Source organism: Amblyomma maculatum, chromosome 1 (genome assembly GCF_055883805.1).
Source record: "Amblyomma maculatum isolate TAMU_Amacu chromosome 1, ASM5588380v1, whole genome shotgun sequence".
NCBI lineage: Eukaryota > Metazoa > Arthropoda > Arachnida > Ixodida > Ixodidae > Amblyomma > Amblyomma maculatum.
Genome location: NC_139344.1, coordinates 388,508,585 through 388,652,094, shown reverse-complemented (window position 1 = coordinate 388,652,094; position 143,510 = coordinate 388,508,585). Strand labels below are relative to the sequence as shown.

At 46.2% G+C, this 143,510-nt stretch overlaps 5 protein-coding genes, 1 non-coding gene and 1 pseudogene across 8 annotated transcripts in view; 6 read left to right on the top strand and 1 right to left on the bottom strand.

Moving 5' to 3' along the window:
* The window catches only part of LOC146208488 (uncharacterized), a 12,871-nt gene extending 1,560 nt beyond the window's left edge, over window positions 1-11,311 (top strand). For both annotated transcript variants that reach the window (XM_084587283.1, XM_084587284.1), the window contains exons 2-5: window positions 7,234-7,301; window positions 8,186-8,415; window positions 9,317-9,385; window positions 11,110-11,311. In XM_084587283.1, coding sequence (XP_084443409.1) covers window positions 7,234-7,301; window positions 8,186-8,415; window positions 9,317-9,385; window positions 11,110-11,202 — 460 coding nt within the window. In that variant the 3' untranslated portion in view covers window positions 11,203-11,311. The remainder of the gene's footprint in view (window positions 1-7,233; window positions 7,302-8,185; window positions 8,416-9,316; window positions 9,386-11,109) is intronic.
* Window positions 11,312-28,072: 16,761 nt separating this feature from the next.
* Acat1 (Acetyl-CoA acetyltransferase 1) lies at window positions 28,073-77,197 on the top strand. 2 transcript variants are annotated; one of them, XM_084594108.1, is made up of 14 exons: window positions 28,073-28,229; window positions 36,351-36,407; window positions 38,057-38,174; window positions 38,572-38,667; window positions 42,666-42,766; window positions 48,003-48,095; window positions 49,356-49,406; window positions 49,593-49,694; window positions 50,316-50,463; window positions 52,363-52,476; window positions 61,914-61,978; window positions 62,435-62,592; window positions 76,175-76,291; window positions 77,164-77,197. In XM_084594108.1, the coding sequence occupies exons 1-14, from the start codon at window positions 28,194-28,196 to the stop codon at window positions 77,180-77,182; spliced, it is 1,275 nt and encodes a 424-aa protein (XP_084450234.1). In that variant the 5' UTR covers window positions 28,073-28,193; the 3' UTR covers window positions 77,183-77,197. The 2 variants fall into 2 exon arrangements, with proteins under 2 accessions (XP_084450234.1, XP_084450243.1); XM_084594117.1 differs by lacking the exon at window positions 77,164-77,197 and having other exon boundaries at window positions 28,074-28,229; window positions 76,175-76,542.
* Window positions 68,399-70,387, top strand: LOC146208487 (uncharacterized). The gene has a single exon (XM_084594128.1). The coding sequence runs from the start codon at window positions 69,137-69,139 to the stop codon at window positions 70,073-70,075; it is 939 nt and encodes a 312-aa protein (XP_084450254.1). The 5' UTR covers window positions 68,399-69,136; the 3' UTR covers window positions 70,076-70,387.
* A 9-nt stretch (window positions 77,198-77,206) lies between the features above and the next one.
* On the top strand, window positions 77,207-81,053 carry LOC146208485 (glutaredoxin-like protein C5orf63 homolog). The gene is made up of 2 exons (XM_084594152.1): window positions 77,207-77,398; window positions 80,730-81,053. Exons 1-2 carry the CDS (start codon window positions 77,355-77,357, stop codon window positions 81,010-81,012), a joined length of 327 nt encoding a protein of 108 aa, XP_084450278.1. The 5' UTR covers window positions 77,207-77,354; the 3' UTR covers window positions 81,013-81,053.
* Window positions 81,054-82,034: 981 nt separating this feature from the next.
* LOC146208483 (chitotriosidase-1-like) lies at window positions 82,035-94,943 on the bottom strand. The gene is made up of 6 exons (XM_084587282.1): window positions 94,821-94,943; window positions 93,249-93,905; window positions 92,033-92,394; window positions 89,170-89,487; window positions 87,702-87,877; window positions 82,035-82,605 (listed from the first exon to the last, which is right to left on the bottom strand). The coding sequence occupies exons 2-6, from the start codon at window positions 93,760-93,762 to the stop codon at window positions 82,101-82,103; spliced, it is 1,875 nt and encodes a 624-aa protein (XP_084443408.1). The 5' UTR covers window positions 93,763-93,905; window positions 94,821-94,943; the 3' UTR covers window positions 82,035-82,100.
* Window positions 85,007-85,079, top strand: TRNAF-GAA (transfer RNA phenylalanine (anticodon GAA)). Its single transcript has one exon. It is a non-coding gene; the product is annotated as a tRNA-Phe (tRNA).
* Window positions 94,944-102,845: 7,902 nt separating the features above from the next.
* Window positions 102,846-116,886, top strand: LOC146208482 (uncharacterized; annotated as a pseudogene).
* Window positions 116,887-143,510: the final 26,624 nt, after the last annotated feature.

Below are 143,510 nucleotides of genomic sequence, written 5' to 3'. Positions count from 1 at the left end.
TATCACTTTGATTCAGTAAACATAATTTCTTGAAGTGGAGTAAGGAAGTCTGTTGATATGAAGAACTAAAAAAAAATGCTGGTAGCCTGTCTTAACTTTGCATTACTTAAAAATATGAAGAAAAATGTTATTTTATTCTATTTCGCGTAGAAATAGCGGGCCGCTATCGCGTGGCTATACCAATCAAGGCCACGTTACTGATGAGTTATCAGTGGGCGTTCTGCCCCACCTGGGTGGCGCAGTGGTTACGGCGCTCGACTACTGTTACCAAGGGCGCGGAATCGAATCCCGGCCTCGGCGGCCGCTTTTCGGTGGAGGCGAGAAGCAAGGCGCCCGTGTGCTGTGCGATGTCAGTGCACGTTAAAGAACCCCAGGTGGTCGAAATTTCCGGAGTCCTCCACTACGGCGTCTCTCATAGCCTGAATCGCTTTGGGACGTTAAACCTCACAAACCAACCAACCATCAGTGGGCGTTTCCTAAAGACACTATCCTGTATTTTAAGCAAAAATCATAGAGAGCTTCCCATAAATCAAGCTTGAGATCAATTCATCAGAAGTGTGAGTCGACAGGGATTTTATTTTTGGCATTTTATATTCATCAAGCTGTGCTTTAAGATGTTAAAACTTTTTTTTTTACATTTATCGTTATACGCATACGAGTGTATTGTCTAATGAAACTCCATTAGTGCTATAATTCCTCCAGGCTTGCCAGAATAAAAAAAGTGCGAAGTTCCAAGCATGTCCAGTGGGATAAAACAGGCTGAAAAGAACTGTCCTGTCCACTGTTAAAGTCTACTTGCGCTGCATAAATTTAGATAATTGCTTTATTGAGCAGAACGATAGCTAGGAAAGAAGGACTATAGAATGACAACATAGCTGGTAATTTGGCCCTTGTAGCTATTGCATCCTTTTTTGTGTATTGCAGTGTGAAGTCAGCGAAGACTAGCTTTTCAGATCGAGCAAGCTTGTAAACATAGTCTCAAAAGGTGCCAGTAAAACCTAAGCAGACATTTTGGGAGCGTTCTTGTATTCGGGAGCGTTTCTATTTCGCAAGCTTCGAACGGCCTAATCCATCCTGTTCCCGTACCTTATTAGGAAGCGGGCATCGTACCGAATCGTTTATGAACGAAAAGAAATCGGCATCGCTGGACGCATTACCACTGCGCGTGAGGAAGGCATAGTCTGTATTTTTTTTTTCTACTGGATACGGACGGTATCTACGGGTGAGCAGCATTGCACTTTTTTTTTTTTAAGTTCCTGATAGCTCTTATCCCGATGTTCAGCAGCGCATGTTTCGAGCCGTTAGCGCTGGAAACAATACAAATGACAATGAGGGAGTCGAATGTTGTCTACTCGAAAGGTTCAGACCACAATTGTAGGGAGAGAGAGAGAGAGAGACAAGTGAAAGCAAATATTGCAGTTCTTCATTAGCTGAGGATAAGTGGGAAAACAACATGTGGGAACAATGTAACAAATGCCAAGCACAGTGTTTTCCGTGCGTTTTCCGCACCTCTGTCGCTGCAAGTCTGTGACATGTGCATTATGGGAAGACTGTGAGGGCGAGTTGTACCGGTACCACATGACAGAAGCAGTCGAGCAAGGAGCACTATAGAGAAGCCCTGAAGGCTGCGAACTGGTTCCGTTGTCGCGAGATAAACGTTTTGCTCAGACAAATACTGTGATTCACAACTAACGCGCAGTCGAGTACTTACTAAAGAAGAGATAAACTTGCATCAAGTTTCTGTCGTGCCAAATTACGTGAGTATTCATAAGGATTGTATTTTTTCTGCATTAATTTTGTTTTGTGGTTGGGCGTACCGAGTACAGTCAACTTTACCAGCGCTACGATGATATTCGCTTGCTGATATGTGGAGGCATATTTCATAAGCTTCCATTCCTCATTTTGTATTTATTTTGTTTTATAACTTTGGTCACTATTGGGGGTGACGAAACCGTGCCTTTCAAGAGTTCGCGGGAAGTGACCACACCATTGGCTCATTAGCATTGGTTGCAAGATGCAGCCCGTTATCAGGCGGCGGGGAATGGCGATGGGCTACCGCCGAAGGCGCGATTCTCCATCTTCTGATTTCTGAAAGTGGTCGTTCACTGCTTTAGTTTGACATTGCCATGATACTAACGAATGGCCAGATAAAATGGGAAATGAAATCTTATGTAAAGCGGCTTCTTTTGTTATTACCTGCACAATGTTTAAAGGGTCGGCCATTACTTGAAGGAATGGCGATGTGCTACCGCCGAAGGCGCGATTCTTCATCTTCTGATTTCTGAGATTGGTCGCTCGCTGCTTTAGTCTGACATTGCCATGATACTAACGAATGGCCAGATAAAATGGAAAATGAAATCTTATGTAAAGCGACTTCTTTTGCTATTACCTGCACAATGTTTAAAGGGTCAGCCATTACTTGAAGGAATGGCGCATGTCCGCATCTATTTATTGAAAGGACGCCTCTTCCATGCGCCTTTTTTCGCTGGCATGCCTGCAATCCAGCCACAAGGTTCCCAAAGGCCGCACACCGCAGTGTTATGAGTTTGCAAGCAGTGTCTTCCTACATTATACCCCACCTTGGTTGTCACGAATATAACAAAACAAAAATCAGATTTCGACATCAAACCCCGCGTCAAAGGTTTCGAACACTTTTCATCGTATACGTGTTCAGGGGAATCCGTGAGGCGGAAATGGCTAACAATAAAAAACAATAAATAACAACAATACGTTTTCTCCTTTCCACTAGTTATAACGTAAGCTTTCGGTTAACGGGCCGCGAACAGAATTAAATCATTTGATTCTTGACTCGCGACTGTGGGACACCACATCGAAGCGTGAGCGAGGATTAAATGGCGCAGTCGTGGCACTTGCATGAGGGTGATGCGCATTTCTGGCCGTGTTCGTCTGGTACGGTCGATTTATGTCCACAGTTGGCCAAAATGCGGTTTCCGAAAGGTGCACCCTGCTCACGGATGAAATCAGTCTACCAGATTATTTTCGGAAGAGCCTATTCCCCACTCGAGCCCGCGGTAGCTGCAGTGATTTCATTGTTGTAGGATGAATAAAGTTACGGGTGCGCTTTGAATGCGAAAGCCTGATAAAAATTAGGAAGTGGAGTCAGCGGTGGGTTTGGGTCAATTAGGAGGTAAATTAAGGCTGATTAGTGGTAGACATGCCGCATGCGTATATACTGCAATAAGTGTATATAAGATCACTGTGACCACGGGACTGCACCGATGACGTCACGCCATTTTCTCGGGACAATTTTTTCTGGACACTATCCCCATCTGATCTGTTTCTAAAGGCTTTTGCTTCAAAAAATTGTTCGCTATTGAATAACAAGACTGAGTCTGTGAAAGTAAACCTGAGGTAAGCCGGTTCGTATTTAGAGACCACTCCTTTTCGCTTGGGGCAACAGGTACCCATGCTCATAAGTTCGCATCACTAGAATACTTGTTAGTAACTGAAAACGTCGCTAAAAATTAAACAAATATCGCAGCAGCACGTGCTCGTTATAGTCTAATGTATCACTTATTCGCCAGTTAGACGCCTGCTGAGTCAGCTGGGTCGATTCTGACCCTGGAAGGGGAGGAGCAAGGAGAGCGAAGGGAAAGACGCAGAAGAAGGAAAGTCAGTAAGGTTAACCAGATGAGCTTTTATTCCTTGTTCAATGCTGCTGTTAAGGGGCATGAGAAACGAAAACAAAAGGACACGCGGTAGGCACATGAGGCGCAAATGACCGAAATTATGCAAAGTAGAAGGCGTTCAGACAGGTCTATCGCGCTATAACTGAGAACCGAGATTCCGATACCTCTCAGAGAAAAAAAAAAAAAAAAAGAGTTCCGTTGCGGCGCCGGGGTTCAAGTAGGTTTGCCTCCACAAATGACAATCATAATCAGTGTAAAGATGGCTGAACGAGAAGAGGGCCCGAGAGGACCAGAAGAAAAGCAAGGCGCCTTATCCTACCATTGGTGGCAGGCGTATGCATAAATTCTTCTTAATACCGTAGTCATTTCTTTTCTGCGCATCCTGCATCGCCCTTCATGTGGGCTAGGCGCGCGTATTTATCTGTCTGCTTTCGCCATTCTCATGTTGAGTCCGGGCATCTTACTCTGTCTTCCTCGCTTGGCACCATCCACCTGTCACTAGACGTCTCTTGATATTCTTTGGGCATGCATGGGAGTCCGCAATTCTGTGCATCGGTGCACCTTCGTTCGGGAACAGAAAGGCAGCAGCATACATTAAGAGTGCTTATCAATATCCCGATTATTACTGCCTGGGCACACTGAGACTATTATGTCATTAATTTCCCAGTTCATACAAGATAACACCAATTTGTGCGGAAGGAAATTAATTAATATATGATTTAATAAAATTATTTTTGCAAAAGGATGGACCAAGCCATCTAACGAGCAGAACGAATAATATTTAACTTTTTCCTGATTATAGTGGTAAGCAAGAGAATTTGGTGGTGATCCGTAAAAAGAGCGGCCAGCGCATTTTTTTTTTTTTTTAGAAGGCCATAGCTTAGAAGCAAACCGGCAGAAATAGAAAGAGAGCGTAAACACAAATTAATACAAGAAGAGTGAATATAGCAGTAATGAAGAGGCTTGGAGCTGCGGTTCGTTCGGTTCTACATCAGAAAGCCTGGTTCGACCGGCGACAGCGAATCAACGTGTCATTTTTATCGTAGAAGGCAAACGGACAGTTAAAAATATAGCAGTACTTTAAATGTCCTCATTTGTTTATTCGGGTCGTGACGCTTTTCAAGTTTTAAACCTAACGGTGCTTTTCCTCTCTTGCTCACAACTATTTTGTGCGCGGCCGTTGGTACCCAAGGCAAGGTCACACAAATCACACTAAATGCGATACGCTTCTTCGTTTTGCGTATGTTGAAGCAAATCCCGCAAATATTCATTTTGCTGCTTGATATTGGAGGCCTGATATTGGAAATGTTGAATTGGTTTTACTTAACAGCCCGCTGTATTGCGCATGACCCCAGATAGGGCAGATGTAATTCGTATAGTGGTTAATGATACGCTCATATTCCGTTGGTGCAAACTGCATGCAAGTACCAGTCGAAGGGGCAAGGAAAAAGCGAGCGCACTGTCCTGGGTAGATCAATGGCTTCTATCGTCGTTTCCACATCTACCCATGTGTTTCGAACATGATAATTTAAGAAATATTTCAAGATGCGTTTATTTTTTTGTGCAAGTTGTTGCAATGTTTACAAAATATGGGACTGTACGTTGCAACGCTAAATGGCCACGATAGGTGGAACTAGTAGAAATTGAGCTATTAGTTTCTGGGTGACTATTAGCGCAGTAGCCTTGTTCCGCCATTATTATTCGAGGCTGTACTTTTGGTCGGATGGTTTCAGCGCTTACTTTCAACATCGGAGTATCTAATGGGAGGTTATACTGAACAACCATCTCTAAGTGGAAGTGACCATGCTTAATATGCGAGTTTCTTTTTTCTTTTTTTTTTCTCTATTGACATACAGACAGCTTCAGAAAATGTGCACATGCATGTCAATTACGTCAACAATGTGGAAATATTTTAATGGGAAATATTTTGTCTCACGATGTTCCTGCTTGGGCTACAGCAGAGATGCGGCGCCTGGCACTCAGGTAGAAGGTGAACTGAGGTTAATCAGCTACACAAAAAGAGTAGTATTGTTGCTCTTTTCTTTGCATTTACTTCGAAGCAAGGTCCTACTCGAGCTTGTCCAAGAGCTCTAATAACAAGAAATGCATAAGCTGCTATTGCATGACACCTTTGTATGTTTCATGTGAGCCCAAGTGTCATTTCCGTCTATGCCAGCCTTTAGCTGGTTAAACAAAACAAATATCATACAGTTGAAAACTATTAAGATGGCGTAGGGAACTTTCACCTCGTTTTTCTTCTGTAATATTGTATGTGAACAATTTCACTGAAGAAGACGCATCCAAAAATTTGATGTCTCTACTATGTCAAGGGCATTTTCCAATGTTATGATTGTCGCATAGGCTCTCGTTGCCAATTGGTGAATTCGTACAAGCTAAAAGCCTCCTTAGGTTGCATCGTTTTCTAATTTATAAACGTCGTTCACTGATAGGTTGGTGTAGTGAATCATGTGATAAATTTAGAGTTCGTAGTTCGAATAATTACAGCAAAACATCATTATTCTCGTTCTCCACATTTTCTGCAAACTGACGAAAGTGACAAGTGGAACACTTCTATCTCCTCTCCTCACGTTCTCAAACCTACAATATAAGATATGATAAAAAAAAAAAAGGAAGGACAAGACAAAATAGAGACACCGGCATTATAGGCCAAGACGAATAGACCCTGTTTCGATCTCGGCTTGAGGTCTCTTGTCTTTCTTTTCAACTGACTTGTTGTGCGCAAGGTGGACTGTCTCTACCATAAAACCTTCACGTGGCTAGACTAATGTCTTGAGAAAGTTTCACCTGAAAGTTACGGCATATACCACTCAAATATTCCCCTTCAATCTTTTTTCATTAGCCCCTGTATCAGACTGACTTTGCTTACGATGGCACCAGTGCAGTGTCTCTTTTCGTGCAACGAAATGCAGAACGAATAAAACATAATACAGTTGTACCAGACCTTCATACACTCTCCGTGATTCAGTGATGCCAGATCATAAGTCCGACACACATAAGGGCAGCTATGTCTGGCCGAACGCCTCTGGCAGGGGAAGCCGCGGGCATAATTTGTAAGTCGCTAGGCCGGTGGTCAATATACTCATATGCTGTTCAAGAACGGACGGAGCGCCACGTTTATGAATGAGCGAGGAGCTGTCTCAAATGGCGCTCTGTTGATACCTGGTACATTTGTTTTCTCGTGGTAGTGTGGCGCTATCATTCGCTTCGTCCTCGTTCCTTGAAGCGCCAACCAGCGCCCGTCCTTTTATCGTTGCTGGCCATCCGTTTGCCACTCATCGACACATGTCCTTATCGCAGCAGCTGTTACAGGAAAGGCTGATGTTTATCAGTTTGTATTGAATACACCGTGAGTGGACGTAAACAGGCCGAGTTTTACCGAGGAAGGTCAGGTCGACCGATCTCTCATCGTGCCAGCCAGGTTTGCCGCCACCGTGCTGTTATATACTTCCCTGCAGGGAATTATAAATGGTTGACTAATATATTGCGTGTTTCGTAAATGCTACTTGTAACAGCGCCTACATACTTTAATGCATTTTAACCACTTTTATCTTCTTGCACATAGGCTCGTAATGGCACCAGCGGTTCTTTTCGTCCTGAGTGTCATCGCGGCCGTCACTTTAGCACAAGCCGGTATGTATGCACTTTACCCCTTTGTGTGTGCGAGAAAAAAGAATGATAATCGAGGATGGTAATATTGCATTAATTGCCATCATTAAAGGGATAAATCAAGTCAGCCAAACACAGGGACACAAGCGCTGACTCTCTAATGAACGCTTATCCAGGTGAGCATAGGACCAATGAAAACAGTGAAAGTAACGGAGGCGCACTGAAGGTGTGTCAACCAGGGTGTGTTATACAAACAGAAAACGTAGATCACAAGAGCAAAAAGCAAGAGCAATCAAATGAACTAAGACACGAGGCACAAAGTCTGTTTCATCTAGAAATGCCATTCCGTCCGAGGTTAGCGTGACTGAAGAACTACTAATACATGCGGTACTTTATTTCGCAATATATTATGCTTCCATAATCTCGCGCACTGATTCCAGTGGGTGGAAGGAAGAGCTGTGCTACTTAATCTTGGAGTGCGGAGGTATTTTTTGCTATCATCGAGCCAACCACGACAGGGATCCGGCATGTTGGAACGTTTGCTAGTTTCCTATGAATTCTTGTTGTACTCACTCCTCGCTCTTTAATGACGAATACCTACCTGCCTACTTGCCTAACTTGTCACTTCCTCGCTTTATCAGTTGCAACACAACTACACAGCAACCTTTCACTTGCTCGGTTACTAGCTTGGCACTCACTCACTCACTCACTCACTCACTCACTCACTCACTCACTCACTCACTCACTCACTCACTCACTCACTCACTCACTCACTCTTTGGCTCATCCACCCACAACTTCGCTCATTTTCTCCCTGTAAAAAGCGAGAGTGAACAAGAGGTTATATGTAATACGGCGCTTAGGAAGACATTACGATCAAACGCTAACGCTGTGCATCGTCCTTTCTAGCCGTTCTGAAGGACACCCGAGCTGCCAAATTGCCGGGTGAGGCGCCGTCAGCGATTGAGGCCCGCCGCCGCGAGCGCCTGGTGGACGAGATACGGCGCCAACAAGAGCTGCTCGAGCTGTCGGCCGACCACCTGGGCGACGATACCGAGGAGTACCGGTTCCGCAGACTGCTCGAGAAGTTCGTGTACGCCCTGAACGTGCGAACCATCATTGGCGCAATGCGAGACACGGTAATGAGTTGTTGTTGTTGTTGTTGTTGTGGCTGTAGGAAGAAGGAAAAGAAAAGCACGGGCCTGCTACTGGCTCTGTAGCTGAGCCACCTCCGCTGCCTCGTGCAGACAGAAGAGAAAATAGAGAAGAAAGAAAAGGAAGAGAAAGACGCGCGCCGCAACAACAGCCGTCGTCCACCACCGAAGCGGTGGAGGGTGCAATGACGGCCTACAACAGATAAAAATTCGGTGGCAGGCTAGCGCCCACCGCAAGCGGCGGTGACCTACCTGCCAGCGCATCTCACCTGACGGGCTGTGCAGTGGACAAAGTTTGACCACGCGGGGAGGTTTAAGAGTATACTTTGATCCCAGGTCGCATGACCAGGTTAATACAACCCTCCTTCATTCGCGAAAAAATGTCACTTCGGCGTTGATATCGCTTTCTAAAAGAAAGTATTTACGTCTAGGCGACAAGGCATGTGTCAATAAATGTCGCTTGTTAGCGTCACCCTCACAACAAAATACCCAACACGGACCTACGATGTTTAAAAGCTGATGAATCAATCGATTACAGTCAGTGTTTAGATGAGCGAATTCGCTCATCTAAACACTGATTGTACTCAATTTCATTACTGAATGGTAACATTCAGTAATGACAAGATATGTTATATCACTGAGACGCAACCAACTACAAGCATTCTTTATTAAGTCATTGGGCTCCTTCCTTTGCTTTTATGGGCTAACGGCGGGAAAAACGAACTCAGAGGCTGCTTGACGAATTGGGTAAACTCGTTGTATACTGGTAAGAAGCAGTTTTAATACCCTGTTGAAAATCTGCTAAAACAAAAAAAATGGTAGAAGTAAATTACTGGCAGTAGGCAGTAGATGTGAATACCTGATGTTTACACCTGACCTTTTTCAGATCACTGGTGAAATCACTGTAGGTGATATCATCGCGAAGACAAACGAAGTTCTCGGAGAGGCTTCTTCGGTGAGTTCCCACTGTGTTCTCTCTCTTTAGCAGCCCTGAATTCGGCGCGAACATTGTGCTTAAACTATACGCTTTCCCGATCCCCATGTAGTCTTATCACTACCCCAAATACTAGATATCGTGCCAGTTCCTGGTCCAGGCGGAACAAGCCGTTCCCTCCTTAGGGACTGACCCAGAATAGCTAGAGTATTTTCTGTGTTGAGCTTACGTGCATTCTTGGTCTCAAACGAGGCGATTAGCATAACCTCCTAAACCTTAACAGAATACAAACGTACAGTGCACGAGATGGTTCTTGCACAGCGCTGTTTAGTTTCGAATTGTACTGCATAGGTACTACAACTTCATGAATACCTTATATGCCTCTCTTAATGTAAGATGTTCATTTCGCCCTGAGAGAGAATGATTTAGTTTAAATCACCATCTTAAGGATGGCCCATAGTGCCAAATTTGATGTAGTATAAGGCGTGTTGTGCTGATGGAAAATTCGTGACGAGACCGTTTTCCCAGGTTGTACTTGCAAAGGTAGACTCTTGAACGGCTTTGCAGAAGAAAGAGCCCTCGCCGGTGGTCATTATTTGCGGAAACAGTTGAAAGAGTGTGTGTTTCTATGCGCTTTTGTTGGCAGGCTGTGCTAACGGGTTGCTTGTCTGTGCATGTGAGATCATGCTCGCATTTTTATAGGCACAGAGAAAATACTATGAGGGGAGGTGGATGGTGCATATCTTGAAGCCGAATAGGCCGTGCTGAGCACGAAGGGGCCCCGGGTGTAAGTCTAGACACGGCTGCAAAAATAAACGGAACAATCTTAGTTTACTGCTGTATCGGTTTACAAGCTACGTTGGTTTGTGGAAGAAAACGTTCAAATTTAAGGACCATGTAGAAAAAGTATGCCGGCGTTGTTCTGGCAAATCGTTTAGCTTTACTTTCCATTAAAGGCCGGCTCTACGGCTAATGGTGCAAGGAGCGTGTGACAGAGGCTTTTGCACGAACCCTTACCGCGTGTACAGGTTGTATATTATCCCACAGAGCATGATGGCGTCTATGTAAGAACGCTTTCCCCATGTTCCCACATTGGCGTTGCTCTGCAACCGTCGTTTTCAAAACACCTCAAATGAAGCAATGGACCGCGTTGGTTCGTTTTCTAGGTGCACATAATACACACAAATGAAGTACCGGGCATGCATTGTCATAAACATTACCTGCTCATCTGTAAGAGAATTAGGTTTGGAAGAACTTAGGATGAGAATGACGCCTAATTCTGAAAACTTTCGTAATATCTGATTCATTGATGTCTTTCCCTTGTTAATTAACTCGGGGGACGAATTGCGGGTGATTTGGAACCTGGTGTGCGTTGGACAGTGCTATTTGAGGCAGCTGGTTTTCCCATTGCATCTTTTATTTCAACTTCGCCGTCGCTTTTTCTTTCCGCTGCTGGTAGAGGGTGGAGATTTCTCTGAGGTTAGGAAGTGGAGGGTGGATTTATAGAGGGTGGAGATAAATTGGTTGGTAGTGGGCGATTCCTCAAAAGGATAGGGACGGGTGTATGGTGAGAGGAGTGAATGCTACAAAAGGTGGGGGTAAGATGGGGAAGTTGATCGAGGATGGCGGCCTCTTGTCAGCCATACATTATCTGCTGTTTATTCTCTAATTTCTGAGTACCCACTTGTGAACTGATTATTTACGCTGGCCATCCTAATACGTTTTTTTTATTTGCCTCCTTCCAGCTCGCCGTTGGAATCGTCCAGTTCCTGAAAAACATGGGGCCAATGACCTTTAGGATTTTTATGCATAGAATTCTGACTGGTGATGACGCCTAGCGTACGTCGTTCGTTCAACATGTTCAAGTGGAACTTCTATCCGGTGCAAATCGACCTTCTCCTGTAATGGATGCGGTGCTCAGAATTAAATGATAATGTACAGCTGAAACCTATAGATTTATGACTGTACTTGTTGACCTGCATCCAGTAGTGACAGTGATGATTCGTAGCTTTGACCATAACCTTAATTTTGCTATATATTTTTATGCGCAAGTGCTCCGTGTGATTACAACGTTATTTGTATCAGTGACTTTACTTCTGGTAAATAATTCTAGAGCTGTTGTCCGCATATATATATATAACTAAAAGCGCTCTTTTGCATTTGTTGGTGAGTGAAAAACGATATCAAGATGAACCACGAAACGGTCCTGTCGAGTATTCACCTTGCAGTGATGGTTTTTGGCGATGACGTTACTTGAATAACAATGCATGCAAGCGGCCAAGGAAGTCCGAGAATACAGAAGTGAAATTACATAGGGGTGTACTCTAATAAGCGAATATACAATTCAAAAACTTATGAAGAGCATCCCAAGACGAAAGGATATTGGAACCGGCCCTGCTGTAATGAAGCATCGGGCACAACGGGATGCTATGAATATTAACTAATAATAGCAAGACTCTGAATGAGCGCAGTGATTCCTGAGCTAAACTTTGTGAACTTAGTACAACACCTGGAGTCAAATGCACTATAATGACTATAGAGAATAACCAGGGAACGTTTGGGAGATTGGATAAGAACTTAAGGGGAGAAAATAAGCGAAGCTTCAAAGGATGATATGAGGCGGTCGCCAATTGAAGCGGAAAGAACCGAGAAGATTGTTATTTGAAGGCAGACTAACGAAAACTGGCGCATTTGCAGGTATGCGTAGGTGTTTAAAATGCCCTATATATATATATATATATATATATATATATATATATATATATATATATATATATATATATATATATATATATCTGACATGCGCAGGCCTTACTGCAAAATACACAAGGTGTAAATGAGGAAAAGAAGTTGCCGTCAACATAAAATGAAACAACCCGAAAAGACAGCGAGAGAGAGAGAGGCTGAAAACGAAAGCCAAATAGCTGTAACAAAAAAGCTTTTGACTGATGACTTCCAGTTTGTTTCACTACAGCACTAATCATCGTACTTCATGCTTATTTAGCACTATGAATCAGCGCCTACTTTATATGGCTTCCCATGATCCACAATCAAAACGCCTCAAGGCGGACGATATTGGATCTCACACGTTCACCCTTACGCTGGTTTTTGGTCACGATGCTGTCTAGCCCTCGTTGGAAAGGGAGCGACTTTTGATTGATCTCTTTCAGTTTAATTGAAAAGGTACGAGAATTCACTATTAAGATCGACAAAATTGTGATATCATTTGATCTCAAGTCACAGTATCCTCGAGGATCTGGCAGTGGAGGTGAGCCGATTAGCGCAGAAGGACGATGGCAGACTGTGTGAAAGAACCTCCATCGCCGCACTGGATTTTCAGATGTTCCAGCTTTGCCTAGAAGACACTCTTTTCAGGTTTACAGTATACAAACACACTGGTTCGTGGTACCGCCGTGTGAGCATCGATCTCGGTAACAGCATTAAACCTTCGAATGGAAGCACTAGAAGGAGCACTGCCATCGTTCGAGCCGCACACGAATGCACTTCAGCGTTACATCGATGATTACTTCTAAGTAATCAAGAATAACTCCTTGGATGCTTTCAACCAGCACATAAACCGCAAAGTACAGGCAGCTCACCTTTGAGGATGACGCTAGTGGCCCCCTTTCGTTTCTTGGATGTCATGACTGAGCAATGCATCGAACGCCTTTCATTCAAACCATATACAAAACAGACACATACAATAGCCGGTATTTTAAATTTATTTCTGTTCATCCGGCGCGCCAAGAAAGCTTTGTCGCTGCGTCCTTCGTTCGTCGTGGAGAAAAAAATCGGCTCAAGACCTAAGGATAGAACTTCTGGCCTACGACAAGATCCCTTCGAGTTCGTCGATACTCTTTGGTGAACCCGAGATGCCATCTGTTATATGCCGGGAACGGGCGTGAGAGAATCCTAGGCGCCTGTTTTTCGCACTTATGATGTGCATGTTGCTCAAGTTTCTTACGTTCCTCCATGAAAGCTTCTGCACGAGTTTGTGGATGTCAAGGGCAAGGTAAAAGAATAGAGAGAAAGAGGGAAAAGAAAAAAATAGTTTCCAGGTGCAATTTATGAAATTTCCTTCGCAGGCCGCAAATATTCTAATATACTAGGAGAAAGTGGGAACTTTGGAAGATAATTAAGTGATCACGAGAATGGCATCTGAAACAGGAAGGTTGAATCTAAGGCTCTTGTGGAACACTTGAAATACGCGAAGCACAAGAAACGTGAGAGGAAGCATCAATTATCGACAGAGAAAAGACTTGCCTGTCATGCCAATATCTGAAATCCTCGATAATCCGGGAAAGAGCAAACGTGCTAAATAACAAGGTCAGTAATCTTCTGCATACGCACGCCAAATGCCAGGGGTGATTACTGAGGTACACTTAAGATTCGTGCTTTGGTATTTTTGCTCAGTAAACGAGGCTTCTGTATACTGAAGCCGAAGTGTCTAACTTTTCAGCAGCAAGCAGCTCCGCGATCTTTTCTTCTTTTGAAATAGATTTACGCGCCCAAACAAGATTGACATGGCACTTCACGAAGCCAGATAATTATGCCATTATTTACAGCCGAAAAGAACAATCTCACCAGGGGAAAAAAATTGGCTATCATAAGTGGGAGAGTCTTTATATTCGAGAACAAATCAGAAGTGAGTATGGTCAGGGGAGTTATTGGCTCAGTCGGCCAAAGCAATGCAGGTGCTTTCGCGGACAGTAAACATGTTCTATGAGCCTGCGAGGGTAACCAATGAAACAGCAGAGAGGACAATTAAGCTAAGATTTACAGCAGGTCTTTAATTTCAGGGTCATGAAAGCCAAAATTATACTGTTCCTTTTGGCGGAGAAAAGCGTAATTAAAGCGTTAACTAATATAGCTTGAGCCTCAGTACCACACTAGCGTAGAATGTCAAAAAAAAAAATTAAAGAGCACTGCAGAGTCTGCATTGGAGTAATGCGAAAGCACGGATGCTGCTATTGGTTACTTTGGTTGCTTCTAGTTGCTTAACTCACTTCTTGTTCACCCATTTTATTGTTTGTATTTTCAAATGCACGCCAATCTCTTCCTATGCCTTTTTTTCGGCTCTACTTCCGGTTGCGTGACGTCACATCCTCTACCTCACATTAACTCACTTCTTGTTTACCCATTTTAGTCTTTGGTACTTTCAAATTTCGCGCCAATCCTTCCCTATTTTTCGCTCTACTTCCGGTTGCATGACGTCACATCCTTGACGTCATATCCGCTACGGCACCCCTTTCGCTCTTTCTGCTTTCATTCCCACCTTCCTCCCTTCCCTTACGGCGTGGTTCAGGTGTCCACAGAAGAAGTGTAGCAGATACTGCACCTTTCCTTTCCTATGAACCAGTTATTCTAATTGATTACCTAATTAACTTATTGGCGTAATTAGTTTTTCGGACACAACATTACGTCACCCTCTACTGATTGACACCACTCATTAACCTCTGCCACTTCTCAATTACTCACAACTGCTGCGGACGCAATTTTGCGGACATGTTTTGCGGACACGATCTGCGGACACGGTCGCGTTCCTAGCCATACGGGGCTGGGACGGTAGGTCACCGCCGCTTGCGGCGGGGGCTAGCCAGCCACCGAAGTTTTATATGTTGTAGGCCGTCATTGCGCCCGCCACCGCTTAGGTGGTGGGCTGTTGCGGCGTGCGTCTTTCTCTCCCTCTTCTTTTTGTTTCTTCACTATTTTCTCTCTCCTGTCCGCACGATGCAGCGGAGGTGGCTCAGGCCCGTGCATTTTCTTTTCCTTCTTCCTGCAGCCACAACAACAACATGGTCTGCGAACAGATATCTGTACACATAACGAAGTAATGTTTTCGCATTAATAAACTAAATTTTTCTGAAGATTAAGGAAACTGTAAATAAATTAGATAGACAGTTAAACATGCTAGATGAGTTGTAGCTCGTCTCCACATTGAGTAAAGGAGAATGTTGAAAACTCAGACGAAATTCATCCATCAAGCCCTGTCCAGGAAGTGGAACGCTGGTGAGCGTGAACTGCGGTACGTTTTAGCAAAGCTCGTCGCTTGTGATAACAAAAAAATATGATGGGCTAATGGAGCTCCAGATATAGCTTATGTGAGGTTGGATATAACTTTTGGGATTGGAAACCGAGTGCGAGGTCCTTGTATCATTTGTCAAATATGCTTTTGCGTAGACTGAAGTAGCAACTTTGCATGTGCCATTAGGAGGACGTTGAAATTTTGAGGATAATCTCTTAGGAGAAGTAGGAAGGGAACGTTTCGAAAGTGCTGGCGATGCGGCGTATCATCCAAGAAGAGGTGCGGGAAAACGTTCCAGCAATTTCCAACAGGTGTGCAAATAGGCGCGAAGCCTAGCAGCGCGTTCGGTTTCCACGCGAATAGAAATCACCGCGAAGCGCCAGCCACACATCAAACGATAAAAACAATTCCATTTCTACTAAAATTCTGCTGCCATTCTAGCACAGTTAGTCTTGCGAAAGTCTCTAACCGACGCCCTCCGCCATTCCAACGGCTACTAAACGCGCCTAACTATAAGTGTATAAAATTGACCGCCTAAAAAAAGTTGAAAGACATAAAGAAAAAACCCTAGTGCGTAAAACGCTTTCAGTGAATCGAGAACGGACAGTGCTTTCCCTGGACGATCATATCAGGATATAGTGATAACGCCCTGGACAAACGCGCATTCTTCCAGGCTCACCTAATTGACACTGCTGCCGTGATTTATAAGTGATAGGGGAGTCCCAAAAGAAGTGATGAATTACTTCTGATTTTAGCATTTTAAATTAACTTCGGCACGACTTCACTCAGTCGTTCTGCAGCCTGAGCAGTCAGCTGCGTTAAGCGTAGTGAAGCGGAATACCAGATGTTCTGCAGGAAATTGATTCAGCGGTGGCATTGACCAAGACAAAAAAACACGCGGAGTCGGAGCGGCCGCAAGCCTGCCACAAACAGGTTGTTTCCGCTGCGGTCTGACTGCAGTTAGAAAGGAAGAGATTAATTGCGCTACAAATGGAAATACTCGTCAACACTCGAACGAAATACCAGACTACATGAAGACTCAGTTTGTAGTCAGTTTATTTAACCCCTTGATATCGGTCACAGTTCTGCAATTCGCGCAGGAAAGACTGTGAGCGTGCTTGAGATAAAACAACTGATCTCACTTTGCGCACAAAAAAAATATATATATATATGTGTGTGTGTGTGTGTGGTGTGTGTGTGTGTGTGTGTGTGTGTGTGTGTGTGTGTGTGTGTGTGTGTGTGTGTGTGTGTGTGTGTGTGTGTGTGTGTGTGTGTGTGTGTGTGTGTGTGTGTGTGTGTGTGTGTGTGTGTGTGTGTGTGTGTGTGTGTGTGTGTGTGTGTGTGTGTGTGTGTGTGTGTGTGTGTGTGTGTGTGTGTGTGTGTGTGTGTGTGTGTGTGTGTGTGTGTGTGTGTGTGTGTGTGTGTGTGTGTGTGTGTGTGTGTGTGTGTGTGTGTGTGTGTGTGTGTGTGTGTGTGTGTGTGTGTGTGTGTGTGTGTGTGTGTGTGTGTGTGTGTGTGTGTGTGTGTGTGTGTGTGTGTGTGTGTGTGTGTGTGTGTGTGTGTGTGTGTGTGTGTGTGTGTGTGTGTGTGTGTGTGTGTGTGTGTGTGTGTGTGTGTGTGTGTGTGTGTGTGTGTGTGTGTGTGTGTGTGTGTGTGTGTGTGTGTGTGTGTGTGTGTGTGTGTGTGTGTGTGTGTGTGTGTGTGTGTGTGTGTGTGTGTGTGTGTGTGTGTGTGTGTGTGTGTGTGTGTGTGTGTGCGTGTGTGTGTGTGTGTGTGTGTGTGTGTGTGTGTGTGTGTGTGTACACACACACCATCTCTTCAGCACCCCACATGCCTGTTGGCTGGATGCCACATTCCGCCATCCAAGGCAAGTTCACGTGGCGGCTCGTTCCGGAAGCCACCTGTTCGCCTTGTGCTTGAATGAAAAGATTTGTTGATTTTAGCTTTTTCCTTCGAATAGCTTTGCGCCACCTTAGTTTAATCTGCACCGTTATATCAGTGAATAAAAGGCGAGCTAAATGGGAGAAATGTGACAATCGTTGAAGGAACTCTACAATCACAGGGAAACCGGGGTAAACAGGCTTTCACCTTGCGTGTAGTATAATATACTATATGGCTCTTGTTTTGCAAGTGTGAGAGAGCCCTGGTGGAATTTTGGCGAGGCCTTGTTCCCAACAATAACAAATTTTTGCGTCGCAAAGAAAATACGAGTGATAGAGGAGACCCATGGCCCCCGGCCATGGTACCCTTCAGGCAGATGTGCGTATGATACCGACGGGGAAGCAGTGGGCCCGATTTCGTCTGACTTTTGAGTGAGTATACTTTTGAATGTTTTGCTTGCTTGCTTCATCTCCATCCATGAGCAAACCGCTAATATTTTGGTTAAAATTCTCATTGAGTGACGCAACTCTTAACCACGAGCTTAGAAGACGCTTTGGTAAAAATTCTCATTGAACGGTCGACGCTACTCTTCAACCACGAGCTTAGAAGATGTTTTGGATAAAATTCTCATTGAGCGACGATCGCACATATCAGTTTGGTTTCTTTCACACAATCCAAAGTAAAAGAAATGTCTATGCAATTCTGTACTTGCGTTGAAGTTCGCCACTGTAACTCTGCCCTGCTAATAGCATAACGGCGCATCATGTTCAAATTCTTCCGACCCAAAGTAATGTTAGTTCCAAAAAAAAGGTACGCATAACTGCAGCCCAGTTAAGTACACAGCATTCGTTGAGACAATAATTATGGAACCGGTGTTTCAGTTTTGCGGATGTTGCGCGCGAGCAAATCTTTTACGATATGAACAGTCCTGGAAAGCTATGGTCTTGTCATTTTCAACAGGGCTCGAGCGCGTCAATCCATCTTTATTCATGCGCCGCTCAGCGGAGGTTGCTGCTTTTCTACCTCGATCCTTGGTTCTGCTCCGTGTTATGAAGTCAGCAGAGCTGCGGCGGCACCCGTCACAGTCATTCTAAAACTGTGATTGGGGGAAGTAAGCTGCGTGGTCACAAAGTGCTACCGCTGCCTTCGCAGGAATCGGCCTCCCCCTATATCGTCATCTTCATGGTCTATATCTTGTTGGGGCACTTATATTTGTATCAATAAAATAACAATTTACGCGTAGTTATTTATGTATTTTATTTTTGCACTAAACGCCACTTAATAAATGATTATGATGAAATACTAACAATAATATATTATAGGAGGCCCTTGTGAGCAAACCATAACGTTTGAATCGCAAGCATATATGAAACCACGTCCGATTTCAATTATCCTATGAATGCCCATCCACACAAAGTTTGGTAGAGCCTGCAATGCGCAGAACGTTCAACCAAACGTCCTTACTGATAAGATAATCGACAACAGCACTCAACCGCGGCAGCTGTAGAAGAGAAGAAAGTAGACAATCAGAATGGCGGATGAGATAAGTGAAACCAACAGTGAAGCGTTAGGAAATATGGTGGCCTCAGAGGTAAGCAAAAGGCAGAGGGGCGGTAAAAAGCTGTTTGACGGGCAGAATAAGTCGATATTTCATAATTCTCCTCCGCAACGCAGGAATCTTTTATGCTAGCCCCAGTAATACCGATGGTATCGGCCGTCGAAAATCATACGTTTCTCCTCCACTAGTAGTGAGGGTCTACAATTAACGCACTGCAAAACTAAACGAGGGTTACGCTTCATATAATCAATACAGGGCATTTTGCGTTGAAATATTTATACGGTACCATGATCCAGTGCCCAAAGGGCATAAGTGGTAGTGCATGGTTAGTGAAGCTTCCTAATAAATTAATTACCCTGCACAAGCTATAGTAAGCACAATCTCAAAAATTGATTTGCAAAGTTAGCTGCTAAATTGTTGAAATTAAGATTAGTAGGAACAGTTAGAGAGCCCAGGCAGTTTGCTTGAAACATATTGGCAATTTGTTTCAGCACTCAAGGAGTGTAGACACCAAATTTTGGTTGCATTTTCGATTCTTGTTAAAGGGATCGTGAAAAAACATTAACTAAAACCAGAAAAGGCGAACGAACAGTCTGTACTCAGTCAGCAGCCGCCCAAAGTAAGAATGTTTAAGCTAGCTCCTTCGCTCTTCCCCCAACCCGTCAACTCGGCGCGCGCCAGCGCGCAAGAAAAAATTCAACAGGTCGCGACAGCGCTTCAATATGGTCCAATAGCCTCACTGCGCACCTCGGCCTGCGAGCGACACTTTGGAGCGCCCAATGAGAGGGCGCACCCAGTCGCCCAATTGAGGTCAGGATGCATTGCTCTAAAAATCAAGATTCTAGCGCACTGCGTCAGCGCTAATGGGGCAGCTAAGAAAGTGCGGTGAAATGTCGCCCTATCGGCTGCGAGCGGTTGCCAGGAGCATTTTTTTTTATTTGTAACTGTGGGGTCCACACAGATAGCGCCTTTAAATTTGATTCGAATACTCACAAAATCCCCTTTGGATTTTTTGCATTAGAAGATTGCCATGAAGGTCGCGTCAAGGTCCTTAAAGGCTGGTTCACACTGGCGACTCGCGGATGTCGCGCGGCTCGATTCGTCACGGAGGGGGCGACCCGCAACAAGCGCCGATCGACAACGAGTGTTCACACCGGCATGCGACTCGCTTCACGACAACCCCTTCACTGAACAAGATTTGAACGAAGAGCCAACTTTCGCGCCTTTACGGACTCTGCTACTGCGCTAGTGGTAGACCAATTCGGAGTCATTTCGGGTATGAATATGTGCAATTATCAGCGAGGAAGTAGATCTTATGGTTATGCCCATGTTAGGGCTGTTTCGACAGTAAGAAGCGCTCTAGTTCAACGAAGACGGAAGCGGCGGTGGTGTGCGCGCTGTTGTTTGCGGTCTCGCGCAATAGCAGATCACGAAATCACCTCATGCCAGAGCGTTGAGCACATGGTAAAGAGTACGAGTACAAACCCGAATTAGTACGTTTCACTCTCGCAGTGATCCTTGACATGTGTGCCCAACAACAGCGAGCGCAGTAATTCGTGAACATACGCGCATGCAGACTTGAATTTTCCCGCCCAAGGAAGAAGGCAGAAGCGCCGCGGGTTGGCGGAGGAGTTCTGCGACTTCAAGTCGCGTCGCAAGAAATCGGTCAGTGAGCGACTCTCTCAAACCACCTGAAACGGGTCGCTGGCGACTCGTTCGGGTCTCCCCCTCCGTGACGAATCGTGTCGCGCGACCTCCGCGAGTCGCCAGTGTGAACAAGCGATACGTATGACATTGATGTGCACGAATCCACCCGTGTTATTCGCCTACGACCGAGAAATAATTTTATTGTACTTTTTTCCAATATTGAAACCCTCTTGCAGCCGCCAGGCCAAATATATTTGCCGGGCCAAGTCGCCGAGGCTTCCTCGCAAATTTTCTGCTGCAATTCATTTACAATGGACTTGCTTTTCGGGCCGTAGTAAAGTTCAGGGCCGGCTCCGCCCACATAGCCAGTGCACTGCACTCATATCTATATCGTGCAACAAAGTCACGCCGGAAAACCTGGCCATATCTTCTGCTTGCGGTCGGTCAAAACGGGAACCATACATCTATTTGCGAAGGCCTACAATATGCTAGCACTGCACCTAATTATTTTCTAGCAGTATGTCGCGTCATTGATCAAGGACTGCGCCATTCGTGAAAAAGTAGGTGCACCGAACTCTTGCACCATTTTCTAATGAGGGATGGAGGAGGGGGTGCTCAAAATTTCATTGAATATTTCTCTGACTTGTTTCGGTTTTTATTTCAACAGCCGCAGTGGAGGGCTGCGGAGTAGTTCAGGTGTCCACAGACACAAGTGTGACAGATACTGCGCCTTTCCCTTCCTGTGAACCAATTATTATTATTATTATTTAAAACTGTGAAGATAATATTTAGCCAGTTAATTCGGCCGTTACCTACCGACAATTCAGTGCCAACTTCGTGAAACGAGTCTTCCTCTATACTACTACTCAGTTCAGTTCAGTCGTTCAGTCGTGTTCGACTCTTCGTGACCCTATGGACCATGTCACGCCACGCTTTCCGGTCTCTCACTATCTTCCTAACATCACATAACTTCATCTGCAGTGCCTCGAGGATGCCATCTAACCATCGCGTTCGCTGCCTACCCCTTCTCCGATCACCCTCAACCTTTCCCACCAATCTTTCTCCAGCGACTCCTCTCTTCTCATCAGATGACCAAAATAGCTGAGCTTTAACTTTAGAATTTGACCCTCCAATGAGCAGTCAAGGTTTATGGTTGACAATATCGACTGATTTGATCTTCTGGCAGTCCAAGGAACTCTCAAGAGTCTTCGCCAGCACCACAATTCAAACGCGTCAATTCTTCGGTGGTCAGCCTTTTTCACAGTCCAACTCTCGCATCCATACATCACAACTGGAAAGACTATAAAACGAGTTATACGGATCTTGGTTGGCAGACTAATGTCTCTGCTCTTTACTAGGCGGTCAAGGCTAACCATTGCTCTCTTTCCCAGAAGCAGGCGTCTCCTAATTTCATGGCTGCAGTCTCCTTCCGAGGTAATCTTGGAGCCCAAGAACAGAAAATCTGCTCCAGGACTTGATAGGGCAAGACGCCATGATCTTTGTCTTTTTAATGTTCAGTTTAAGCCCAAACTTCTCACTCCCTTCTTGTACGCGCATCAGAAGTCCCTTGAGTTCCACTTCACTTTCTGCCATTAAAGTGGTATCATCCGCATATCTAAGGTTGTTGATACGTTTTCCAGCAATCTTCACTCCAGCTGAAGACTCGTCCAGACCGGCCTTCCTCATGATGCACTCTGCATATAGGTTAAATAGGCAGGGAGACAGTATGCAGCCTTGCTTCACTCCTTTCTCGATCGGAAACCAATCAGTAAGACCATGCCCAGTTCTGACTGTGGCCTCTTGTCCTTCATACAGGTTCCTGAGGAGACAGATGAGGTGAATTGGAACTCCCATCTCTTGGAGAGCTTGCCACAATCTGCTGTGATCTACGCAGTGAAACGCTTTCGCATAATCAATAAAGCAGATGTAGATGGGTTTCTGGAACTCTCTTGCTTTTTCCATGATCCACCGAAGGTTGGCAATTTGGTCTCTAGTTCCTCTGTCCTTGCGAAACCCAGCTTGCACGTCCGGAAGCTCCCGATCCACATACTGCTGCAGCCTACCTTGGAGGATTTTCAACATCACCTTGCTAGCATGCGAAATAAGCGCGATCGTGCGGTAGTTAGAACGATCTTTGGCACTGCCTTTCTTTGGAATGGGGATGTAAACTGACCTCCTCCAATCCTGTGGCCACTGCAGGGTTGTCCAAATCTTCTGACATAATGTGTGCAGAATGTTAACAGCGTCGTCATGGTTGAGGTTTTGAAGCAACTCAGCTGGAATGCCATCAATTCCGCTAGCTTTGTTCTTAGCAAGGCTGGCTAAGGCCCATTCAACTTCACTCTTCAGGATACCCGGCTCGAGATCAGTAACCACAACCGTCTTATGGTGGGTTTGCACATTCGGGTCCTTCTTGTACAGTTCTTCTGTGTATTCCTGCCACCTCTTCTTTATCTCTGAGGCTTCAGTGAGGTCCTTGCCTCGTTTGTCCTTTATCACGCCCAGCTTAGCACAGAAGCTTCCTTTGATATCTTTGATTGTCTTATACAGAGCTCTTGTGTTCCTTAATTGGCTGTTGTCCTCAACTGCTTGTCACTGTATGTTCAGGAAGGCATTCTTATCTCTCCTTGCTATTTTCTGAAAATCCGCGTTGAGAACCTTGTATCTACTACTAATAATAATAATATTAATAATAATCATTAGCAGAGATATATTACTTTGTGTATTATTATTATTATTTAGCAGTAGTAGTAGTAGTAGTAGTAGTAGTAGTAGTAGTAGTAGTAGTAGTAGTAATAGTAGTAGTAGTAGTAATAGTATTATAGGGTGCCGCGTCCAGCATGACGCCCATTGAAAAAGCATGCGCCGTTAATCGCTAGGCTGCTCGGCTCCTGGGGGCAGTAGTTGCTAGTCGGAGCAGCCCGCTTTCTTCGTCTCTTCTGTCGTTTTGTTCCTTGCGGAGCCACCGTACCGAGCAAACCCAAATACGCGGGGGGAAAAACTGCGATATATCTCTCCTCCGTCGTTCTGGCTAACTACAACGCGAACGCCAGCCTGCCTAAGGACCCCGAATTAAGAATTAGGAACAAGGAATTATACTGCTGTTCTTTTTTTTTTTTTTCATCTCTGACGTGGCCTGAACATTGACGTCATAGTCACCTCTCTGCTCTGTGGCCGAAGCAAGGAAGAGAAGAAATTCGATTAATAATTATATTTAGTGGTAGTCGACAAACATCATGACAATGCATTAGGCATCATTGTAAAGAATGAAACACGCAATAAAAATTACGCATAGGCCTCCAATATAAGCATTATAGAAACGCAGAAAAATGTAGTAAATAGATTTGTTATGGAGCATTGAAACAAGTTTCAAGAAAGTTTCCATACAAAGTATACACAATACGCCTATAAAACACGTCACAGAATGGAAAGTATCTGGTTGTAATTTTCGTTCCTTCTATACCTTGTAGACGACTGATGACACTGTCGCTAAAGCCTGTGAGCGACTCGGCTTTTGAGACGTATCACACGAGAATTTCTTTAGAATATTCGGTTTGTACAAAATATTATGTCAGGTCAATACTTACGCTTGAGCCATATGGGACCTACTTTAAAAGGCAAAATCAAACTGAAAAAAGTGCAGTACTTGGAAGACCAATACGAGAAAGGCAGTTCAGCTCAACTCAGGCCAAAGAAAGATTGAAATGGGAAGAACTGCAACATCGCAGAATGATATTTCGCCTAAAGCTGCTTCATGAAATAAATATTTCCTCCTCATTACATATCGTCACATGTAGTCCACGAACATAAAATTCAGGCATAAAAACGTAACACGGTAGCATTCAAAGTAGCCTTCTTTATAGAAGTGATTCGACGCTGGAACCACTTTCCTGCCGCTGTTGTACGGCTTTCTTCCAGTGACGCATTTTATTCTTTTTAAACAAAAAATGATAAAACCTCATTGACATTGTTCGTTATTTTCGGCTGTTCTCGGTGGTAATCTCGGAGCAGATCGCTGTGACTTCTCGACATCATGTTCGGCCTTGAGTAAATGAGTTGCTACCCAGTCAAAAGAGAAAAAACAAACAAACAATGTGTCCAATTGGAAAATTTACAATAAAAATGCATGGGTCGAAAACCAGTAGTGTTTTGGCCACCCATTGGGCCCGATAATTTGATATGAATTGGTACTTCCAGTTGGAAATGACTGGTCACCTAGCACGATCAAATAATTCACTAATTGAACTGAAATGTCATACGTACGAATAGAGCCCAAAATGGCTGGAACGCACATAGCTGAAAAAAAGAAAAGCGAAATTCAATTTCGATCTTTTCTGGGGAACTGCAGTAGTGTCAACGTTTATACAAGTGGATTGAAATTACAAGTAGTATTCACAAAATGTATGAGACAAGCATGCATCATACACACGGAACTAAGAGATTCAATGTAGGGTACGTTGCGGATACTTATATACTCCATTCGGTGGACAGTCCTGCTGGGGCCAGTGACACTTCTCAATTATTCAGCGTTAACTTATTTCGTTATGGCCGCACTGACGATGGAAGCAATAAAATCAATTTGGAAGATTAAGCGGCGAAAACTTTTTATAGGAACTTAAATTTTTCACAGTTCTCTTTTTATAGAGATATGTATATATGTGCGTATCACAATCAAATATATCACTGACTTATGCTCCCTTTGGACCAGTAGAACCAAGGGGAAATCCAGTTGGAATCCCAGTTTGGTTTCGTGACTCGCAATTTGAAGTGAAGAAACCAAATGGACGCCCCAATAGGGAGTGAAGAAACCAATTGGGCTTCCCAATTGGGAGTGAAGAAACCAGTTGGGTTGGACAGGACCCATTGGACAAACCATTTGGGATCGGCAGAGTAGAACTCTGGAAGGCAGCTTCTCTGCACAACAAAAACCCTTTCAGCATGACGGCCAAACCTGTTTTGGAGGCGGAAGTTGAGCGCAACGCACAATATACATCTATGTCAAGCCTGATGTCGTGCACAAACCTGGCGAGCAGAATTCCTTCTGTATTGAAAACAATGAGGAGTGTTAGGTTTGGGTCGCGTGCGCCTGGGTATCGCACAGCTGCCACCAGTTATTACGTTTGGCTCGCGTGCTCAGCCAACCGCTGACGCCAGTTGTTACATGCGGCGCGCGGCCCCTCGGTAGCGTTGGCCTGGCGGCTCCGTGGACGGCGGACGGCATCAACGGTCCCAGCAAAGACGAGGCGTTTTCTAACGAAACAACTTTTACTAAAACATCATGAAGAAACGGGCAGAGAAGCTGACCCGGAGAGAATACAGACACTCTCACACAGCTGGTGTCTAGCGACGTATCAACGGCGCGTCAAAGTAGTATCTGTCTCAGCGGAGTCGGCCGCTGCTTTTTATAGGTTTTCCAGATCACAGGGAAAGGGAAAGCCCTCACAGGAAATGGAGAGCCTGACAAGTCTGGGCACGACGGGATGACTCAATCGCAGGTGGTCCGACCGCATCTCCTCCACCTCCTGCAGACGGGCGAGGGCGACGCACTCTCTCACGAGCTCCAGGCTTGGCCGGCGTTTGCACACACACGCACGCACACACATTTGGCGCGTGGCAAGATCACGTCGAGACTTGCCCGCGGGAGGAAGCGTTGCGCGGCCGATGAACGGCGCCGAAATGGCCTATCCGCTCGCGGTTCTGCCTGTTGCTATGCGGTGGCCGCGTCAGCTGTCCCACTTGTCGGAGGAGAAACGTAACAGGAGGTAGGGGCAGGGAAGGTGGTATGAATGGCACTTGGGAGGCAGGAGCTTCATGGAGGTGCTTTTAATCCCATAATTCCAGCAGCAACACAATGCAGAGGGGGCGCAAGAAATGGACAAGGTCATTATTGTCACAACAGGAGCCTCTTCCACAGCACCCAATTTCTGCCCCCCAAACAGGTTTGGCCGCCATGGGGAAGGGGTTTTTGCTGTGCAAAAAAGCTGCCAGACTTTTGCAAAAGGTTTATTGGACCCATTGATTTTTTGACTGGATACGTTTCCCTGTTTTTCTCTACCTTTTTAGCATTTACAAATGCTCGCGTTCTTGCGTTTTTGTTACACCTGTTGATGATTTTTTTCTTTTTTTTTATGCATGCTTCATGTGCAGTGTACCTGCAATTTGTTAAAAGTAGACTTTGTTATCCTTCCCCCTCACTGTAATACCTTACATGGACGCTGTGAATAATAAATAAATGAAATATTATACTGGCTGCAACATATAACATAATTTTGCAACATTATAATCAGCATTTCAATATTGCTCACCTTGGATGTTAATGGAATTTTAGATATAGTACTGACAGTCACGGACAGTATAGGCAGAATCAGTGCACTAATAAAAATTATGCTATGTTTGTTCTGACGTAAGTGCTTTTAATCTGTCACTTCGGCGCGACGTTGTCCTCTGGCTGCTTTTCTTCGCTTTGGGCAGATACATACTGATACTGCAGCGAGTCTTAGCACTGATCGTGGTAAGCTGCTCGCAAGGTTGTCGTGCGAGGAGGCTGCCTTTTCCGTTAAACATTACAAATTAAAGTTTAAATATTGTTGCCCTAACCTTGAACATTTAAACAGAGATGCACAAACGTTACAAATAAATGTTGAAATATTATTGACCTAACCTGAAGCATTTAAGCACAGATGCACCATTTTTAAACGTCGACCCATGAAAGGACGTCGTGCGCACTGTGCATTCAGAGCAAAGTTAGTTTTCAGAAGTTTTCAGAAATTATATTTTTTGCACTTGTCTTCTAATTCCCATTCCTGCGTTTCGCGACGACCAAGAGTGCCGGTCGTTCGCGTGAATTCTGCCCCTGAGCATCATATATACAAGGCCTTTACGTGTGACGTCTCCGGCTTTGGAGCACTGGTGAAGTAACGATGTAGAGATAGAGAGAGAGAGAATAAACTTTAATTGGTTCACGGAATTGCATGGGTGGTTTTGCTTTGTCCAGGATTCCAATGGCTTGTGCTGACTCCCGAGCCCTGCTGCTGTTGCGTTGCGCAGAGACGTGTGTGTGGGCTAGCTCCGCCTCCCCACTCTGTTTGGCTGATAGCTCGAGTTTTATATTTGTGAATGGCGTCAGAAACCTCTCACATATCGGAAGGAAACCTTCAAACCAGGAAGAAAACGGTACGTAGAACAATAGCAGAACCACACAAAGACCTCAGCAGACAGATGGCAGTAGCAGTGGAGGAACACACAGACCAGGACCTTCACAAACCTAGCAAAATACCGCAAAATCTGTCCCGAAAAATTCAGAAATACATGCACGGCATACAGAGAAGTTATAGCAAAGTGAACTAGAATTTGTAGCCAGGGTAAGTTCACCCAGGTCGACAAATTCCACAATTATATGGTGTAAACGAAAAGAAAAAACGAAAATGTCAACGTTTTTCACTTTATTGCTCCAGGCTAAATTAAATTTTGTTCGTGTAACTAACTGTTGTTTAACTCAAACAATTTATCTTTTATTATCATTTTTAAGACATAGAGCTTGAAGACCAAGAAATCTTTAACTTAGTAAGCTACTAGCGCCCCCAAACATCTCGTCTTAATGGCAGTTTTGCTAGGCCTAGGGAGAAACGTCCACATCGTCCTATCGTCGTCTCGCCTGGCAGTGGCCAGTTTTTATATAAATTGCGGCGCGTATTTCTTTGTATTGTTCTGAATGCATCATGGCGTTATTCGTGACGGCGAGGTGTAACAGAAAGGTGAGGCACCTGCTGCTTCAATCTGAGGCTATTGCATGTAGCAGATCTGGCTTTTTTGTCTGTCTTTTCAACTCGCATATCTGTGAAGTATTCCATAGCACCACAACTCCAGCCATGCATTTGTCGACTTCTTAGCTTCATTCGCATGCTGTTTCGCGTCAGTTCTGGCGGATGTCTGCAGGATCATTTGTCAATGACAAAAGAGACGCGCTGCATATGCATCGCGCACGCTTCCTACGACAAATATTGCCGGCGCAGCGGCCGAAAGCATGTGCTCCGACGGGAGCTCCGAGAGCCACGAGGAAACCGGTTTGCGGCTCCAGACAGCCTGTTTACTTTTTTTTTTTTGTATACTTTTTCTCTCGCCCGACACTCATACACACACAAAAAAAGAACCGAAACCACAGACACAATCATATTGGCGCTTCCTCGTTCCTTGGCTTTTGCTCTTGGCGCTCCTCCCCGTACGGAACATAACTTGAGCGGACGTTTCTTCTCCAAGTGCATTGAAAAAGCTGAAGCCGTGCTCTCTTCCGAAGGTATGTCGTCTGGTCCGTTCTCTGTTCGCGTAGTATGTACGGTTTTCAATGTCAAGTTCACCAGCGGTCAAGTTTACGAGGAGCGAGGTCACTGACATAATTAGAGCAGCCAACGGTGCTCCGCTCTGTTTCGCGTGTTCGTTGGTTTTGCACGTTTCCTTGGAGTGAGTCCTTACTGTGTTCAAGCACTCTCGACGGTCGTGACTGATGAATGGGCATGAATGTACGAAATATAATCATTGCTAAGGACGATTTTATACATCCAGCAAATACACGGCGGCGGGGGAATGCTTGCAGGTTATGCGGCCTGGATAGCTTTAAGGTGCGGATATTTATTGAATTTGGGTTAAACATCTTTCTCATGAGGCGCCGAACGAAAGGTGAGTTTTTTGGTATGAAAATTGGCTTTGCTGAGAGAACTGCAAAATACCACTCGAGAATGCTATGTTGTGCCACATAAAAATTGTCGCTTATTTCGATGCGCTGATTGTTGACATTGTCATTTTCTGGCATGAAAATTGTGTACTTTCATTAAAGAAAAAGATGTATGCAGCATAGGATTTTGCTTGACAGAACTGCTTTAATGCAGCGAAAACAGATCCGTTTTTTGGCCATTAATGAATACTTTATCTATGATCCTAAACCGAAGCATGTATAATGAGTTTTGTTTACTCATTTAAATAAAACACGAACTGTAATGCATATTGAAGCTTCAGGAAAATGCAAATGACTACAGGATTTTAACATTGGGCACGGTGAAGTAAAACAGGGGAAAAAAAAACCAGCTAGTTCCGAAATACGAAATACATCATTTTGGCTACAGCATGTAGTAACGTGTAGTGGCATGCTGAGCTGTTGATAATTTTTAGATAGGAGGCAGTAGTAGCTGAGCCTTCTGCCTGAAATACCTGTTAGAAGGATGCCCTCTCCTGTGCGACCTTTGCTTTTATTGAGTATGTCAAGAGAGCCAGCCAGCACTGGCTGTTTGTGTCCCCGGTCCATCCATGCCACTTCCTGGCACACTTGTGTAACAGTTTCATTAATCACCGGCTTAACACTTATTGTCATGAGGATGAGCCTGGCTACACCCACTACATCATAAAGATGTCTTCCATCTCTTCTGTTAACCATGTCATGTGCCAGCTTCAACCACCTATGCCCATAAGTTTTCGAACCTCATCTGCTCACCTAACTGTTGTGCCCTCTCCCTCCCCCCATTTCATCTGGAGACGGGAAGGGGGGGGGGGGGAGGGGGGGTATTTGTCATTTGCAGCATATATCTGTGACCTCAGAGGAATCCTGTGCATCTACAAAAGCATCCCTTTGCGCTGCAGTGAAAGTTGATTGTGTGAAGTTTGGGGTATTACGGAGCTATATAAAACAGCAAAATATCTAAGAAGCCATTGACACCAGGGTCTATCAATATTCTTTTTTACCTTTTTGGCTTCTGAGCCCAAGTACACGGAATTGAGGCTTGGTCACAGCAGCCATATTTCATTGGGGAGGAACGGGAAAACAGCTGGTTGCTGCATGATGTCACTTTGTGTTAGTGGTTGAAACTGATCACTTGCTTTAGGCTACAGTCCACACGAGCTTTGAGGCGTCGAACCTTTATTCTTAATTTTATATGTTTTATTTTTGTGCATGCCTGTCAGGCATTTATTTGAAATTCCGAAGGTACTATACAGGCTGCACTCGCTATTAGAAATACCTGGCCTTTGATTCACTGGGCTGTAACTGGAGTAAACATTTTAGGGCACAGCTTGTTATGTTGCCGTTTGGCGGTCGAGCCACACTGCCATTGGCACTGTTGCCAGTGCAGTGGACAGAAAAAGAACCATGAGAGAGTCGCGAGCCAAATAGAATTTCTCGGAAGAAAAGAATAGCCACGTGCTCTGCGCCTCTTGCTCATGGCTCTTGTTTGTCTTCTTCTGAGAAATTCCTTGGCTCGTGAGAAAAATAGAGTGCTTTGTAATTGCATGTGCAGCTAGAATCAATATGAAAGGGAACACGGGAGCGCCTGGCCTCCACGCTTTCAAATGCGCTGTCACCTACAGGTGATAAGAATCAGTGGTAAAGACTCATCCGAAGTCAACTTGGTCAGCTGCTCTAGCATACCCTTGCTGCCATCCAATATCGTCTTGTGTGATTGGCAGTGCTTTGCACAGCGCAGAAGCCATGCGTTCCCTTGTTCCCTTTCATTTTGCTTCTAGCTGTACATACATACAAGCATCTCTCAAATTCTTTGTCTTAGTGTATTGCAAAAGTGCTTAAATAGCAACGTTGAAGCTTTGCATTATCGAGTATTGAAATCGTCTTTAGAATTTTTTCAAGAAACTGAAGGTAATGTTTTTCTCCCTCTTCTAATTGGCACTTATGCACTCTATATGGGCTGCTATATTGTATCAGAGCAGAGACATTAGTCTGCCAACCAAGATCCGTATAACCCGTGCTATGGTCTTTCCAGTTGTGATGTATGGATGCGAGAGTTGGACTGTGAAAAAGGGCTGACCGCCGAAGAATTGACGCGTTTGAATTGTGGTGCTGGCGAAGACTCTTAAGAGTTCCTTGGACTGCCAGAAGATCAAATCAGTCGATATTGTCGACCATAAACCCTGACTGCTCATTGGAGGGTCAAATTCTAAAGTTAAAGCTCAGCTACTTTGGTCATCTGATGAGAAGAGAGGAGTCGCTGGAGAAAGATTTGATGTTGGGAAAGGTTGAGGGTCGCCGGAGAAGGGGTAGGCAGCGAACGCGATGGTTAGATGGCATTCTCGAGGCATTGCAGATGAAGCTATGTGATGTTAAGAAGATAGTGAGAGACCGGAAAGCGTGGCGTGACATGGTCCATAGGGTCACGAAGAGTCGGACACGACTGAACGCCTGAACTGAACTGAACTGATATTGTATCACTATCAAATTTCTCTTCTCTGGTGAATTTAAGAGCTCAAATGCCACTTGCTGACTGCAGCCATAGTTCTCGCAGAACAAATGTGAAGCACAGTTTCTTAGAGCATACCTCTAGCTGACACTGGTGCATTGATATCTATAAATGTTGATTGACTCCCTTTACCACCCATCCACGAGTGCTAGTTACTAGTAGGGCATCATACTATGGCATGAACAGCAAAAGATGATGCAAGTAAACTATAATTGTAACAGGAATGCTAGAGCAGTAATTGTCTTGCCCTTGAGCTGGCTCTGTGCATAAATTTGCTCAGATCAAAGCAAGTACATCTCGGCTCGTGAAGTCTAGTGTAGCGTGAATGCACTTACCAAACACAGCATTGTCTGTCTTTTATTGTTACACAAATGTGCATGTTGTTCTTTACCAGCTGTTTATAGATTGTCTTGATAAGAGTGAAGGAATGTAATAGAAGTTGATTTATGAATCCTGTTGAAGAGAGCTGTCATGTTTCAGCCACAGCATCCAACTTACACCTTTAGCTCCATTTTTGTCTCTTTTGCTACTGTTAGTCCAGTGAAGATAGCATTGGGGGTCTTCTGTCTAGACTATATGTCCTGTTCCAAGTCTATTTGCTCTTCTTAAATGCACTGAGAACTTTGTCAGTGCATGTTAAGTCCTCCAACGCAGACTGCTCCTTAATGTTGTCTGTCACCTCATTGTTCTTTTTTGTTTTTTTTTTTCTTTTGGTTTACATCGTTCTTTAAGCCTCATAGTATTTGAATACAGTCGCAATTCATTGAGTACATGGTCGTCTCCTGAGGGATATTGGTAAAGTGCCAATCATTACTCCCATGGGCCTGCTAAATGATTTTAACGTGAGAGCATTCACCGAAAATCTGGCGTTACCGGCAGACATGAGTGAAAAATCACGAGCATGGTGCTAGCAAGCGTTAGCTGGCAGCTTGGCTTGGTTAAAGCGGAGATTTATGGCCATGTTGGTTGATCTTTCGCACAATTTGGTATCTTACAACTTTGTGTTAATGGCATGCGCAAGGAGGCTATATAATGCGCTTGCCAGAGAATTAGCGTGCATACTCGGTATGGAAAGGAAGGAAAGTGCAGCTGCTGCTAGACTATGCAGAAAAGCTGAGAAACTAAATTCGTCCGATTCAGAAGTGCTCACTTGGGAGTTGGTTGCACAAGAGTGAAAAAATAATAAAGCTAAAGCTAAGCTCGTAAACATGTGCCATTGAGTAACCAAGTCTACGCCTATAGGTAAACAATGTATACAATACTAGCTAAGCTACAAAGTATAACCATGACGTCAAACCAAGTATAACTGAAGCTTTTCGCTTGTGTATCCAGCCTTAACCAGATCTAGTCCACTGCCTAAATTTTTTTATTGGTATTCTCTTACTTTTATGTAGAGCTAGAGTTGTTTGTTAGCTGTTGTAAATATTTTCTAGCATGTTTGTGAATGGGCCCCTAATTCATTGGTTACATGAAGCCTTCATATCTGGTGATGTTTTCTGTGAATCAAATGGTTTTCTCACCTACACTCGATAAGCTCTATGTTAGCACAAGCTACACATCCGGCCCAATGTTGAGCATGTATTGGTAGCACATAGCAGAGAGAAAGGGTGCAGGCTGCGATGTGCATGAAAAACAAAGTAACGGCCGTGCATTAATGTGGAAAACTGGATGGAACTTTGTATCATTGCCCGTGAGTAAGGAAAGCATAAAAGGGGCAATCGCATCTTTTTACAAGCTGATTTTCCTTGACGACTGAAATAACCGTTTCCTTCCAATAATGAAAGTCCTTGAAAGAATACACCCCATATTTTTGCATTTTTACTGCAAAAACACCTCTTCACAAGGTGTAACTGGCTCACCGTTTCCTGAGGCACTGCTGACTGTACATTGCCATTAAGATGGAAGGGTAAGATCACACTCTAGATCCTTGGAGGCCAAGTTAGACACTCTGCCCTTAGTCCATGCAGACACATTTTTTACGGCTTGGTTGAAGCAAAGCTTTGTTTCTCCCATCTAGTAACTTTGGCAACTTACATCACGATCCTCCTCATGAGCATGCCCCTGGCGGATGATGGTGCAGGAATATCATTTACATCTTCCATTTACCAAGATAAACTAAGCCAAATCGTGCTTTCGCATGTTATACTAGGTTTAGCCACATTGAACTTTTATTTTTCTTCTTATGGCTTAGACACCTGATGCACTGACCCAAGTGACCTTTGAATGCGCCGTGCACATCACTGGCCATCATTTGGATGCTGAAACCATGACCAAAACAGTATCATGAAAATCAATTCGAAAAACTTGGCATTTGTAAACGAATGCCACGGGGTAATCCGTGTATTCTTTTGTCTTATGCATTATGAGAGGTGTCACTGGCGCATTTCCGAGGTGGTATAGGTATGGCTTAAATATTGATGTGATTAGAGGGTAGGAATGTGGCCCATACTGTTTTGTGATATATTGGATATGTTTATATAGTCCGTGTTTGACACATAGCATAGACCTGCAGTATTGAGCTCATTGTACTAACATGTTCAGTGAGCTTGGGATTTCTTGGCGAATTGGGAACTCTGAAACTGCGACGTTTTAGCTGTTCTTGAGAGACCTGCATTTACGCCGAGTAGTAGTGTCATCTTCAAAGTATTCGTTTGTAGAATGTTTGTCAAATTTCTGTAATTTTTCTGTTGTCAGATATAAAAGCTTTATTTGATAATGCAGATTGCGCTTATTAACTTAATTCACAGAAACATCATAAAAAAAAAGTTTCAAGCGCCCCCATGAGCGCCCAGCCAGCTGCGCGTTTTGTTCACGCTGCAGATGCTGTGCGAACGGCGAGAAACGAACATCGATTTGAAGAGTTATCTACGCTCAAGAATCACGCCTTGGCCCTCAATCTTCGCTTTTTCTTTTTCCACGATTTTTATTTTTCCTGCGTAGCGGGTTCTAGTGCGTGGTCTGGCAACAATGTAACGAATCCAAAGTCCGAAAGAAACCGGCCGTAAGCCAATAGAAGACGTCGCTGACGTAGCTGCTATCGCTGCGCGGGCTCCGCACCTGTGGCTGCACATTGCCCTTTGTCGTGTCATAAGGGGACGACGGGCCGTGATGTCCCGCGATATGAGCTTTTGCTTCGCTGCCTCCGTTGTAATGAATTGTAGCGAATTGGGGAATGACGTGTCGCACCGGGAGGTAGGCGTTGGGCGAAATTGCGAACGCCACGTATCTCTGGCGTGGCCATTAGTTGAGCCGCGGTTGGGCACACCACGTGGTAAGTTCGCCGGCACCTTTTCTACGCTTTTGCTGTTCTTGGTTGCTCGTTAGTCGGCAGTTTTTCGACGATCGGGCAAGTTATCTTGCCAGCTCGATCCATAATGTGATCCGATGAGCGCACGGTGTAAATTTATCTGAACACGTGCACATTCCCCTTAACACGTGGTCTAGCTTTCTTTGCGTTCTTGTGGCAACGTTCGACCGTGCTTTTAATTTTCGCTGCGTTGAATGAATCAAGCACTTTTTGCTTCGTGCATGTATACACCGTTTGCGTATATGCGGTGACACGGAACGTGGTGAAGCTTCGTCCACGCTGCAGCGTGTGTCATGTGCAGCAAGGTGGAATTTTTGCGTGCCACATTTTTGTGTTTCATGCAAAGCTTCGCGCTTAACATAAAGCCCGGGTGTTGAATTTCATCGCACCATGCCTGTATCTGTTTGGCTTGGTGCTAAATAATCCCTGGGAAATCAAAGGAGTTCGGTATTCCAAAGAGCCAGCAGCGGCATTAGTTGCTTTGCTCTACCAAAGCCGAACGACAGTTGCTAGCTAGGCGAAATTGCTCACCCGTTGGATTAATGCGGGAGACTCGCTGGTAATTTGGAGTTTGTTGAGTAATGCTGATTGATGTGTTCATGTAGACCTATCTGAAAAGCGCTCCCTGCCATGGTCCTCACTGGGCTGTTTAATGCTTAGTTATGTTTTTTGGCAAAAGAGCTGGAGCCTTGACGTTGCTGAATGCAAAAGTGTATTGACATGCAAATTGGTGAACTATGACAATTGTGCAAGGCCTCAGTTTTAAAGCTCCTAAATTTCCCTTGCGGCACCTTTGTCTTCCAGGTTTGTATCTTTCACATTCATTAGGAGTTTTCATGAGGCCCTCTTGCTTTCCCTTGCACCTTGGATGTGGCAGGGATATTTTTTTCCTTTATGTTATTGCACATTAACTATCATTTCAAGCTGCATCCTCATAGTCACATTAAATCTACTTGTTATTGCATGACTTCAAATATTCAGTCACATAAAATCTACTATTACATAACGAAATATGCACTGCTGCATGTGTTGAATTTTTGCATACATAGGAGTCATTGTAAAGTACTTTTATGGCAGTATGCACCTCGAGGACATAGCTATAGTGGCTGAATAGTTATGGCTATTATTATTATTAGAGGTCACTAGTTATTAGATGAAGGTGAAGGGCTAAACACGCCCATGGATTTTGCGTTGTCAATGTTAAAAGAACCCAATGTGGTCTAAACTTCGAGCTCTTCACTACGACCTCCCCCATAACCATCACTTCATCCACTTTTTCTTTTTTTGTACGCACTGCTGAATGTGAATTCATTTCTTTTTCTTCTTCTTTACAGCTCGCCACCGTTCTGTTACATAGAATGTACTGCAACGGCAATGCAAATACTTTAAATGTAAGTTCACTCTAGTTTTCATTTCCTTGCAAGGCGATATATTTGAAGATTGAAGTGTTATGCCAAGAATTTGAAAGACTCTACTACGGGGGGTTTTGTGTATGACTATTTTCATGAAAGTAATCCCATTTTATGGTTGGGGCTCATACGCCTATTATTGAGTTTGTTGGCATAGTACACGACACAGTATATTGTACTTAACAGTTCACTGGGTGACCAGGGAAAGGCTGACCTGAAGTCGTTTGTGTGCATTATTATACGGGGGTATTTTATTTCTTGGATGAAACAGTTTGTGATGAAAGCAGTTTCACTTGCTGATGCGATCAGAATTTATTGACATTCCACTTCTTGCCTTAGTTGCGTGTATTTCTAAGGTCTTGTGGTGAGAAAATTGTCATATGCATTTTTTTTGTCTAGCTAGGTGGATAAGGTATTTGGAATTATTGAAGCCTTGTAATAATGCTTGTACGTGCCCTGAGCTGTGCAGATTGAGTCAGAGAAATCACTCCAGTTAGTGACATTCTAGTGGAAATCAAGAAGAAATGGGCATGGCCAGGACAGTAGTGCGAAGACAGGATAACCAATGGTCGCTTAGGGTAACAAACTGGATTTCAAAGGACGGAAAGCGTAGCAGGGGGCGGCAGAAAGTTCGGTGGGCAGTTGAGGTTAAGAAGTTCGCAGGGGTCAAGTGGGTGCAGCTAGAACAGGACCGGGTTAATTGGATGAATATGGGAGAGGCCTTCGCCCTGCTGTGGGTATGGTCAGGCTGGGGATGACATTCTCTGTGCACTAATTTTTGTCCTATCTGGACGTCGGCTGTAATAAAGTTCATCCTGTATTGCCATGTTTTCATTCCATATTCAAAAACTCAAGGCAGCCAATAATTCCATAGCCTATAACTGTAGCACGTTGCATGGTGTTTTTTTTTTTGGGGGGGGGGGGGGGGTGCCTTGGATTTCTAACATGGTAAACTACTGGGGGCAATGTTTTGAAAAGAATGGTATGTGGCGTTGTGCAGTGTACATTTTTAGGTGTCAGTTGCTACCCAGGGTATGTTGAGTACACTAGGCATGGCTTCATCCAGTCTAGTGGTAATTAAACCCTGGCACAGAAAATCTGGTTCGGCCATCCACAGGGTCGGTGATTGCTGATGTTTGCTGTACCCTACTAATGCCGAACTACACGATTTGCTCAACTTAAGCGCTGACATTGCAACACTGTTCAAAGTACAGAATGCTATGTCATTGCATTATTATATTTTGCTGCTTAGGATGCTCTGGGGCTTGGATCTAAACTCGGCAGAGCTTAGGCTAGAAAGTATGATGTTTGGCCTTTGCATACAATCAGGGGCTGGTATGCTGCAAGAAATTCTAATTTAAAAAGAGTAAATATTGCCATGTGAAGTTATTGTAGCAATGTCAGTAACACTTTCTTCCCGTAACACACCCCTCTTGCTTTTGACGGGATGAGTTACTGGGAAATTGAGAAATGTTCATGGATGGTACATAGAGCTTCTCAGAGCTGCTTTCACAGCCCTGTTGTTGGTACCTGGGAGTTTTAGCCAAACAGATTTTACAACAGAAATGTGTTTGTTAAATGCAGATCATGTATTTATTAACTGCAGAGTTGCCTTTGTTTCTACATTCCAGGAAGTGGTTATAGCCTCGTTTGCAAGAACACCAGTTGGTTCATTCCGAAGCTCTCTGGGATCCGTGCCAGCAACAAGACTTGGCTCCATAGCCATCAAAGGAGCCATTGAGAGAGCTGGTGAGCACTGTGCAATAGTAGGATACCTCGAGTCATCCTGAGAGGGATACACCGAGCTGGATGCATTTTTTTTTTTTGCCCTTGATGAGAATAGGCGCCTCAGCATTGTGGGCTAGCATGGTCTTATAATAGAGAGCTTTCGCTAGTTGCCAGAAGTGATGCATACCAGGGAGGCTGTGAACACTACAGTGAGCAATGCCTTTGCTAGATAGTATCTGATCTGGCAACTGCCCTCTAAACTTCTCTGTTCCTTGGTGCATGGTGTCTGTCATTGCTTGTAATTTATCTTGCCTTTGGTACAAGTGTTTTTGGGGGGCTTTTTTTTTTTATATATGAGGGCAGTGGAAATAATCCTCCTTTTTTTTTATTGTGTTTAAACTTTTTTTTTCCCCTGCAGGGATCAAGAGTGAAGATGTCCAGGAAGTCTTCATGGGCAATGTGGTCTCTGCTGGTGCAGGCCAGGCACCAGCAAGGCAGGCAGCTTTGGGAGCAGGCAAGTAATCCGTGTCTTGAAAGCAGCCCACTGCATACAGAGCCACTATTATGGCAGCATACAGTCAAGAATGTAGTGAAAAGCTGAAGGCAAGTACTGAAGACAGATTACAGTCGACTCCCGATAATTCGAAGCCGCTTAATTGGAATTTTCGGTTAATTAGAAGAGATGTGGTGGTCCCGACTGTTTTATATGTAATTCTATGGAAATATCGCTCAATAATTCGAAGTTGAAAAGCTTAGAGTATCGTTTAATTAGAAGTTATTTTTCAATCGAGAATCACGACGACCGCCATTTTGATGTTGTCATGGTTGTCAGCACCGCCGCTTTGAAACGAACAAGATACACCGATGCCATCGTAAGCGCCCGCAGCGCCGCTAAACTCGAAGTGGTGAGATTAGGCTTAGCGCGTGCTGACAAGTCGCGTCGCGACAGCGTCACTAGGCTCATTTCTTAGCTGCGACCAGTCTCTCTCTCGTTCGTTCCGCGGTTGGTTCCACGCCAAGGAGGATCTCGTCGAGTGCAATTTGGACTGTTGTTTTGACTTCGCACGCAGCGGTTCTACCAGTCATGATGACTCGTGGAAATTATCGCACGCTTGACTTGGCGACGAAAGTCGAGATTTTGAGAGAAGTTGAAAAGGGAGACACCGCCAAGCAAGACATCGCTCGGAAGTATGGCATTAAGCCTAACAGCCTTTCCAACTTTATCAAGAACAAATGTTCAATCCTGGATGTTTGAGCACGACACATTCAAGATGTCGCGGAAACGAATGCGCACAGGCGCCCATCCAGAGCTTGAAAAGGCCCTGCTGGTATGGATTAGGGAAGCGCGAAATAACAAACTTCCTCTCAGCGGTGAGATCGTCGCAGCGAAAGCCCTATCACTCGCAACAATGTTGGGGATTGAAGAGTTTGCCTCGTCTGATGGATGGCTCACACGATATAAGGATCGCCACGACCTGCTGTTTAAGAGCGTCTGCGGTGAGAGGGCGTCTGTAAACGCGGAAACATGCTCGACCTGGAAAGAGGAGAAGCTCCCCGAGTACTTGGCCGAGTATGAACCGGAGAACATATTTAATGCAGACGAGACTGCTCTCTTTTACCGGCTTCTGCCCGAGAAGACATCGACCTTTAAAGCCGACGACTGTGCCGGGGGCAAACGGAGCAAGGAGAGGGTGTCTGTGCTTCTCGCGGCCAATATGACTGGCACAGAAAAATGTCGCCTGCTTGTGGTGGGGAAGGCTGCCAAACCAAGGTGCTTCAAAGGTGTGAAGACACTTCCTGTCGACTACGCGTCGAATAGAAAGGCCTGGATGACCTCAGAGTTATTCAAAGATTGGCTGATAAAGCTGGATCGAAAATTTGCGTCGTCCAACCGGAAAGTGCTCTTTCTTGTGGACCAGTGTAGTGCGCACATGAATGTGCCGACCTTGAGCGCTATACGCCTTGCTTTCTTGCCTGCGAATACCACGTCTGTCCTGCAGCCCATGGACCAGGGCATAATAAAAAATGTGAAGGTCCTCTACAGGAAGCACCTGCTTGAGCGCATGATTTTGTGCATGGACAACTCCTCACAGTACGAGGTGAGTTTGCTTAGCGCCATTCACATGCTAGCGCGAGCGTGGGAGCGCGTCAGAAAAGAGACGGTTACGAACTGCTTCAGGGTTTGCGGCTTTGTGGCAGCTGCTTCAGAAGATGCCTCTCCTTGTACTGCATCGGGGGAAGAACAAACAGGCGAGCTCGACGGTGCCAATTTTGGTGCTGCTCTGGGTGACGTTCCCTTCGAAGACTTCGTCGCTGCGGACAGTGAAGTCGAAACGTGCGGAGCCCTTACGGACGGCGAAATTCTGCAGATTGTTCGGCCCAGCGAATCTCTTGATGAGAGTGACGTGGACGACGACATCAAAGATGAGCCGCAACCAAGGGCTGCCGATGCAGCGGCGGGCCTCGGTGTTGTGGAGCGCTTTTTCGCTGCAGAAAGTAACTCGGCAGAAGCTTTTAAGCATATCTATAGTCTGCAAAACATGCTCTCTGCTGCACGATTCACTAAGCAGAAGCAGCGAAAGGTAACGGACTATTTCTCGTGAGCTGACGCGATTTCACTGCAAATAAAGAGAATTTTTTTGGTGCCTCCTGCTTAATTGGAAGTTTGTTTAATTGGAAGTTTTTTTGGCGTCCCCGTGAACTTCGTATTAACGGGAGTCGACTGTATATTAGGCATTAAATCTTTCCGCTCTCATTGTTGGCAACATCGAGGTGACGTCAAGCCAGAGAGCTGACACAGACTTCCAGTCATCGGGTCTGATTTCCCTTTGTCTGAGCACTGTTTAATGAGAATTCTGTGCCCTCCCGAACAGTGGCATCGCAGTGCCACACGTGCTCTGTTTGTAACTGGCCGTGCACACCGCTCGATGACTGTGGTCGAGGTGGCAGGTAGTTGCAAAGCACGTTCCGTCGTTTAGAGTCAAGTCTGTCACTCTGCCTGTGGCATGAGCTCGTGGAGCTTTCTCCTTTTAACAGGCAAATGTATGCTTTCCTGGGGAGCACTCGGACGTCCTGCTGCCTTTTAAATTCTTGTCAGGCCCACATCATGTTGTGGATGCGTAAACTTTTGCATAGCGTTCTGCTTTTCAATGCTTGCACTTTCGCGGCTGCTGAAGCTGAACAATGGTTCCTGATAAAGGCAGAGATGGGAAGTGTCTAGTGGAAGGCGATCATTTCGCAAGCTTATTAATGCAAAAGCATTACTTCGCTATGTTCAGATTTCTGCCTGCAGAATGTGTCCGCAGCAGTTGTAATTGAGAAGTGCTAGAGGTTAATGAGTTGTGTCAATCGATAGAGGGTGACGTAATGTTGTTGCTGAAAAATGAATTAGGCCAATAAGTTAATTAGGTAATTAATTGGAATAACTGGTTCACAGGAAAGGAAAGGCGCGGTATCTGCCACACTTGTTCTGTGAACACCTGAACCGCGCGTAAGCGAAGGGAGGAAGGTAGGAGTGAAAGCAGGAAGAGAGAATGGGGTATCGTAATGGATATGACGTCAAGGATGTGACGTCACGCAACCAGAAGTAGAGCCGAAAAAAAGGGCGTAGGAAGGGATTGGCGCACAATTTGAAAGTACCGAAGTCTAAAATGGGCAAACAAAAAATGAATTAAGCAACTAGAAGCAACTAACAGCAGCATCTGTGCTTTCGCATTACTCCAATGCCGATTCTGCAGTGCTCTTTAATTTTGCCTCAGAATAGAAGTGATGTTAGCTTAAGAGAGCTTTAATCAGGCAAAGATCTAGATGAATCAAAAGGTTGGTGTTGACAACACTGAGTTCTGATTCAAAAAAATGGTATGTGGGGTTGTACAGTGTACATTTGTAGGCATCTGTTGCTACCCAGGGTATGTTGAGTACACTAGGCATGGCCCTCTCCAGCCTAGTGCTAATTAAACCCTGGCAGAGGAAACCTTGTTTGGCCATCCACAGGGTCAGTGATTACTGTTGTTTGCTGTGCCCTACTAATGCCGAACTACATGATTTGCTCAACTTGAGCATTGGCTTTACAACACTGCTCAAAGTACAGCATGTGATGTGATTGCATTATTACATTTTGCTGCCTAGGATGCAGTGGGGCTTCGATCTAAAGTTGGTGCGGCTTAGGCTACAAAATGTCCATTGTTTTGCCTTTGCATACAATCGGGGGCTGGTACTTTGCACGCAATCCTCATGTATAACGAGTAAATATTGGCATGAGAAATAAGTAGTGCACCCCTCTTGCGTTTGACGAGATGGGTTACTCAGAAATTGTGCAGAAATGTGTTCACTATATAGTGGGGTGGGCTTATTCCCTAACAGTAGTTGAGTGTATATTTCTTGCATGTACAGTTGGGACTCCGTGCTTTATAAACTGCCTATCGTTCTCTCAAAGTTTGTCTTTTGTGCCCAAGTGCACCTGAAAGGGAGGGCATTCTGTTCTCACTGCCTGCATTGTAATCTTTGCTGCAGGTCTCTCTGAGTCCACGCCATGCACAACAATAAACAAGGTCTGCTCATCGGGAATGAAGGCCATCATTTTGGCAGCTCAGAGCCTTATGTGTGGCTCACAGGTGAGGTCGCCTCATGTGGCTGAAATTCTTGCACTTTGCAATCTTGGAACTCTGTAAGGGGCTATTGGTGAATAATGTTTGGGCCTTTATTTTGCAATTCCTTCGAAGTGATGTGCAGTTGAACTTCAGCATAATGAAGTCGTAGTTGCTGGAGAAAAAACTTAGTTATATCGCGAACTTCAGAAGAAACATGAGGGACAAGCCGCGGCAAGAGTAATACAATGCAGCTTCGTAACTCTAATCCTGTATCTACATATCGAGTCAGTCCAAGTTTCCTTAAGAGCTGAGCAGCTTCCATGCATTGGCGCTGCGTATTTAGATGTACTTAATTACGGATATCTCGAAATCTTCATTTATGGCTGATGCTGTCGCCGAAAGTTATTATGAGCTTCGCAAGTTCACTCGCTGAATATGAAACCAAGTGGTGCTGAAGTGTCCGGTGTCAAGCAACTGTGCGGCTTGTCGCGTGCTCTTGCGGCGTGATGGGAATGCAGGTCTGCACAAAATAGCGCAACTGGTGGAGTTTTACTTCGTATAGATTTGTAGACCGTTGGCGTGCACAGTGAACGTGATTCAATGGCCGTTAACTGTGTCCATACTTCGTGAGAGCGATAGCGTCATGATGAGACAGGGTGTGATGGCTCGGTTTTGTTTGACATTTAACGTCCCGCACTCTGACATAGGATTTGAAGGGTGCCGTAGTGGAGGGCTCCGTGGGTTTCTTACTTGCACTGATGTTGTACAGCACACGGACGCCTTGTGTTTCACTTCCAGTGAAAAGCCTCATCTGTGGACCTGTTCGTGATCAGCAGTCAAGTGCTGTAGGTATACGCTGCTGTAGTCAGAACGGCATTCCGGACGTCGAAACATCACGTGCACTGTTTGCATGTTCGTGCACACGGGGCTTCGCGGGGGGGGGGGGGGGGGGGGGGGGGTACTTTTTTCTTTTGTATCTGTACTGCGTTACAAACATGCTTCACGCTTTTACAGTAACTGCAAAAAAAGTTGAAAAGTTTTGGTTTCTGGGCGGTAAAGTTTGCCGAAATTGGCTTTCTGTGCTCAAAAACCTCTTATCGAAACTCTGGCCCAAAACTACTTCATTAATCGAGGGCAGAAAATCTGCTCATTTCAGTTGAAGCAAGAAATCAAAAAGAAAATTTCAACTTTGTTGCATCATGAGCTTCGTTATATTGAGGTTCCACTGTACCTGGCTTCGGTGCTTTCACCTTGAGCGATATATTAGAGTTGTGTTCATCTTTGCATGGCTTTGAGTTTCTGAAATGCCCTTCATGGCTTGACAAGTCGCGATGACAACTTAGTGGAGGTCAAATGCAGCAGCATACGTGTGCAATCGTGCGGGGACAACATTATCTTTCAAGTGACGCAATTTGTGCTTCTCTGAAGCCTTTTGTAACGGAACAATTTCAAGGAGGGGATCAGCCCAGAAATTCTGGCCTTTTGTTGTGTTAGACCATTCAAGTACAGCTGCTTGGTGTTGTAGAAGATTAAAATACGAATTTGTATGAATTGATACCCCTGCCGAGGTGGTGCAGTGGAAAGACTTCAGACTACTGTGCTGGAGTACCCGGGTTCGATTCCAACCTCGGCGGCTGCGTTTCAATGGAGGCGAAGCGAAAAGGCGGGCGTCCGTGTGCTGTGCAATGTCAGCGCACATTAAAGATCACCAGGTGGTCGAAATTACTCCGCAGCCCTCCACTACGGCTCCTTTTCCACTTTCACTCCCACCTTCCTCCCTTCCTGTATGGCGCGGTCCAGTGGTCCACAGAAACAAGTGTGACAGATACTGTGCCTTTCCTTTCCTGTGAACCAATTAAAAAAATGAATTGATGCATTTTTGAACCTGGGCAAAGTCTGCGCAGCGGTTGAAATCCTTGTGATAGGCATATGACCTGAATTGTGCTGAATTTTATTTTATTTTATTTATTTATTTATTTATTTTTTTTTTTGTGAAAGGAGTGAGTTTTGGTTTAGTATATTTAAGGGGGGACCCTGGTCTTTAAACAATATTTTTTATTTACTGGTAGATTTTGATGAAAATTACACCATTTATGCAGCTTTTTGTGCTGATTTCAAATATGTACATTAATTTTATGTAAGCCATTTAGTTCTGAAGATATTGAGCACTTTATGATCTTTGTTTGGAGGTGAGCTGTCAGTAAAACTACAGGAGTTATAATAAAAACTGACATATCAAATCAATTTAGAACACACAGAGAATGCAAAAATCAAGATTGAATGTCCTGGTTCAATTTTAACCAAAGTTACAGCTTGTCAAAGTTCAGAGACCAAAAAGCCACCTTGACGCTCCAGAAAACAAAATTAAAAACTTTCCTCATTAAATACCACAAATTCATTTATATTTTTGCACTTTACATGAGTTTACCTTTGTTGTGTAAAAGGAATTATAGCAATATCATAAGTAGAACCAGAGATATCGCACCTCCAAACATGTACCGTCCTCAATATTTTGATTTTGAGAAATTGAGGAAAAACGTGTTGATCAATTTTTGAAGCACCAAAGCTAACAGTAACTCATTAAAGTGGGTTCTGACTAGCTTCTGATGTCAATGCATTATTTACCATCGATATAATACGCCCTCAAGGAATGAAATTTCCGGTGAACGGAATGCAGCATCCCCGGCGCTTTTATCTCCTCTCGCTACTTTTTTTTTTTAAGCTAATAACGAAGCGTGAATCTCAATATTGCGCATTTCGCGTTGTGGTTACGAGGGAACGGCGCTAGGCCGACTAGGCCTAAAGGAGAGACCTTTTCAAAATGGCGCCGGACCGCGAGCAGTCGACGCCGCCAGTCAAGCAGAGCTCGCCTTTTGCTCACGTGTGGTGGGAGTCCAATAGCAGGGCGTGTTTCACGCAATTTTGTTCCTTTGTTTTCCGCATCGGTGGGCTCACTCATGGTCACCAACCGAGATATAGGAATGGCCTGAATCGCGATCTTTCGAACGACACCAAGATTATGCCCGCAGATCACATATTTCTCGAACTGCTGGAGATCGAAATTCGGCGCGATTTGACCTCGGTTTAAAGGGTCACACGTGCAGATTCTCGTTTTTGGAACGCTGTAACACGCGAATTAGGCGATATTTTTCAACGAAACTTCGGAGATAGCTGCGGAAAGATCTCAGAATCGCAAAAACGAGAAGATTGAAAATCCGATTTTCTGACTGATTTTCGGCTGCAAAGACCCGGGTCCCCCTTTAAGATCTTGCTAGTTTTCATTTGCCGCCTTGGCTAGGCCGAGCTCAGGCAAGGGGGGAAAGTTGATATCGATCGTGCCTGCAGCAGGTTTGACAAAGGCATCGGGCAGGGGTTCTAAACATCTTTTGCCTCAAGAAATCCCACCAGTTGTCAATGTGTGCCAAGGAATTGGTTTCCCCACCTCGCTGTCAAAGTTGTGTGAAGTTGCTTATGGATTGGTCTGTCCTGGTTTTTCTCGTTATCTTTTCAATTTTCTTCTTGTGTTTTGCAACTAGCTTGTGCCCAGATCTTTAAATAGAACAAGAATGCAGAAAACTGATCACATGAGCAACATTCAGTTTCATTTGCTGGCTTGATCAATGCACGACCGCTCCGTTTCATACATCAGGTGCAACGCAGCAAAAGCTACGCAAGTAGTCCGCAAGAAAAAAAACAGGAGGCGTATCACTACGCGCTCGTTCTGTAGGCGAGTGGTTCCTGCCGAAACGGGCTCTATTCCGAGCATACACGTTTGCAATAACATGCTTCGCATGCTTAGACACCTTCGCAGAGCGGATCTTATAGAAAAAATGCGCACCAAAGAACCATTTTCTCAAAAAGAGATGCGCAGCGCGGAGGGCACAGCCAGCGCCATCTGGTGGCACAGCTGGCAAGGTGGCGGGACAACAAAACGCGGCACGAACAAAAACGACATAAAAAAACATACAACTTAGCCGAATCCGACCTTTTCTCCCTAAAAAAGATTCTTTTTATGAAGTTGATGGCAAATGTAAAAGGTATTGGGCTTGCAGACAAAGCAACTATTATTTTCTCTCGTCAAGAGCAGGCACTATTTTTTTATCGCGGATGCGGAGAGCGCGAACAAGAGCTGTAGCTTTGGTAGTGTTGCACTTGATGTATGAAACGGAGTATAGGCTTTGAACATAATCGCGACTTTCATTAGCTTTCATTGGTTATCCGCCACTCTTTGCTCTAGCAACCTTGTGTTTGGGGGCATGATGGCCTTCATTGCCTATGGACCAAAAAAAATCTCAACACAACTTGCTCTGTGGCAGCATGACAGTGGCGTATTTTTTTACTTTGGCGCCAGGTGCACTTTCTTCGGTGCAGATGGGCTTGTCAGCAGCAAAACTTCGACTTATTGCCTGGAGGCCCTTGAAACGGCTGGAAAAGAGCAGAGTAGAACATGCACACTTTTCTTTGATTGGCTCGGCTAACTTGGCCGTGCGGCCCATGGCCTCAGTCACCTCGCATGCGAGTGAATATGCCCTCAACAAGCTTAGCCTCGTGGGCCGCGCCCTCTTTACAATTTTTCGCCACCGTTCTAGATTGGTGTGGTTGCGGTGCTGGAATGATGGTCCAGTTCAGTTCTAGCCAAGGCGATTGCATTTGTCTGGAAGTGAAAGACAGGGCAGGCAGGAGGCCATGCGCACCCATGCACTGTACGATGGCAGTGCGCATAGAAAGTTCTGAAGTGGTTTCAATATGCATTACCTTTCACTATTACATCCCCCATTTCTTGCGTTGCTTTGGGACAGTAAATCCGTAGCCAAACCACAAGGCCAACAGTCCAGAGCAGATAGAGGCCACAAGCAAAACAAAAGAAAAATGGTGCTCCAGACTTCCAGAAATTGATCCTTCCAGCAAATTGGTTGCAAGTGACTATCGTGGCTAGAATTTCACTTGGCCTGCCTTGGTAATGGGGAATTGAATGCCCTACGTTTTGTGTTTTATAAATTCTGCTGGGATAAGTACTTGGCCAGTGGAGGGCAGCTGCAGACCCAGGGTAGGTGGCGTACCCCAGGCTTTTCTCATTTTAGAGCCTTGTGGTAATTCCGCCCTGGCAAATAAATGATTGGCACCAGTTCGGCTATCCACAGGGTGAGCAATGCAATTTGCTTTGCCCTACTAAAACCGAACTACATGTGCTCCTCAGCGGCCTTGAGCATGTGGAGATGTCCAGTCTCACGCTGACTACTGGGCCCTTTCCTTTTTTCAGGAGATCATGGTGGCTGGAGGCATGGAGAGCATGTCAAATGTCCCATATTATATGGCCCGAGGAGAGACTCCATACGGAGGGGTCCAATTGCAGGTGAGTGGTGAATTCTGGCCCTTTCAGTCTCCCCAATATTGCTTCATGTGAGTTGAGGCGTTTTATATGTTTAGAAGGGGAACTTTTGCAGTTAGAAGCTGGAAGCATCCTGTAGAGTGTAGTCTTCACGAGTGATTTCTAAGGACAAGTTTTTGGGTGATAAGAGCAGTGACACAGAAGATATCTTCGTTTTGTCAAATTGTAGTACAGACAGTGAGCAGGGACGCCAATAGGCATCCGTTGATAAAGTTCGCTTTTCTGAATCATTTCGAGGCTACCACTCGCCGATCTAAATATATCCTTCATATTCTATAGGTCACAAATTTGATCTGTAGGGTGTCAGTTTTCCAGGAGCCATCACTTGCCAATGGCCGTGCAGAGCATAGTGTCATGTTTTCACTAGGGGCTGAATTCTTTCATAACTCAAAATATTCTGTGGATAATATGTTGATATATACTTTCATGCCCAAGTCCTTGCTGTTGTGAACAACATTAATATTGTTATAACTTTATTCTTTCTAGTTGCAAATTTTTTAATGTTCGGGGAGACTAGTACCACTAGGAAGAGAAATTCCTCTTCTAAAATTTAATACTGTAAACTTGTTCTGGTAACTGTTCTATTTCTAATCTAGTTCTATTTCTGTTCTTAAGGGGTGACATGCATCTTTTGGACCAAAAAATTGCAAAATCACTCTTTAGGAAAATGCGATTTTCTAAATCAGTAGCTCTTCATCTACTCATCTGCCAAGTTTTTCCTCTCTGGAATCAGTATTTTAGTCACAATGTCAATTTATATAATCGATGTTGCTCGAATTTGGGCCGAAAACGGCCCCCTGAAACAACCATTTTCCACGAGGTGCAGCTCCCATTTCATGCGTGGCAGTGTAGCCGCCTTGGTCCCATTCGAAAGAGCCGCCTTTCGTCTTTAAATTGCCACCTCCACTGTTTCCGTTCGCCCATTGGTCACATAAAAAATGGCAAAAAATAAAACGTATTCGCAATCCCATCGGCTTTCAGGGTGCACGTGACAGCAGGGCGTCACTGCATTAGTGAAGCTGGCTGCATGGTACGCGAAAAAAAGAACCAAATAAGCTATCAAACACTAAAAGCAAATTTGAAAAGAGGTGCTCAAATTCTTTAAAAGATGCCTGTGACTGAAATCAGTTTTTCCGACTAGCATCTCCCCTTAAACAATTGAAGCCGATTATTATCTTGCAAATACGACAGTCAAAATATGGTGTGCTCTTGATTTTCTTTCAGGATGGCATAGTACACGATGGCCTGACTGATGCCTACAATAAGCTTCACATGGTATGTGGCAGTCCCTCCATCTTGTTTTTTGGAACATTGTAGCCTTGATGTGATGTATAAATTGGGCTGTGAATTCAGCGTGAGCAGAGAGCCTTTGCTAGATAGTATCTGACCTGGCTTCCGCATTGCTTTTCATGATGCGGTGCCTACTCGTCTGTGTGTCTGAAGACTTGCTTGCATTTTCAGGGAGCTTGTGCGGAGCAGACGGCGAAGAAGTATGAAGTCTCGCGGCAAGACCAGGACAACTTTGCCATTAGCAGCTACAAGAAGAGCGAAGCAGCTGCCAAGGTAATGTCGATGTTCTGTGGTACTACGTGAATGAAAGTTTCCGCCTTCTTTCATGGAATACCTCATGTGCCGTCCTTTGCCGGGTTGGTGGGTATATTAAGTTTTTTGGCCATGCTGCCGTATTGTGCGTAGCTTTTATGCTTTTATTCTCTTTCCCGCAGGCCCGCTGGGTATCCTTAAAGAAGTTGTAGTGTAACGGACTTTATAATGCAAATTGTAGGTGCAATTGCCTAGCAAACAAGCACAGTAGACTCGTGTTGCTTGAAGTCATGGTTGAACATTTCGTGGTCATGTTGGTAACATTGGTGTGGCTACCACCATTTTTGCCATGCTCGCACGACCCCATGTCAAATGATTCTAATGGAATGCAGGCATAGCGGGAGGTGACAGAATCGAGCAAGTGCGTGACATTTGTAGGTGGCTGTAGTTGGCACAGTACAGCTGTCGAGGATGGCCTTTATAACACGAGCAGTAGCTGTTTCTATCTGTACGCTAGCATTTAGGAGCATGTAGCGTCTTTCGTTGTACTCAGTCTGTTTGTCTTCTGCAGTCACATTTGTGTTTTGTAGCTGTGTGGGTTGCCAGGCACGGCTGTGACACTGTCTGTGGCCTTGTATGCAGGAAGGTGTCTTTGCCAAGGAAATTGTTCCAGTCACAATTCCGGGCAAGCGTGGCAAGCCCGATGTCGTGGTGGCCGAGGATGAAGAGTACAAGAGGGCCAATTTTGAAAAGTTTGGCACCGTGCCAACAGTGTTTGTCAAGGAGGGTGGTGAGCACCTTTATATTTCTTTCATCTACCTAGCTTGCGTTTCGTCATTACAGCAGTGCTTTAGACAAAAGGTCTTTCCAATAAGCTGTTCCTAGTCGACGCCATGTTCATACCAGCCAGCCCTCCCAATTTCTCGCTGAACTTTCCAGTTGTATGGCCACTGCCTCATATCTCTCGATAAATTGCTTCTTCCCACGTGAGAATGGTTTCTGGGAAACCGGCAGCGCAGAATCTTCAGTTGCATTGTAATCCCCAGCATCACTATCAGCGACTGTACTAGCACGATCGGCGTCATCGGCTGTAGAGCCGACCAAATCCAAATTAACTGGGGCTGGCTACATTCAGTGTTTACTGTTCGAGCCACTTGTGTGTACGTGTATGGGGTCCACAATGCAGGCTTAGAATTCCCCTGTGCTTGGAAGTGAAGGCGCTGTCAAAGCCCAAGATGGTAAATTTGCAGAAGTTTTCACCATCTTATACTCCTAAATTTCTGTACTCTGCGACGTCAAGGAAAGACATTTTGCACGTGTGGATAAGGTTTAATTTCTATACTCTGTGACATCACGGAAGGACATTTTGCACTATGTGTGGATAAGGTTTTTGAAGCTAGCAATGTCTGCCATTCCAAGACTCATGCAAAAGGAAGGAGTGACCCTTGCCCCTCTCTCCATTGGTGCAATAAAAAATTTGAATTTTTTATCCCTCATCGATGCCACAGTTATATTGTGGCATTGTTTCCACGGTTACCGACAACAGCGAAGACCACGAGGTGAAACTCGTGGGGAAAAAAAGCGAGCGGTACGAGAGCCTCTGCGAATGCACCGCCTCTCTGCCCCTTTCATTTCCGCACGGGTGACGTCAAAGCTGGGGTGGACGGTGTTCATGTTCTGTTTATCCTAAAGAGCCAGGCTAGTCCGTCCTACTCGCATCCAAGATGGCGCCTTTCACACGGCCGCGCAAAACCAGGTGTTTCCGACAATGGTGTCTGCTCGTGTCTGTAGCGCCGAAAAAATAAAAGAGCCTATTAGCCATAAACTGATCTCCATGGTATTGCTGCCACCAATTTTAGTCCGAAAAAATCGAGCTTTTAAACGCCAGAGGGTCCAAAATACCTGGGGGGGCGTGACTGTTCCCGGATGAAGTCCGAAATATCACTCCTGGCGAGGTAGCTAGCTAGTGACTTCGCGCAGCTGATACAGCTTTTGATATGTCGATTGCGCTGTAGGTTCTTTAGGCTTGTTGTTCATCATACGTCACTTAATTGTGATGTAACATCACTAGCACTTTATGTGCACTTCCAGCACTGTGACTTCCGCATCAGTTGTGCTTGCGACGGTTCTTCGTCGCGAGAACGAGCATTTAGGCGTTTTTCCACGGGCAATTTTAAATGCATTTGAGAAGTTTGTTGTGTCAGACACCTGGCTTTGAGTGTCCCTGAATTGAGAGGTAGTTCGTAGCAGGCTTTTTATAGCCTGAACATTTGATGACTCGAGAGGCAGTTTCTATGCACTTGCCAAAGTTGGATGAAGCCAAACCCCCAATATTTTAGTGCACGCGACTGCAGTTTCTACCGGGCTAATGCTACTCAATGTTCCAAGGTATTCAGTCTTGCACCTGCTTTTCCTCATAATCCGATGGACATTCTGAAGCATGTGACGTCTGCCACGGAATTTGGGGGTTCTTCTCAATCTGTGGAATTTTGAATATTCCGTTACTGAAGTTACAGGCATTAGCCACGATGTGCCAAACACTGCAGGATTATTTACAGTAATTCGTTGCGATCAAACCTCCTATGTAGGTTTTATTATTCTATTGCAAAGCTTGCTCCCCAGTAAGGGAGCACCTGTAGTGTTTTGTACTTGGATTTATATTTTTCTTCCTCTTCTGTCCCTTTTTTAGGCACTATAACTGCAGCAAATGCCAGCACGCTGAATGATGGAGCTGCAGCCTGTGTCTTGATGACCCGCCAGGCGGCGGATCGGCTAGGGGTGAAGCCTCTAGCACGTATAGTCGGTGAGTTATCACTTTGTACACCTGTCCCTTGTATCACATCTATGAATTGCGGTGTCTGCTAGTTTCTGAAAAGGGGATGTGTCCCCCTCCGTACAGTCGAAATTACCGTAAGAAATTACCGTAAGAATACGCATATAATATGAGGTTCTTTTTCTGACCTTATGTCAGATTTCTGCCTCGTATTATAATGCGGATTCGAGCAAATTTCGGCCTAAGTACGAAATTTCAGCTTCATTATTGATTAGCGCTATCAGCATCGAGCTTCCGTCCAGAGGAGGTGCTTTCTAGCGGTGGCGTCTGCTGACTGTTTCGATGATTTCGGTTTCAACACGCCGAGCCCGCGATTCTCGCGACCACGGTGCCCACAACGCACACGCGACCGGAATAAGGTTGATTGCACCTCGCATGGTGTAGGGATAGCGAAGGGATCACTCGGCACGTTGCACGGGTCTCTCACGGGCCTCTCCAGCCATGTTGGCCACACCCTACAGCTGAATCGCGCATACTTGTCCAGCATTCCTTAGAGAAATACCAAGGGGGTTATGGTATACCGCACACATTTAGAGGTATGAGAAAGATCTCTTTAGCAAGGGACTCTCTGCAAACATTACACCAGACGACGATCGTGAGAACCCTGGATTCGTGAGCACTTACTGGGTGCGTATGCCACATGCCTGCTTGCGGTGCTAGATGCAAAGAGCTGCGAGCACGGTGCATGCTAGCCAGCAGCTCATGCGTTGCAGTCCTGCGTCTGAGCTGGAAGCGGCCTTCTGGTTGTAGACCAAACTGAGGACCATGTGGCTTCCGCGATTTCCGAGCCGAATGAGAGCTGCTCTTTTCGTGATGCGCGAACTTCTCCGGCCTAGTCTGTCGGCACGAGAAGGGACATGAACCAGCACTGACATGTGAAGGTTCGTGGTACAGTGCAGTCCACTTATAATGATATTGAGAACCTGAAAATCCAATTGTTATAACCGATTATCGTTATATGTGGACCGGCGAAAAGCACTCCCACATATTTTCCCATGCATGTACGCTTGCCTTTTTACTAGCGATGCGGGTTGAGCAATGCTAATCATCGTAAAGAGCACTGAAGCCTTTATTACAGTATATATCAATAGCCATAAAATAACTTAAGCATATTTAAACAAGTCGGAAGTTCGCGCTCGCTTGAGCAGCAGCTGAAGCTTGGCAATTGCTGTGAGCATCGCTTCCAGTAGCGAGTACGCTGGCGGCAGTCCTTTTGGCATGCACGAAACCGATTAGCAACTGGAGAACATCCCCCAGCCTTGATTGTTAAAATCGTAGAGTGTGAATGTCTGTATTTTTTCACGGGGCTTCCAACCTTGAATTCTTGCCAAAAATCTAGATGAAACTGCCATTTTATATTGCGAGCTATCACGCCACCCGTCAATGTGGTTGCCGCCATATTTCACAGACGCAGAATCGGCGATGACGATACGGCTGCAGCAGCACCCTTTGCGCGGGTGCGATTGCGATGATGAAAAGGGCTCATTTTCTTCCATTCTCGCCGCATATGTCGAATTTTCACGTCGTCTTACTATTTTATCTGTCATTGAATATTCAGTCAAATATTCGTGGTAAACACCTACCGGGCGCCAATACAGCTATCATTCTATCTGATGTACTGCCGATAATCGATCGTTATATCTGGTTTATTTTTACATAGGGGCAATGGGAAAAATGATAAATCTTGAGAATTTGATCGTTATAACCGATATATCGCTATATCTGATATGGTTATAAGTGGACTGCACTGTACCATTCTGCGTCTGGTATGGGGTGGCGTCAGGCGCCGCTAAAGCGCGGAGCTTACCCGCTACATGGGGCAGCCGTGCGCAGTGTAGTGTAAATAAATACTTGGCACCAAAATTCAATATGGCGACGACGGAATTTTTCTCCCAGAAAGTAATTAGGGTGCTGTGCGCATAACTTTTGAATTTTTGAATAGTGAGATACTACACCTTCCTTTCCCCAGAAACCAATATAAAGACATAAAAGCATTTGCCTCCACTGTGGTGGGTCAGTGGTTATGGTCAGGGTGTTCGACTGCTCAATGCAAGGACATGCAAATAATGCAAATAACCCCAGATGGTAGAAATTTCCGGAGCCCTCTACTGTGGCACCTCTCATAGCCCGAGTTGCTTTGGCTTTTAAACCCCATGAAGTCAACTTAAGGGGGGACACGGGTCTTTCAGACCAAAAAATCGCGAAAAAATCACTTTTTAGAAAATGTGATTTGCGAAATCAGTAGCTCTTTATCTACCTATCTGCTAAGTTTTTCATCTCTAGGGTCGGTATTTTAGTCACAATGCCAATTTATATAATCGATGTCGCCCAAATTTGGGCCGAAAACGACCCCCGAAACAACCATTTTCCGCGAGGCGTAGCTCCCATTTTGTGCGCGGCACCGTAGCCATCTTGGTCTCATTCGAAAGAGCCGCCTTTCGTCTTCAAATTGCCGCCTCTGCTGTTTACATTCACCCATTGGTCGCATAAAAAATAGCAAAAAAGAAAACGTGGCATTTGCAATCCCATTGGCTTTCGGGGTGCACGTGACGATAAGGCGTCACCGCATTGGTGGAGCTGGCTGACGGCGTCTGCTCGGCGCGCCCAAGCCGCGGGGAGACGGCGGAGACGTGACGCCGGCCGCGCTTGGTTCCGAACCGCGAAGTGCGTTCACGGCAAGAGTTTGTGAAAAAAGTGACAAAAATAGTTGAATAATCATCTCAAGTGATGCCCTGCCCCGGCTGTGCGCGTTCAGGCCGACGAAAATCTTGCGCCGAACGGTCGTGTGTACGAGCCTGAAGTAGGCCTAGCGTGTTCCCCAGCACGGGGGACTGCTACTGCCAGCGGTCGCACCCGCCGCGACAGTGATAACGCAGGCCGCAGATGAGCAGAAAGATAAGCTCAAAACAGGAAAGGCTTGAACTCGTGCCAACTCCAGCAACGAAGCGGTAGACAGATTGTGTTCGTGATGATGACGGCAGCGCGGCGGACAGTCCGCTTGGCGATGCGGAGTTCACGATCGTCAGATCTAAACAGTTTGCCGAGATTGGCGAAGCGTAAAACATACAGCGGCGATATTGTCACTTAAAAAAGGGAACGGGGATAAGGAATCGCCGTCAAACTTATTCTCCAATGCGTAAACTACGGGACACATAGTCTTCGTCGAGCTGGCCGCGCGTTTGCGCCGATCAGACCTCGTTCATAGTCCTTGGGGAATTCACTTGCTTCCAGTGCAATGCAGAGCACTGGGAAGCAGCAAACAGCTCCAAATTACATTTCTTTTCCGCAATAAACGTTCCTCACCGTGGTCTTGATGCGAGGACGTAGCAAAACGACGTACGTAAAAAAAAAAAAGCGCTGCCTGCATATGACTCGCGCAGCCGAAAAAGTGACCACTGAATGTGCTGCAACTGCATATCAAAATGAAAGAGGCGACACTTGGGCGTTGGAAAGCAAAGAGACTACATTCCTGGAGGTTTATAGCCATTTTAAATTGTAAATGTGTGCACTGCACTAGTGAATGTCTGTTAAATAATGCCCTGTTTCTTTTTTGCTCTTTTCTCAAAACATCCATTCTCGACCACTTGCAGTTTTGTGGCCTTAATATCTCGGCACCTATTGCTGATAGAGTAATAATTTCTTTTTCAGCATGAAGCCAAATATATGGAGCACACAATGTTGCAAGTAGACTTTTTAATTTCTTGTTCAAAATTTTTAAAATCGCTTTTTTTTTTTGTGACCTTTATATGCTATATTTTGAACTTTGTTATGCAATAAAACAAGAAATAATTGCTTACTCAAAAAACTGCTTGCAACATTGTGTTCCTCATTCTTTCTAGTGTCCAGCAATGTGTTCACCTGAAGTTTTTCTTCAGTGATCACTTTGTAATTGTTCTTTTAAGAATTAGACTGATTGGTGTAATGATCTCATGAAATAATTGGATCACAAAATAAATAATTGCAGTTTTGGAATCTGCACAAAAAACTACACAAGCCCACCAAGTTGCATCAATTTTGATTGGTAACTAACGAAAATAGTTTTAAGACCAGCGTCGTCCCCCCTTAACCAAGAGCTAAATGAAAAGGAAATGTTTATGGTGCCAACACAGATGCTGTACCTTTCTTTTCCCAAAACAAAAACCAGCTTAAGAGGAGATGCGCGTCGAAAAAGCGAGTTTTCCGAGTAATTTTTCAGTTTTGAGTTTTTGCCTGTAAAATTATCTTTGAACATTTAGCTACAACTTTCTAAAAGATCAAGGCAAAATTCAATCGTGAAGTTAGTAAAAAGTCCATTTTATTCAACCACGGTGGCTCGAGAAAGTGCTATTTTCTGCGCAAATCGTCAATTTTCGGGCGCCTATAAAGGGTGTTGCACAATTAGACGCGCGCTGTAGAAGGCTTCTCCCAGCTAAACCGCGGAATCCTTGCAGTTCATATTTCGCACAGAAATCACATTTTGTCGCTAGTATTTTTTAATACTAAATTTGTTTGGGGTACTTGCCTGATTCGATCAGAAGAAGTCAGATGTTCCCATCGCCTGCGGCGGCGGCGACGCCAGACGAACCGCTGCCCCAGCGATGGGACTGGTGGCGCCACCTCATGCTGCTAACAACAACTCTGTAGCAGGAAAAGAGGGGGCGAGCGTTTCTGGCAGAAGGTTTGAGTTGTTGTTAGCAGCATGAGGTGGCGCCACCAGTCCCATCGCTGGGGCAGCGGTTCGTCTGGCGTCGCCGCCACCGCAGGCGATGGGAACATCTGACTTCTTCTGATCGAATCAAGCAAGTACCCCAAACAAATTTAGTATTAAAAAATACTAGCGACAAAATGTGATTTCTGTGCGAAATCTGAACTGCAAGGATTCCGCGGTTTAGCTGGGAGAAGCATTCTACAGTGCGCGTCTAATTGTGCAACACCTTGTACATCGAGAACGCCGCGTCGCCCGCCATTGCCGTTTGCTGCGAGAGGTTGAGTAAGCCTTTCTCTTGTAGATAGCATCTCTCGCAGTTTCGTATCTCGGCTGCAAATAATAAAAAAAAAAAAGTTTTCCGCGCACGCTTCGAGCGTCCCTACTGGACCTTTTAAATCACGTGGTGCTCTAGAAAGGCTGCCATTGGCCTGGACTGATACGACGCTGTGGCGAAGCCTACCTTCTGCTTTCGTTTTGTGCAGCGTCTGGATCGCGCTAGATCGTGCTCTCCTAGTTTTTTTTAGCGGCCTTTTAGCATTTGTTGAGTTCGCGATGAACGACACGCAGAAGCGCAACTTCCGAGCTCGAAAGTCTCGGTCGAAGAACCCGTACCGAGGACGCCGTCGCGAACCTCACCGGAAAACTGCAGCGGGAGACGCAAGCTAGTCCTAACCAGGCCAGCGTGCACTCGGACGAGATCGATGCCGCGGTGAACTTTGTGAGCGCCTCGGAGGTGAAGATTGGACTCTTCAAGGAAGATAGGGCAGCATGCGGTCATCGATATTCTACCAGTGCTGCGATATGCGAGATTAGCACGCTTACGGTGCTGGTAAGCGGTGCTGCTTGCCCTACGTGCCGCACCTGTACCCTTGCGGTACGCGAACCGGTGGAAAAGCGAAAGGGGCTTTCGGCTTTTTTTGAGCTGCACTGTGAAAGTAGTGAGTGCCCAGCATCAGTGCTTTCTGCTGTGCACACCTCGAGCCGTGTTGTGCCCGGTGGACTTGCAGATAGTGCCAGTGGAAATCGGGACTATCGGAGTGGAAGCTCTCACGACAGCTTCGCCGTCAACGTGAAGGTGGTGGTGGCTGCGCGCGCGATTGGCATCGGACACGAACAGCTGTCGCGATTTTGTGCAATTCTTGACCTGCCGAACCCATTACACCACAAGAACTTTGCTGCGATCGGCAAGAAAGTTCATGGTGCGGCCATGAAAGCAGTGGCAAGAAGTTTCAAATGCTTTTGTTGTGTTTATGAAAAAATACAGATGTTTGAAACTTTCAAATGCAATTTTCTCCATTCGTAGTTTTCACCATTTTTTACGTTTTGTGCAACAAGTTTTGAGTACTTTCAGTAGTCAGAATTGGATGAAATTTTGCACACAGCCTCTTCAAAGTGTGTAGAATGTTGTTATCTACCTGGTTATAAAAAATCTCTTCAACTTTTTTTGAAAAAAATTCAGAATGTTGACACATGGTGCCCAAAATATACACATTGGTGTTCCAGAATTTTTTTTACAATTATAGGATAAAATTAATAAATTTGAAGAAGCTTTCGACATACTATATTACCAAAGCAACAGAATGAGCTATTGCAAGCTGTTCTAAACATGCATTTCATTACCAAAAAAGTGTGCACAAAAGGCCCTATATTGTGCTTTTGCAGACACTTCTACACAAAAACTAATAAAGATATGTAGAAAGTAAAAACATATTTGGAATCAGCATTAAAAACTCTATAAATGGCCAATGTTTCATAACCTTAGGTTCAATATTAAAGAAAAGGTGTTTTCGAGGAGCATCTCCCCTTAAGGGGGCAGACACGGGTCTTTCGGATCACAAAATCTACCCATCTGCCAAGTTTTTTAACTTTAGGGTCAATATTTAAGGGGGGACATGGGTCTTGAGCAAAATTTTCTTAATATTTGTCCTGTCAGTATGAAATTTGCAGGCTTTACGTAAATTCTTGTGCTGGTTTCAAATATGTTGTTAGTTTCCTTCTACATAAATTTTCTGAGTAGTTACAGCAACTTTGCTGTTCCAGACTTGTGGGAAGCTTGTAAAAAAATGCACATGGATCTGTTCCTGAATGTCTAAGGAACACAATAAAACAAGTTTTGTGCTCCTGCCTTACTACAAGCCAAAGTTATGGAAGTTTTAAGTTTCAGCTTCACAAGTGCAACCACCCCCTTTCTACATCTCCTTATGTTTAAGAATTTTTCATGCAGTTGAGACCTTGTATAATAGCTTTATTGTGTTCCTTTAACACTCACGAGCCAGTAAAAAAAAAATCATTACAATCTAACGAGTAGGAGAGCCACAATGCCACCCGCAAAATAGAAGGGTAGGCAAAATTTTCATTTTGAGAAAAATGGAAAAACGAATTGCAATGTCAAACACTAATTTAATCAAACAAAAACTGTAGAAATGCAGGCCACTGTGGCCTAGAAGGCTCCTGGACAGTAATCTGCATTGGGTTTGCCCTTCTGCTTTCGTTTTGCTGCAGTCTGAAAAGCTGCAGAGGAAGCACGCTTCCTCTCTGCTCTCAGACATTCACTGGTGCAATGCACACGTTTACAATTTAAAATGGCTATAAACCTCCAGGAATGTAGTCTCTTTGCTTTCCAACGTCCAAGTGTCGCCTCTTTCATTTTGATTTGCAGTTGCAGCACATTCAGTTGTCACTTTATTAGGAACGTTTATTGCGGAAAAGAAATGTAATTTGGAGCTGTTTGCTGCTTCCCAGTGCTCTGCATTGCACTGGAAGCAAGTGAATTCCCTAAGGACTATGAACGAGGTCCGATCGGCGCAAACGCGCGGCGAGCTCTACGAAGACGTGTCCCGCAGTTTACGCATTGGAGAATAAGTTTGACGGCGATTCCTTATCCCCGTTCACTTTTTTAAATGCCAATATCGCCACCGTATGTTTTACGCTTCGCCAATCTCGGCAAACTGTTTAGATCTGACGATCGTGAACTCCGCATCGCCAAGCGGACTGTCCCCCGCGCTGCCGTCATCGTTACGAACACAATCCGTCTACCGCTTCGTTGCTGGAGTTGGCGCGAGTTCAAGCTTTTCCTGTTTTGAGCTTATCTTTCTGCTCATCTGCGGCCTGCGTTATCACTGTCGCGGCGGGTGCGACCGCTGGCAGTAGCAGTCCCCCGTGCTGGGGAACTCGCTAGGCCTACTTCAGGCTCGTACACACGATCGTTCGGCGCACGATTTCCGTCGGCCTGAGCGCGCACAGCCGGGGCAGGGCATCACTTGAGATGATTATTCAACTATTTTTTTTTCACTTTTTTCACAAATTCTTGCCATGAACGCACCTCGCGGTTCGGAACCAAGCGCGGCCGGCGTCACGTCTCCGCCGTCAGCCAGCTCCACCAATGCGGGGACGCCTTATCGTCACGGGCACCCCGAAAGCCAATGGGATTGCAAATGCCACGTTTTCTTTTTTGCTATTTTTTATGCGACCAATGGGCGAATGTAAACAGCAGAGGCGGCAATTTGAAGACGAAAGGCGGCTCTTTCGAATGAGACCAAGATGGCTACGGTGCCGCGCACAAAATGGGAGCTACGCCTCGCGGAAAATGGTTGTTTCGGGGGTCGTTTTCGGCCCAAATTTGGGCGACATCGATTATATAAATTGGCATTGTGACTAAAATACCGACCCTAGAGATGAAAAACTTAGCAGATAGGTAGATAAAGAGCTACTGATTTCGCAAATCACATTTTCTAAAAAGTGATTTTTTCGCGATTTTTTGGTCCGCAAGACCCGTGTCCCCTCTTAAGTCGCAGTGTCAATTTATATAATCGGTGTCGCCCGAATTTGGGCCAACAACGGCCCCTGAAACAACCATTTTCCGAGAGGTGTAGCTCCCATTTCGTGCGCAGCACCGTAGCCATCTTGGCTTTATTCGAAATTTCATGTTATCCCTGTCATGCAGGCATATTAATACAACATTGTTAGAGTGGGGCTTCATATGTGAGCTGGTAGCATATGTTATGTGCATATGAAAGTCGACGGTCACAATTGGTCGCAGTGGTCGAAAAGCAATATAGTCGCAGGCCGTTCGAGCGCTGCTCGATTTTCCAGCTTTGCGGCTTCTGGTCGCAAACCGGTAACCGATCAGCGGCTCAACTGAAGTAAACATAAGTTAGCTTTACTCTATGTTAGGGAAGAGTCGATATAGACAAGCCTAGAAAAGTGACCCACCGGTCACATTTGCAAGTGTGAACATCTGTCGAGCTGAGCGGCTCCCTGGTCGCATGTGACAGCTGTTCACACGCCCTTCGAGACTCGCAAGTGCTAATAGACCTTTGCATCGGGCGAGGGAGTTGCCGAAATTCCTCCTCTCTGGACAGTCGAAAACAGATTTTGCTGCAGCTTCCACAGTGCTTGCGCGCGGTGAACACGACTGTCCAGTGAACAATATGGCAGCGCCCAGGGAGCCCAAAATGCAAGGGTCTATAGACCTTTAGTGTTCACCATAATTTTTCTGCAACTAGGTCGCCTGCCATCTCTGCAGTACACAATATGTGTCTGCGGTTTTGGGGCTGTTGCTAGAGAAGCTGCTATGCCAGAGTGAAACACCTTTCCAGACTGGACTCTCTGGAAGGGCTCTAAGGAGCTGGCACATTGCATAGTACTTCGTAGTGTGTGTGTGCACACGTTTTCATGGCCTGTGTTGACATTGTTATCTTTTTTTTACCTTTCCTCGCAGGCTTTGGAGATGCAGCCGTGGAGCCTGTGCACTTCTCCATTGCACCAGCTTATGCAATGCCAAAGGTGCGATTGAATGTGTCTGTGGAGGGGTTGTTACATGATCTTGTGCATTTCCTTGCTTGCGTTTTGTTGAGGTTTTGTTGCATATCGGGAGCAAGAAAAAAAAAAGGCCAAGTTAGAGCATCTTCAGGATGAGTGCCCACAGACATGCCATGAAGGCTAGTGTAAGATTCGTTTAGCTGCAGTGGATGCAAGATTCATATGACTACATTGACTGTGTTTTATGAAATGGTAGGGAGCCTCATCAAATTAGACCCAGCTTGTATGATTACCAGCATTCTCTCGTTGGTGTAGTTGTTTGAAGTTGGTCTTGGCACAGAGCATCACATATACTGGAAAGGTCCTCACTAAATTTATCTCTGCCAAATGGCAATTCTCAATTTGCAGAGTTCGTGAGGGGGAGCTCAAAGTGTGGCGCACTGGTACTGGTATCAATGGACAGTGTGTTGTCGCATGCAGGTTCTGAAGCAGGCTGGCGTCAGGTTAGAAGATGTCTCCATGTTTGAAATCAATGAGGCCTTCAGTTCCGTGGTGCTCTGCAACATCAAGCACCTCAAACTGGACCCCTCCAAGGTGAACATTCATGGAGGTGCCGTGAGCCTTGGACATCCCATCGGGTGAGTGCGCCATTTCACTGGTCAGCACTTTCAGTTGACACCTTTTGTTGAAGTCTCTGGGTTGACTGTAGGTTCAGTATGCGGTTCCCCTGTTTTGTGTATGTGTGTGTGGTCACTTATATTTTCATCTTAGTTAGATCTCCATCAATACTTTGTGCACAATGAACGCACAACTGCTTGAAAATGGTTAGGTCCTTATGACATACGAGCTACCTTTGGCGAGCGCACACTTGTGGCAAAATGCAAGGATAGGTGCGAGGGAAGCAAATAGTGGTGTCAATAAGCTTGTGGCTTATGCGTGGCGGATGGCCACCATCGCCATGGGCAGCCGCAAAACTCGTAAAAGTGAAACTAAGAGGTCGGCCTGTTCTTGAAATTGAGGCTGTCTGTTTTCTGTCACTCCTGTCTGTCTGCACGTCAGATGTGCAGTAAGGAAGCAGCATTACAGTTCAGGTTTTAATACGGCTGTTATGTCTATTGCTTGCCATAGTCATACCTGCATGCAACTTGTGCAAGACCTCTGCTGCGGTGGTGCAGTGGTTAGGGTGCTCGAATACTGCGTCCAAAAAGTAGGATCGAATCCAGGCCTCGGCGGCAGCTTTTTCATGGAGGCAAAAAGCAAGGCGTCCGTGTGCTGTCAGTGCACAGTCCGTGTGCTGTCAGTGCACATTAATGAACCCCAGGTGGTGGAAATTTCAAGAGCCCTTCCATATGGTGCCTCTCATAGCCAGAGTCGCTTTGGGACGGTACACCCCAAAACCAAACCTAACCAGCGCGAGACTTGTAGCGTTTGTCTGATGTCATACCCTTATGTGCGGGCATTGGTCAGGACCGTGCGTACAGAATTGTCTGCATTTCTGAATTATTGAGATTTTAGGTGTCAGTTGAGGTCACATGGAAAAGAGGAGGAGGAGGGTCACATGGAGGACACTCCTTACCCTGAGGTGCTTCTAGATGCTGTGCTGGTTATCGCAAGTGTTATATTTTACTCAATTCCTTCATAGTTATACTGTTCTAACTTCTCTTGCCATCTTTTGAGGCGACGTAGCCTCATGAGTAGGCTGCCCTACATCAGTTGCAGTAGAGCCTAGTTCAAATGATTCATTGCCAAAGTAACTGGTGTGGAAATTGTTTTTTAACTTCATCTAGACCACATACTATCAAATCCGCATATATGAAACTTGAAGGGGATCGCGAAATAGTTCGATGTACAGAAATTAGCTTGAGATGCCACCTGCGATCGGAAAAAATGATACTGTATTTGTCGCGTAGTCAACCCTGGCGCATAAGGAACCCGCCCCCTACTTTTGCCCGAGAATTTGCAAACAAAACAAAAATAAAGTGTCCGGGCATCCCTTTATTTCAACCGTCGCATCCACAGCTCATTTATTGGCAACGCATCAAGATGCTACGCAGCAATAACGTCACGGCGTGTTTATCTTTTGACTATACTTTTGATAGATCCTGCGGTGGCAGCGAGCGAACTTGGCAGAGTGCCCGTGATGGCTAGATTGCACAAGCCTGGTTCGATTTATCACGCTTGGCGGGCATATTTCACTGCAACAAAATCATTTTAAGCGTTATACAGTTGAATCCCGCTATAACGAAATTCACGGTGCACGAAAAAAAATTCGTTCTCGCGGAACTTCGTTATCGCAAAAATTTGACGTGAAACGCAGAAAGAATTGCCCAAGCAGCAGCAAAGGCGTTTAATGCCAAAAATCTGTAAGCTTGGTTTGCTTACGCTTCACGGCGAGCAACGCCGTCACGCGATTTTCGCACTCGGTCAGCAAACCCATTGCAACATCGTCGTCTCGGACAGCAACGAAATTCCTGATGACATCAAAAGCGTCCATCACCTGTACGGCGATTGCCGCAGCCGGCGCTTCCTGTACGTCGTCGTCTTCTTCATCGGAAGAGTCCTTATCATTCCGGGCAGCTTTTATGATCTGCTCATCACTCACATCTTCGTGAACAACAACACAAGCGTCAGCGCCGATGTATTCGTCGAGCTCGAGATTAGGCGGCACGGTTCCTATTTCTCCCAGCGTTTTCCAGGCGGCCGCGATCCTCGGAGCTGGTGACGCCTCTTCGTCGTCGTCTGTAACGCCTGGTGTTAGGCCAGCAGAGTGTACGGGTCGCCAACGATGTTATGGCGGGCCTTGAAACGGTTTAGCCAGCCAATGCTGGCTTTAAAATCATCAATGCCAAGTAGGCATGCATAGTTCAAGGCTTTCTGCTGGACGATGCTTCCGGATAGGGGGACGTTGCTGGCTCGTGCTTCCACAAACCACGCATGCACTGCTTTGTCCAACTCTTCATGGAGGGGCCGCGTCACCTTTTTGTGCTTCGAGGATGTGCCTGAAGCAAGTGCCATTCTCACGCTGTCCTTATTGCCTAGAATCGTTGACAGCGAACTTGCAGGAATTCCGAAGTCTTCAGCAATTGCCGCTTTCTTCCTTCCGCTTTCTGCTTGGGCGATTATTTGAGCTTTTTGCTCAAGGGAAAGAGTTTTGCGTTTTTTCACTTGCGTTGCCATCGTGTCCTGCGGATGAAAACTCGTCGTTGTCGAAGAGAAAGGCAGCGAGTGAACAACGCGACCACGACACAAAGCCAAAATGGCGGAACTGCAATCACGTGATTTCATGCTTAATGTGGCTTTGGATTTGACTTGGACTTCTCGCCAATAAAACTAGTTTCGGTTTCGATTTTGAACGCGAAAATTTCGTTGAAGCGGAAACGCTCTGCAAAAATGGTTCGTTGTGCAGAGCAATTTAGGCCATTAATTCTTATAGGATACTCGCAGGGAGTAAAAAATTATTCGTTGTCGCGGAAATTTCGTTGTGGCGGTATTCGTTGTGGCTGGATTCAACTGTAGCTGCAAATGCCGTTTGAAGAAAACAATGATACAAGGCGGTGTCATGATTGCAGCTGACCGCATGCTTTCGTTGATTCATAGATGTAAGAATGGACAACTTTCGCAAAAAAAGGGGGTTTTTTCTTAATGTCTGCAGCCGTCATAGCGTACGCTATGCCGCACGTTCAACACGACTGCAAGGATGAACGACGCCCGCAAAAAAAAAAAGCTGCCGCTTCTGCGTCTGCAGCCGCCGTACCTTATACACGATGACGCGAGATGCGCATCGCACATCAGCCGCCGCGCGCAGACATTCATAACACACACTGGAGAAATCGTCTGCCACGGGCCGAGCTGGCTTGTCCGCGCATGCATAGTGCGTGCTGCTGCAAAGGAAGACCGGAAAAGAGAGGAAGGGGAGAGATGGAACTCAGCTGTAGAGTGGGCACACCCTTGAGCTTCGCTGTATCGCGTTTTTTTCCCTCTCCCAAACACCATAGCTGTATTGATTCCCTCTCGTTCCTTCACGCACATGGCTTGAAAACGTCATTCTGACGCACGGCAGCGATCGCCGCGGATGCGGGTGCCTTTGGGGAAAGGGCACGGCGCTGCCCTAGACCAGCCGTCGACAAACTGAGCCCTGAAAGCGTCACGGGGCAAACGGCCGAGGGTGATGCGATCGTCTTTGGAGAAGGCGCATCGTCCAATGCATGGTGCGGAGTTCGATATACGACGCAGTTTTCCTATACTTTTACAGTCGAGCCCGCTTATAACGAACCTGAGCGTCACGCGGCGTCCGTTCGTTATATCCCGAAGTTCGTAGTAACTGGACCACAAACTAAAAAAGAGAAAAAAAAAATTTGGCGGTCAAAACACGAAATTTATTTCTTAGCAAAAAAGTCTGTGATGCTCGTCTGTTTCTGCAGTGCAGATGCGATGAGGGCAGTCTCCAGTTTATTTAAAGCACTAGCGTGCTCTTCGCCGAGTCCCTTGGCATAGACAAGTTGTCTGAGGCCCTCTATATAGCCCATTGCTACAGATGTGCTTACGGGTGCTGGCTCAGACGTTTCATCTTCATCTGATTCTTCCGCGTCGCTCTCGGCCCGCACTTCAGAAACGATGCCTTCGTCCGTGCACGGTTCCGCAATATCCGCGTCTTCATCCGCAGAAATAAAATCCTGCCAACCAATGCCAGGGCCTCCCATGTCGGAGTCGACGACGCGCTGCCACAAATCGCCGCCGGAATCATCATCATCGGAGGCATCAGGCCCGACGTCCGGTACTTCGTCGACGAAGCCTGCCTTGCGGGAGCAGTTTCGCACGCAAGCGGTTGTCACCTCCGCCCAGGCCGCCTTCATCTCAAGGGCTGGATACAATGAAACTCGGAGCGGCAAGTTAGCGGCCGGACGGTCAACGGCGATGAGCAAGCGCTGCACAATGCGGCGCCTATACGATGCCTTAAAGGAGCGTATTATGCCCAAATCAAGAGGCTGCACTTTAGAAGTGGTATTGGGCGGCAGGAAAAGTACAGTCACTGCCGTCGGAGACGTTAGCACGTGGTGCGCTGAGCAATTGTCGAGCAACAGCAGCACGCGCCTGCTTTGCCTCTGCATGTCGCGGTCAAACTCGCCCAGCCACTCTGTGAATAAATCCCGTGTCATCCAGGACTTAGTATTGTGCCTGTAGCGCACGGGTACATGGTTGCGAAAGCAACGTGGCTTCTTGGATTTTCCGATTACAAACGGCATGCGCCGGTCGCTGCCATTCATATTAGTGCACAGAAGAACTGTAACGCTCACTTTACTGTGTTTACCGCCAGCGCATGACTCCCCTTTCATGGAGTGCGTCTTGTCTGGAAGCATCTGATAAAATAATGCAGTTTCATCTGCGTAGTTATACACATCCTGCTCCGCATAGCTCGCAATAATGGCTCGGTTTATTGCAAGCCAATTGGCAACGTCCTGGTCACTTACCGAACGCGCCTCACCGACAATCGATTTAAAAACAATCCCATGCCGCACTTTGAACCGATGTAGCCAGCCATTGCCTGGGCAGAAGTCGGGAAAATCTAGTAGGAATGCGAAGTCTTTGGCTTTGCCCAGCATCATTGGTCCACTTAATCGGAATGTTGCGAGCCTGTGCGTCGACGAACCACTTCAGCAGCGCATCCTCTACGTCCGCATAGGTGGCCTTCCGCAGGCGCTTTCTGTCCGCTGTGTTGGCGTCGGAGCTGGCGATCTTTTCCTTATTCTTCAGAATTGTCGAGATGGTTGATTTCGACACATTGTACTTCTTCACCAGCTCGCAATTTTTAGCACCTTGAAACAGTTCCGTCACAATTGCTCGCTTCGTTGCCATATCCAGCGCTTTTCGTTTCGTAACCGCTAGAGGCAGGCAATTCCCGTCCGCCATCCCGAATTATACGACTCAGGCCCGACAGACGAAGCGCTCACACCACACACACGAAAATGACAACAAAGCGCCGCAACTGACGGAGCACGTGCGACAATCACGCGAGGCAAGCGAGGAAGTGCCTAAGGAATGGAACGGACACACAGCGGGGCATGGTATGCAGCGGGGAGACCAATGAAAGGCATCCCTGAGCGTCAGTGCTGCCACCTGTTGGCTCCTACCGTAGTTGCTTTCAACCGCCCATGGCCTCCGAGATTACCTCCGCAAATCTCGGAGGCCACGAACCGTCACCGCCGTACTGAATGCAGCGGCGCGCGCGCGCCGCTGCGCATTCAGTCTGCCCGTGCAAACAGTACAACCGCTAGCGTATGGAGAGGCCTGCCTCCTGGCGCCCTGCGCCCCTGGCACGGCCGCTCAATGGAACAGCCAGGATACGAAACGACGAAACTTCGAAGACTATGCCAGCGGCCGGCGCCGTGGAGACAGGCAAAGACGAGGGAATGGTGAGAGGAGAGGGGAGCGGAGTTGCGAGGAGGGGCGGCAGCGTGGCCTTGGAGGCCACACCACGCGCCGACACTCGTAGGCAGCGCGCGTCGGCGTGCAAATGGTAGCTCGCTTGCGAGGAGGATTGCGAAAACAGACCAAAAGGGATGGGAGCCCATTGTTATCTCGTATCGGGGCGCTGGGTTTACGCCGTCCGTTCGCTGTAACCGATCGGCAACGCTCATGGACGTTCGTTATAAGCGAAAGTTCGTCTTAAGGGGGACACGGGTCTTGAAGGCGGAAAAATCTCCCAAAAATCAATTTTTAGAAAACTGAAGTATTAGAATCTACAACTATTATTCTCTGATTCCACCAAGTTTCTCACCTCTCGTGTCAATATTTGAGGCGTAATATCAATTTATAACAAGTCGGCTGGCTCATTTCAAGCTGATGTTTTCACTAAAATAGCGCATTTTCAAAAAAGTATAGCTTCCGTTCTACGGCCGCGCTCACGGCGATCTTGGTCTCTTTCGAAAGAGTGGCTTTTCGCCTTCATATTTCGCGCTCCTGCGCTTCGTTTCGCTCATTGGTTCGATACAAACAAAGAAAAGAAAAAAGCCACAGCACACGTTCCTATTCGTTGCTTCGGTGCATGTGACAAAAAGGGACCCTGTGATTGACCGTTCGCGTCTCGCGTCGTCTGCTGCGCGCGTCAGGGCAGTCGGAGCCGTGCCCTTAGACGCCATCTTGCCTAGTGCTGTCGGCCTCGAACGCCTCGGAGATCTCGCAGCGATGTCTACGCCAACAAGAAAGTTTGCGATGCGTCATAAATACGGCAAAAAAAGGAAAAAGTCGTCGATCGGCAATGCTAAGAAAGGTGCTTTGGTGTTGAGAGACGCCGAAAACGAGCAGATTCCTGCGTCCAGTGACCGTGTCGACGAACCTACGGATCAGCTAGGCCTAGCGGGCCCGTCAAGCGAGCACACTTCAGACGTCGTCAGCCGCGTTCGTCACGATACAACGCTTCTGACGCCTTCCGATCTGGCAAGTGAAAAGGGAAAAGCCGACGCCAAACTGCGGGAGTTGGATTCAACGCCAGCAACGAAACGTAAGACAGACTTTGTCGCCAGCGATGCCGCGATCTGCCCGCTTGATGAGACGAGCTTCGCCGTGATTTGCATAGAGTCGATCAACAGCCTTCTTGGCGGTGCAAAGTGTAAAACGTGTGGAGGGAGTGTTAAAATCGGCCGAGGTGATCGCGAATACGGCCTCGCTGTCAAGCTTTTCTTGACATGTGTCAACTGCGGCGACAAGGCATCGGCGTGGAGTTCGCCGCGTGTGGACGGAAAGCAAAGTGTAAATCCTTTCGCTGTGAACATTCTGGCTGCGCGCGCGATGCAAAGTACCGGCAACCGGCGGACTGCATTCAACGACATCTTTGCCGCGATGAATATTTCCCATCGTGGACTGCACACGAAAACGTGGCAGAGCTACGTAAAAGAAAAGCTGACGCCTGCCGCGACGCGTGCAGCCGAGAAAGTGACCGTTGAATGCGCGGAGTCAGTCCGGAAGCTGTACGATGAACTGAACGTTGACAATCCTGGCAACGTAGCAGTGTCCTACGATGGGACTTGGATGACTCGTGGGCATTCTTCCCACATCGGAGTCGGCACTGTCATCGAGCTTTTTACGGGGCTTGTCCTAGACTACGTTGTCCTGAGCAATTTTTGAGCAGGTTGTGAGCGGGGACCGAAAGTGGACGACCCCACGTACCAAGAATGGAGAGCAAGCCACGTCTGCCAGAAAAATACTGATAAAAAGGCTGGTGAGATGGAAGTAGAAGCAGCCCTAATCCTATTTAGAAGATCGCTCCAGAAGCACAACCTCAGATATACAACGGTGCTGTCAGACGGCGACAGCCGGTCCTTCCTCGCCCTGAAAGATGACCAAGTGTATGGCTACGTTGAGGTCACCAAAGAAGATTGCATTAACCATGTTCAAAAGCGGATGGGGACAGCTCTCCGCAATCTGCTGTCAAAACAAAAGGGGTCAGGCTCGGAACCACTTGGTGGTAAAGGCAGACTAACTGGTGACCTAGCCAACAAGCTAAGTTCTTACTATGGCTGGGCACTCAAGTCCCACAGTGGCAACATAGAAGAAATGGCAAAAGCGGTGATGGCTACCTATTATCATGTGACATCAAATGATCAGGAGTCGGATCACAGCCTTTGCCCAACAGGTTCAAGTTCCTGGTGCCGGCAAAATGCTGCCAGTGCCAAAGGAGAGCTAGCCCCAAGGCACCGCTACAGCCTTCCTAGTCATGTATGCAAGGCATTGCGACCAATTTATGAGCGCCTCTCTGACAAGAAGCTCCTTGAGCGATGTGCAAGGGGAAAAACCCAAAATAATAATGAGAGCCTGCACTCTCTCATATGGGCACTGGCACCAAAAGAAAGGCACGCATCCCTCTTCAGTGTTGAGGCCGCAGTTGCAGAAGCAGTCTTGAAGTTTAATATAGGGTACCAAATGACCTCGGTAGGAATTTTGAACGAGCTGTGTTTGAATCCTGGCCAGAGAAGTGTGCGGCGTATGGTAGAAAAGGACAAGCTTCGGTCCGTTGCATCTACAAGCAAGCGTGCATCGGCAGAAAATTTGCAGCGTGCTCTGAAAAAGCGCCACAAAGGTGGTAGTGCTCAAAATGACTATGCCCCTGGCTCATATTAAGAATGTCTGGTAGTTGACATGTACATATTTTTTACTTTTAGTGATTAAAAATGACTTCCGTTTGTTTTTCTCAAGATGTGAATTTTGGTCTCCTGTCAAGTTGGTGAATGCGATATCTCAACACCCATTGCAGATACAGCAATGATTTTTGTTTCAGCATTAAGCCAAATATGTGGAGCACACAATGTTGCAAGCAGATTTCTTAATTATTACTTTAAAATTTTTTAAAATGGCACTTTTTGTGACCACTGTGTTTCCATGTTACGACTACTAAACTTCAATGTGCAATAAAATGAAAAATAATCGTTAAATCAAAAATCTGCTTGCAACATTGTGTTCCTTATTCATTCTAGTATATAGCTATATGCTAATAAGAAGTCTTCGTGAAGTGGTTTTTTTTTCCTATTGTTTTCACAGCAAGTGCATCATTGTTCTTAATTATCTCAACGCCTAATTGGTTCAGAGAAAAACTAATTATATTTTTGGAATCCGCACCAGGAACTGCACACGTGTGCCAAGTTTCATCACTTTAGTTCAAAAATTAAAGACCAGTGTCCCCCCTTAAGTGGGGCCGTTATAAGTGGGCTCGACTGTACATGTGATTTTCAAGGAGATATTCTGCAAGTTCGATATAACCAAATTTCGAATTATCCGGGTTCGACTCTATTACAATTCGAATTGTTCAGAAATTAAATGTACAATACTGAAGCTTGGATTAACAAGCTTTGCAGCCGAAAATCGGTCAGAAAATCGAATTTTCAATCTTCTCGTTTCCGCGATTCTGAGATCTTTCCACAGCTATCTCCGAAGTTTCGTTGAAAAAATATCGCCTAATTTGCGTGTTACAGCGTACCAAAGACGAGAATCTGTGCGTGTGGCCCTTTAAACTGAGGTCAAATCGCGCCGAATTTCGATCTCCCGCAGTTCGAAAAATACGCAATTCGCGGGCATAATCTTGGTGTCGTTCGAAAGATTGCGATTCAGGCCATTCCTATATCCCGGTTGGTGACCATGAGCGAGCCCACCGAAGCGGAAAACAAAGGAACAAAATTGCGTGAAACGCCCTGCTATTGGACTCCCACCTCACGTGAGCAAAAGACGAGCTTTGGTTGGCTGGCGGCGTCAACTGCTCGCTGTCCGGCGCCATTTTCAACAGGTCTCTCCTTTAGGCCTAGTCGGCCTAGCGCCGTTCCCTCATCGTAACCACAACGCGAAATGTGTAATATTGAGATTCACGTTTCCTTATTAGCCTAAAAAATGTAGCGAGAGGAGATAAACGCGCCGGGGACGCTGCATCGCCGCATCTGGTTATCTGCAATCAATGACGAAGCGCCGACACTCCTCGTCGAGTCCGCGATGGCCTGATAACTCCGTAGCATAGCCGGTCGTGCTCAGTGCGATAGCGAAGAGCGGCACGATCTGTCGCGTACGGAACCGTGACGGTGCTGATGAGCAAGTGCCGCGACCAGCCTCAGCGGCAGTCGCGAAGCAGCGTCCCGCGACACGCGGAACATAGAGAAGATAGCGCAGAATCCCAAATCTTGTCGAAATAAACTTCCTTCTGAATGCTACACGGTGCAAGATGAGCAACGGTCGCTTATCACTAGTTGCAGGCCGACTGCGTTTACTGCATGAACGTGGGAATGGCGATCGCGCGCCAAAACTTGACACCAACGTTTGCGGAGGTCATGATGCAAACGCACTCGTCTTGGTGGCGGCCTCCGTACCATGCGTTCCGTTCTCCGGAAATTTCTTTCTTTGAGGGTGAATTATATCGATGGGAATTGATGCATTGGCATCAGGAGCTTAGTCAGAACCAACTTTGAGTTACTGTCAGCTTTGGTGCTTCAAAAATTTATCAACACATTTTTCCTCAATTTCTCAAAATCAAAATATTGAGGTCTGTACATATTTGGAGGTGCGATATCTCTGGTTCTACTTATGATATTGCTATAATTCATTTTGCACCAGAAAGGTAAACTCATGTACAGTGCAAATACATACATCACCAGTTGATACATCAGTTTTTATTATAACTCCTGTAGTTTTACTGACAGCTCACCTCCAAACAAAGAACATAAAGTGTTCAATATCTTTAGAACTAAATGGCTTACATAAAATTAATGTGCATATTTTAAATCAGCACAAAAAGCTACATAAGTGGTGCAACTGTTATCAAAATCTACCTGTAAATAAAAAATATTGTCTTAAGACCAGGATCCCCCCTTAACACGCACGCACACACCACAGGCTGTATTGGTAAAAGCTTGCCATAAAGTATGTGCTGACCCTGAAGCCAGAATAAAAAACATTTACCACTTTACATTCTTGTTTTTGTGCCCTACAATCTAAAGAAATATGTACCTGAATTGCATGACAGTGGTTCTTGGCATAGACAAATAAACCTGATCAGAGTTCAGGCTTAAATGTTGCAGCATATAGAAACTGCGCGATTCCACGCACAGTAAGGACAGTCCTTCCCCGGCTGTTCTTCGCTGAAAAAAAAATAGCCTCATGAAAAGCTCAACCACTCGGCTTGCGAACGGCAGTGCATCACAAAAAACGCCGCATTTTTTTCCTTCTTAGTCAGGCGGCAGTCATGATACAACATGCTAAATATTACTGTCCAGCGCATATATATCTGTAGCGCATATATGGCCTGTAATATCTGCGCTACCCTGCCCCGTCACACATGAACCAAACACTCATAGAATAAACCCTCATTGCGGCTATCACTGGTGCGTTACAGGCTTGGTGCAAACTCCAGTAGGTACTTTTCATCATGCACATTTCCTTTAGATGCATACATACTTGTAACGAAGTTTTTTTCGCACAATCGATAGTATGCAGTTGGTTGCGGCTCTCCAAAGGGAACCTGAAAAACTGCGTCTTGCATTCCGGCACGTCTCGAGAGTGGGAATCGTAGGCGGCAGAGGTGGTTGGCATCTCTTTAGCCAAATCTGTGACGGTCAATGTGCCGAGAGCCCTCGTACACTGGCGGCGAGAAACGCCGTCCAATGTGTTTCCATCAGTCGCCGCTAGGTTTTCGCACATGCGTCGAAAACTCTCGCAAAAGGCGGATTGTCCCATTATGTGTACCCTGTCAAACAGCTTATTTCTTTAGTTGTATGCGAAAGAGTTGTGCACTTCTTGCCCCAACAGAGGCTGCATCATGTGCACAGTAATTTTAGTCAAAGTGAATTCACCATGGATTGGATCATATGTCTCACGCGTGGCTTTGGATCATTTCTGAGCTCTTTATGCACATGCCTGCGCTTAACTGCGCACGAGCAGGGAAGCGTTGCTACTGTACGCACGCTACTTGTTCTAGATTTGGCCCACCTGCTGCAATTTCTCGCCTAGATGTGGAATGACATTCGCAACTTTTATCTGCGAAATGATGTGCTGCACAATGCACACACAAGTCTTTAGCTTGCATAAAGTCGGCACATTCGTGCACGTTTAACAGCTTTGTGACTGATTCTGACGCGGAAAGTAAGTCGTGATTGTTACAATAACTTAATGTCCCCTTGCTTTAACATCCTATTTGTAATTGGAAAGATATATTCGCTTGGATTCATTCCTAGCACATATAGTCGATTATTTGTTGATGCATACTTGCTTCTTGAGAATTTAGCGAAAGGTAGAAGCAACTGGGACCTTAACAAAAACAATCTGCAACCAGCATTTCATGAATGGGGAAAAATCGAACCACACGAGGATCCCGTTGTACCCACCTACAGTATTTCAGACTGTTTACAGATGCTCTATTCCAGGGACATCTGAGAAGTATTAAAGCTAATTCTATTAATATTCAGCGGCAGCATGGATCACACCATGTTTTGCACATTGCATTGGATGGTTTGTGAGCTCATTTTGCACATCTGCATTTAGAAGACGCATGAGCCGTGAAGTGTTGGTAGTGTGTGCATTCTACACATTCTAGATGTTGCACAGCTGGATATAAAGTTTTCATTTATAGAATACCATTCGGTTCGTGCACTTGCTGAATGGGTGTGTTGCAGCTCTTATTTGTACAAATAATGCTGTGTGTAACGGGAATGAAGGTGGAACATTGTCACACATGTAACACTTTTGCAATGGTTGGGTGCTAACTCTATGGCCAACTGAGACTTTTACTTAGGTTCACCTCAGTTAAACTTCCCTTTCGTATCTAAATTGGAATCTTTTGGTTGAAAAGTTATTTGACAGTTGAGATGCTTCATTCGCCGGGACTCTTTTCGTAACTAATAGCTCTTGCAGCTTGCTGAACGCACGTTTGCTCTCAAATTTAGTAAAGATAAGAGTTCATGGGAGCCAACAAAACAGCAGTCTGCAGCCGGTACTTCGTTGATGACGACTACTAAAGTGACCCGAAGAAGCTAGCATACCTACCCACAATATTTCGACAGCTTACAGCTGGTCCACGGGGGCAACGTGGAAGTAGTAACAACTGTAAAATTAGCTTGGTGGTTTTCCAACATATCATTTCAGCCTAAGTAAGGCAAGTAGGTAACTGCATGGCACAAAATTTTCAAACGAAGCTTCTCACCTGTCTTTTAGCAAAAAAGAAAAAAAGAAAGAAAACTCATTTGAAATGCAAGTTGAGGAGGTCAGACAATGAATTCATTGCAGCTGTCTGTCTTTTTTTTTTATATATATATACTAAGTGCAACTTGTGATGTGTACAACCTCCGCTCGTAGGCATCACGAAAAATCGGGGTAAATAGCTAGGTCATCCCACTTCGGATGCAAGTCTCACTATGGCTTTGGACAGAAATCTACTTTAGGGCAACTCAATTCATTTTCGGATGTTCTCGCTATGGAAATAAACCCGTGCAAATGCCAGATCGCATGTGGGAACTTTGTGGCTTGCTTCAGCAATGGGACAGTGCAGGGGGCAGGGCCCCGCCTGTGCTCTCCGGCAGCCGCCGACAGGTGGCTTTCAGTGGCGCCCCTACAGGCAATGGGGCTTATGATTGTATCTGTATCTATTCCTCAGCTGGTTGTGCTTGCTCAGTTTGTGTCCATTGCCAAGCTATGGCTGCTGAGTGTGTGTGCTTACTATCAACACATCAGTGCCTTCTTCCAATCTTTGGTGTGCAGGATGTCTGGAGCTCGGATAACGGGGCGCTTGGCACTGCACCTGAAGCCAGGGCAGTATGGCTTGGCTGGTATCTGCAACGGTGGTGGTGGTGCCTCTGCCATACTCATTGAGAAGTTGTAAGTCTGCCCGGGGGCAGGTATCCCCGTTGGAAACTGAGAGAAGCGACGACACGCCCTTTGGGGCCGTAATGATGTATCGAGATAAGCCTGGACAATATACGCTTTTATAATGCCGCATTTCGTACCATGTATGTAATTGCGAGTGTAAAGATTCTCTGTATAATTGAGGTTTTGATAATACTATAGGGATTCTAATATATTGCTTTTGTAAAGCATTTTCTCGTGGAATAAATGCACCGCAGATTTTTTTTTGTGTGGTTCACTTTCTATTATTTTACTGTAGCACTTTCGGTGCACAGTGCTTTTTCAAGGTAGTACACTAAAATAACCTTCAATAGTTGGTTTAATTTAGGCTGAAATATATCTGCATGGTGCTACTGTTCCTAACTGGCATTCATTTTTGTAACAGCAAAACTTCTGGCCAGCTGTGTTGAATGTAAACCACTCTGCACATTGAATTGAAGATGTGAAGTTCTGCCCCTGCCTTCAAAAGTTGTTGCTTTTGTGCTGTTACCATTCGGTCTGTGATAGTGGCAAAGCTGTAATGATGGCTGAAAGGTACTGCACTTTTGACATTTTGGTAGTCTTGCATTTAAGTTGACTGGAACGTCACTGCTAACTTCCTGGTGTGCCCCAGGCTTAATGGTTAGGATGCTCGACTGCTACTCTAGGACACTAGTTTCACAAGGTGCCCACATACTGTGCAATGTTGGTGTACGTTAAAGAAGTGCAGGGAATAGAAATTATTCTGGAGACCTCCACTACAGCGACTCTTTCAGACACTAAACCCCATATCCTTATGCTAAAATGACACGGACATAAGGAAGAGCTCACACACAGCCATTAACCTGCAGTTTGTTTATTTACAGATACTATCAGCCAAAATAGGGCCATGATAGAAGTGGTTACATGCAACCTAATATGAGAAAGGAAAGGAACAAGATGGAAAAAGAACCGCATACAAATTAGTTGGTTTTATTACGGTACAGTTGGAAGTACCGTATTCACCACAAGTCACCAACACTGATTGGTTGTCGAGTCATGTGACATTACGAGTTACATGACAGGATCTGCCATTGCTTACAGTTCCTTTGAGAGGGAAAGGTGAGGTTAATGAAGCCTTCAGAGACCCCTGGATCCTAAACTGGACATGCTACCTCTTTGTTGTGCAGGCACATTCATATGGCTTGCTTAACACTTTCCTCCTGATGCCTGTTCTCATTGATAGCACACTATCGATGGCACACTGCGAGCGTTGGCGTGCGATGCAAAGGACTCTACATTGTGCCCTGTAGCTCAAGCAGCGGATGTGCAGTCTTTGTCAAAAGTATACGGCCCAAGGATTTTTGTTCTAAGCCCAGTAACGAGGCTCGTAAAGCAACTCTAGCGAAATCTCGTAGATGACAAATCTCGCCCTCATTCTCCTCTAGCTTACATTTATATTCCAGTACTGCTGCCACTAACCACGTTATAGTGCTTAGACGCGAACCTCTTGGCCCGTATACTTTTGACAAAGACTGTAGATACCTGGTAGCACCATAAATGAGGTGCCACTGCTTTGTGAGTTGGTTACTTTGTGAACCGGATGAAACTACACGCTCGGAAAGAAAACATAAATGGTAAGGTGCACTGTACAATGTACTATGCAGATAATAAACCCATTTCATGCTTATATCCATTCTTGATTACAGTAGAGCCAGTGATATTTCTCCCGCTTTCCAAGCACTGCTGTGTGGTTAGAGACATTCAGTAGGTAGCAGAGGAATTATTCTGTTGGGTTCTGTTTAGTTTTCATGCCGTGCAGCGAGGTTTAAAACCTCTTCAGAGTAGGTGACACACACGCATTGCTACATCATGGCGCCAACGTTGCAGTGCTGCTTCGTGTAAACGATGTGGTTTCTCAGTCTGATATATCTACGGGAAAGTTTTTGGATGACTGCAGTAGCAATACAGAAGACAACTTTGGTTTGCCCGATTTTCGTACTGACAGTGAAACTGTCAAAGTGACTTCAAACACCAACCCTTTTACTCTGAAATTATATTTCGCAGCTGTCTTGTGCTTGTCTAAAGATCCTTGTACATTCTAAAGGTACCAGTGTAATTTGTCTAAAACAAAACTGACATGCTTGCGCATATTTCCTTTTGAGATTGCAAATTTTTCTGGAAAGATTTTTGTCCTCTCACATAACTGTGTGGAGATGGTTGCCATTTAAGAAAGCATTTAGTCTCCTAAAATTTAATGCTATAGACTTCAGTGTCAATTAGCTTTATTAAATGCACCAGAAGAATATTAACCAGCTTTTTACCCTTCGGCAGGAAGCTGTTAATGGGGCCTTTCATGTGCAGTCTTCTATACAAAGTGATAGCTTACAGGTTATGTGTGAGATAATAGCAGCAGAAATTTATGTGCTTCTTAATAAGAGAGTTGGAATGTGCATGTGCATATAAGGTCCACAAGGGGAGCTGCAAACAGGAGCCATTGACACTATCGTGTCATACCCTAGGAAGTGAAGCCAAATTTCAAGGTTCCTCACTTCAGCGAGGATGCCTTCAAAAGGAATATAGACATCAAAGTTTGCGGCATTTTTATTCTTGTTCATGATGCGTAAGACATTCCTGTATACGCATCACGGCGTTTTTGCCTACGGCCACTGAATTTATTTTTCACAGCTGTTTCGGTTTCGGCAACTGAGAAAGGGCTGTGACGTCAAAATCAAGTCTTGAAGCGCAGCATGAAGAAACATATAATCGCAGATTCTTCACTTGTAGTGATTCCTTTTCTTGAGGTAGGCTGGCTTTATCATTGCAGTGAATTTAAATAACACAGCGATGATTGTATCGCTGTATTTTCATGCCTCGTGCGACCTAGGCTGGACTTTGACGTCACAGCCATCGCTTGGCTCTTGAAACCAAAATAAGTGAGAAAAGAAAATTGGTTATAAATTGTTCCACAGTAGAAGGTGAACATGACCTGGTGATCTGTATACAGTTGTCTTAGCATCACTACAAAGGTTAAAACACGAACCCAAAAATTAGGTGTCTGTAGTCCTTTAAGAGCTACGCTCACTCCCCCCTTCAGTGAATTTTTAAAGTGTTTAAGCACTTTATGCGAAGATTGGCCAAAGGATGGCATGTCATTCTTAAAGGGACAGAACACTGGTATTTAGGTCTCAAATTTTTTTTGTCACAATAGGAAGATTGACTTCTAAGATGTTTGGTTCCACAGCGGTTTTGGTACTGTGTAGAAAATTTTTTCTGTCAGTGCATGCGACCGTTTTTATGTAGTCCGATGCTGGAAACCATGAGCAGCGACCGCGATGACGACTGGTGGCCGACAAAAAAGACGTACCAAAAACAAACCTAAATTTTTCTCGCCAGACAGTAGACGATTTTTTTTATTAGAGTAATGCTCTTTTCAGTTTCACGCTCAAGGCTGTTATGGCACAATAACGCTCGCCTCGTCGACGAAAGTTTTTGTGGGCACTATCACCGCTTCATTCACAGAATTCCAAACACTGTGGCGCCATCTCGTGGCGAAACCTGAAAGCAATGCGAAAGGAGAGATGGTTTTTATTTAAAGATGCAATGTAGAGAGCGCAAAATATGATAAATTGACAAGCACTCCAAGAAGAAAAAATAAATGTGCAATCACGAAAATCGCCTATATTTTGCTGACACATAGTCACGCGAGGTACTATACCGAAAGTAACAGGGTTTCTCCGCTGGATAGCGCCTTAGTTTTTACGCGATTTTCGATAGCAAATTTTTAATTAAGCCTCTTTGATAATGTAGTGCTCAATCTGTACTATATGAGACAAGGTCTTTTCATCTCCACCATAATCTCATGACATGTTTTGGCCAGTGTTCCGTCCCTTTAAGGCATCCTAACTGATGTTAGGAGCCTTCCAAAATATGGCCTTAAATTCAGGCAATTGACAATGAGAACAAGTTTTTTCTGCTAGAAAGTTGAATTTTATGGCTACCTTGTGCCCTGCATGGTACTACTACGTCCATTTTACTGTACAGCAGTTTGCAGATGTCTACCAAGTTGCCCTTTGCTTGATTGACAGTATATGTGAGCGAGCCTGACAACACTAGACAATTTGCCTAAACACTGCAAATGTCAACCACTAGGGGAGGTGACTGCTGCTCGCATATTTAAATCACTTTTACCAGAAAAGGGTTGCTTACCTGTTAAAAGGGAAGAAATTTGTCTTACAGGCATGCTTCATGTTTTTTATGCTCATTTTAAAGATAGTATCATTTTGTTTGCAGTGGCATTTGTGTTACCACTGAGTTTGTGCTGTGGATGACCATTAAGTGTCATAGCAATTTTCTGCGAGGGAGACAGCTTCAGAAGCAGTTTTGTACATGGAAGAAGTCATATGGAATGGGGAAGGCCTTCCAACACCCTGGCTCTCCCTTTTCTTCCCAGGCACGAACCCAGAGAAAGTGTGGATATGCTTCCTGTTCTCACTCTGTACACTAAGCACCCATGTCCTCTCTGTGACGTTGCAAAAGAGCAGCTCAGGGAACTGCTGCCCAGAGTCCAGCTTGTTGAAGTCGACATTGAGGAACCTGGCAATGAGGCCTGGCATCAGTGCTATCATTACGACATTCCAGTCTTCCACCTGAATGGGCAGTTCCTCATGAAGCACAAGGCAGACCCACTTCTTTTGGAGGAACAGCTCAATAATTTAGCTACCGCTAGTGGTTGACCCCTCCAGATTTGTGTAAATAAAGCCATTATCATTCTGGATGTCACCCTCTGTTTGCCCGTTATGTTTGTGTAGAATGTTGGATGAGTTTACTCTGGTTACATATATGCAAGGAATTGTGAAAGCTTTTTCCTCTGAAGCAATTAGCAGATATCCAGGCATGCTGTATTTTGTCTGAAATGCTTGGAGGAGGCAATGTAGATACCAGCATGTGTTAATTTTTCCTACAACACACTACTGTGAGCTGTTTAGTGACTCGAGAATTGGACAGGCACACTAAGTGAGCAGTGCTCTTAAACATTCCTCTGGCTGTAATTGCTTGGTCTTTGCTGTAAATAATAGATACGTTTCTTCAGGACAACTAGAAACTTGCTTCTTTTAGTGTTTTTGCTTGGCTATGTGTACATATCCTCAGAACTTCTATGTAATATTTGTTTCAACAAAGTCAACTCTCAGTGATAACCTAAACAGTTTTTTTTTTAATTTCATCATTATAAATTACTGTAGACCGAAAAATTCACTAACATCTGTATGCCTCTAGCAGATGCACCAGCACATCATCTTTTCTTAAGTTCTCTAAGCTGATTTTTTACACTAATAGTACCTTTTGAATAAGACTCGTATATTTCTAGCTGGACAGTTTGTGAAGCAGTGTGATTAATATCCTAGCTAACCATAACATTGTTGAAAATGTTGCTTATCCCCTTTGAACGGGAGCAAATACTCTTGGAATATCAGTGTTAAAAGCTTCTAAACAATTCAAGTAAGGCCCCGCCGGGATGGTGCAGTGGTTACGGTGCTCGACTACTATTCCCAAGAGTGGGGGATCGAATCCCGACCTCGGCGGCCGCTTTTCGTTGAAGGCGAAAAGCAAGGTGCCAGTGTGCTGTGCGATGTCAGTACATGTTAAAGAGCCCCAGGTGGTCGAAATTTCCAGAGTCCTCCACTACGTTGTCTTCATAGCCTAAGTTGCTTTGGGTCGTTAAACCCCACTAACCATCAGAATTCAAGTAAAGCATGGGTATATTTTCCAAACAAGCCAAGGTGCATCGTGAAACTGATCGCATCTGCGAATATGACTGGCCGCCCTATCCATTGGCGGCTTCCTTCTTGGGGGCAGCCCATTGCTTGGAGCGCGCACTGAGCGCCTTGTTGATGGCCCTGAGCAGGGGCGACCGAGACATTCCACAGTCGCCCTTGAAGTCGTCGAAGGCCAGATCCCAGACGGCCAGACAGAGACCTGGTGTGCCCATGTCTCGTCGCATGCGGGACAGCTTGATGGGCAGCGACTTGGTGCCCTCGTAGGTCACGAAGTCCCGGAAGCGTACCGCGTAGTTGCACAGGCCTTCCGCGTCGAGGCTGTCGCGCAGCAGGTACTTGCACACGAGTGGGTACTCGACGAGGCCCCGGGCCTGGCTTCCGCCCATAGCGGGCGCAGCATTTCGAGCTGGGCTTCCCACGTGGAAGGCGCCCGAGGAGCGGAGCGTCCAGTGGTGTGCCTTGAGGGAGACGCTGAAGCACAACCGCTGGCGATGCTCACGCGGCACCTCATGTTTCAGCTTGCGGAGCACCTCCTGGACAGTGGGGCCACCCCTGGAAGCGAAAGTGGGCGATGTCTCAAAACACGCAAAACAACTTGCATGCTGACCCATGAAACAGCCCACAGGTAACAACCTCGTATTTCGATGCGACACCCAGCTGGTAATTCAGTTTCTTCGGCAAGTTTATTTGCATCGTCATTTTTAATGGCCGATCGGATATGAGTCACTATGTTTGATTGCCCAACGCTCAAGGATGCTCAGGTATTTGAACACGAACAGCACTCGGAAGTCCTTTTTGCAAACTATGACCCGCCATGGTGGTGCAGTAATTGAGGTGGTGCCCGCGTTCGAACTCGACCGCGGGGGGCTGCAGTCTCGCCAGCCGGGACCCAGACGTCCAGTCCCGGGCTTCGGCAAGAGCGCAGGAGGTCGCTGACAGACTTGGACTGCCGGCCACCTGGAGCAGCTGAATGCAGCCCAAGGCAAAAACAACCTAAATCGCTGACGAATAAAGTTTTTTCTCCCTCTCTCTCTTACGGAAAGGTGCCCGTGTGCAGTGCGGTATCAGTGCACGTTAAAGACCCCCGGGTGGCTGAAATTACTCCGTAGACTTGCACTACCGCACCTTTCTACATTTCCGTTTTTACTCCCACCTTTCTCCCTTAAGGCGCTGCTCAGGTGTCCACGGAAAAAGTGTCAGGTGACGCACCTTTCTTTTGCTGCAATCCACATTATTATGCGGCCAGGGCAATGTGAGGGAAAGAAGGCGTAGTATCGCAATTTTCGGTGGACACTTGAACCGTACCGTGTGGGAATTAAGGTGGGAGTGAAAGGAACACATTGGAAATTATAGTCCAGAATTCCACGTTAGATACGTATAACATTTTGCGGCAAAAATAGTGCCATACGGAGGTGGGGGAGAGGGTCCGCATTCCTTCCTCCTCGAGGCTGGGTGGTCCCAGGTCGTACCATCCACGTTCTTAATCTTAAAAGGCCCACTGTCCACCCTCCGGTCGAAAATATTTTCTTCCCCGGTGACTCTGAGACTTCGCCCCCAGAACGCAAGGCCGCAAAATGTTTTTGAAAAGAGTAGCTAATAACGCAGTTACAGCCACCCCAATCACCCGATTCTGTCCTGTTTCTCTCCTTCCGTTCCCTCGCAAAGGTTTTCCACTCTCCTACCCGGTCGTCTAGCCTCCGCAAGAGAAATTCCACACCCTCCTTCGCGTTTGGCGGGAGGTGGGGCGTGGCACTCTGCCTGCGCGAAAAAAAAAAAAGAAAACGGGCGAGGGAACGCGCGCATCTGGATTCAGTTGGGCCATGGCGAGGGAAAAGCGCGCAGCGAGCGGTAGACACCCATCCTTCACCCTCAGACAGCGAGACGGACCAATGGACGTCGTTCGCGGGAACTACGTCATTACTGTGGCTCGACGGGCCGGCGCAGGAAACGGGGAAGCTGGCTGCCCGAAGGAGAGCATGGGATAGCTTTGATTTGTATTTTCGTTGCTTTGCGGCGCGCGTGTCACTGTAGCATTTTGCACAGACTATCTCCGGTACCTGATCGAAACACTGGGCTCCTTCGCCTAAAAGGTCCTTCCCTGGACAGTGGCCCTTTAAGGAGCTTTTTATGCACTGCCGTTAGAGGCAAGATTTTAGTAACGAGCCTTGGTCCTGGATATGCGCGATTAATTATTATTTGAAACTTTATTGCCGCCAATACAGGAAGTTCCCCTACTCCCCACCCAGGTACGCAGACCCGAATAGGCGTGGGACTCCGCGACTAATATTTCCGCGCAAACCATCTAGTCTGATGCAACTCGAGCTTGCAATAAACGCCGCACACAACTCCTCGGTTACAAAAGTACACAATAATTACTGCACTAAAGATCGAGTTAACCACCAGAATAATTCATAATCTCTAGTAGAAATTTGGTGCCTCCTGTTCATTTTATGTGGGGTAACGATACAGAACTGACACGCTTGCTTTGCGATTTATCAGCGCAGTACATAAATAGCCAATTGTTACCGGCCGCTGCTTTTATTTATTTTTTACTTTTATCCGCAACGCACGCGAGATGGCCGCACCGATCGCTGTCAATTAAGCCCCTTGATGGCGATCAGAAATGTACGGGAATGAACGAGCTCCATCGCCGTCGCGTAAAAACTAATTTTGAGCGCCCTAGAGTCATTTGTACGGCGCCAAGATAAATCGCAACAGCTGGTAGGTCATCGAATACTCTATTTTGATTATGTGCATGGTGACCGCCTCCTACAACAGCTAAGTTATAAGTTAATGCTATTAAAAAGTGGTGGACAATTGGCAGTCATTCCAGAAGGGTATTCTTCAAGTTATCTTGCACTGAAACTCCAGAAGCACTTAATACTAATGCTATTTGTCTTTACAAAAATTGCGATATGCATCCTTGCTGCACTACACGATGGCGTGTTTGTGTGCCGAAATAGCTCAGTTGGGAGAGCGTTAGACTGAAGATCTAAAGGTCCCTGGTTCGATCCCGGGTTTCGGCAGATTTTTTTTTTTTTCTTTTTTTTTTTTTTTTTACTTTCAATGTTGTAGGGACACTAAGCGCTTCCGTAGTTAAGTTTTCCGGGCTAACATATTCGGCATTCACCTCACACGAGCGGAAGCAAAGACAGCTATATTTATTCCTTGAGCACCAACAACTTGCAGCGATATATATATTTTTTTTCTGCTTTTGTTTTCGTGTTCCAACGGTTGAACGTTAGCGCTGAGTTTGCATCGCACGAGAAAAAAAGAATATCGTGAACATTAGGTTAGGCTGCATATTTCCCATGTACTTAGGGGTATGTATAAGACCTTTTTTCATCAACTACTACTTATAACTATTTCAAATTTGTATTAATTTATTTATTTATTTGAAAATACCTTACAGGCCCATTAGGCATTGTGTAAGGGGGACATAAAATCTATACAGTGCAATTCCCCACTGCTTATCTCCACTCTAAAAGAACTGATTGTTCTGCAGCGAATATTTACAGTTTCATTGTCTGACTGGATCCAAAGGGTCTAAGGGTTCGATTCCCATATCTCACTACAGTGTTTAAAGTCTGGCTCCATCGAAGGGAGGCCCCTAGTGACTCGAATACAGGTGGAAAGGGAAATAGATAGGGAGAGAGAAAGCGACTGGGGGCGTGCTTCGCGGTCATTTTTTCCAAAGGGAGAAATTATTGTTCTCTGTCTTAGGTTTCAGAAAATATGTTAGTGGTTCTTGTTAAAATTCATCGCGAAATTGCGGAAACAATAGAGAAGAAATGATCTGAAAACCACTGACAAAAATAAAAAAATGGCAGCTGCACACATTCGAGCGCAGGGGACTCACCATGGGACTCAGTCCCCTATTCAATACTGATGGGGGGTCTTGGACTCCGCGAGACACCCCTGACAGCCCTGCTCCCATATCAAAGGCCCTTCGGGGTGGCGCAGTGGTTACGGCGCTCGACTACTGTTCCCAAGGACGCGGGATCGAATCCCGGCCTCGGCGGCAGCTTTTCGATGGAGGCGAAAAGCAAGGTGCCCGTGTACTGTGCGATGTCAGTGCACGTTAAAGAACCCCAGGTGGTCGAAATTTCCGGAGTCCTCCACTACGGCGTCTCTCATAGCCTGAGTCGCTTTGGGACGTTAAACTCCACAAACCAACCAACCAACCAACCATATCAAAGGAGCTATTCCAACTCGTCATGACGTCACGCATCTCGCCCACCAATCAGTTCCCGGCCATGTCACCTGCCAACCACCACCCGTCAGAGACATGCCCGTGATACTTGGCTCACAGTGCAGTGCCAGATTTTCTCGAGAACGGGCCCTATTAATCACACGACGTTAATTCGGCCGGCGCTGGATAAGTGGATGCGAGCTTTGCGTCTCAAATTATGGGGGATATTTAAGCTTCGCCTTAATGGGTATGGCGCGATAACGTGAATGCAGTGGCGAACGGGGCATTTAATGATGCCGCGTTAGTACGGTAATTTAGAAAAGCGTGTGCTTAGCGAGGCATTCATCGATGCCCGCTCATATAGTCTACATGTGCGGTTAAATGACAGCATCTCGAGGCTCAAGAGCATTTTGGAGTCACCCGCTAGGACACTTATTTAGAACCTCTGGTTTGATGGCTGCTGGAAAACTGACTTTATGGATCTAGGCAATATAGTCGCGCACGAAATGAAAACAACCCTGTCATTTCAAATAGCCGCACATCAGTGAAGTAACTGCGTCTCGCATGCAGTAAGGAAAACTTAAAGGAAAGCTGGCACAGTTCAGCAAAAATACAATTTGCAATGAGCATGAAATGAAACGCGAACAGTATAACTGAAACGTGAACACAAAAATATTGAGTCCTCGGAGTAATACGTGCTGATGCATAGCCTCCGATGCTCAGGGCATTAGAACTTCTAGGCAATAGCTTGCGCGCTATAAAATGATACTTCAGTGCTCCACTATTAATTCTTATCTAAAATAAAATCTCGTTTCGCTGTTATTATTTCTGCTGTCATGTTCACACTTCAGTTGACTGCGACCGCGTCATTTTTCTCTGATGATAGCTGCTGAGAAACAGGCTTGTTCAGGTAAATTTCCGGTGCTCCCGACATATAGTCGGAAATACGTGTGGTTACATACTCCGAAAAGGTCAGGCTTACCTGCTCGCCACATGGATTTGAAAACCACGGTTTTTCTAAGTCAACCAAAGGGTGACTGAATAATGTATTGAAAGGTTTCAGCCTTTTGATGGTACTATGTAAGAGATCGAAAAAATTCCCTGTTGAAAATTTTGCCCATCATGTGCTCTTAGCCGTGCTTGTCCCTAACAATTCTTGAGATGCACGTTGTCTGTGAGGCTACCAATCATTACGCTACATTCCGAAGGTATAACAATATCACAGGTTTATTTGTCAGCAGCACATGACATGCTTTATCTTGAAATGGTCACATGCTGAGCGGATTAATTATAACTACAGTTTCCTCTTGCAGCATGCACATGCGCTTGGCGCTAGAGCACACACGTGCGGAGCGATGTCACTCTAGGGGATATATATGAGACAGGTCGAGAACAAATCTGTTCATAATAAGCGCGCACATTGCTGCAGAGTCGACTGAAATCTGTGCTCTATTACCCTGGTGTTTTGGTCTTGGAGCGGCCGCCCTTTGCACTGGAGCCCGTGCCGGAGTACGGGCTGGGGCAGTGTGTGTGGCGCTCGCTGGCGTTGTGGAAGCCGTGCGTGGTGGCCAGTAGGAAGTCGGCCTGGTCCGCTATTCCTGGCAGGTGGTAGCCGCGGTACCGCCACGATTCCTGTTGTGGAACGCCTCCAGTTAAGGTAGATTCACACGATGGACCGTGTTGGTCCCCAGGCAAGAAGTCACGTCATGCCCCTTTTCGCTCCGTGAGGTTCGCCCTGGCCTGCTATGTTTATCAACATAACTCGTCCCAGGACTCTCCGTGGGTTGTACGCAGACCTCACGGAGCGGAAATGGTACGTGACGTGACGCCTGCTCTACGGGCCAGTGATTTGTCGTGGTAATGATCACCATGCACACGCGATGTATCTTCATTTTTTGGCACGACATGTTTTTTTGTTGTTTTTTTTTTTTTTGCTTCTCAGCAAAGGCTGATTAGTTGCAACCTGAAATGATATGAAAGCCTCCATCCAGTACGGTAAATCTTATTTCACCCTCACTTTCCTACCTTCAATTACGGTGCGGTTCAGTTGCCCGAGGAGGTGTGTGGCAGATACTGCGCCTTTCTTTCATGCAAACAAATCCGAGTGCCGCTGGTCCTACTGTACTGCGCCTGCTTCTGCATGCTGTAGTGAGGCGTTTGAGGAAGTGTCAAATGAAAGGCGCAGCACGGACGCCTGGATCGGACGCCCGGCGCGGTCAGCTTCGTACATGTGTGAATCGCCTTTGTGAAGTCATTGATCATGACCAGATGTGACGTCATGATAACGTAAGTTCCCGTTAATATACATGACATTATGTGACGTCATTATGGCGTCACATCCGGCCATGATGCCACGTCCGGTCATGGCCGATGGCGTCACCAGGTGCTGACATCACAGTCGATCGCTCATGAGTGGTGACGTCACCGTCACTATCATCATCAACTGTCACTGTCATCATCATCACTGCCACTACGACTAATTACCACTAACTAATTATCGGCCGCTATACTATATTAAACTAAACTACTTCACTGACAGCTTTAAAGATACAGAACCCCGCGTAATCTAGCGAAGAAGTGTGACACTTCTCGCGGAGGCACACGCACGCACGGAGGGACGGACACTCGGGAGCCTAAGACATTTTGGCCTTAAAACATTCTTCCTAGAAACCAAACAATGCATCACCGCATGGAAGTGTGTTATGCCCTTTAAATCCCTTACGTGCCGAATACTTATATCTGATATCGCCATGTTAATGGTTCTTGATCCGTTTATGCATTGCTATTCTCAATGAATTGAAAAATGGTTTGGAAGACATTGACGCCATGCAAATCATAACTTAGGGCATAACATAACTTATGGCATGATGATATTATTTCATGGGTCATAAATCGCCACAAAAAAAAAAAGAAAAAGCCCGTGCCTGGTAAGGTACGCCAACGGTGATGATATAGCGCAGGCCAAAGCGCTCGCGCATTGTTTCGACGAGCACGAGGAAGTTGTGCTTGTCGGAGCGCGAGCCGCAAGGTCCTCCCGGCCGACGCCAGTCCAGGTGGATGCCGTCGAATCCGCGGTTGACGAGCCACCAGTAGGCCCTGTCGGCGAAGGTACGCGTGTGGTTCAGGTCGCGGACCACGCTCGAGAACTGGAAGGTGTCGCGGTCGTCCGGTCCGCCGCCCAGTGACAGGAGCACCTTGAGGTGCGGGTACACGCTTTTCAGCTCGGCCGCCTGCCGGTAGCCCTGCGTGCAGAAGCAACAGTCGCGGAACTTCAACGCAAGTGATTTGCCCTGACGCATCCCAAGTGCGAAAGGTGTATGCGTGAGATGGTTGGCTGATTGGCTGGTTTAGACTTTATTAAAATTACCAGGTATCTAAGCCCAAGGAAGCCTATAAGACCTGGTATCTTCGGCCGCGCTATGAGGATTCATTTGTAGTCTAGAGGTGGTGGTGAAAGCTTTAATGGAAAAAAAGTTAGTGAAAGCCAAAAAGGGCCCTTTGCATGAGTGGAGTCCCAAGTTCGGAGGTATTCTCTCGTTCCACGAGTTTAAAAAAATCGGCTGGGGTCCAACCCGGCTTAACCTAGTTTACAGAACAGAAGCTCGATTACGTATTGTCATGGTCAGACACGGTTTGCTGGGCTTTAGTTCCTCCGGGGCTATCTGCGAACGTCAAGAAAACTCAGCCAAGACACATGGTTCCAGCGTGCTGTGTTTTCACTCCCCCATGGATGTCTGAGAAAACCAAGTAAACGCAGCCGAAACACAGGTTCCAGCGTGCGACTTCTCAATGGCTGTCTGCGAACCTCAAGGGCACCGCAGCCGGGTCTAGATGGTCTAGACAACAAAAATGTGTCAAAGGAATCTTGTAGGGGGAGGGGTCCCATGGAGGCGAGGCAGATAAGCAGCGGTGGCAGTGGAGGGAACGGATGTGCAGGGGATTGGAAGGTCGTGTGGCATTGTGTCAGGTAATGTTGTATATGCGTGGAGATATGTACTGGTAAGAATAAAGATTTCCAGGTGTGTGAACACGAAAAAGAAGCAGCAACATTTGTGCGAAGTAGCAGAAGCCAGCACCGCCGGCTCGGCGCGCCGCACATGCGAAGAAGAAGCAGACGGCGCTGGCTACTGACGCCGCGACTGAGGCCAAATTATCACAACCGATTACCTTGGCGAAATATGGCATATAGTGGGGCTTCCGCTCCAGAATGAAGGTGGCAGCTGTGCGTCTCCTTCCCCTCGTACACCAACGAGTGAGTCCATGCGGGTGGACCAGGCCCAGCGATATAGCGTGACTTCATAGGGCATATTCGCGAGCTAATTATACTCTCTTATGGAGAAGGCACATAAGGTTACGATATACTAAATGCCGTTTACTCATCTTCATTGTCGTCATTGCAGAAGGTGCGCTTGAATTAAAGATGACAGCCGTTTTATATTCCTTTCGGCGATCAACATTGTAGAATTCCTGCTTGCCGCTGCCGTTCAACAAACGTCAAGTGACGCCGTGTGTGGTACTTTGCGTGGTGTATTATCTGGGTAGGCTGGCCCGAGTTGGCTTAGTGTTCGTGCATAGGCTCTCGCAGATTGTGTAGATGAGTACTAAACGTCAGTCTGCCTATATCACAAATCGGCGGTGCGCGACAACGGTTGCCTTACCACTCTCGCTTATTCGACATGGATGATCTGAGAGCTTTCTTTTTTTTTTTGTTTGAGGTATTTATGCTTGCAAGCATATGCGAACTCGAATAAGATATGAAACTGCACACGCACGCATGCACGTACGCACACACACACGCACGCACGCACAGAAGTGATCGACGGGTGACCAATTTGGGTTTAAACATATTCCGAAACAGGAGCAAGGGGTGCTCATTATGTTTTGTCACGCGAATTATCTATTACCGTTGAATGCACACTTCTCTAGGAGCCGCCCGAACCAAGCAGATGTGTCTAACCCTACCCCTTCCCTTGAGGGGCAACCTCTGCTGACAATTAAGTATCAAAGCGCCAGATTTAGCGTTCACAGGCACTTACAGTTCTGCAAATAAGGATGTGTCGATGTCACCGTAATAGGCATACTTTCATAAACGCTCTCTTATTGTTTGCATTACAGCATGGCGCAAATTCATGACACAGGACAATAAACGGACCAATCCGAATGGCAAAACCTGTAATGCTATCTGCACAATTCCTATAGCAAGCTTGCTTCGTCTGCCGCAATACTTGTATAGGTATAGTGCAAGCAACTGTAATGCTAACTGCACAATTCCTATAGCAAGCTTGCTTCGTCTGCCGCAATACTTGTATAGGTATAGTGCAAGCAACTTTTAAGTGGCACATAGTCGTTATTCTAAGCATTTACCAGCGCTTCCACTATTCATTAGTCTCTTTTGTTAAAAAGAGGAGGCGCTGCATTTACAATCACTGATTAAACTTTCTCGGACAGCGCCGTCGTAAAAATATTATTTGCATTTAAGACATGCTGCTTTAATTTAATGGTTCGTACATCGACGATAACACTGCACATATCTATTGAAAGATTATGAAATTAAATTTCTACAAGTTGCAATGCTTTGCTAATGCAGTTCAATTTTACGCATACAATACGGTCATTTCTTTCGGTAATTTGAACTCTTGTCCGTGGTCCCTGTATCTAACTACTTGCTTGCTTTTTCTCGTTGGATGAGCTGCGAACATTGCAGACGCAAAATTTCGAAGGCACACTGCTGAAGCAAACGCTGTTACACCAAACGTTGTGTTGGTACACGGTGAGACGTCTTTTCACCTGGTACGTCTCGTCGAACGTCGGGTCCTTGCTGTAGATGGAGCCGTCGGCCGTGACACCAGCCGTGTGGTAGATGAGGTGGGTGCAGAAGGCTCCTGGCACGTCGACCACGCGGTAGCGCAGCTTGGGAAAGCGCAGGAATACGTCGTTCTGGTAGACGCAGAAAATGGCGTTTGCGCTCACGGCCTTGGTCCGGTACGGAACGAAATCCTCAGTGTCGACGAAAGAGAGCTCCGCGTACGCAGGACCACCGTCCGCCAGAGGATGGAAGTCCTTGCAGGCCCCTCTCTCGGAGATCGTCTCGGACTCGAAGCCCATTTCTAGGTCCTCACCCGCAAGGAACGCACCTTTTCGAGGCAGACCTGACGGGTGGAAATGTAGCATACATCACAACTGGAGCGCTTGTTCGTGCCGCGTGGTAAAAGCTTAAAAAAATTAATTTATCTTTCCTCACTAGAGCTCCATCTAGAGAAGCTCCGAATGGAGTTCCTGATCGATATCGATGATTGTAAACGCCCATCCATGGACACGAACGTCAATTCATTTGCCTACTTCTAAACATGGTTTCCTCAGAACGATTGCCACCGGAAAGCTTGAATATGGCGGCGTCAGATACCCTCAGGAGATTGGGGAACACAGCATTTTTCCTATAGGCGCCGCGCCGCGGTGGTGCAGGGGTTAGGGAGCTCGACTACTGTGTCCAAGAATGCAGCATCGAATCTCGGCCGTGGCGGCCGCTTTTTTGTGGAGGCGAAAAGCAAGGCGTCCGTGTGCTGTGCGATGTCAGCTAATACGCGTTCTTAAAGAACTCAAGGTGGCAGAAATTTCCGGAGCCTTTCGATACGGCGTCTCTCATAGCCTGAGTCGCTTTAGCACGTTAAACCCTATACACCAAACCAAAACCAATCATCCTGTAAGCAACAGGAGCCTCAGGAAAGCGCCTTTGACCGAATGTATCGATTACCTTGGCGGGCTTAGAGGCGGAATTCAGGAAACTGAAATGTTCCTATAGACCTTAGAGAGTGATGTCTTTAACGCATGTGAAACATGGAGGACCGTCATTCATGTGGCACCAACCTACTTGTAGCACGACGAAATGCTGTAAGTATATTTAATCGGCTTATCACCACGCGCTCCGGTTTGCACTAGCTGCTGAAGCTGCGCGCTGCTACGAAAAATGGCAATCGTGGTTGACAAGAATACCTCGAGTACCAACCTGCTGCCATGGTTCCCGCCACGTAGTATACTATACACAGAGGGATCAGCAGGAACACCGTCAACGCTGCTACGAGGCTGGTGACGAGGTTAGTCTTGTTGCGGCGCACGAAAGTCGTCAGCCGGCCTCGTGTGGTCTGCACGTTAGGTGGGACACGGAGCCGTGGCAGAAACCGCCACGTCTTATGTAGCCTGGCACCCCGCCGCGCCCGATCTTTGACTGCCTGATGAGAGCGCGAGGAGGAGGAACGAGAGAAGTCTTCCAGCTGGCTCTCCAGGTCCAAGAGGCGCCGGATTGGTGGATCTCTGGTACCCAGCGTAGCATCCGTTGTGAACTGGGTGTCGGTGGTGGTCAGCTGGGCGTCGTCCGTAGTACTGCTGCAGCGCCTTGACTCCGAGGTCGAGCCTAATGTGAGGCTGTCTGTGGCAGGCAGCGTCGCGTCGCCGGAGGAACAGGCATCGCAATGCTTCGCTCTTGACGGCCGAGTCGTGCTCTTGGTCCCCGTCTTCGGCATTTGTCAACAGTGGTGCTGGATTCGCGAGGCCTTGAAGGAGACGCGCTGGGTGCCTCAGTGGACAACGACTTCGTCTTCTTCTAATGCCTTCACGTGCTCTCGAGGGCAGCTGCTGCTGATTGCTCTTCTTCGTTCACTGGATTCTGAAAATACCGAGAAGGTGGTGGTGATGATGGAAAGTTTATTGCTACGCAACGGGAGAAAGAAGATGCGCAAGTCTTGAGCGAGAGTACAAAGAGAGATTGCGTTCGGAGACTGCTGCAGAATTCAGCATAGCGGATGCAGTTTAGGAGGTTTGGATAATGTGGAGCCGCTGTTAGGACGCAACAGGTTGAAGTCGGCATCCGTGCTGGCTGCTACGGACATGGACCAGTCTTGGACATCTCGAAATGATGTACAAGGCGTCATTTACGTCCGACGCCGAAGAACATTGCAGCAATGGCGGGGTTTGCGCTACTGACGGCAATCGGCTATGCCTTAAGCGACAACCTTTCATTAGAAACCATCATGTCTAAAAAGGCTTCCGATCGTCTTTCACTTCTCTTCTGTTGCATTTTCTACAAATTGGTTTGGTTTGGTGTACGGTGTTTAACGTCAAAAAGTAACTCAGGCTATGAGAGACGCCTTATTGGAGGGCTCCGCACCTGCAGCAGAAGGCCGGGTTTTCGAAAACGCGCAGAGCAAAGCTGTAGCTCTGCTCTGCTTCCAAGCTGGGGATGAACTCACCAAGCACGTGGATACACTGAGGTTTTTCAGATTTCACTAATTTGCGAAAGTGAGGGTAAATATACATAGCTGCACACAGCTGTGATATGCTTCGTCGTTGTTCACAGGCTAGGCACCGAACATGCAGTCGCTAGCGAAAGTTCTCGAAGTTAAGGTATGCCGAAAAATTTTGTTTCATCGCTATCTCACAAGCCGCTTGAAATGCCTGCAGTGAATTAACCTGCGTGCTTAACCTTCCGGTAGCAGTTCAATTGATAGGGGCGTAAAGTAAAGCGATCATAAATTTATTATCGAGCACACAACTTGCGTTCGAAAACTGTACTTGGACTTACCTGCCGTGCTACGACGCACGTTTGAACAGATACTCTTTGGGAAACGTTCCTCGATCTTACATGCTGTGTTCATATAGCGAAGCTAACACTTCACCAGAACTGTTGTCTTCGCTTAAAGCCGTCGTGCACGCATGTATACACCCTCCAAATGTTTTGACCTGATCGCTCGAGCGTTGACCGCCGAGTCGATATAAGCTTTGACGGAGCAAAGGGGCGAAATCAGCTGGAATACGCGCATGCGCACAATGAACACTCCGGTGCAGCTTTCCTCGGCCACGCTGCTGCGGGAACCGGACCCAATCAACCTCCCCTTCATTTTTGTCCGTTATCGCTCTTCCGATTTCTGCTTGCCGATGAGAGGAGCCGCAGTGCCGTCCTGTTTCCTGTAGGAGATGAAGGTATGAATTGATAAGCGAAATAACCGGACTAGACTTTGTTGCTGTCTCGCTCCACGTCGTGCAACGCCTTTCACTCGCTTTTTCATATGTACGAGCAAAACATCCTTACTGAGGTTTCGTTTTTATTTTGTTTCTGCTCTCGATAAGAGCAATAATTGTATTTCTGATAAGACATTGGCAACGCTTAATTCGGCGCTATTCTTTGCAAGATGGAAGTTTCTAATCAGCATGACTTGCATTGACAGATGAATTTTTTGGAAAGTAAAGCACTGCGTGAACCATAGGAAAAAGAAAGCACTTTAATACGCACGTTGTAAAACGAGTGGGTGCACATCGCAGTATAAGTCCAGCTTAAGTTCTCACTTGATCCTTTATTTACAACTTGACAACCTAAAAAAATAAAAATAAATAAAAGGATGGTGACAGTAACGGTGCTCAGAAGAAGCGAGAATGGGTTCTAATTCACGGAACAGCAGTGGACAGCTGCACTGGGCTGCTCATAGCACGCACGCGCGTATTCTCGCACAGTTCGCTGCTAGGCTCCATTATATTGTTACGGAGGATATTGATATGACTAGTTAACCCGCCAGCCGGCCTTATCTGACACAGTGGGAAATACCGTACCGCCCAGTTAACTGCCCAAACTTCAGCATCGTCGTATATCAGTCCAATTTCTAAATTATCCTTCGTCAAAGTTGCAAAGTTGTACAAGTCCTGTCTGTATACTGTTATGCTAGAACATTAACTTTCACCTTTGCTTGGAAAACCGGCGGCGTTTGTTGTGTCACTGCCATCTTAAGGCCTGGAATGATGATGATGATGATAACAACTTTATTTTTTCACCAGATAAAGAGGCCCTCAAATTCCCCCCCCCCCCCCCCCCCCCCCCCCACGCAGGTCTAAGGGACGGGAGCAGAGACCTCCGCGATCAGAAGCAGGCAAAGAGGTCTTGGTTCTTCGCGGCTCCTTCCGCCAGGTGGATGGAATTGTAGCTGTGGAGCAGGGACCTCGCTCCGCAGCAGGGCTTCCCAGGCTTCTCGACAATTTATATTTGTTTTAGCCCCTGGGGAGCTAGCACATTCCCAGATTATATGGTCGAGGGTCCCTCTCTCCCCATAGTGCTTGCATTTATCGTTTTTTCTATCGTCCATCTGGACATAATATGCCCAGACCGGGTTTACAAAGTTCCCAGCTTGCAGGCGCCGCCATGCGTCTGCCTCCCTATTGTTTTGACTTTTATCCAGTAGTGGCACCTACTCTCCTGCTAAAACCTGTTAATTTAAAGAATCTCCGTATAATTTTGCAGACGCTCGTCCATGTTCCGGCAATCGGGCGGCTCCACAGTTAACCGGAAGTAGACAGCTCGGGCTAACTCGTGGGCCGCTTCGTTGCCAGGAACGGACGTGTGTGCAGGGGTCCAAATTAGGCGAATTTTCCTGTTTAGTCGTCTACTAGCCAGAATCCTTGCCGCTTCCGGCGAGACCCTACCCTTTCTAAAATTCCAAATAGCTGTTTTGCTATCGCTGATTATGAAATTGGCTTGCGCTCCGACGCAAGCGAGTGCTATTGCAACTTCTTCAGCCGTTTCGGCGTTGCGGCTTCTAATGGTGGCGGCTGATACCGGGGCACCTCGGCCGTCGACCACCGAGGCGACCGCCGCCTCCGTTTTGCCACTTGCCGCATCCACGTACGCAACCGACTTGCTGTCCATCGAATCGAAGCGTCTGATTAGTGCTTCTGCTCTCTTTGCCCTCCTCTCTGTGTTGAATATGCATGTTACGAGGGAGGAGGGGAATGATTAGATTTTCTCGGCAGTCCTGTGGTATACTTGATTTTTCTCGTAGTCCCCTATCTGTCTGCAGGCCTACCATTTCGAGTATAGTTCTGCCTGTGGTCGTTCGACTTAATCTTTCCAGCTGCGAAACTCTGACAGCCTCCGCTATTTCATCCCAGCTATTGTGCACTCCATAGAAAGGAGCTTCTCTGCGGATGTGGTAATTGGTAAGCCCAGGGCCCTCTTTATGCACCGTCGAATGAGAGAGTCTAACCTCTTCTTCTCCTCCGACCTGATATTTAAGAACGGCGTGGCATAGCTCACGCGACTTATTACGCAAGCTTGGATGAGTTTAAGCAAGCTTCTTTCCTTCAGGCCTCGTCCTTTCAACGCGATCCTTCTAAATATGCCAATGGCTTGCGTGGCGAATCCCTCTAGCTTTCTGATTGTTCCATCATTATATCCATTTTCCTGAATGAATAGTCCTAAGATTCTGATTTGATCTACCTTTGGAACTGGTTTTCCTTCTACTTTAATGTCAAATCCCAGCTGCGCTTGCATCGGAGTGACTTTGGGTTATAGACGAATAATTCTGATTTTTGAGGCGAGCATGATAGACCCCTACTAGTAGCGTAGTCTACGACAGTGTCCGCCGCCGCCTGCAGGCGCTCCTCAATGCTCGCATCACTACCCTGGTTAACCCAGAGATTGATGTCATCCGCATAAATACCGAAATTTAGCCCCTTTATGCTCCTCAGAGCTTCTGGGAGGCCCCTCATCGCCACGTTGAAAAGGAACGGGGAGAGAACCGAGCCCTGCGGCGTCCCCCTGCTCCCTAACTTCACTGTGGGGGACTGAATGTCTTGAAACTTTATGCGGTCAGTTCTGTTTGACAAGAAGTCCTTGATGTATTCATATGTTCGTTCACCTACTCCGATTTCTTGGAGACCGTGGAGGATCGCTTCGTGTTTAACTTTGTCAAAAGCCTTTGTAGGCCGAGAATCACTTTGGCGTCTCTAGAACACTGGTCGATTATGTCGTATTTGAGTCGGAGCATCACGTCCTGCGTGCTCAAACCCGGTCTAAAGCCGACCATCTCGTGCGGCCACAGGTCGTGTTTCTCCATAAAGCGCGTCAGTCGTGTCTGGACTACATGCTCCATCAATTTTCCATGCATGAGATTAGGGAAATAGGTCTTAGATTTTCTAGTTTCGGGGGTTTGCCCGGTTTTGGGATTAGAATTACGTTTGCTGACTTCCCTGCCAAGGCAGGTGGTTCTGTTACGAAAGGTGGGTGATAGAGAAAAACGGAGCTTCATCTAGGGAAAGACGCCATGAGATATTCAAAAAATAGCTTGCCAGTATCTTTCTGCTGTGTCCTGTGCCGTTTCGTGCTCGTGCGCTCTTATTTTTTATGCAAGAAAGTTTAGTCCGGTTGAACTGTGTTTGATATCATCGACGGACGGCGTGTACAGTGCATCTTTAGAGAAATCCCGCTTAATATTTCGGCGCGCATTCCATCACAGCAAGCAACGGAGCGATAAGGCTTTAGACCTAATTCCCAGCCTCGATAGGCAGCGATGTGTTGTGTGCAGTGAGTGGTTACGAAGGCTAGGAAAAGAAAAGATGAGTGCTTTGCTGCATTACTCGCCTTTCTGGTGACCACACACGCACGCAATTGTGTTACGAGCATTCCATTTTAGCGTGCGTTGTGTGTAGTGCTTGAGGCTTCGAAACCAGTCTATGGAGTAAGCAGGCGACGAAAGGCAACAGCGCCAGCCATGTTGACCCGTTCGTTACGCTGATCTTCTTGCCGAGCGTTGCTTTGGAATATGCGAAACACGTGAGTACATTTTGTCTCACTTTGTGTAAATGATTTTCGTCCCTGCGATAATAGAAGCATGCGCATTTTCCTATATTCACGGTCGTATGCGCTTGTTGCGGAAGGCTATAATGTCGAACAGTCACGATCTAGTTTGCGGGTCTTTCAACTCCTAATGCTCGCCCCGTCCCCTGCAATACACATATCTTGCAGAACCGGCATGCACAGAGACAACAAAAACATTAGCAATAATAATAATAATAATAATAATAATAATAATAATAATAATAATAATAATAATAATAATAATAATAATAATAATAATAATAATAATAATAATAATAATAATAATAATAATAATAATAATAATAATAATTTTTTTTTCCACTTCTGCTTGTTTCACTGGTGGCGTTGCACTGTCAGCAATGCGTACATATGTGTACTTCATTGGCGGCGTTTCGATAGAGGCAAAACGAAGTGGCGTCCGTGTGCTGTGCGATGTTAGTGCACGTTAAAGATCCCTAGGTGGTCGAAATTTCTGGAGCCCTCAACTACGGCGCCTTCATAGCCTGAGTCGCTCTAGGACATAAAAACCCTGCACACCAAACCAAATCATTGGCGGTTTATCGTGGTCTGTGTTTGCCTATTTTTAGTTTGTTCGTTCGTTTTGCGTGAGAGATCCTGGCGGGAACGTGCGAGTATTGATTAAAAGAAAATCTTGTTTGTAACATAGGACCCTATTGCTTCTTTTGCTGTTGCTCCTTTACCCGCGTCCCGCTGCCTTGTTTCACCACACAGAATGCCTTCACTTTGAGACCGTCAGTGTGATTCTCCTTAGAATACCGATTCTATAGGGTCGTTCAGCCACTTTTACGGTGTTCACCGCGCGGCAAGAAATTTGCCTAGGCGGAAGTTTTTCACATCGGCGAAAGTAACGAACGTCCGAGTCAGCCAGCGACTTCGAGGTTGAGGTTGTTGATGGCTATTGGTGGAGAAGCACTATACAAGCAGTAAAAACAAGGACTGGGGCCGATTGTGGCACCGATCATTAGCTTCTTGTTGCCAAATTTAAGCTTCGATTGAGAAAAACGCAGAAAACTAGAAGACCTTTCAGGTATTATCTGAATCAAATTCCATCAGAATATGCTGTGGAAGTGAGGAATCGATTTCAAGAATTAGATCTAGAAGACAGAGAGCCTGAAGAAATGTGGACTGATGTTCGTGATATAATACAAGAAGTTGCTACTAAGGTAGTTCCAAAGCAAGAGAAATGCAAGAAAGCAAACTGGTTATCAGAAGAGGCTTTGGAAATAGCTGAGGAAAGGAGGATGAGAAAAGTTATGGGGGAAAAGAGAAAGATACAAGGTTCTCAATGCGGATTTTCAGAAAATAGCAAGAAGAGATAAGAATGCCTTCCTGAACATACAGTGGCAAGCAGTTGAAGACAACAGCCAATCGAGGAACACAAGAGCTCTGTATAAGACAATCAAAGGTATCAAAGGAAGCTTCTGTGCTAAGCTGGGCGTGATAAAGGACAAACGAGGCAAGGACCTCACTGAAGCCTCAGAGATAAAGAAGAGGTGGCAGGAATACACAGAAGAACTGTACGAGAAGGACCCGAATGTGCAAACCCAACATAAGACGGTTGTGATTACTGATCTCGAGCCGGGCATCCTGAAGAGTGAAGTTGAATGGGCCTTAGCCAGCCTTGCTAAGAACAAAGCTAGCGGAATTGATGGCATTCCAGCTGAGTTGCTTCAAAACCTCAACCACGACGACGCTGTTAACGTTCTGTATACATTATGTCAGAAAATTTGGACAACCTTGCAGTGGCCACAGGATTGGAGGAGGTCAGTTTACATCCCCATTCCAAAGAAAGGCAGTGCCAAAGATTGTTCCAACTACCGCACGATCGCGCTTATTTCGCATGCTAGCAAGGTGATGTTGAAAATCCTCCAAGGTAGGCTGCAGCAGTATGTGGATCGGGAGCTTCCGGACGTGCAAGCTGGGTTTCGCAAGGACAGAGGAACTAGAGACCAGATTGCCAGCCTTCGCTGGATCATGTAAAAAAGCAAGAGAGTTCCAGAAACCCATTTACTTCTGCTTTATTAATTATGCGAAAGCGTTTGACTGCGTAGATCACAGCAGATTGTGGCAAGCTCTCCGAGAGTTGGGAGTTCCAATTCACCTCATCTGTCTCCTCAGCAACCTGTATGAAGGGCAAGAGGCCACAGTCAGTTTCCGATTGAGAAAGGAGTGAGACAAGGCTGCATACTGTCGCCCTGCATATTTAACCTATATGCCGAGTGCATCATGAGGAAGGCCGGTCTGGACGACTCTTTAGCTGGAGTGAAGATTGCTGGGAAACGTATTAACAACCTTAGATATGCGGATGATACCACTTTAATGGCAGAAAGTGAAGTGGAACTCAAGAGACTTTTGATGCGCGTACAAGAAGGGAGTGAGAAGTTTGGGCTTAAACTGAACATTAAAAAGACAAAGATGCGTCTTGCCCTATCAAGTCCTGGAGCATCAAGTGACAAGAAGTGGAAGCTGTAATAGATTTTCTCTTCTTGGGCTCCAAGATTATCCCGGAAGGAGACTGCAGCTATGAAATTAGGAGACGCCTGCTTCTGGGAAAGAGATCCATGGCTAGCCTTGACCGCCTAGTAAAGAGCAGACATTACACTGCCAACCAAGATCCGTGTAACTCGTGCTATGGTCTTTCCAGTTGTGATGTATAGATGCGAGAGTTGGACTGTGAAGAAGGCTGACCGCCGAAGAATTGACACGTTTGAATTGTGGTGCTGGCGGAGACTCTTGAGAGTTCCTTGGACTGCCAGAAGATCAAATCAGTCGATATTGTCGACCATAAACCCTGACTGCTCATTGAAAGGTCAAATTCTAAAGTTAAAGCTCAGCTATTTTGGTCATCTGATGAGAAGAGAGGAGTCACTGGAGAAATATTGGTTGGGAAAGGTTGCGAACGCGATGGTTAGATGGCATCCTCGAGGCTCTGCAGATTAAGTTATGTGATGCTAGGAAGATAGTGAGAGACCGGAAAGCGTGGTGTGATATGTTCCATAGGGTCATGAAGAGTCGGACACGACTGAACGACTGAACTGAACTGAACTGATTGGTGAGGTTAGCGACACGTTCCGCCGCTGTCTTTTATCAGCGTGATAAGTGAAACGCCAAGTAACGTCAGCAGGCTCCACGAGAAGGGAGCACCTGCATGAGTGCAGTCAGAAAGCAGCCTGGCTGCCGCCCAATTAAGTACTTAGCAGCCTTCATACTGCCAACCCGCAAACACCACAACTGGCGACGATGATGGCGAACGACGCATAAGTGAAGCGGTGAGGATCCAAGCACCAAGGCACCGTTCTGAGGAGAACTGGACGCAAACCACATCTACGAGAAAAGCCGACGAATATAATTCCAAAAATGACAGCCTATGTTAGATTGATAAGTAGAAGCCTTCGACGTAACTGTGAGTGACTGGCAATCTTACGAAGAACGCTTGATTTCTTTCTTTCTTTTTTTTTTTTACGGTGAACAAAGTTCCCGAAGACATCAAGGTGCATTCTTTGCTTAGCGTCATTGGACCAAAGCCGTACAGCCTCCTGAAGTATATGCTGAAGTCTTTGACCGCATCAGATAAGCCATCGGAAAAGACGTTCGAGCAACTAACAGAATCGGTTCGCAATCGCTTAAGCCCGAGAGTTTCGGTGATCGGACAGCGAGCAAATTTTCACAGAAGGTGCCAGCTACAACATGAAAGTATCGCAGATTATGTAGCAGAGCTCAGAAAACTCGCTCAAACCCGTGAATTCGCTACCTTCTGGGACGAATTGCTGCGCGCCAGGTTTTTGTGCGGTTTATTCCGCACCGACATTCAGCGATACCTATATATTTGCAGAAGATAAAACGTTCACATTTCAGAAAGCTGTTCAGCGCGCACTTGCTCTGGAAGAAGCTAAGAAGAACGGTCAGGAAGCGCACGCGAAGGGAGCTGCCGATGACTTTCACAAAATGAGCACCGATGACCCAGCGAGAAGGAAGCGGTCTTTTCAGCGTTATCGCTGCTGCTCGTCGAGCATTATTCCCGCGCCTGTCCGCGCATTGCAGATAAGTACACGAAATGCGGCAAGAAAGGCCACGTCTGCCACGTTCAGCGCTCCTGTCGCGGTCCCAAGCAAAAGCCGAGAAGTTCATGGAAGTGAATACACACTCTTCAAAGCGACGACGCGGGCAGCGTTCTGATGCTGCCCGGCGTCCAATCACCGTTGACGTCAAAATACAAGGTGTACCTTTACGCATGGAGTTTAGTTACAGGTGCTACGGTGTCTGTGATATCAAAGAAACAGTTGGAAAAGCTTCGACTGCCTTTGAAACTGGAACCAACAGAGCTGCGACTTAAAACGTACGCGGGAGAGGTTGTCCAGCTCTACGGCGTCTTCAAAGCGGCTGTATGGTACAATTAGACGAAGTCGGTGACCTTCCCGTATACGTCGTTGACTACAGCGGACCAGCTCTACTTGGACGCGAGTGGCTCGAAACTTTTCGCTCGGAGTGGAACGAACTCTGCGGTCTGCACAGGCTATGCAACGCTTCGCACCCTGACGCAAGCCAAGAGGGCCACAGCACATGACTGAAATGTCTCCTATACAAGTAGTACAGCATCATTTTTGAGAACACTCTTGGCAAGATAAAAGGTGAGCAAGCTACTTAATTTTTTTAAGCAGAACAGTCCGAAGTTTCTTATAGCTAGAAATGTGCTCTACGCACTACGTTCAGCAGTGGAGGAATAGCTGCGAAAGCTGCAGGAGATGGGCGTCATTACGCAAGTTTCCACTAGCGATTTTGAGACACCGATCGTACCAGTTGTAAAAGAGGACGGGACAATACGCGTGTCTGGAGATTACAAGAAGGGTTTTCTGGCAGGCTAGTTGGTGCTTGTCGTTCATGATTAAACTGCGCGAAAAAACACGGACAGAGACAGAAAACACGTACACACATAGTTTTCATAAATGTGATGTGATATGAAATCGAAATGTTTAAACAACCCCCTGAGTTGACCTTCAACGATTGCTCCCAAAAACTGAGTGAACTAACCACATGCTGTTTGTTCATTTGTGCACTACTTTGGAAAATATACCGGAATGAATTTTGTTAGGATACTGCTTTGTTAATGTAAACGAAACGAGCAGATTATGTATATGCACATTTTACGTTCTTTACTGGTAGTTTTATTTTCGAAATTCTAATTTCTTGAATGTTGGCATTGAACCAGAGGTTTGATTTATCGTTAGTTACTGCGACAAGTAAGATATACTCTTCGATAAATGTAAGCTTCTTTTTTTTTTTTCAACATTACGCAGTTATCTTCGATGGACCTGCTGCAATAAAGTGGCAGAAATATCGCAGACTAGTAGTTTTCATTTAGACGTATGATAACGTTATTGAGCTTTCGAGTCCAGTGTAAAAATTAAAAACAAATTTGGTTTTTACGTGATTAACAAGCGATTGTTAATTCTACTAGAGGCTCGGAAGCGCCGTGCTGTCTGTCGATTCTTATTTTACGCTATGTTATGTGGGGCTGAATGCCTTGGAGTTAAACGTGTACTATCAAGGGCGCCCGGTGGAAGGCTTCCGTTTGATTACAGAAACCTAAGGTTCCTTAACTCGCACTTAGCCACCAAACATAGATGCCATTTCCTGCCTCTCAAAATGCGGCCGCCGTAGCCTCAGTGTGATCCTGCAACGCTGCTTAGGATCGGACAATGATGATGCGATTTTAATGGCGTATGACCGCCATAACCACTTGGGTACAGCGGCGGGGTTCCTTACATAACAGCTCGTTGCGTAGAACGCTCCGTTTTGCAGAGCACGCTTCGTAATACTACTACGGCTGTCCACACGGCACCCGTAAGAGCGTTGCGCGAGGTCACGGCCACAAGGCCTGCATCAATCCATCTTTTCAGTTTAGGTCAGGGGCCTCACTCCCCCAAATGGCCGCGGCTCGCGCACTCAGGAGTCTACTTGGCCTATGCATTATGCCCTGATCTAACTCCTGGGTGGCTTAACCTCTGAACCTGTCCGCTGCCCCATGCAAAGGGCCACGGTCACCCATTCCATCGAGTTGCTATGCAGCGGGTATAAAAAAGAAATGAGGAAAAGCCGAATATACAGTGGGAGGCAAGGAAGAGTGACTTGGCGCCCGTTTTGTTTTTAGACGTCGTAAATAGTCGCAAAAATTGGGGAGCAAGTGCTGGCGTGGCACGCACCGAAAACATAAAAGTTGGCGCCGCCGCTGACCGCATTTACCATTCGTGTTTCGGTAACTCCGGTCCGCTACGACACCGTGTCCCGTAGTGGTTCATCAGATGAGCGTGATTAATGTGTTTTCGTCAAACAAGCATGCAAAAGATGAACTGTTCTTTATTTGTCCAGTAGCTGCTGTTGTCAGTGTAATTGGAAACGACTCCTGACAGGTTCTCCTGCTTCAGCGCGTTTGGACTCGTTGTCGGATGATTTTGCGCTGAAATTTATTCCAGAAGTTGCACTAAGATTCTTCTTGGCAATTACGGAGGAAAGGGCCTTGGTGGCCAAGTTATTCGTGGTCGTACGCGAAGCAAGAGAGAGAGAGTGGGGGGGGGGCAGGATGTGACGACACGGGACCTGACCACTCAGTGAGGTTTTTTCTTTTTTGACTAAAATAGAAGGATTTGTGGGTGCGAAGGGCAAAATTAAATCCTCATATGTTAAACTTCTGCATCAAGAAAGCCCCATGACATACGGTCTTCATTTTATTTCTTCGGTATATAATATCCCCCTGTCTATGTGAACAACCTTGAGGTTATCGTCAGCGCTTGAGCTGCCATGCCTTGTTCTTGGGCCTGTTTTACTTTCTTAGGAAAAAAAAACACAACAAAAATAGAACTGTTTTCTACCATTTCAGCATGCACCTATTTTACTGCGAAAGCAATACTACGATAGCTAAAGCGAGACCTCGGGTGGCCGCAGCTACGCCGTGAAGAGGCGTAGCTACGGTCTCCTCATAAAAAAGTCAGCCTGCCATGATATTTGAATTCACGTCACCCCTATGCCACGGGCAGGAGCTGCTAACTCTGGTCGCCCCTTTCATAGGGAAGGGTGATACCAGAATCAGCCTGCCAGAACCGTTTGCATTCTCGTCACCCCTACGACACGCAGGCACGTCCATGCGGCTTGGTTAAAGCGTGACTTTATATGTGGGCTGGTAGCTTACCCTCTCTCGTCATGCCCTTAAAGGATGAGCTTAAGTGTCCCCAATAATGTAGCGCTTTACACTGATAGGGCGTGATATTGGAATAATGTAGCAGGCAAAAGAAGTTTCCGCCTTTGCTTTCGCAATTCAACTAGAGTTAACCGGAGCTAAATCAAAACTTTTTTTCTTGCAATCATTTATGTGATTTTTCTTTGCTCTGAGCACTCCGCATCTTGGCCGGCCCATTGGCTTATGAATTAACTTCATGGCTTTAGCCTGTAATTTTACTTTCATTTTCGACGGACTCATGAATCAGTGTTCGCCAATTGAGAGGTCACGAACATGAGAAAACAAAACAGTGAATTAGGACCACGTTACGTACAAAACTGATATGCTGCAATTTATACGTTGAGAATAAATCAATGCGGAACTTCTCAAAGCGGGTAAGATCGTTTTGTGCAGCAAGAACACACACACACACACACACACAAAATCACGCATTGCTGTTTTGCATTTTGTGGCCGCGAAATGAGCTCAAGAAAAGACGCGGCAACATTAGAGTTGGTAGATGTGTAGACACTAGGAATAGACACGAGTGTCAATGTCAAACCTCGTTACGTTGAGGGGCATTCCAGTCGTACTAAAGGCATACCGACGAGTTTACATGAGATTTTTTTTTCATGCAGCATATTCTTTCAAAATCGTTTCGGTGGAGCCATTCTTCAATTTGTGGTCGTTTAATCCAGCAGGGTACGACACAGGTTTGTGACTGTCCCAATGAAAAAAAAAAAAAAAATACCGCCGAAGACCTCTTGTCACATATTGTGCACCTGGATGTTTTACAAGCTTACCGGAAGCTCTGCTTGGTTTAAAGGTAGAAAACATTCGTGTTTTCTAATAGAACGCAGCTATAAGGCACCCGTTCCTGACTTTAATGGTGACGGCGTAACCGATGAGCGGCTGTGGGTTTGCCCAGGGGGCCACCGTATCACACTTAGTTAGCACTGGCAAAACCAGGGCGAATTTTAATCGGACTCCGGCAACCAAATCAAATCAAATCAAAACTTTATTCAGAAAACATAGTACAGTTCCCTAGGGGGCGGTAAAATGGCATAGATATGCCGGACAAGTGTCAGCCCCCCACCCCCTCCTCATTTTGTTTGGCACAGCACTCGGTATATCAGCGCACAGGAGAAAATAAGTAGAATACTTGACCACAGAATCAATACACAAAATCAATGAAAAGCCACATTATTACAGAACAAAGATTATGCGACCTGCCATGGTCGTCAATGGATTCGACAGCCTGGTGAATCGCAATGTTGGGACATCAGGGACACGTTAACATTACCATGTCATATACCCAGGACATGCAGCCAGAGGGCCCGCCTGTTGGAAGCTATGACAAGCATTGTGAAATTTACTTCTGTGGTGCCTGGACGGTGAGGTAGTTAGCGGGAGGGGAAGGTGGAGCTGCAAGGTGGAAAGCGGAGTAAGAGGTTAGGCGAATTGACGCTGCCGAGGTGGGCTTTGTAAAATCATGACCATGCTTCTTACAGATGTGTTGGCAGGTCACATGGATTGTAGAGATGGTAATGGTAGGCACATGTTGCCACTATAGATTGTCCAACTGCCAACTCGGCAACTGTCAGATGAGAAGGTGACACGAGAATCGAACCCGCGACCCTTTTATCCTGACTCGGAGATGCACCTCTTTAAGCCACGCAGGAAAGTTCGTACAGCTTGTGAAATCAGGGCTTTATAATTGTGTTGGGTGGTCCTTGACATGATGTGGCAGTTTAAGACTCTGTTTTGTACGTTTGAGATGGCTTGTGACGTAATAATGCACAAATTGGGAGAGTAGGGATTGAGCGACCAGCAGAGGGTATAAACGGGAACGTAAATCGGAAAGGGAAGCCGCAGGCAAGAAAAGCGGTCTCACCGCACCTTTAAAAGCGGAGTTTAAGAAACGCGCAGATGTCTGCAGTGAAATATGTTCTAGCAGGAGAGTAAAGAATTCTCGTCGCCCGCTCGAGGCGAGGTCATCTGAACACGGCGGCGCCGGTCGGCGTTATAAAAACGGCTCTTTCGGAACAGTCGAAGGCTGAAGTAAAATTGAGTGCTATTTAAAACAAGCCTAAGAAATTCTTTACATGTGCATATTATGCAACTTGGAAACCTGTAGAAGTGCGCTCAAATTTCAGATTACCCAGTATCGTGATCGTCAGCAGATTTTTTTTTTTTTTTTCTCGGCGCTCTTGCCGTCGCTGGCATTAAAAACTAAACCATTGGTGTTTAGGGCATGAGCTGAACTGGGCCTGGGCTAGTGTTAGAGTGATCACCTTCAGTTATTCATGGACTGTCCCATCCGGGTGGTAATATACCGAAGCATGTAACAGAGGCTTATTTCAAAGGAATCATGACGGCTGTGCCTCTGAGATATGCTGTTGTTTCCACTTGTGTGACTCAAATGCGACTTTTAATTACATTAGCAGTCGGCCCTAGCTTCCTTCTGTAAGAAAATTGCATATCAACATTATTAAGAAAGTGCGCTATGTGAAACAGCAGCTATGTTTACCAAGGTATCCTTGTCTCGATGACGGGAGGCTAAAATGGCATTAATATGCCTGATCACATGACCTTTGTATAGGCCACTTTCTCTCACGAAACGACGCCCATTGGCAACTCGTCTGGTGCTCCATAAACTTTCTCTATGGGCGTGCACTCGCACCACTTAATGGGAACTGACAGCAATATGACCAAGGAAACACGGGGTCGTTGTCCTGACTCAGGTTTTAGCGGACGCGGAACTTCTACTACATTTTGCTCCTGTTGTGTTTACTCATGGAAGACGTATTGCAACTTGTGCATATTTCTTTTTTCCTTTCTGAACAGCAAGAACAAACGTGCACATTTATTTGCTATAGCCTCCAGTATGTTTTAGGTGCTCACGCAGAGATGTATACACAAGTCCTTGTATCGCAGGCAGCTGGAAACACGTTTTTCTAGAGCAGGTGTATGATTTGAAGAAACAAGAAAAAATCGAATTGCGCAGTAACTTTCCAGCAAGCCATGCATTAGCGCCACACCTAGGTCGTGAAGCGGTTCTTCTTTGGTGGAGGTGAGAACTTGGAAGTCAAGAAGAAACACACTCGTCTCGTAATGATCAGGGAGTGTACGCTGCGGGAGGATGCGGGGCAGCAGTGAATACCTTTGTTGATGACACATGTCCGCCCATGCGACTTCCTGCATCCGTTAGAACGATGACGGGGTGTCTCCAAGTGTACACTATGCATCTTCACCCGTTCCCTGTTTCGATTCTTTGGCGAGCCTCAGGGATAACGTCTTCGCTTTGGCGGCGACTTGGGCGAGGGCGTGATAAATACGGGCGGCCTAAAACCGAGGCATTACTTTTTATCTCGCTTGCTTCTTTTGCCTGGTATATATGCCTGGCTTAGCGCGGCTGGAAGAGCAGTTTGCCCTTTTCATCCTGGGAAGAGTACTAGTCGTCCTAGGAGGGCGCAGCCAAATAACGGAATGCCTTTGCGGGACTTTGACCGAAGTTCTCCATTTCGTGCTGTGTTGAAAGTTTCTTCACGCTGCAGGATCATCCAATGCCTTTGTAAAGCCGCTACGAGTATCCGTGAAGGCAAAGCCATTTAGAATGAAACGATGATGTTTGCAAGTTCGGCTCACACGCAAGCCGCAGTCACCGCAGCGGAGACGCCGACCGCCTCTGTTACGTCAGACATGTGGAGAGAACATGAGCAGGTTTTGTTGATGCAAGTGACATTGACATTACGTTCATAAGTTGAAAAATCATTTGAAGAAGGTCGCCACCAAACACGACGCCAGAATGATTTTCTTCACCGCCAGAAATTTGCCAACATGCGCGTTCGAGTGACGGGGCATCGAAGAAAAAACACCAACAGCTGGCTGCTCGTAAGATCAAGCATGTTAAGCCTGAGATCAAATCCATTGCCGAGGTCTTTCATGAAACGCGTTTAACGTGTGGGAAGGTATACGTCGGCCAAACCGGTCGATGAATGATCAGGCAAGGCAGCAGATCGAGCGTTCTATAGAATCTGATTTTGCATCGACGAGTGCACTGCCGATCTGATGTCTTCAAATAAATGTGAGCAAGAGATGACACAAATTATAATTGTAAGCAGGAGCATGGATGCAGTCGCTCGCGAATTGCTCGAAGCTCCTAGTTTCAAAAGGCTGGTCTCGGCTTTCGTCAGTGACGCCTCGGTGTCTCTTCGTAGTGGCGAAGACGACCTGGCAAGTTTGATTATAGGGGTGTTTTAATTTGAGGTTATTGTGCTTGCTGGCCACGGGCGCAATCAATTTTTAATCGCGGACGGTCTCGAACTACTTGCTCTCTATATCCTCACATTGTTTTCCTCGTGCATCCGAGAAGCTCCGCCCACCTCTATAGCTCCCGGGAAAATAGCGCCGGGCTGGCGGCCATATTGATTTAGACGCCGTGATCATTCTGAGCACTTTTCGGGTTTCCTCCGACATTGTGCGTTAAACTTCAATACAAGCTCCGTAGCTGCTCTCCAAGCATCAGTAACACTTATGAAACTTCTCTTGTCTTGAAATTCAATACGCACAGACGCATTCAAAGCCGCATGCACAGATTTTTCTCTCGTGCTGCCGCAAGTTCTTTACCTGTCTCGGTATTTTGTCAGCGTGTAGGCCTGAAAGCATCGCAGGCGAACCGTTTGGGTACCGGACGAGCTAACGTGCATTCTTGCAAACGCTTTTATCTGTTTTGTATGCGGTCCAAGCGTAGCTTGTTGGACTACTTCGACCTTGGGCGAACTTCTACGCGAGCATCAGCGGCAAGCAGGCCTCATCAAGCTGAGTTCTGTCAAACGCCTTGTATTCAGACATGTTAGGCTCAGTTCGCGAAAACCACCAGTTTATTCCGCGCCTCTGTTAAAAGTGCTCGCGGCTTCATTGCTAAGGAACTGCGTCGTGGTAAGCGATGATTTGCATCGTCTGCTGTAGCTGACAATTCCGGGCAGGTATGATAACAGGAGATAGCCTGCGAGAAGCCCTACCAATAATGTCAAGTGGCCATGACGCCGCTTTCGTTTCATAGCAGGAAGCGGGGTTGGCCAGCAAGTAGTCCGTAACTGGGAAATCGAACATGCCCAGTGTGAAAGTGTTTGGGGTAGTTTCCATCGTAAAACTCGACGTATGCGGAGATATTTCTTGTTGTTGTTAGGGAGAAATAAAATGCGCCGTGGAACTTTGCCTTAATTTACATACATGGAGTGGCAACGTCCAGGATGTCGTCGATGATTGGATGACACAAGTATTTCTTTCACTATATAATGGCGGTCTGCCTGGCCTTTCCGCGGCGATAAACGGTAGGAGCTTAGAAGCAGAGCTCGCGCGTGTTCATGAGTGACAATGCATTGCTTGACAAACAGGATTTTTCGCACTTTCAATAAGACACACGCTGTAGCTTTGAAGCAGAGTAAGCACCTGGCCTTGTCTACGCCGGGATAATGTTGGGAGCATGCGCTAATGGCATTGGCAAAATGCACCTTCTGCGGGTTGGTCAGGGAAGGCTAGTACGTCCCGGATGTCCGCTAGCTCGTTGAGGAAAACAATCGCCATTCCTTTATTGAGCAGTCTGTATTTTTCGGTGAAGTTCGATCGTCACCAGCATCTGAGCTTGCCCATTTCGGAAGTGCGCGATACTTCTTGCGATTCCCAGTCTTCGATCCAGAAGGAACGAGGCGCTTGTCTCTAGACGCTTTAGGCTTTTTAGATGCCTCCTGTATCCACGAAAACTACAGCGCTTGATCAGGGCGGCACTCTCGTCTTCGGGGATGTTAAGATCAACGTAAGGCTTCAATGTTGATGTATCAGCTATGCGTTTATCCGTGGAATGCTAGAAGTGCTTTAATTATACTAGGTTGATTATCGCCCTATGTTCACCAGGTCTATACTGCCATGACATCGTGGGAGTACTGCTGCAGATACCACGAAGCTCCAGATGGGATAGGCACGTACATTCGCTGTTGCTTTGGCGGTGTATCGCCCTGATGGCGTAATAACTTTACCATCAGCAGTGTGGATGAGTGGGACATCCCAAGTTGCCTTTACTTTGTTGAACTGGGCGACTAACGGTCCAACTTTCGTGCCCGCTACGGCCGTCTCCAGCCACTTCAAGGTCACATCGGGTTCACACAATGCAGGTTGACCTCGGTGTCTGCTCGTCGCTTGTGTGTATACTTGGATCACGGCTGGGGAGCGATTTTGATATTTAGCCGGGTGTACGTCTGTGCCAGTTTGCGGTCTGGTAGCCTCATTGCTGAGATATCGCCCTATGAAGGGTCGTTATAATGGTAGCGGTGTCGTCAATTGTCATCGTCGCCGAAGATTTCGTTATTTGGCCTTCACCTGCAAAAGTTGGTTTCTCCAGGTTCCCCGACGAGGACTATGGAACCTTCCTGATAGAGATGCAGAGTAGCCGCTATTCAGCGACGCAAAGCTTGTACCGAATGGAGGTGGATAAGGTGACAAACAGCATGACAAGTATTCAGTTCATCACACTTGCTTAGAGCGCACGAGCGGCCTGCTGTGGAGTAAATGCAGTCGAATATTATCAAGGGCTCTTTGCAGTTGGCAAGGAGATTGCTCTGTTCTGTGCTGTTCACATATATTCGGCAGCCCGCGAGCTCACGTATTTTCAGCGGAACCTAATAGCTGCTTTATAATTGCGTTTTATTTCTTCCAGACGACATTGAGTGAGTGCTCTAGACAATTTTGATCGAGTCTGTACTTAACCCTGCGCAAGTAGTCGCTGGTTTTTTTTTTCTTTTTTTTTTTTTTTTTTTACGGTTGTGATGTCGGGGCGGGGAGCGCTGATGGCGAAACACTGCAGGGCAGTCCGTCTGTAGGGCTCAGCGACTCAGACTGTGAGAGACACCGTAGTGGAGGGCTCAGGAAATTTCAACCACCGGAAATTTCGGTAGGACACAGCACAGCACACGGCCGCCTTGATTTTTGCCTCCATCGAAAAGTGGCCGCCGTGACCGGGATACAATCCTGCACCCCTGGGCTCAATAAACACCCCAACCACTGCACCACCGCGGCAGGTGCACCAGAGTAATCAGTAGGTCCACTGATAGAGCGCATAGAAGGCAAAAGAAGAATACGTCACCGAATGTGGCTTTACCTTTCTTGCCAAATGAGTTTCTATAGTCATGCGCTCCCGCTGCTGCTGCTGCTGCTGGAAAATAAATAAATAAATAAATAAATAAATAAATAAATAAATAAATAAATAAATAAATAAATAAATAAATAAATAAATAAATAAATAAATAAATAAATAAATAAATAAATAAATAAATAAATAAATAAATAAATAAATAAATAAATAAATATAAAAGAAAGGAAGGATGGAATTTAGGATTAACGAAACGCCCATTCGTGAAGCAGACTTGATTCGCATCATGCTCATGTACATCAATCACGAAGAGGTCAACACGACGGCTGTCGCCTAATTAGCTCCGCACGATGTGAAGATTCAGCATAATTATATAAGGCATTACGGCTAAGAAGAGTGGTTTGACAGGAAATGAAACACTCCAAATAAGTACGCGTTTATCGTCAGCTGCACAACCTACGTAACTACACACCTCAAGGTACGTCCGAGTAATTTCAGGTATCCTGACGCCATACTTCGCATGACCTACAAGCGGGTGCTAGGGCTAATCGCGCCAATCGACCAGCCCCTTGAACTTCGCGTCCACAATAGCATTGACGAGCTCAGAGGGACTCACCTTCTAACTCAAACTTTCCGCCTCTTCGTTACCGCCACTGCAACTATTTCAAGACCTTAACATTAGCCTATCCAGAACCACGCAACAGCTACAGAATTTGGTGTGCGAATGGAGGGGAAAATTATATACTATATATGCTCTTACCACGCAAAGTGCACCCCGAATACCGTCAGGCGCACGAAGCAAGGCACGAGTAGGCGTCATGGGCTAAGGAGCCTTCTTGTGGATGCTTACTGTCCCTGCTAGACATCACAGCAGTACCTGTCACTCGAGTGGGCCATGCGGTAGCGGAGCAAACGGATAAAAATTCAGATACTGCGCACATGGAGGAGGCAGCAATCCCATGTTACAACGTTACCGATTCCCAAATCGTCTATACTAACTACATGCAAGGCAGGTATATCCCCTGGCATCCAAAACCTTCTGGCATCTGGCTTGACAAAAAGGGCTATATAGGTACCTGGTCATGCTACCTGGTATATAGGTACCTGGTAGAGGAAAGCGAACGTGCACACGTCGCAGTCTCGGTATTCGTCTACCGGGATTCATCAGTAATCACTGTCGTCACTTAATGCGCGATATACCAGCACGTCTGCTTAGAGAAACCAACCTTACTGGGACCCGCTAAAGGACTGGATTAATCAGGGTGGCATCATCTCAGGCGTTTAAAAACCCGGTCCTAGATTAGCCCAGCCGAATTACATGCTATTAGCTTAAACTCATTTACAGCTGACCAATTTTTTCTACCTGAATGCACACCTTTAACACATGGCATGATACTGCGAAGGAAACTAAGCCTTACCCCGGGAATAAAATCCAACGTCGGTGGGTTAGGATGCTGCCCTGTCCAACTCCGGCCCCACTGCACAGGGATCTTTGGTTGAGAAAGCTCGGGCAGACGCTTCAGCCAATAGTTTCGTACCGAGGAACCTAACAACCCTGTCCCTAGCCCCCTACACCGTTTCCCGTAAATGTATGTTTTCTACTGATACTCACCGTTATGGTGGTGGGTATCAGTTCCAAAAGAGGGGTCTCGCGATGGTCGCATCTCGGAACGTGGGACACCGGCAGGAATTGGTCTTAATGGTTGACTCGTACTGTACTGCTTGTTTGAGGCCCGTAACTTAGGCATCGTAGTTCTAAGGGGAGGATCAGGACGAAGACCGAGACACTGCCGTCAAGCGTAAATTTTGTAATTCTATACGCAGATGGGGGGGGGGGGGGGGGGTGATAGAAGGCCATAGCGACGGACATGCTCTCGCACTTCGATCAGGTTTGTTGTTTTTTTTTTTTACTTCCTCGGCACCGCGATATTTTCTGCGGTCTGTTGACAGCCTTAACACGTCAGCGACAAGTTTGTAAGATGTGTCCATACTGTCGCTAAATATTTGCTGCAATGGGCGTTTGACAAATGGAGGCTGCTCAAGTGTTCAGATAACACACACACACACACACACACACACACACACACACACACACACACACACACACACACACACACACACACACACACACACACACACACACACACACACACACACACACACACACACACACACACACACACACACACACACACACACACACACACACACACACACACACACACACACACACACACACACACACACACACACACACACACACACACACACACACACACACACACACACACACACACACACACACACACACACACACACACACACACACACACACACACACACACACACACACACACACACACACACACACACACACACACACACACACACACACACACACACACACACACACACACACACACACACACACACACACACACACACACACACACACACACACACACACACACACACACACACACACACACACACACACAATATTTAATGCCTAGGATGGCCGCTTAAAACATCCTCTATAAATGCAGCTGAAAGGCTTTGATATATTTTCTTTAAATGGTTCTTTTCCAACAATCGCTGGCGGAAGCATTAGTTATGGCTAATGGCAAAGAAACACTCCAAAGAAACACTCCAAAGAAACACTCACAAAGACACACTCACAAAGACACACTCACACTGACACACTGACACACTCACACACGCACGCAAGCACGCACGCGAGTGCACGAGCGAGTGATTTCGCGTTCAGGTATGTAACGTTTTGCCCAAGGAATAATAAACTGCATACTTTTTGCATTAACGGACCAACCTTGAGCGCAGGGCTTACTGTAGGGGCTTGCTTGGAGGTGCGTTTTTCTTTTTTGTAATCACGCAGGTAATATCCTTATCAATCAAAATTTTCTAAGCGTAGTTGACAGTCAGCACCGTATCTTTGAGGACCGAAAGTGGCGAGAACTCCGCCGGGGTTGCGCAGTGGTTAGGGCGCTAGACTGTTGTGCCTAAGAGAATGCGAGACGGAATCCTAGCCTCGGCGGTCGCTTTTCGGTGGAGGCGAAATGCTAGGCGTGGCTGTGTTGTGCGATGTCAGCGCACGTTAAAGAACCGCAGTTGGTCGAATTTCCGGAGTCCACTACGGCGTCTATCATAGCCTGGGTCGCTTTGGGACGTTAAACCCCATAAGCCAAACCTAACCGAAAGTGGCGGGAATGTCGCTGATAAGCGGTATGTTCCTAGATCACTGAATTAATAGACAGCTATTATTAGCCCTGCTACACGACGACGCACTGGTTTTACTAGACTTTGTTTGTGTGTGGTAGGCAGCGAGTTTCGATTCACTGCTTGTTGCGTTGTGCCCCAGGTTGGCCGGTCCATTATCTTGAAGGGTGGCGCGCACGCGTTAAAAAGCATAGTATGATATACCCGTTGCACCTGATGCCCACATTGTAGGAGGAGCGAAGACTGGGCTACAGCATGCCATCGGAGAGCTGGGCCGGGAGCTGACCCTTTATGGCTTTCTCGGTGTGGGACAGCAGCGTTGGAAGGAGATTGACAGTCACTTCATCTGTAGAATACAGGCTGTGCCATCCACCGACGAAGGAAAAGTCCTTTAATCCTCCCCACTCGCAGCAGAGTGGCCTCTGTCGGTGTGCTAGCTTGAAGTGCCTAATAATAATGGCGGTTCGCGGATAGAGGTGGACGGTTAGGGACCTATTGCCAACAGCATGCTTAGATGACGTTCGTTCACAATAGCGGACTGCAGGGAGGCAATGAAAACTCAACGCTACTTTATTTTTACTAGTTGGATGATCCATGTATGGGATGCTCTCAGCAATGTTTGGCATGGTGTTAGCTGCAGAGACAAAGAAAACAGTACGGGCAATAAGGTATGCGAGGCACGAGGGCTGTTTGGAAAAATTTATTTGCCCTCAGGGTGAAGGATTACAGATGGGAATGACGAAAAATAGCAACACGAAAATACAAATGGTACTGTGACTGCAGCCCTGGACTCAGCAACAGAATTTGGAGAAGCTCGGCGCTTGTATAGAGGTAATGGCAGTGGGAAGCTTGTGACTCGATCGTTGTTCGAGATACATTGCAAAGAGTTTGGAACAAAGGTTGAAGATATTACCTCAATACTCTGCGATTCGCTGATGGCATTGCATTGCCAAGTAACTCGCGCATCACCACAAATCATTGTGAAAGGCATAGAGAAGCAAAGCAGAACGGTAGGTTTAAAAACTGATATCAAGAAAACCTAAACATTCTTTTGTAGTTTCTGAAAGGGAAAATAGTTTACGATAATGTGCGAAATATTGAGATTCGCCAGGGATTACGTCCACTTAACAAATGTTACGAGATCAGGAGGAGGAGGAGGAAGATGAGGAGGAAAGGCAGCGAGGTTAACCGGTAAAGGAACTGGTTTGCTACCCCGCACTGGGGGAGAGGGGTAGGTGGGTATAAAAGTTGTGGGTGAGAGAGGGATAGGTGAAGACAGTACAGTCACATCACAGACATGTCACATCACATCACGTCACTGTCATATCACGTAACATAAAAAATCATAGCCTTTCGATCAGTCGAGTGCTTTTCATAAAGCGGAGCAGTGCCTGGGAGGCCTTCACCGCAGATGATCGCCGTGGCCAGGGTCCTAAGATCTTAATTTCAGTCAGTGGGCGTCCATCTAGACGCTCCAGCGCACGGCATAGACACTGTCTTTCCTCGCTGTATATGGGGCACTCACAAAGAATGTGGCCTATAGTCTCGTCGCACCCGTAGTTTGTACATGCAGGACTGTTTGCCATACCTATCATAAAAGAATAAGAGCAGGTACTAACAAAGAAAGGGAAATAACTAGAAGGGTACATATTGGGTGCGGCCAGTTTTGTCCATGTTGGAGCCCATTTCTTTATTATATTGAGGGAATGTCAAGTAGCAATAAAGACAGGCGCTTTCCTGCTGGGCGTCGCTGCAGCATTTTGGAGCCGAGTCCGTACCCTGACCACACTATCGCTGTTGATGGAGGCGTAGAGGCATCGTAATCTGGACAGTGTGTCAATACTTTGTCCCGAGCATTCGATATATAACGACATTTGCTCTCGAGCTTATGCGTTCGTGTAAAGAATACAGGATTACGCTGGAGCCACATTGCCATCGCCAAGGGCGCGCTCCTGTCTGCTCTCGCTGATATTGGTGGGCTGTTAGGCCTGCTTCAGTTCGTAAGTTTTTACTGATAAATCCCTCTCTTAATTAATAACAAAGGTTCCCTGCATGTCACATTCATTCTTGAGTCGGCAAAGAAAAAAATATGGTAATAAAAAACAATCTCGTAATTGAAACTTTATGAGAGTTTGATTTGCCTAGGCTTCGTGCATGCAATTCACTGTAAACGCCCTCTCTGTACGGGCTGCCCGATGAGAGGGAGCATGTGGATACGTTGCCGTACGTCGGGCTTAATGTTCCATATCTACACATGGATGATAAGGGGCGCCGCGGTGAACGGTTCTACAATAATTCTGGCCACTTAGTGCTCTGTACTTTGCACGCTCCCACGTCGTCTAGCAAGCAGATAGTCTACCGTTTCGGCTCATTTAAAATGCGGCCGGTGCATCAGGGGCTCAACTTTGCGGTCTTGCGTTCAGCAGTAGAACGCGTAGCTACTGACGCACTACGGCGGGCGAAGTCAAAACCCAGTTGTTCCCCTTGCTTCAAGCGGTTCACATGAAGGGTGCATGCAATGGTCACTCCGGCGAAAGGCGGCAGGAAATACGCACCTAAGTAACATCAGTGCGCCCTCTCTTCTTCAGCGTTGCCTAATTCGCCCGCCACCTACGCAATGAGAATTCAAACTAGAGTAGACCCACCGCAGACAGGTACTCGTACATTATCACCGCGAGATACACGGCCTCGAAGCAAGGCGTCCAAGACCACACAAACGGCATCACGACGCCGGATACATTTCCCCGTGCACCATACTGAGCAGATAAGTTCGTTCGCTGAGCGAAATCATTAGGCCTTGCAAAGAGAGTTTGGATTTGGGAGACAGCACTAACTTTTGAGGCACCCGGCTGGCTGTTGAAAGCGAGAATAAAATGAAGTACTCGGAATTTCTTGGAACTGCCGCCGCTGGAAGCGATTTACGAGGCGCCGTAAAGAAATTCCCATGCTTGCTCCCGGTTTGGCTGCGTTGTGCGCGGCACCTTTTTTGCCAAGTTCTCCGGGAGTAAATTCATCGGATGACTCGGATGATGTCGCATATTATTCCACGGCGTTTAATCTTCCATTATTCTAGAAAGTTCTTGTGGGCCGCACTGACCGTGCAGCGTCAGAGCCGAAGAAGTAGTTGCATCGCATTACTGTACGGTGGTTTAATGAGGCAATGGAATTCTCGATGTCCGAATTTCAATCACCGAACGGTGTGAGATTGACGGCTTTGCTGCCTGCAATGAAAAATAAAAAAAAAAGGAAGAAATGCGTAAAAACACTAGGTGCGGCCTGATTGCACAAGCCTTTGAGGAATGGCGACAAATTGAGGGCGCGACGCTGCTGGGAGCGATCACTCTGTAGGCCCCCCCCTGGTAAGTCTTTTGCTACTAAAGATCCCGAATCTCAAATGACCTAAGCTTGATAAGAGTTAGTGGAGCCTTCAGGGCAGTTGGCTCAGTTCCCGCACATATTAAACAGGAGAAACTTGAGCCCGCGTCTTCTAGTAGCTTGCTTCTAAAAGGGCTTCCAATATTCTCGCGCATTTTGGTTTTCTCGTCCAAACGTGCTTTACCTTTGGTAACGCCGTGTTAAAAAGAAACACTCTGTAACCGCCACACTCTGCAACCGATTCCTTTACAATCATTGTGATCAAGTAGTTTGCCAAGGTGCATGATACACAGGCGTCTTCATCGCTGTCCCCGTCTGAATCTGAATGCGGCGCCGCTGCCACTGTTGTTTTTAATGGGGGCGCGGTTCCCGTCAAGTCGACGATTTTGTTGGTTTTTTCCTGCGTTTCCAGCACCACGTTATGGTGCTGAACGAATAAATTTGATTTGAATTGAATCTAAATGTCGGCCTCCTGATTCCGTGGAAATTGAACATTCTAAGAACGAAGTCGAGAGCCTCTTATTGGCGCCAGGAATGACTTGGATGCATTAATGAATGTAGGGTACATGTAGCTGTGCATTTAGAGCAAATAAAATTATTTCCGAACATAGCCAGGGTGATGGTCATGGTGGCAATGACCACGTGGTAGAATTTACTTATCCAGTTCAGTTAGTGCCATTCCGTTTTGAAAGCGTATTCATCGCAATTCTAAATCGGCTAATCACGTTCATGTGTATACATTGCTTATATTTACTAGAATCGTGTGTGTTCTTCCGGTGACTTGAGTTTAAGAAGCTGAAATGAGCTCGCTCGTACAAATTGTTCACATTTTTCTCAAAATCTATGTGGGGACACCTATATTCGCATGTCGACATTGGGGCCTCGGTCTTATTATTCACACAACTCAGAAAGAGTTACCAGCATTATTTATTAACGTCAGTGTCTAAATCCAATTAACTCTCAAGAAGCACGTACACAGCACGGAGTGTTTTGTATGCAAGGACGGACCATAGCTTGTGCTATGTGTATTTGTGCTTTATCCGTGGTTTACTTCGGAAAAGCAGCTTATTCTTCTCGCGTAAGGTTTGTAAGGAAGCAGGAGAAACAGGCCAAAATAGGGAGGTGCTAATTACTGAAACCAGATCTAATGTGTGATTACAAGTGGCAAGTAATAGCTGAAGCTAAGGAGGGAAGGAAAAAGTACGCAAAAAAAAAAAACGGGTTCAACGCTGCTTAACCGAGTGTGGAGCGAAAGCTTTGGCTGCAGGCGACTGAGCGTTGCATCGAACACAGCCAGCGTTTCGTTGAACGCATCAAATTTAACCGGTGTTTTAGGTGGTGGTGGTAAAGGCGTTTATTGCATCTAAATATGGGGGACACTTAATCTCCGCCTTTAAGTTTATGACGCGATAACGTAGACTACCAGTCCACATATAAAGCCCCGCTTTAACCAAGCCGTATGAACGTGCCTTAGTGTCCTATAGGGGTAACGTGAATACCAGGGTCCTGGCAGGCTGATTCTGACATAACCATGCCATATAAAACGAGAGACCCAAGTTGGCAGCTCCTGTCACGGTGCCATGGTACCACGCCGATGGCTTGAAAACCTACAGTAGTGTAGCTTTCGCTACAAAACCAATTGTTCAGAAATTAGAGCCATTCACACAATGGTCAAGATGCTGCACTGCTGTCCACTTACTGCTACCAATATGGACGTGCTTTGCATACGTTAGCTAGCAGAGAATAGCGGGGCTACCTTGAAGGACTGGTGACTACTCTAAACATAGTACATTTCCGGCATTCAAGAAGGATGTGCAAAGCGAAGAATGCTTTGAAGAAATGCTCGAAAGCCATATATGGTACACACCTGTACACGCAAGCCTGCACGCTCGTCTTGTTGAGGCCTTGCAGAAGCTGGGGCCGTTGAAGCACTCGTCGAGCCGTTAGGTATAGTATATAATGGCACACCCATGCCTGTCAAAGGTGCCCAGCCAATGCAGATATGTAGACAGAGACGGTTTGCCGCAATGTCCGTTTCTCCCTGCCGTATCATCGATTCTGGTTGTGCTTATGAGTGTGGTGTGCCCGCTCGTGTGCGTTAGCAGCCTTGTGTCGCAGCTATTGTTCCAAGTGGGCCACATGGTCTCTTTCTAGGCGGAGATAGCGAGTTATACTATGGGGCTAACCTCGCGGCTCTGCGGTCTGTGGGTTTGTCGACCTTAGGAAGCAAACTATACGGGTTGACTACTCTGTGCGCAAGGGCAAAAAGAAATAAATCATAAAAAAGAAGTGGACATGAAACTACTGTCGCGAGAACTGACTAAACTACCACATAGTTTCAAACTTTTATACTCGGATAATTAATCTTCATTCATCATGACTTAGAGGTACGCTAACATTAGAGGCGCAGTCTTTTTAAGTTTTTGTTGGTTCACGATTAAGCTGAAAACGAGCTGCCGTTTTTATTTTCTGCCACATTTCCAATACAGTGTATATTGTTTGAAGTTAAATACACCAACCCGGGTACTAAAAATGCAATCTGCTATAGATTGGTTGGGTTAGAGCGCCCAATATCCCAGAGCGAATAAGGCAGTATCAGGGGCACCGTAGTACTATCTGCGATAGCTATAAAGTTGCTGCTACTCGCAGTAATGGAGCTACTGACAAAAAAACAAAACTCCTGCATGCCATGTTTTCACGCTGCGAAAACCATTAGTACACTGACAGAGTATGGCCGCAAAAGCCTTGCAGTGGAAGTTTGAAATAAAAGGGGGGGGGGGGGGGCGCAAATCACCGGCGACGCAGTACTTGCAGGGGCTACGCCATTGTGATCGGCCCCGCCGGGGTGGTGCAGTGGCAAGACGCCCGACTACTGTGCCGGAGTACCCGGGTTCGAACCCGACCTCGGCGGTTGCGTTTCGATGGAGGCGAAACGGAGTGGCGTCCGTTTGCTGTGCGATGTCAGTGTACGTTGAAGAACCCCATGTGGTCTAAATTTCCGGAGTCCTCCACTACGGCGTTTCTCATAGCCTTAGTCATAGCCATTTCGACCACCTGGGGTTCTTTAACGTGCACTGACATCGCACAGCACACGGGCGCCTTGCTTTTCGCCTCCATCGAAAAGCGGCCGCCGAGGCCGGGATTGGATCCCGCGTCCGTGGGAAATATGCGACCTATTTACTGGAGCTTATCATTTTTGCAAGGTGCGACATGACAGCCCTTTAATATGAAGCGAGAAATAGTATTGAGTTTGAAATAATTTGCAAACTTTTCTTTAATGGTTCGTATCCTAGATGTATTGTATCCTAGATTATGACTAGCAGCTTACCGGTATCGCCCAAGAGGAAAGTATACAACAGTTGCATCTTACCTGTACTCACCTATGGGGCTGAAACGTGGAGGCTAACCAAGAGGGTTCTACTTAAGTTGAGGACAACCCAGAGGGCTGTGGAACGAAAAATGGTAGGGGGGTAACATTAAGATATAGGAAGCGTGCACAGTGGGTCAGAGAAATAACGCAAGTTAGCGACATTCTAGCGGAAAAAAAGAAGAAGAAATGGGCATGGGCAGGACATGTAGCGCGAAGAGAGGATAACCGATGGTCGCTTAGGGTAACAAACTGAATTCCAAGGGAAGGAAAGCGTAGTTACTCAAATGGTGGACTTGTGTTTAGTTTGATTGCACAGGCACTAGCCGACAAGACATATGCGCGTACGGCCATTCTTCCTAGAGATTTCATTGTATCGGTCAACGATCCCGAGTAGCCCCGTTGCTGAAAATAGGCCGCGGGGTGTGTGGTTGCGGAAGGTGGGTCTAATTAAATTAGGTAGCTGCCTGTAAGTGTTTATGCGCGTTGATCTCGCGTCCCCATGTAATTATCTATTAACTACCGGATGTTGCTGAACTTTCTTGTAGTAATTAAGGTAACATTGCGGCCGCTTCTTTCCAAAGGTCTCATCACTTCGGTCACCGATCCCTATCGCCTAGCCCAGATTGCCAATAGACCGCGGAATGGGTAGAGGAAAAAGGTCGGGTGTAATGAGGTTAGATGGCTGGCTGGAAGTATTTATGCGAGTTAATTTCACGTTCGTGAGTATTTATATATTACCCAACTCCTGATGGTGCTGAACATTCCCGTAACAATTAAGACAACTAGCTTTTATCAACCGGGCACACATATAGTCCAACCTCCAACTTATGGCGCGAACGAAGGGTACCTGCTTTTTATCTGTGTTTGAGAGGGAAAACCGTAATTTATGATGAGCTTGTTTTCAGCCCTGTAAACAGCCCTGTGAACAGTTAAATACAGCAATATACATATATCCTACGCGCAACTAGCGACAACAGTAATTTCTAGCAATAAATTGAGGGCAGGCTTAAGCTCCACCTTTTAGGGGAGCTTAAACTCGACACCGTTAATGCATTTATACTGCTTTCCGTGCGTATCCTCGTTCGCGTCCATTATTAACATTATTACATGCTTAATCGCTTATAGTTTAATTTGTGACTCATTTATCCCACACATACTGATTAGCCGACGGTCATAAAGTACCGCATTATGTGAGAGACCACCTGGCATAGGCATAAATCTCCGCTTTGAAGAAACCGGCTGGACGTACCTGTGGGGCCTAGGGCCAGTGCGTGCGACTCGAGATCCAAGGGTCGTGGAAGGGTGAATTCCAGTCTGCCCTCCTGCCTCAAAAGTGGAGCCCGAGTTGGCAGCGCCTGCCAGCTCGGCCACGTTATGTGGTCTCGTGACGTCACACACCCCGTCGACCAGTAAGTGCACTGTCCTGTCACCTGCCAACTGCCAACTGTCAGGGCTATGCCCGTGATTTCTTTTTCACCCGTACAGACAAAGGCGAAGCCCAGTTTTCCGGAGAACGAGGCTTTTAACGATATGGCAATAAATTTCAGAGAGGCGCTTAATTATGTTGTGCTGTGACAGTGCGATATAATTAAAAACTGCTCATGCATTTACGTCGAGCTTCGTATCACATTTGATAGTTATGTTTGCGAACCCATAGAAGTAGGTATACAAACAACCAAGCAGGTCATTTAGCTGGGAGTTAAAATTTTGATTCCATGAAGGGGTTTAGAGATGGCTGCACTGGCGCAGTGATGGTATGCATTGAAACGCGTGTAGGGTGACTTCTGCTCTGGGGACATCACTTCCCTCCAGCCTTCGGGGAATTTTGTGACCAACGCCCGTTTTCGGCAGGTCACATGGCCGGGCAGTGAATGTTCAGCGGGCTGTGTGCCGTTGTGAGAGCGTATTGTTATGTATAAGCAGTACGGCAACTCTGTTTCTCTTCCTGTCGCGCAATCTCTCCGTTGTCACCTTACTGACAGGGATTCACAGCCAGCGCCACCAACGTAACAGAAATCGAGCTCAATTTTCAATAAACCGCAATTGTTTTTCTGTTCTCAAATGGGCTTGTCCATGTCGTGATTCTCGCCGACTACAATCAAAACATAGTGTCGGAGCAAGAACCCTGCAAATATGGTTAGCGCATTTCTACAGCCACCTTCGAGCCAGAGACAACGCGCATCAACCATCGGAGGATTGGAAAGACACCTACATCAATCATACCAACTCGCTTGTCAGTACGCCCGCCATGTTCTCAGGCCCCACGGCCGCAATCCCCCCCCCCCCCCCCCCCCCTCTTCCCTCACCGCTCCCCCGACCACTGATCACCGACGGCGCGCAGCCGCCTGCTGGATCAATTAACCTACCTCTTCAAGCAATTCCACTCTCTCCACTGCAAACCATACAAAAAGTTATGCAGGTGTCTGCAGTCTTAATGTTACTCAGCAAGAAGAAAGACAGCCGTTCTATGACTTTGCAACAGACCTTCGGAGGCAAGCAGAAAAATGAGACATTGCGGAAATAAACGGGCTCATCAGGTGTCGCATCGTTGTCTGAGTAAGAGATGTAACTTTAAGGAAGGGACTTTTTCGCGAACGGGACATCACACTCGACAAGATATTAAAACATGCAAGGCATCACAAGGATAGCACAAAGTGAAGGCCGAACTGCAGCGTATGAAAGAAAACTTTCATTAGAATGAATTTACAAACTAGAAACAGCGGATCATAACCTTCAGTTCAGGTCTCAAGTTCGTCCAAGCATCTAAGGGCAGGCTTCAAGAGATCACCGAGGATGCGTCGCAATACCAAATACATAAAAAAAAAAGGATGGCGTCAGAAACTCTCACAACTTGATAACGAAATCAATCCACTGTATACTGTGTGAGGAGCAAACTATGCACAACGTTTGGTTATAGCAACCGCATGCAAGGGTAACCGGAATAATCCTTGGGCAACTTTGTCAATTTTCGTAAAAGAACTGCGTGTCATGAACACGCTCTACGGCAACTCTGTTTCTATTCCTGTCCCCCGCGTCTCCCTAGTCGCTTCACCTAACAAGGCTTCACAGTCAGCGGTACCTAGGCAACAACATTCCATGCTCAATTCTAGAAAAAAAAAAAAAAAAACACTTCCATTCGTTTTCTTCCCTCAACTGGGATAGTCCTTGTCGTCACTTTCTCCGACAATAACCAAACATAACATTAACGACATGGTCGAGTTCGCAGGAGCTCTTCACGGAGGATGAGAGGTGATTCCAAGCTCTTGTGTCAGGATTGTGCTGTTCCGTTAATTGTTGCAGCTCTCAGTGGCCCCATAAAGTCAAAGCGTTTCGAACACTTTTGGAACATGCCAAAAAAAGAGATGGTAGCTTCTTCTTGGATGCCTTATTCGCTCCTGCTAATTTAGAGTTCCGTTTCTCGAGGTGTGGATTATCATCGTTCGGAATGTTTGTGCGTTTATTGTGCGGTTTTCTAGTGGATTAGAAGTACTATACGAAAACGCCAACCTCTCCCGCCTCATACATAGAGGTCGTCGCAAAATTATCTACTCGACGTAGTACATTACCTTGGAATAATGAAAGTGCCACTCGGATTTTTGAAAAATAGAAATAAGAAGCTATGACTGCCATTGACACTGTGGCTTAAACATATGCGGATTCTACAAGCACGGGTTAAAATGAACGCACTTTGCTGGCTTGCTTTTCCTGGCTACTATGACGGTTCAGGCATGAGCTGTTGGACGCCCATTCTCTCCCTATATATAAAAAAAGGCCGAAACTTTTCACATCGTTCATAGAACGGCTAAGTGGCCTTATGAAAGTAAAGGTAAAAAGGAAAAATTCAGTGAGCGCACAACCGCACCGATCGCGCAGAGGTATTCTCTAATAGCTTTGCCCGAGGCTCGATCTCCGTCAAATCTGTCCGCGTATGCGTCAAGGACGATTAAGGTCGACGAAACGGTATGCATGACTGACTCTGGCGGCAGGAATACTAAAAGGGGAAATACGAGCGAGAATGCATAGAATACAAGTAGACGATAGAGAGAGAAAGAGAGAAAGAGGGTGATCTGAACCTATTTCAGAACAGTTGGCGCCAAGGGCGCCGCACTGCATAACGGTCGCCGCAGAGATAAACGCACCGATTTCGGAAAATCCTCGGTGATCACGATGCCGCGTCAACAGCGGATGACGTCCGTGTAAACGGATGGGTTGTGTCGACTCGCTTAGCACCTTAGACAGTCGGCCGTGCTCAGATACGCGTCGCCCGTGGCGGATTCGACACCATATCAATGGTGCCATCGGTGGAATGACGCCCGCGTGTATTACGAGTGCTGCTTGAAGACACTGCTTGATGGCAGTTCTATCAGGCGCCTCTTCGACTTGCAGGGCTTCGAAACTATGGCTATTACGTTCAGCATCCCCTTCGTCTGAGCTCTAAATTAACGCAAGCATGAACCGTGGGCAGCCTGATCAGGTAGTTTCGCTTCGGTTTAAGGGTTTTCGCTGCTGCTTTTTTCTTTTTGTCGTTCATCCAATGATATTTGCTGCCCAATGGACTGCAGAGGGCTGAACGCTTGTCTAGACCGACCATAGAGACACTGCTCCGAACTAAACGCTCGATATCTAGCGATAACGCTAGATGTCGCCCAGCTTGGGGAAGGCTTCGTGTAGTCATTTGGGCCATCATATCAATGTGGCTGCGCAGTAATTTAAATGCACGTGCAGCATCATTATCACAGGGTGCACATTATCCGCATAAAAATCAGCGAGGGTCATGAATCGCTCTTCAATTTTCGTGAATGTACCAGAGAAAGAAGAAAGGGGGGGGGGGAGGGAATGGTGCATGTTAAGAATGCCTCTGCAACCTATGGTTCTCCATCAAATTTTACCAGTAGATGCACCATAAGGCATCCACCGGAGGTTGCTGTGGGAAGCTTGTAGGACCGGAAGCCCCTCGCTGTGCCGCGATTTGCTATCTGGCAGCCTTACACGGTTGTTTATAAATTCAGAGTGGAAAGAACGCGAGAGGTACCGGCCTCAAAAGTCCAGACCGACAGCGATGTAGGCCTATATATATAGCACCATCTCTGTGAACAGTGACTTGAGTTTGTTAGCGCGCGTGCGGGCACATAAGTTCCTTACCTCCACAAGTGAGGCCTACAGCCATCCGCGAAGAACAGAGCTATCAGCTTCGGGTGCAGCTTACGGGTCCTTGAATTTCTTTTATCTCCGATAATACATACACCTAAATATTCTACATACTAAAGCTGCGAAAGAGAATAAAAGCAAGCAGGGAAAGAAAAACCAGGGAGGTTGCAGGATTCACATCAGGCGGTTGTCCTGCACGCGGAGAAAGAGAACAAAAGAGAAAAAAATATGTCATATAAGCATAAAGAAGAAGGTAAACTGCACACACACACAAAGGTGCACACGAACCGTCTCACACCTCCGTCATGTGTATCGTGCAAAGAAACCGCGGTGTAAGTACCGTAGGCAGGATAACAATGAAATAAACCACTCACTTTTGCCGACTTAATTTCAAGAGGCCCTACAAACAAAGTGCCACAGGAAAATGTTTTTACATTTCTATATGTATTCTCAAAATTCAGAGACCATTCCTCGAGAGCACTTCCTAAAGCACTAGCATGCCGAAAAAACTTACAAAACACAACCTTCACGATTATCACTAACACGATTATCACGCTAACCCTTGTGAAACCATGTAACAGAAATATCTCAAATGCAGCGCTGTTTGTTCGACCTTCGTTCGAGCGTCTTTTTCAAATGCGGTACGAACACCTCGCTATGCATTCACATGCTTATTAAACTTTAAAAATTGTGAACACACGCATTGCCACATGCTACTGTCAACGCCTAATAGTTAAAGGCCTCGCTGCTCCACACTAGCACATGGCAAACAGGCCTAGTACACACTTTCCTGCGTACGGGGTTCAGTTAACGACAACAAAATGTGCCTATTGTCTGAGTCGCATCATCATCGTGTTCCCTTTTTCTTCGGAAGCTCAGCACGCTGCCTGTCTTCCTCGAACCGACAACGCTTAGGATGTCCGCATATGACAGCGTCCAGATTTCATGTAGCATGACGTGCGTGCATGATAACGCAGAATAATTTCCTTTGTTTTCGACTCCCAACTTCAGAAAGTGACGAATTCCTATGTTTAAAAGGGACCGCACATCACGCAAGCTGACGGATTCAGCCGCAGCAATGCCAAATGCGGAACTACTTTGTGTCGTGTAGCCACACATTACCAATTAAATGCATGAATGCAAATCGTGCTTGGGTGTTCTCGTCTTGAGGCACATTCGAGGTCTATACCCTTTGAGCCGTCGCGTGTGCTGGTGCTTTTTCCGCACCATCCTCTGCGGCTAGCGGCCACCGTGCATTCAGCCAGCATTTGCTCCAGCCTCCAGAAGTGGGGGGCGTCACTATCGACGCCTTCGCGAACCCTTCAATTTAATGCAGCTGAAGGGCACGGAATTCTGACCTTCCGCATGGTAATGCATCCTCCACCAGCTTCTTGACACAATAGCGAGGCGTTGTAGTGCTCGGGCTCATGCATGGGCGGCCGATCCATGCGTGTTTAGTTCGTGTACCCCTCAAGTGTTTGCGGGTAATTTGTGGCGTTTGTTTGAGGCTCTCGCACCGTGAATGATAATGCACGCACGTATCCGGAATTTTTGCATGACCCGCCTCTATGGCAGCAGGTCCGTTCCGTGATGATCAAGGGGAGCATCCGCTGCGCTCGCAACAGAGGCGACAATGGTTCAGTTGTGCGCTGCGCAAGCACCCGTGGTTTAGAGCAATTCACGCGAGTGTGACCTTTCTCTGATGGACTGGAATTCATGTGCTTGTGGCTGCAGGTTAATTTTATTTTTTTCTATGGCTGGTCGAAATGTACAGCAATAAACACGGCCGTTTGTGATTCTTTAGCAAAGCCGGCGACGACTGAAAAAGGTAACTACAAATAGAGATCAATGGTCGCGAGGTGAACATATTTCGTGAACCTTGTATGCGGATATTTATTTCGTTGCGTTTTTATTCCGCTTTTCCATTACTGCAGATACGTATAAATACAGAGATAACTTGTGCACCATGGCCCTTCAGGTGGTAATGCCTCGCTAGATTACACGATTATGATTTCAAACTGGGTGACCACATTGCCGTTTTACGTATTAAATCGATAACGATATTTATGCGGAGAAAAAGATTTATAAATTGATTGAAATTGTTCCTGACTTGCGGTAAAAGGAATTCGAAAGAGTGCCGCTTTACGTCTCACCTGTGAAACATTCTGATTCATGAGCAAAGTGCCTGATCTTACAAGTGGCGAAAGGAAACAAAACTACTTTTTGTGCACCAAAACATACCATACAGCGAAGAATAAGACATCGATGCGAATATTCTTGCATAGAAATCGTAGCATTGATGTATGGTCTCCCGTTATCTGTATTGTGCCCCTTAGCCAATTCAGCTGCCTGATTGCGTCAATGCGCCCATGGGTTCGGAGGCTGTAGTAATACTACGTTGCTGTCATTAATACAATATAGGCCAGAAGGCTTATTAAAAAGGGGGCTAATCGAGAACGTGTGCTTTATAATTGCTTTTAGGGGCGTCACGTGTGATGGTGGTTCCGCATCGATGTCTCAGTCTCTCGCCGATGGATAGCGGCTTGTGCCAAGCGTTTGTGCTGGATTGCGCGTCCTCGAGTGGGGGTGAATAACGAGTCCCCTTGCCCCAGCGCTAATACCGTGTCTGGCTGTTCTTGCCACGCGTTGAGAAATGATCAGTGGCTCATTTAAACTGCGCACCCTGCTAAATTGGGAACAATTATTCGCGCCTGATGAGAAGTTACGGCAGCAAAACTTAATTACCCCCTCTTGCGACTCTATTGCACGTGTAACGGCAATGTCTTCTTCTCGGAGAAGACATGAAGAAACGAAGTTATTTTTCGTGGAGTGAAATTTATCAACACACCTTGCATGTATTACACACCCGAGTAATTTCGAATTAGGTCAGAGCGGTGCATGTGAAGACTATATTACACATATGTTTATAGCCATAAAAACGAAATATGGTAAGAAGCTTTTAGCCTTACTAATTATTGCTATAAGACATAAATGAAGTTGTTAAGGACAATAAATGAATGAAGAAAGGCTGGCCAATCTAATGATGTCGGGAACGAAGCATTGATGTGGTTCCTGCGTCCAAGTTATATGTGAGGACTGATTTTTTGGCGGGAGGCCCGGTGCTGATAGGTACCGAATTTTTGTTGGCTCTAGCACCGGCGAACCCACAACAAGTGATGAATATCTGCCTTAGTGCTTAGGGCGTTGTAGAGAGGACGTCCTGGGCGGGGATATAAGTGTCGTAATTGAGGCCACGTCCGAGGGACGGCAGGAGTGAGGGCAACCCCGACCTGAATCTTCGGAAGTGCAACCTCCTCCGCACGAGTAAGACCGCGGGGAGGGTTACCGCACATGGAAGTACGAGAGAACGTGCGCGGCACCGTTGGCTTCCTTCCTTGTGAGAAGGAGGGTAGCATTATCCATGCTGAGGAACCGAGGCATTTATGGGGATACAGCAGTAATTCTGAGTCTTCATTTTGGCGAATCAGCTTCTTTTCGGCTAACAGATTGTTGATGTTTACTGTTATGTTTCACATCGGAAGGACGTACTATCATAGAATAAGAGCCTACTATCAGAAAGCGACCTCAGGGCCAAAATGCTTCAGATGCCCCACGGTACCGCGACTTTCGGGATACTCGATTACCTCGCAAACATATGCCTGTCAAAGGCAAGCACGCAACGTTTCCGACTATGAGCAGGAATTATTCTGTCTGCATGTTCGTCGCTTCTCTCATTTCATTCCTTCGTTTCAATAATTTCTTGTTTAATGCAGAAATAAAGACGTATTAAAATTATTTGTTGTACGGCATTCACATGAAGATATTAAGCTTGCACTAACGGGGCAGTTTGTGCTTGTTTTTTCTGCACGGCAGGAATGAATAGCGCACGAAGGGTGAGGACACAGAGAAAGGAACGACGAGACACACGAGACACGAAAGCTGCTTTGAACCTCGACCCGGATTAAACAGGGTGAACATGGCGAACATCACACATGCGCGGCAAGCGGAATGGACGCTGACAGAGGTACAAAAGTTTTTTTGGGGTGAGTGCGATTGATGGCTTAGATGCGCAAGAACCACCTAGATGATCTGTATATGTCACCTTCGATAATTTCACCAGTTACTTCCACAGCGATCGGGTGTCTCGTCGTTCCGTTCTCTGTGTCTCCGTCCTTTGTGCTCTGTTCATTCCTGTCAGTAAGTTTGTAGCTCTCTTTTGGTGACAACCCGTTGTCAACGTTATCCTTTGTTGGCAGAGCAGCTTTCACACATTCAGAAACCATCGTTATTTCATTTATTTATTTATTTATTTCAATACATTCGTAGTCAGACCGAGCAGAATCTCTATCAAGGCACAATCAAGCCCATTGTGGTTGTTTTATAAACTATAAATTGTGTTTTATTGAGCCAATATACTAACAAGGAAATTTTTTTTTACGTCCATGCCAGCATCTTCTGATGTAAGATGAAGCCGAAGGCACATTTGCATGGATGTTAAATTTATTTAGTGGATAAGCGCTTTTCCAAAGTGTTTGTGGCAAATAGTTAGGGCATTGTTTCTGACGAGGAATTTTAGTAAATGCGTCCGATGGTTAACGGTATAGAGGGTATCCCAACTGACTTTAGCCAAGGGTTAAAAATACGCATTTGAGGTAGGCCGGGGAAACTAGTTGTATACAGCTGCCAACTGTCTTGCGCACCACATTTTGCGTTGAAATTACTTTAATTAATAATTACCTTATTGTTTTTTTTCTAAATTACTAAATAATGCTTTTCGACAATAAACATGATTTGCAAAGTCTGAAAGCTCCCTCAGGAATCCCCATTCTATCTACTTGCGATAAAAACGCCTCACGTGCATCTTTTTTTTTCAATTTCCAGAGAACCCGCGAAATAAAAAAGATCACATGTCTGGCGCATTCGCGCTCCACGATTGTGCTGCTCTCAATCGTGGTTTTAGTGAACGAAATCGTATGCGGCCGTACTTCCATGGCTTCCTTGCAGCGGCAGGCCACTATGTCTACGATGGTTTCTTCGCCCACGTCAGCCATTCGGCGCACGTGACTATGCAAATCGCAGCGAGCGCAGCGAGCTTGCCGCAACCATCACCAACATATCAGCCTACCGCTGGAACTGTGCCGTCAGGTTACGGCCGCAGCTAATTTCGTTCACTCAAGCTACGACTGGGAGCGCCACAATCGTGGCACGCGAATGCGCTAGTCACGTGATAGTTTTCTATTTCGCGAGCTTTTTTCGACGCTTGGAAAAAAAAAAAAAACACATGAGACTTTCTTTATCGGGAATAAATAAAATGGGGATTTCTGAGAGTGCTCTTCAATACGCAAATCACATTTATTGTCTAGAAGCAATATTTGGAAAATTAGAAAAAAATATGCTAAATCTCATTTATTTATTAATTGCAAAGCAAAAAAAGTGATGTGCCAGAGGCATGCGTAAATTAGGCTAAATCACGGGATGTTGCTGCCATATTAGAAGGCATACTGAAAAATGGCCTGGGCTCCATGCATACACAGTTCAGGTAAACAGTGGACTGGTTGCCGTCACTGCATACTTTGCCCTTCAACTGTCACCACCGCCCAATTATGTCGTCGTTCACAGACGTGCTTACCGCCCCCTGCCATTTAGAAGACTTCAGGTTCGACAGTTAATTGATGTAGCGCTACTCCCAGAGGTAAATGCATTCGCTTTCAGTATAATCACAATTTTGCTTCCAGGAAAGCAGTTTTTCGTTGTCTGGAATTGAGAGGAGAGAGAGAGAGAGAGAAACAACTTTTATTGCCAACAAAGTGTTATCATTAAGGCATGTCGGCCTGGCGTGGCCCCTAGGTGGGGGCGACGCTCTGGGCCCGCGAGACAACGACCGTATGTACTGAGCTTTTTACTTGTCTCCATGATTGTTTTAGTGCGTGGCGCTACTAGCCTCCATATCAGATTTCGTTGATTATGTCTGAAGCCGCTTACTCTATCTCTACGTGAACTTGGGGACAGACAAGGAGGCAACGCGCGTCGCGCGGCTTGGCGAACTCGACCGCCGGCGGCTCCGTTTCTATGGAGGTGAAGTGGAGAGGCGTCCGTGTGCTGTGCGATGGCAGTGCAAGTTAAAGATCCCCGGGTAGTCGAAACTACTCCGTAGCCCTCCACTACGACTCCTCTTTCTCTCTCCGCCTCCACTCCCACCTTCACTCCTCTTACGGTGCGGTTAAGGCCTCCACGGATAAAGTATGACAGATACTGCGCTTTATTTTCCTTTAAATCAATTCAATACAGTTTAAATAAACAATGTAAAGGGAGTTGATCATATGTATGAAAACGTTTTATATTAAAGTAAAACGCTGCATAACAACGACTGTAAAATGCATAGAAGAGTATAAAAGGGGTAAGCAGTGCTGCGCACCTACTTCACATTTGATGAAGTACGCAAATTGGCTGTAATTTTATGTCTGACATACTCTCCTTACATTCTCTCTCTCTCTCTCTCCCTTCTTGTTGCCTCTCTACCTCCGCCTGCTTCCTCTGCCATTCTTTATTTTTTTTTTTCATTTTAGTCGCTTTTAGTCACGATGAAATTCTACACCCTGACTTTTTTTTTTCTGTCAAGGGCTATTAATTGTTAACTGGCTTCATTGAACAAAGCAAGTATTTTAAAAAGCATGCCACTATGCACGACTATGCTCATGGTCTGCACTACAGATCATATCATCATATGATAAAATAATGCTATCTATCATCATATGATGATATCATATGACCATATCATCATATGATATCTCATAACGCACACCGGAAGACCGCGAGTCGTGCAGAAGCCAGTAACTACTCTGCACCCTGAGATGGAGCAATCTGGAATGTGCATCAATTCTGTCTTTACATCCATACGCGGCGAAAAATCGTTAAATTTCGATGCCTTCCGCTCATACCGCGCGACTTGCGTGCTTATATATACCCGCCGATGCATGCCTTATTCCAGGGAGTCTTCGTATGCCGGCTAGAGCGTTCACTTACCGACATTGACTTGGTGACCTTATGCTTCAACTGAGTTGCAAAGCATACAATTTTGAGTACAGCTGATAAAAGTGCATCTCGCACTTATCCACGTAAACGTAGGTTACATGCATCTATGCAAAATATGTACATGTATCCTCTGATCGGAGTTCGTAGCTGCCGGTGTGGGTTGTTAAACTCGAAAATTGTACAAGAAAAAAACATGGTACTCAGGCATAAGACTAAGCTTTTGGTCATGCTAACCTTGCAGTCTACGTCCTATTATGCGTAACCTTCGCCACACTTCTCACGGCCCGGACTCCCATAGTTGCTGGGCCCAGCCGCAGTACTTCGACAGCCTTCGTAGCTAGGGTAAAGCGTGAGCCCTGATAAGGGGCCATAACTTACAAAGGCGCCGTTGTCTATACGCACAAGAAGCGTGACCGGTAGTGTATGCACAGGCAACGGGCGGGCAGACGCCGTGGAACGTGACAACTCTTGCGCCCGAACGTGCTCGCGTTAGCGCCAAACATTGAGGTTCGAGGCGGCGTGAGGAAACACCGACTGCGGTCAGGCAGTGTTCAAGTTGCACCACCTACTATAAGGCGTCTTTTGAGCGAAACGCGACTGCACCCGAAAAAGGACGGGTTGCGATAACGTTCACTGCGTGCGTGAATGCGTGCGCGCTGGCGAAGATAGCTCATAGTTTATCTGATTTCTCTTCTCAGGGTAACCTTAGCGTGCTACATCGCTGTAAATGGCTGCTGGCACCAAAGGTTTTTTTCCGCGAAGAGGCGGGGAGGTGATGTCTGTGCAAAAGAGAGAGTCAGGAAAGATATTTATTGCAAAGCATGTAATCGCCAGCATGATTACAATAGGCCGCGAGGTGAGTGGAAGAATAGGGCGAAAATGTGGGTAATAAAACGAGGAATACAGCGCATGCTTTAAAGTATAAATGCCTACTCACAGCGGCAATTGCAAGCAAATGTATTGAAAGTAGGATGCTTCAAAAAAAAAAAAAAAAAAAAATAAAATAAAATAAAAAAAAATAAAAAAAAGAACTGACAAATTTTTCAATGTTTAAAGATTTTCTTCTAGGTTGCTTATTACTTTTGCCTACCTCTGCAGACTGCCCCAGCTCAGCAATCATTACCCGTCATCGCAACCACAGCCGTGGCCTAGTGGTTAGAGCGCCCGTCTCGGCTGCGGGAGGTGGTTAGTTCGAAACCCACCTTCGGACACCCACCGGTAAAAATGGGCACAAGCGTCCCTCGGCCTGGCGCTCGGCTTTTTTAGGGGTGTGCGCCTAGGAGAAGCTCCGTAAACCCCGCTGCGCCCCCCCCCCCCCCCCCCCCACCGATGTGCCCAAACCCAGTTTCGAACCTCGCATCCTGCAAAGGTGGTTCATGTTTGTCTTGCAAAGGTACTTCCTTTGAACCTCATCTGCAGTGCTCCCTTTGAGCCTCAGCTGCAGCAGGTCTATAAAAAACCTTCTGGGGCAAAACAGTTTCGAGCACTTCAGCCTGCAAAGGTGGTTCGAGTTACCGTGTTTCACGGGGTTTGAAACTGAAAACGAAACGTGTCCTGCACACGCGAAAACTCATAACGCCTTGAAGTTTGAAGTGCGAAACGCTCTAAACTAGCGTGTCGAAAGACGTAAAGGTTCACTGTCACAGATGAAGTTCACTTCTCAGAGAATCACTGCAGTCCTGGGCAAGTCCGGATTTCCGGCTGTCTGACTTTGCAAGAAAAAAACAAAAAAAAGTCAACACACGCATCTGGTCCTTACATCGGGATCGGTCGATGTCCGCAGGTCAGGATGATCTTCCTGATAGCTCAGATACGTCGTCCGCCATTACCTGTATAGATGCTGCTGCGAAGTCAGCTGAATAGCCAGACACATTTATTCAAGTGCCTTCGGAGCGTCGTCGCCGCTCGAAGCGGTCGCATTTCAGTGTCGACGCACTTAACGCTTCTAAAGCGCCGAAGTGCAACCTTACAATAGCCATAAAATCAATAGATACCGGAATGTGATCAATAGCAGGAATCGCAGTGCAAGCATACGAGCCGCGGCCAAGCAACTGTGGCATAGGAGTAATCAAGGGTGTGCCCCTGGATCTCTCTCAAGAAGATATCTATCTACTCGGCACTACTGCGGAGAGTTCCAATGAAATCTGTATGCCATCTGGGAAATTCAGAAAATATCCGCATCGTTTTTGTGACAGAATCCGCGCCGGAGTACGTTATTCTTGGATATACAAGATACCGTGTACATGAATACATCCAAAAACGACAACAATGTGGCAGATGTCAGCGCTTCGGCCATGTGACACTGACTACTGCTTGCTGACTAGCCTTGCGCTGTTCTCGTTGCGGTGGAAATCACAACCGTGCCACGTGCCCAAGTGACAACCCCATTTGTCCCAACTGTGGAAAGCAGCATGAGGCGACGTTTTCCCGCTGCAGTGCCCACCAAAAGGAGAAACTAATCTATAGGTACAAGACATCAAACAATACCGACTACAAGTCAGCAAAATCTGCGTTAATTGAACAAAATCAAATCATGAGTAGTCCTCACAGAAAAAAATAATTGACGGGGAAGAAAGCACAAGAACAGTCACAGAAAGATGCTGTATAGTCATCCACGAATTGATGACGTGGTTGAATTTCCTTCTCTTCCACAACGATCAGACGTTCATCAACCATCTGTACGAAGCCCACAAGACATTACTGCACAGCAGCCTCATTCGAATTGTGCATCCTGGAACCGCTCTTGCGAAACCTCTATTCGCAGAAACTGAATATTCGATTTTCCAACTGTGCTCACTTGAGGCTGTTCGTGCTTTTCTTATACCGCTCTCCTCGCCGGTGGCGAAAGCCATCCTTACATTTCTTGATTTCATCTCTCCTCTCCTCGCAGTTCTTGCTGAACATCTGACTTGAGGCTCACTTCATAAGGATTCGGCTTGCTCTGTCTTCTAATTGGTCACCCCCACGTAGAGCAGTATGACGCCAAGGTGAAAACGCTGGCGCACCAGGAACAGAGCGCAGGACTGGCAATTCATAGTTGCAGCTCGAATTTCATACGCACAACCTTGACGCCAACACTCTGACGCAACTCACAAACTCTGACGCAACTCACAACACAACGCTCGATTTCAACCGTGTTATTTTCCTGCGCACTGGCCTTAGTTTCTTTCTGTGCTTGTGAAACAGTGGCCGCCACTTGTCCAGGCTGTTCAATGACTCGTCTTTCTTCACCACCCTTGTGCGCTGCAAAAGGGCTTGCGGCATGGCACGGCTCAGTTCTTGCGTTTGTGTAATAAACCCGGAGACCAGCTCTTCGTTTTGCACCTCAGCCTCTTTCGTGAGGTCTAGAGGTTGGCGTGTCTGCTAGAATCACTGTTGAGGCATCTTCCTTTCGCATATTCTTTTCATAAGTAGCACTTCTGAGGTCTTGGAGGGCGGCTCTCGGCTGTTCGTTCTTCTTGTCTTGCTTAGAGCCACTGAGTGCACTTCCAATGTTTTCTGTTGTTCGTTCCTGGGTACGTTTGGATGCTGGCTACGCGGGTATGTCGTCAGGCACAGGATTGACATGTTGCGCTCGTTCGCAACCTTGTTTGTTGGAGGCCCGAAAACAATCTTGCTTGTAAACAGCACAGAAGCCTCTGCTCGACTTTCAACGTTCGTAACTGGCTCAGTACTTTGTTTACCCTGGGAGTGCCCCATCTGGACGGGTCTCTGATTGCAATACCTCTCGCCCAAAGGTCTTTCCCACAGTACGGCAAGCACTCCTCGGTGACTGCTGACATCCCTTTGGGCCCACTTAAAATAATCCCTCCTATCAATGAATTTTTGCGATGCCTCGTTGTACTGTGCTTCCTTCATTGATGTCTTTGGGGTTGACTGCAATAAACTGAAATCGGGCATCGGCGTGAAAACAATGGCATAATTACGACTTGCCTCTCTTTGAGCTTAATGACAGAATTGGTGATTAAGTACAAAGATGGTTCGGCGAACATTTCCGGTAAAGCTGCTTTCGTAGACGATGCAGCTGCTGCAGTAGGCTCAACTGCTGCCTTCATAAAACAACGACTGTGGGCAGCAGGAAGACGCCTTAAGGGCCTCGATGTGAGGGCAGAGGAGTGTCATAGACCTTGTGGCTGTTTCCTCGTACTCTAATACAGCTGTTATGTCTTCTCCACAGACGTGACTGAATCTAAAAGCTTGCATCTTTTAATTTACCAGGCGTAAACTGTCGCTAAGGTTTTCAGTCTGGAGTGAATGATCTCTAAGTCAAGAATACTCCCTTCGTTTGATTTCAGAAGTTCACAGATCCGGGTCTGAAAAGCGCGCTGGATAGCGAGTTTGCTTTTGATGCGGTCCATGTTGTCTCGATGAAGTCTTCTTCGTCTCTCTCCGGTGGTGTTCACTGGCGGTGCTCCTTGTATCTTCCTGAAGTGTCGTTAGCGTTCCTCTTGCAACCTCCAGGAAGGATCGATGGAGAAGCTCACATTACCTTCTCGGGTTTCGGCACCAAAAATTTAGAAGAGGGCAGACCCCAGGCCTCCTCTAGTTTTTTAATCCCCGCCTGTACCCCCGGCCATCAATATGCCAACACGGCGCTCAATTGTTGTTGTTCTCCTCTAATTTGATGGCACATACCCACACAGGGGGTCTTCCAAGGATTCGGGTGCAGAGATATTTGTTTTTGAGATGTGTAGTTACATCGCAAAAAAGAAACGATTGCTAGGGAATAGAGAAGGAAAATAAAATCCTCTTCGCACGCGCCCCCAGTCCAATCCATCTTCTTTCTCCTGATTTTGATTGCAGATTCATGCGTGACTCTGCAACATTCTCGTTGTAGAACATAACGCGTACCGCTGATATTTAATTGGACGAACTGTGCTCGGCGTTAATCTCTAGTGCAATAAAAATATTTAAGCCGGTAATACGGGTCACCAAGTTATGGCAGTGCTCGAAAAGAAAGCGCTCTATATTACCGGTCGTGTCCTCTGAGCGTCATTTGTATCGTACCTTGAGACAATTGTTGTTCAAGAAAAATGCGAAAACGGCAAGAGATACGCGGTTCACCAGTGACAAAGGATGCTTTGCAGCGATATGATTTTAACAAAGTCGATTTCGCCTCCCAAAGAAGGACCCCTGCAGGTGTGTTTTGACGTATGCTTTGTGTTGCGGTGTCTTTTTATACGTTTCATTTTGGCATGTCGTGCGGTGTTTTATGAGTATTTTCTTATACCATGCTGTATTATATATGAGTTGGTCCTCGCCGTGTTAAGCTATGCTGCACTATTTGTGTTGATTTGAGCTGTCATAAGCTGCGTTATGTTTGCGTGTATGCTTTGTGTAATATTTAGCTATGTTCGATCGTGTTGTATATCCTATGCTTGTTATGTTGTGTACTCTTCTCTGGTCTCACATTATGCGGTACATTCTTTTTCCGTCCTCGCCGCTTACTCGCTGGCAGGGCTGTTGAGCGCTTCGTCGAAGGCCAGTCTTGTTGGGTGCGCGTTCCGGCAGAACCGAACAGATATGCACAATTTCCTCTCCGGAAAGGTGGTACACCGTGCGCTTCTGCGGGACCCATTCCTGTTTCCGATGGGAGTGCGCTTGTCTACGGGCCGTGTGCAGTGTGTCATTTAACTCCGGTCAATGAGTGAGGAGAGGGTTGGTGGTTGATCCTGGTGGTGAGACCCTATAATGAATTTGAGACTTCATACCAGCAGTTTTCGTGATATTTTCACGAAATATTTTCGGCCCTGGAATCAACAGTGAAGAAAGCAATACTTTCATGGAACGCACGCTTCATAACATGGAATTCGTTATTATCGATATGCTTGACTGAGAGCCTTTTGGCTCTTCATAACTCTAGTTATTTGATCTACGACAAAGTGCTTGCCATTTTCACCTGGATGGTCCCTAACGACCTGTAGTGAGTTTTTAAGCATGGACTACGACGGTTCAACAATAAAAAACACGAAATATGGTGTACGAGCAGACCACGCATCCCATATGAAAAACATGCTGCCTCCTCTTAAATTATTTGATCTTTGACTAAGTGCATGTCATTTCCATCTGCATGCAGCCTGACAACCTGTCGTAAGCTTTTAGACGTGAAGTGCGTCACTTCAGCAAATAATACAAAAAGATGAAACCTCATGGCATACAAGCACACCTGTCGACAAGATGTTGCAGCGTGGCGAGCTGACGCTGTCGCATCGCGCACATAACTTCTCTTCTGACAGGTACAGGAAGAGTCACGCGGATAAAAGGTTCTCTTATCTCGTCCACTCAGCCCGGCTCCCCAGAGCAGGCTGTCTGAAGCCCGCGGAACGACGTCCACTCTTCGCCGCACCTTGTCATAGATGAGATGTGCTCTGGACTCCATGAGAAGGAGCGCGACAGCGACGGCAACGGCGTGAGCACTTCGCCACGAACAGATGGCGCTGTCCTAGTTCGCTGTCGATATTCATACGTCGAAGCAGCGTCAAAGGAAACATCTAATGATCATTATGCGGTCAACGATTAATATCACGGCATGAGTACCAAGAATACGCTTTTTCTTATAGGACGCAGCAGCGCTTTAACAAACATACCCTAAATGTTTAAGATCTTCCCACCTTGAAGCGCTACCTGTCGCTCCAATGGCCCTAACGCTAACCCCGCGCTCCAGGAGAGGGAGATTGGGTAGGATTGGTATGGATTCTGTCACTGGGCAATAACGTAGACCGATCGATTTGAAGTTTCGCAACAATTCTAGGTAAATAGATGGCAATAAAGGAAATCAGAAAATACTTCACCTCTACACGTGTGAATATTGAAAAGTATTTTTATTTTTAATTTGCTCCAAAACAACAGTCTGACAATAACGTTTTGAATATTTTAATAATGCTGAATACTACATATAAAACTTAGGAAAAGGTTGGTTGGTTGTTTGGTTGGTTGGTTTGTGGGGTTTAACGTCCCAAAGCGGCTCAGGCTATGAGAGACGCCGGAGGACCCCGAAAATTTCAATTACCTGGGGTTCTTTAACGCGCACTGACATCGACAGCATGTGGGCTGTTCTGTAGAGAGCATGAACTCATCACATCACGTTTCCGTCGCAGGTAGGTGTCTGGAGAAATTGTGTTTGTCCATTTTTTGGGCAATGTCTGGTTGCAAACTGCTTCATTCAGTAACGTTGGGAAGAAGGAATAAACCTCCATTACGCGTTCATGCAAAGAAGACCAGGAAAACGCCTCTAGTTCGCACTGCTTTCCCCAGCGCTTAGCACTCAAAATCATTGCGGGAATTTGAATATTTAGTAAATCCCACTGATCTTCCATTGCAGTGGGAAGCATATCTCATGTTCTGTGCTAAGAAGAGTCGGCATGATGGCCATGTTTATGCAAAATTAAGCTGAAGGCATTGCATTGTAATCCGAAAATTACATGTTTAGGATTGGAAGTGCTGCGCCAATTGAACTATTATGTGCCAATCTGACTTGTTACTCCAAGTTGCGCCTAAACGGCAATTTACGCTAAAATTAACCACCTAAAGTATACAGCGCCAAATTTAGCCGAGTATTATGGTTGGTTGAGCAACACTGGGCCCTCGCTACAAAAGGACGCAGCAGCATCCCCATCCAAGATAGTTTCGTTCACTAGTGGTGTTTGTCCTAAACCGCTTATCTTAACGGGTTTCACGAAAGGCAGGTGGCACGAGCCTTTCTGAATTTTAATGAATAGCAGCTAGACGATTCCACTGCTCTTTCTTTATAGTAGCTGTACTTTATTTATTTTCTTTTACTGCACCCTGAAAGAATTCTGTTCATTTGGGTCCAGAATAAATTTTCATGCAATATTTGGACTCTGAGCAAAGCCTTTATTTCCGCCCTCGTCAATTCAGAACTTCGGACACAGGGGGGGAGGAGTCGATCACCGAAATACGCCTGCTCGAACCTGAATTGCATGCATATAGAATTTGTACTCGCGCACATTGTGCGCGCCGGGATAGGTTTTATGACGATCGGAGGTAGGTGATTTCCGAAATAAACTCAATCGCATGGTTTTGGATTCGTTTGTACTTCGGGTCACTCCGCGGCGGTGATTTGGCGCGTGCATC

Bases quoted from the DNA above. Each gene is read 5' to 3' on its own strand.
- Acat1 (XM_084594108.1), top strand. From the start codon at position 28,194: ATGGCGTTATTCGTGACGGCGAGGTGTAACAGAAAG. The intron at 50,464-52,362 runs GTGAGCACCTTT...TCCCTTTTTTAG, and splicing joins AGTGTTTGTCAAGGAGGGTG to GCACTATAACTGCAGCAAAT. The intron at 62,593-76,174 runs GTGAGTGCGCCA...TTTGGTGTGCAG, and splicing joins AGCCTTGGACATCCCATCGG to GATGTCTGGAGCTCGGATAA.
- LOC146208483 (XM_084587282.1), bottom strand. From the start codon at position 93,762: ATGCCGAAGACGGGGACCAAGAGCACGACTCGGCCGTCAAGAGCGAAG. The intron at 87,878-89,169 runs GCACGGGCTTTT...GTTCCACAACAG, and splicing joins CCGTTGGCGTACCTTACCAG to GAATCGTGGCGGTACCGCGG. The intron at 82,606-87,701 runs GTAATAGAGCAC...TTTCGCTTCCAG, and splicing joins TCCAAGACCAAAACACCAGG to GGGTGGCCCCACTGTCCAGG.
- LOC146208485 (XM_084594152.1), top strand. From the start codon at position 77,355: ATGACAGGATCTGCCATTGCTTACAGTTCCTTTGAGAGGGAAAG. The intron at 77,399-80,729 runs GTGAGGTTAATG...TTTTCTTCCCAG, and splicing joins AGTTCCTTTGAGAGGGAAAG to GCACGAACCCAGAGAAAGTG.
- LOC146208487 (XM_084594128.1), top strand. From the start codon at position 69,137: ATGTCTACGCCAACAAGAAAGTTTGCGATGCGTCATAAATACGGCAAA.